The following is a 107,500-nucleotide window of genomic DNA, read 5'->3' as shown; positions in this document are numbered from 1 at the left end:
GATGGAGACGCACCAATCTTCTGCCCATGCGTTCAGCCTATCTGCCGCTTGCTGCATTCTGTAGGTGGCAGTACTTGCGTGCTCCTCCTTGCACCAGATCACAAGGTCGTCTGCGTAGAGAGCAGCTTTGATCCCCTTGGGCATCTCAGACACCAGATCGTCGATGAAGAGAAGGAAGAGTGTGGGGGAGAGGACTCCGCCCTGAGGGACGCCATGACGAAGGAGGAACTTCTTGCTTTTGGTCTGGTCGACGTTAACTCTTGCCCTGCGGTTATAGAGGTAAGAGCGAATCCACTGGTACATGTTGCTGGACACGCCTTTCCTCAGCAGTTTTACAAGGAGTCCATCTTTCCAGACCTTGTCAAAGGCCTTCTGAAGATCTATCCAGGTGACGAAGACCAGCTTCTGTTCCTGAAAGGCATCTTCAACTTCTTGCGCCAGGTAAGTGACCTGATCTTCAGTGCTGCGGAACTGTCGGAATCCAGCTTGTTCAGGGGCGAGAAGGTTCCTGGATTCCAGGTACCACCTGAGGCGCTCGTTCACAATTCTCTCCAGGGTCTTCACAACACAGCTGGTGAGGCTGATTGGGCGATAGCTGGTGGCCTTCTTTGGATCCTTCCCTTTTTTTAAGATGGGGATCATGATCGCTTCTCGCCAGAGTTGTGGTAGCGATCCTTCTTGCCAGCTGCTGTTGAAGACCTCGAGTAGCTTGTTCTCTGCTGCACTACCAAGGTGGGTTAGCATCTCGTTGGTGATGCCGTCTGGGCCAGGGGACTTCTTCGCCTTTGACTTTTTCAGAGCTGAGTGCAGCTCGTGGAGTGTGAGTGGTTGACTCATGGCGTCCACTGTCGACTGTCTGGCAGGTCTCTCTCTTTTCTCTCTTCTTGCTTCTCTCTGTTTCTCGGGGCTAACATGGAGGTTGCTCTCAGCTGCATAGCTTTCAGCAAATTGGTTGGCAGCATGCTTTCCAGTTAGCACCTTCCCGTTCTCTTCTAATGTGATCTTTCCTCTGCTGGTGTTCTCATCATTCAACTGCTTGGTGAGCCTCCAGAGCTTTCTGCCATCCTTCTCAAGGTTCAGAGAGCTTGTTTTCTCTTGCCAGCTTCTCCGTCTTGCCTGTAGCTTCTTTTTGAGAAATTTGGCTTTGGCTTCCTGGAGGCGGATGTTGTTGTTTTGTGACGGGTTGACTTCTGCTTCCCTTCTGGCGTCTGCCAGATCATCATCCAGTTCCTGCAATTCATTGCTCCAGTAGGGCTTATAGTCTCTCCTGGCACCCCTGGGAATGGACTCACGCGCTGCTCTGAGGATGCTCATGTTGAAGTCCTTCGCCACCATGTTGATGTCTCGACCCTCGACTCTGATGTCTTTGGTGAGTTCGCTGGTGCGGTGTCTAAAGAGGAACCAGTTCGCTCTTTTGTAGTTCCACCGTGGGAAGGAAGCTTCAGTGCTGGACTCCATGCCCAGGGTCAAAAAGACTGGCCGATGGTCACTTCCACCTAGCTGTTCTCCGACCTCTCTGCTGGTTAGCTGGTGCATGTCTTCCGTGCAGAAGGCTAGGTCAGGAGTTGATGTAGTGTGCCATCTTCTGGAGTAGAATGTAGGGCAGTCAAAGGGACTGTTCAAAAGGATGAGACCTTTGTCGTCCTGCCAGTTCTCCACCTCTTCTCCTCTCCGATCCAGGTGGTCATATCCCCAACTCTGTGAATGACTGTTGAAGTCACCCACCACGATGAAGTTGGAGGCCTTTGCGGGGATCGTGTCAAGGGCGAGGTGTCTATCATTGGGGCAGTAGAAGTTGACAAGATGGAATTCTGATGTCTTCGTCTGGATTCGAATCACCTGATATTCGGAGTCCTCCATGTGCGTTTCTATCAAACAGGCATTGATGTTGTTCCTGATGAGGGTCAGGATTCCTCCTTTGCTTCGGTCTGTTCTGTCGGACCTAAGGCATTGGTAGCCTCTCACTTTGAAGGACTTTTGGGGTGTCAGGTGCGTCTCCTGAATACAGCAGATGTTGATGTTCTTCTCATGCAGGATATGCTCCAACTCTGTCTTCTTGTTCAGGATACTTTCTGCGTTCCAGTGCATGACCTGAAAAGGTCGCTGCTGACTGGGTTTCTTCCTGGTTGTGGTGGTGCCAGTCACTTTCCTCCCGCGTCCCCTGGCGTGACAAGACGGACGGGAGGGACCTCCAGTAGTTGGGGCTGGGTCCCTTTGAGGCATGGGACCCGACGCTGCTCCACCCTGGGGGGTCCTCAATGGGCGAGCGCCATTTCCATCTGTGCTGGTTGATTGTGTCATCATTTGCGTAAGTGCGTGTACCCATGGTTTGTTAGAATGCGCCGTGCGGCCCGGGTCCTCCGTCTTCAGCATTCGGGGTTTTCTGTCGGGGTTACCTCACCCTTAGCTCATGGCCCGTACGTCCTACCCTGAGAGCACAGGGGGGAGGATTTTCCGGGATCCCACCCGGAGCCAGTTTGGTCCGCGGCCGCAAGCGGCTGATCTCTATATCTGAAGACCGCTCCCCTATCCGCCACCCGGGGACGCGCTGGGTTGGGGGTGGTCGCCCCACTGAAAATCCCACACTGGGTTAAGAAAGATCAGCCTGTCCCAGTCCTTTTATATTAAGCTGATCTTTAACGTTATGGGTAAAAATCTAACAGATTGAACCAAATTATCCTTTTTCAAGCCTGTGTATGTGTAAACTCTTTTTTGCTTCGACCCGGTTCGGTTTTCGGAGTTGATTCAAAATCATCCATTATGTATCTTATGTGACTGTTGTTTTCCTCGGTTAATTAACAATTGTTGATGTAAAATAGTTCTAGCTGTGAGAATAAACAGTTTTCAAGATGTTTTTGATTGCGGTTTCAACCAGGCGTTCAGTTAGCTATACATATCGATTGAGAAAATGGCATTTCCTGTTTTGTCGTCCGCATGTTATACAGATGTTGTTAAAAATAAAACTGTGTATACGAATTAGGCATTTTACTTGCTGTCTGATGGCAAAAATCTTTAGCTTTCGTTTAAGGTATAATTTGCTTATATCCGTATGCAGTCAAGCGGTACATGACGGTTTTTTGTAACCTACCCCCTGCGTCATGGCTGCATTTTTGCAGAATATGGGTCATGTTACAAAAACGCTTCTCATTCTTAGGTGGTTGGGTTTAGCCATTTGTCGTTTACCGAACTGTGGCTGCAAATAAAACAAACTTTCCAAAAAACATAATATCTAATGTGACCACCAAAAGTAACCTTTCCACTATAGCCAGCCAGGTGACTATTCGTCGAAGATTGCTTGGCTAACATTTCAATCAATTTGATCGAAAAATGAGGGTGTGACAGGGCGGCCTCAACTTTCACAAAAAAACGGATATGACGTCCTTAAAGTCATTTATCGAAAAATTAAACAAACGTCTGGGGATATCATTCCCAGGAACTCTTATGCAAAGATTCATGAAGATCGGTTCAGTAGTTTTCTCTGAATCGCTCAAAACTTGACTAAATGTATCAAAAAGAACTGAGAAAAAAACAAGTCGCGTAAGGCGAAAATACAATATTTAGTCAAGTAGCTGTCGAACTCACAGAATGAAACTGAACGCAATGCAACGCAGCAAGACCGTATACTCGTAGCATCGTCAGTCCACCGCGCACGGCAAAGGCAGTGAAATTGACAAGAAGAGCGGGGTAGTACTTGCGCTGAGAAGGATAGCACGCTTTTCTGTACCTCTCTTCGTTTTAACTTTCTGAGCGTGTTTTTAATCCAAACCTATCATATCTATATGTCTTTGGAATCAGAAACCGACAAGGAATAAGATGAAGGTGTTTTTAAATTGATTTGGACAATTTAATTTTGATAATAATTTTCATATTTTTAATTTTCAGAGCTTGTTTTTAATCCAAATATAACATATTTATATATTTTTGGAATCAGAAAATGATAAAGAATAAGATGTACGTAAATTTGGATCGTTTTATAAAAATTTTTTTTTTTTACAATTTTCAGATTTTTAATGACCAAACTCACTCATTAGTTTTTAAGCCACCAAGCTGAAATGCAATACCAAACCCCGGCCTTCGTCGAAGATTACTTGACCAAAATTTCAACCAATTTGGTTGAAAAATGAGAGCGTGACAGTGCCGCCTCAACTTTCACGAAAAGCCGGATATGACGTCATCAAAGACATTTATTGAAAAAATGAAAAAAACGTATGGGGATTTCATACCCAGGAACTCTCATGTCAAATTTCATAAAGATCGGTCCAGTAGTTTAGTCTGAATCGCTCTACACACACACACAGACAGACAGACACACACACACACACACACACACACACACATACACCACGACCCTCGTCTCGATTCCCCCCTCTACGTTAAAATATTTAGTCAAAACTGGACTAAATATAAAAACGGAACAAAAACCAAGATAACAATGAAAAGGTACTTACCAGAAACATGGACAATAAAAAACGTTTTTGATTGTCCGTGTTTCTGGTGAGTACATTGATTGTCAGTGTTTCTGGTGAGTACATTGATTGTCCGTGTTTCTGGTGAGTACATTGATTGTCCGTGTTTCTGGTGAGTACATTGATTGTCCGTGTTTCTGGTGAGTACATTGATTGTCCGTGTTTCTGGTGAGTACATTGATTGTCCGTGTTTCTGGTGAGTACATTGATTGTCCGTGTTTCTGGTGAGTACATTGATTGTCCGTGTTTCTGGTGAGTACATTGATTGTCCGTGTTTCTGGTGAGTACATTGATTGTCCGTGTTTCTGGTGAGTACATTGATTGTCCGTGTTTCTGGTGAGTACATTGATTGTCCGTGTTTCTGGTGAGTACATTGATTGTCCGTGTTTCTGGTGAGTACATTGATTGTCCGTGTTTCTGGTGAGTACATTGATTGTCCGTGTTTCTGGTGAGTACATTGATTGTCCGTGTTTCTGGTGAGTACATTGATTGTCCGTGTTTCTGGTGAGTACATTGATTGTCCGTGTTTCTGGTGAGTACATTGATTGTCCGTGTTTCTGGTGAGTACATTGATTGTCCGTGTTTCTGGTGAGTACATTGATTGTCCGTGTTTCTAGTGAGTACATTGATTGTCCGTGTTTCTGGTGAGTACATTGATTGTCAGTGTTTCTGGTGAGTACATTGATTGTCCGTGTTTCTGGTGAGTACATTGATTGTCCGTGTTTCTGGTGAGTACATTGATTGTCCGTGTTTCTGGTGAGTACATTGATTGTCCGTGTTTCTGGTGAGTACATTGATTGTCCGTGTTTCTGGTGAGTACATTGATTGTCCGTGTTTCTGGTGAGTACATTTTCAATGTTATCTAGTTCTTGTTCTTCTCAGATACTGACATTGTGAACTGGGGGAGACCTTGATTAATTTCTAAATTTCTGTTCATAATGTCTGTAAATTCTAAGATCCCCTCCCTTTTAAGATCTGATTTTCTTATTATAAGGATGGGGGTGGGGGGGGAGGGGGGGTTGTTTCATCGTATCAGTGTAACTGAGCTGGGACTACATTTCGCAAGGCCTGAAACTATAAATGGAACCAGCCCCTGACACTGATGGTAACTCACTCAACACTGAGCCCTGGCCTTATCCCCTGTTGTGCAACTGGATGCCGCTGCTGTGCACACTGCACCACAGAGATATAGACTATATCTGCACTGCACTCTGCCAATTGCACGTGATCCCCGTGTTTCTTATCGTGCAGGTCGAACACACTTCCAGACGGGCGCAGTGGCGTGGTGGTAAGACATCGGCCTCCTAATCGGGAGTTCTTGAGTTCGAATCCTGCCGTGAAGAGTGGAGATTTTTCCGATCTCCCAGGCCCAACTTATGTGCAGACCTGCTAGTGACTTAACCCCCTTCGTGTGTACACGCAAGCACAAGACCAAGTGCGCACGGAAAAGATCATGTAATCCATGTCAGAGTCTGGTGGGTTATAGAAACACGAAAATATCCAGCATGCCTCCCCCGAAATCGGCGTATGCTGCCTAAATGGCGGGGTAAAAACCGTCATACACGTAAACATCCACTCGTGCTAAAAACATGAGTGAACGTGGGAGTCTAAGCCCATGAACGAAGACGAAGAAGAACACACTTCCTGTTATGAGCACAGCCAACAAGTGTTATGGTCTCACTCACTCGCAGCCAACAAGTGTTATGGTCTCACTCACTCACAGCCAACAAGTGTTATGGTCTCACTCACTCACAGCCAACAAGTGTTATGGTCTCACTCACTCACAGCCGTAACGTGGACCGGTACACTTTGTAATTAGGACCTCCAAACTCAAGTCAATGGAGAAAAGTTCTAAAATGCAATACCAAAGTCCGGCCTTTGTCGAAGATTGCTTGGCCAAAATTTCAATCAATTTTATTGAAAAATGAGGGTGTGAGAGTGCCGCCTCAATTTTTACAAAATGCCGGATATGACGTCATCAAAGATATTTATCGAAAAAATGAGAGAAAAAAACATCTGGGGATATCATACCCAGGAACTCTCATGAAAAATTTCATGAAGATCGGTCCAGTAGTTTACTCTGAATCGCTCTACACACACACACACACACACACATACACACACACACACATACACCACGACTCTCGTCTCGATTCCCCCTCTATGTTAAAACATTTAGTCAAAACTTGACTAAATGTAAAAAATTAAAAAAAAGAACAATAAAACATACGAAGTAAGAACACCCAAAGTACTCCAGACAGACACGTCCGCCACATCCATACTAGACACACACACACACACACACACACACACACACACACACTCCGTTGTTGTAAATAAATGTTCCATTTAAGGTGTTACGAGTGTGTTCGGGTTGCGGTTCTTGCTCATGTTTATACTCACTGAGTTACTTCCCTTGGATCTGGATCTGGATCTGGATCTGGATAACCCGCCTGGGTTGGTGGTTTGCGGGTGCGAATGCGTATACGCACGGTTCAGTGTGCTTTCGCGAAAGGGTGTGTCATATGCACGGCTAGAACTAAGATACTTCTTGATTTCAGTAAATAGTTTCATTACATGTCAACTAGTTCGTTTTTAAATGATTTTTTAGAGATCGCCAAATGGTATTGTGTGAATAACATCATTCGATCGATTGTACGCACGGCGCCGTGCTTCTAGTAGCTCAGTCCATTCCTTCTTTCCGGTGTGGAAACAGACGTGTTTCTGGCGAAAGAATCGGCGTTTTCAACTCGCCATATCTTCATATTCATTCGGACTAGAACAACGAAATATAAATTTCTTGTAAAAAAAATCCCGAGCCTTGCGACTCTGGTAATCATTTTCTTACGCGAAGCGGCCTTTGGTAGGTACGACAGTTTTAGTCACCCATCTAAAACGCACGTGGCGTATTTGAAGTCTGTGAATGTTGTGATTACAAATCATTTCGGGGCACCCCTCAGTCTATACGTACAGACAAACAAATTGCATGGAACGAAAGTTGAGAGGCTGGACTGTAAATTGTTGTTTTGACTTCTACAAATCTCGCAGGTCTTTTATGCAAAACAGACTCAAAATTGCATTGTTCACGCAAGTGTAGATGACGAGACTATCGAAGGAATGGAATACACTTGCCTATACAGATATAATAGACAGACACTGTCTATTTATATCTATGACTTACCCTAGCCCATATGTTAGAATAAAGAACATACTTTGCTCTTTTGAATGATGTATGATTTGGCACTGTACACAGGATTTTAGACCTGCCCCCGAAGTGATTTTTCCATAAACCCGTCAAAAAGCTCACTCTGTTTTGGCCGTAAAAAGCGCCCAAATGAAGTCAATTTCTAACCTGTGTCGTGTGTTCGAAGGAGTACATCTCAGCGATGCCATTGCCTTGCAACCTCAAAGAAATATATTTTGATAACCCGCTAAATGAACGGTTTTTTAGTGTGAAATAAAAGCCGGAGATTTGCTTCGTTTCTTTGCTGCGACACAAAACCAAAACCAACTATAGATCTGCGGTGACATTATGAGTTCGTTTTCGACATTGCAGTGAAGTTGCGTGGATCTTCGACGATTCCCGTTCGGTTTAATGTGGATAGAGCTTTGATTGAATGTAACTGCTTTGAAAAGTTACAACATGAGTCCTTGGGATCGATGTTTTTCGGTAAACTTCTTCGTATCCTTGACTTTACTTTTGACTTGAACAGATCCAGATCGGCTGGGGCTGTTGATCGCCTGCACAGATCTATATGAAGTTGACTCGACACGGCGAACCGCCGAATCCGTGCCCTCTCGTCGGTCCTACCCCCAAATCCCTTACCAGCCTCAGACCCCACCTCACCATTCTAACCTCACTGGCGTACTATGTGTGATTATCCCTTCCTCATGAAAGAGAAAGTGGAGAAAGGGGGAAAATGAAGAAAAAGATGAGAAATATTCATAACAAATTCAGTTTTGGGTCTTTTTCAAATCTGTTTGATGCATTTTTTCTGTGACCATTGTGGCTATGCACTGACACACAAATAAGTGGAGAAAAGGGAGAAATGAAGATTTTTTTCTTACTGCACAACAGTCGGGGATTAGTGTTACATGTTTACATGTTTACAGTCAGGGATAGTCAGGGATTGTTGACATGTACATTGTCAAGAGGTCAAAACAAATTTTAAAAGCTGTTGGACACTGCACTAGTGTTGCTCTAATCAAGGCGAGTCTGGAACAATAGGTCCACCCCACCAAAAGTCAACATGGAATTAGTTATGATTTTTTTTGCCTTTTTGCTTGGGTACGGCCAAGTCAAAAAGGTGAGAGGGGTTACAAATAGTCATAACAAGTTCAGTTTGGGGTCTTTTTCAAATCTGTTTGCTGCATCTTTTCTGTGACCATTGTGGCTATGCACTGACAGTCAAAAAGGTGAAGAAGGGAAAAATGAAGATTTTGGGTGTTGTTGTTTTTTGGACAAATTTTAAAGAAGGGAAAAATGAAGATTTTGGGTGTTGTTTTTTTTGGACAAATTTTTTTAAGTCCAAAAAAGATGAGAAATATTCATAACAAATTCAGTTTTGGGTCTTTTTCAAATCTGTTTGATGCATCTTTTCTGTGACCATTGTGGCTATGCACTGACACACAAAAAAGTGGAGAAAGGGGAGAAATGAAGATTTGTTCTTACTGCACAACAGTCAGGGATTAGGGTTACATGTTTACATGTACATTGTCAAGAGGTCAAAACAAATTTTAAAAGCTGTTGAACACTGCACTAGTGTTGCTCTAATCAAGGCGAGTCTGGAACAATAGGTCCACCCCACCAAAAAGTCAACATGGAATTAGTTATGATTTTTTGGCTTGGGTACGGCCAAGTGAACAAGGTAGGAAAGGTTAGAAATAGTCATAACAAGTTCACTTTTGGGTCTTTTTCAAATCTGTTTGCTGCATCTTTTCTGTGACCATTGTGGCTATGCACTGACACTCAAAAAGGTGGAGAAAGGGGAAAAATGAAGATTTTTTTCTTACTACACAACAGTCAGGGATTGTTGACATGTACATTGTCAAGAGGTCAAAACAAATGTTAAAAGCTGTTGGACACTGCACTAGTGTTGCTCTAATCAAGGCGAGTCTGGAACAATAGGTCCACCCCACCAAAAATCAACATGGAATTAGTTATGATTTTTTTTGCCTTTTTGCTTGGGTACGGCCAAGTCAAAAAGGTGAGAGGGGTTACAAATAGTCATAACAAGTTCAGTTTGGGGTCTTTTTCAAATCTGTTTGCTGCATCTTGTCTGTGACCATTGTGGCTATGCACTCAAAGTCAAAAAAGTGCAGAAAGGTGACAAATGAAGATTTTTCCTTCTTTCAAGACAATGTGTGATTTGGCACATTTTGCCTCAGTCTTTATCAAGAGCCTGTCTAACCCACTTTGAAGCTGTTAGAGACTGCAGTAGTGTTCCTTACATCAAGGCGAGTGCACAATGGTGCATTTCGAACCCCCCCCCTAATGTTCACTTTAATATCAATAAATCAATAGATATTCAGTCACAGTTTAACTAACTCATTCACCCTCATCACTCACTCATCCATCCATCACAACAACATTGTTTGATGCACAAACTGCCTGCCTTCCGCACTGGGAAGCCGCTTCGCTTCGCAACAACAACAACACTGAAAACTCGCCGGGAAATACCCCCACCACACGTGTCACACGTGTGCTTGTTTCTTCCGACTAATATCAATTTTGGAGAAAAAAAAGGACAAAACTGGATGAAAAATTCTACGGCCCCAGCAATCTCATTACTCTGAAAGGGGAACCGGAAGTGGCTGGTCCTCAGGTTTCAAAGTTGACCGATATTCCCACTAAAGTGACCTAGATCCAAAGCCAGCCATCCATTAGAATGTAGGTCCTTGCTCCCACAGTCCAATGCCGCGAATTGTTGTTACAGCCCCTGATTTTTTTATGTACGGAATCCGGTAGTCTTTTTGTTGTTGTTAAATAATTATATTGCCAAACGTTATGACATTTTGAGATAATTGAACAAGTTTCAATACACATTGGCTGAGCACCTGTGTGCTCAAAGGAAATGTCGCTTGTTTTTATCAAAAACTAATTTTCAATGGTCATTCGTGCAAACCGTCACACAAACATGCGTGCCTCTGTGTCTCTGTGAGTATGCGTGTGGCTGCTTTCATAGTTAGGGTGCAGGCGTTTTAATCATTTACCCCACAACAAAAGCCCCCCCCCCCCCACACCACCAACCCCCCCCCCCCCACACACACACACACCCCGATACCTGTCAAATTCCCTCAGAATGCATGAACAATTCCGTTACCTCAGATCATCACCAGGAAAAATTCCTCCGCATCCAAAATATCAGGACTTTAGATATCAGATACCGACTTTATGTAATGCGCTTCAAAATCATATTCGCAAAGACAGAGAGAGAGAGAGAGAGAGAGAGAGAGAGAGAGAGAGAGAGAGAGAGAGAGAGCTGGACACGAAGAAGGGAAGCTACAATCGCCCCAGGCCATATATATTATATATACGTGTGTGTGTGTGTGGTGTGCGATTCATAGAAATTTACTGGACAGATCTTCATGAAACTTTGCACACAAATGTTCCGACCCCCAACCCTTCACCCTGATTCAAACTCATGTATCACAAGTCCAGCGCTCCCAAATTATTTCTTTTTATCATTTTTGAGTCACTTGAGAAAAAGTGACTCTATGTAATCGGTCAGTGTTAGTCTGTCCGGCCGGCCGTCCGGCCGGCCGGCCGTCCGTAGACACCACCTTAACGTTGGACTTTTCTCGGAAACTATCAAAGCGATCCGGCTCATATTTTGTTTAGTCGTGACCTCCAATGACCTCTACACTTTAACGATGGTTTCGTTGACCTTTGACCTTTTTCAAGGTCACAGGTCAGCGTCAAAGGAAAAATTAGACATTTTATATCTTTGACAAAGTTCATCGGATGTGATTGAAACTTTGTAGGATTATTCTTTACATCAAAGTATTTACATCTGTAGCCTTTTACGAACGTTATCAGAAAAACAAGGGAGATAACTAGCCTTTTCTGTTCGGCAACACACAACTTAACGTTGGGCTTTTCTCGGAAACTATAAAAGTGACCGGGCTCAAATTTTATGTGAACGTGACTCCCAGTGACCTCTACACTTTGACGTCTGCTTTGGTGACCTTTGACCTTTTTCAAGGTCACAGATATGTCTTGAAGGAAAAAAAATTGAAATATCATATCTCTGAAACTATTCATCGGATTTGATTCAAACTTTATAGGATTATTCTTTACATCAAATTATTTACATCTGTATTGTGTTGTGAATAGCAATTTCTTCCTGTCCATCTGATGCCTCATATAATATTCAGAACTGCGAAAGTGACTCGATCGAGCGTTTGCTCTTCTTGTTGTCAGTGAAGATGATAATGGGGCTGGGGTTGGTACGGGAATAATTGTGAAGCAGACACTAAGGCAACAACTTATTTTGTTTACAGGTATTGTATATGTATACAGTGAACTTAGCTGTGTTTAAGTTTAGTTATGTTTCTGTCGAGCGAATTTTTTTTAAATACGTTTTTACTACTAAAGGAGTGATAATTTTATGTGTACGCCCTCGAGAAACCTCGATCATTTTCTGAAAATGCACGTTGATAAGTACCGTTTTATGATAAAGTTATACTCTCCATTCATTTATATACACAAACTAATGTTTCATTTATCATTTGTAGAGCTAAATATGTCAGTCGGGATCATGTTAAGAATCGCAGTGTTTTTCGCAAAATCGTACTTGACAACCCCCAGTAAAAAAATTCTAAAACAAAAGTTAATACGTCAACCTCTTTTTTTCTTTGCACAGATGTGTCCATATTGCTTAGAGGAACCTGTGCACAAAATGTGTAATGTTTCTTTCACGCGATTTGAACACACAAGTAACCCCTTAAGAATCGCAGTGTTTTTCGCAAAATCGTACTTGACAACCCCCGGTAAAAAAATTCTAAAAAAAAAATTAATACGTCGACCCCCTTTTTTCTTTGCACAGATGTGTCCATATTGCTTAGAGGAACCTGTGCACAAAATGTGTAAAGTTTCTTTCACGCGAATTTTTTTTAAATACGTTTTTACTACTAAAGGAGTGATAATTTTATGTGTACGCCCTCGATAAACCTCGATCATTTTCTGAAAATGCACGTTGATAAGTACCGTTTTATGATAAAGTTATACTCTCCATTCATTTATATACACAAACTAATGTCTCATTTATTATTTGTAGAGCTAAATATGTCAGTTGGGATCATGTTAAAAATCGCAGTGTTTTTCGCAAAATCGTACTTGACAACCCCCAGTAAAAAAATTCTAAAAAAAAAGTTAATACGTCGACCCCCTTTTTTCTTTGCACAGATGTGTCCATATTGCTTAGAGGAACCTGTGCACAAAATGTGTAATGTTTCTTTCACGCGATTTGAACACACAAGTAACCCCTTAAATGGAACAGTTCAAGATATTTATAATCAGATAATGACAGAGTTCAATTTGTTTAGAAAACCTAATGTTATTCCACGTTTCTAGGCTAAAAAGGAGTGTGGGTATAACAGAATAAGCAATGCACACTTTCATTTTCATCCGGCCCTCGCCCATTGTAGGGTGACTCAATAACAAGAAGAAATAGAAGTTAAAGTTAACTACAGTGAAAATGACACAATTAACATGTCCAGCAATCAAAGACCAATTTGAGAGGCACGCACCAATAATCATTAGCATACCGACCCCCTGTCGAAAGGAAAGTTAGTCCAAACTGATAAGAAAACCATCACTGGGAATGCTCACTCTGCCACTCTGGCTGTGACGTAACGGTGACAGCGAGTGCACGTGAGTTCCGTGTCGCTCCAATGGTGGAGCTGTCACACAGAGAGACGTCTCGTCATTTCCCACCTCTCTAACTAGGTCCACTGGGATCAGTATTTTCTTCGTTCGAATCCGCGTTTACCAGTTGCATCTTACAGTTGAGAAGCAGTGTGGTTGTTGACATTTTCTATTCATTTTATTCCTTGGAAGGGTCATTTCTAATTTCTGGTACTTCTTTCGAACTTTTATCTGGCTGGTCAAAGAAAAAACACACATTCCTGTCGTCTTTCTTTTTACAAACCCGTATTATATGGGTTGTGTATCGGATTTGGTCTGTCCGTCAGTCTGTTTGTCTGTTTGTGCGTCCTCTGGTTAGACTGGTACTCTGGGTTCAATTGAGCTGACATTTGATGAGTAGCTTGGAATTTTGGTGCATACGGTGTGTGCTAAAAACTCTAGTTCTGCTTTATTCCGTTCCGCTTGTCACCACAGATTTTGCTTGTACAGTCAGTTTTCTCTGACCTTTCAATTCAAGAGTTTGCAAAAAGTTTCATGAAAACAGACAAACACTGTGGTAAGGCCAAACAAAAATATATGTTGGTTTAGGGTAACATGACCAAACAAAATAGGTCGGCTTTTTTGTTTAATTATTTTTTTATTTTTATTATTAGTCTTCGTATGGTTTGCAAAATGTGCCAGGTTTTTTTTTTAACGTTTTTTTTTCGAGAAATGAAAAAAACCCATATATTTTTGTTTGGCCTAAAGGACGACGTGTACAATGATATAGGATGTTTAGTTTTTGTTGTAGTCCCTGAGTGACAAGTAGGCTACCCCAATGGACACGACGTCATGATGTGTCCAGCGAGGAAGGTGTTTGTCTGATGGTCACTGATGGATATTGTGGACAGTTTCCGCGCTGTTATGAGACGAAACGTTTGTTGAGTGATGAAACGTTTATGTGAAGAAAGTTGGTTGTTGGCACGGTCTCCTTGCTGTAATGTGACGAAACATGTTTGTGTGACGAAAATGTGTTGAGTGATGAAAGTTTGTTGAGTGATGACATTTTATGCGATGAAAGTTTGTTGAGTGATGAAAGTGTATGTGAAGAAATTTATGTTAAACGTTTGTCACGTAAGTTGTAGGTAGTTTAGTCTGTTGGCACTTTAGGGACACAAGCAGCTTTAAGTATGAATTTCCTGTATCTCCATTTTGTGGGACTTGTGTCGCGTGTACTCCAGGTTGCCTAACTACCTTTATCTACTTATCACCCAGTCAGGTGCAACGAATGGAAAACTGCAGGACATTGTATCGCCCATGATGAGGGATGGTGAGCGCGCACTGGGTGTGCTGTCAACAATTAGCGCCGTCCCGCTAATTTCACTCGGCAGTCGGACAAGGTACGAAGCGCCTGCCAGTTGTCTTGCACATACGCGCCCTTCAATATGAGAACACAAGAGTATCGAGTTGTGATAATCAACCTAACAACGGTAAAATGCAGCCAGAACTAGATTCTTGTGATTTATCTCTCTAGCTATTCTAACTGACGTCATGAACAAGAAACAGCCAGGAGTCCAGGCGTTGTTTCATATGCTTTCGGGTTTACTATAAACATAGACCTACCATAGGTCCCTGCTATAAACATAGACCTATCATAGGTCCCTGCTATAAACATAGACCTATCATAGGTCCCTGCTATAAACATAGACCTATCATAGGTCCCTGCTATAAACATAGACCTATCATAGGTCCCTGCTATAAACATAGACCTATCATAGGTCCCTGCTATAAACATAGACCTATCATAGGTCCCTGCTATAAACATAGACCTATCATAGGTCCCTGCTATAAACATAGACCTATCATAGGTCCCTGCTATAAACATAGACCTATCATAGGTCCCTGCTATAAACATAGACCTATCATAGGTCCCTGCTATAAACATAGACCTATCATAGGTCCCTACTATAAACATAGACCTATCATAGGTCCCTGCTATAAACATAGACCTATCATAGGTCCCTGCTATAAACATAGACCTATCATAGGTCCCTGCTATAAACATAGACCTATCATAGGTCCCTGCTATAAACATAGACCTATCATAGGTCCCTGCTATAAACAACAGTGGAACCCCCCTTTAAAACCTTCGAAAATCTGAGAAAATCAGGTCCTAACTTAAAATGGGGTTAAATGTACCGAGGTTATGGACAGAAAATCAGGTCCTAACTTAAAATGGGGTTAAATGTACCGAGGTTATGGACAGAAAATCAGGTCCTAACTTAAAATGGGGTTAAATGTACCGAGGTTATGGACAGAAAATCAGGTCCTAACTTAAAATGGGGTTAAATGTACCGAGGTTATGGACAGAAAATCAGGTCCCAACTTATAATGGGGTTAAATGTACCGAGGTTATGGACAGAAAATCAGGTCCTAACTTAAAATGGGGTTAAATGTACCGAGGTTATGGACAGAAAATCAGGTCCTAACTTATAATGGGGTTAAATGTACCGAGGTTATGGACAGAAAATCAGGTCCTAACTTAAAATGGGGTTAAATGTACCGAGGTTATGGACAGAAAATCAGGTCCTAACTTAAAATGGGGTTAAATGTACCGAGGTTATGGACAGAAAATCAGGTCCTAACTTAAAATGGGGTTACATGTACCGAGGTTATGGACAGAAAATCAGGTCCTAACTTAAAATGGGGTTAAATGTACCGAGGTTATGGACAGAAAATCAGGTCCTAACTTAAAATGGGGTTAAATGTACCGAGGTTATGGACAAAAAATCAGGTCCTAACTTCAAATGGGGTTAAATGTACCGAGGTTATGGACAGAAAATCAGGTCCTAACTTATAATGGGGTTAAATGTACCGAGGTTATGGACAGAAAATCAGGTCCTAACTTAAAATGGGGTTAAATGTACCGAGGTTATGGACAGAAAATCAGGTCCTAACTTAAAATGGGGTTAAATGTACCGAGGTTATGGACAGAAAATCAGGTCCTAACTTATAATGGGGTTAAATGTACCGAGGTTATGGACAGAAAATCAGGTCCTAACTTAAAATGGGGTTAAATGTACCGAGGTTATGGACAGAAAATCAGGTCCTAACTTATAATGGGGTTAAATGTACCGAGGTTATGGACAGAAAATCAGGTCCTAACTTAAAATGGGGTTAAATGTACCGAGGTTATGGACAGAAAATCAGGTCCTAACTTAAAATGGGGTTAAATGTACCGAGGTTATGGACAGAAAGTCAGGTCCTAACTTATAATGGGGTTAAATGTACCGAGGTTATGGACAGAAAATCAGGTCCTAACTTAAAATGGGGTTAAATGTACCGAGGTTATGGACAGAATATCAGGTCCTAACTTAAAATGGGGTTAAATGTACCGAGGTTATGGACAGAAAATCAGGTCCTAACTTAAAATGGGGTTAAATGTACCGAGGTTATGGACAGAAAATCAGGTCCTAACTTATAATGGGGTTAAATGTACCGAGGTTATGGACAGAAAATCAGGTCCTAACTTATAATGGGGTTAAATGTACCGAGGTTATGGACAGAAAATCAGGTCCTAACTTAAAATGGGGTTAAATGTACCGAGGTTATGGACAGAAAATCAGGTCCTAACTTAAAATGGGGTTAAATGTACCGAGGTTATGGACAGAAAATCAGGTCCTAACTTATAATGGGGTTATATGTACCGAGGTTATGGACAGAAAATCAGGTCCTAACTTAAAATGGGGTTAAATGTACCGAGGTTATGGACAGAAAATCAGGTCCTAACTTATAATGGGGTTAAATGTACCGAGGTTATGGACAGAAAATCAGGTCCTAACTTAAAATGGGGTTAAATGTACCGAGGTTATGGACAGAAAATCAGGTCCTAACTTATAATGGGGTTAAATGTACCGAGGTTATGGACAGAAAATCAGGTCCTAACTTAAAATGGGGTTAAATGTACCGAGGTTATGGACAGAAAATCAGGTCCTAACTTAAAATGGGGTTAAATGTACCGAGGTTATGGACAGAAAATCAGGTCCTAACTTATAATGGGGTTAAATGTACCGAGGTTATGGACAGAAAATCAGGTCCTAACTTAAAATGGGGTTAAATGTACCGAGGTTATGGACAGAAAATCAGGTCCTAACTTATAATGGGGTTAAATGTACCGAGGTTATGGACAGAAAATCAGGTCCTAACTTAAAATGGGGTTAAATGTACCGAGGTTATGGACAGAAAATCAGGTCCTAACTTAAAATGGGGTTAAATGTACCGAGGTTATGGACAGAAAGTCAGGTCCTAACTTATAATGGGGTTAAATGTACCGAGGTTATGGACAGAAAATCAGGTCCTAACTTAAAATGGGGTTAAATGTACCGAGGTTATGGACAGAAAATCAGGTCCTAACTTAAAATGGGGTTAAATGTACCGAGGTTATGGACAGAAAATCAGGTCCTAACTTAAAATGGGGTTAAATGTACCGAGGTTATGGACAGAAAATCAGGTCCTAACTTATAATGGGGTTAAATGTACCGGGGTTATGGACAGAAAATCAGGTCCTAACTTAAAATGGGGTTAAATGTACCGAGGTTATGGACAGAAAATCAGGTCCTAACTTATAATGGGGTTAAATGTACCGAGGTTATGGACAGAAAATCAGGTCCTAACTTAAAATGGGGTTAAATGTACCGAGGTTATGGACAGAAAATCAGGTCCTAACTTATAATGGGGTTAAATGTACCGAGGTTATGGACAGAAAATCAGGTCCTAACTTAAAATGGGGTTAAATGTACCGAGGTTATGGACAGAAAATCAGGTTCTAACTTAAAATGGGGTTAAATGTACCGAGGTTATGGACAGAAAATCAGGTCCTAACTTAAAATGGGGTTAAATGTACCGAGGTTATATGGACAGAAAATCAGGTCCTAACTTAAAATGGGGTTAAATGGGAGTACCGAGGTTATGGACAGAAAATCTGAAAAGTCAAGGTCTCTAAAAGAAGAAAGGCTTAAATTGCGTGGGGTGTATGAAAAAAAAGGTGGGGGGGGGGGGGGGGGGGGGGGGGTCATTCGACATTGTACTGCAAACGAAGCTAAATATTCTTATTTCCAGAAGACATTTAGGCATAATTGGAAAATGACATTTGCTTTTTTAAAAGATGAAGAGTATTATACAGCAGGCTCAACATGAGACTCGTTGTTGTACCCGCAACAATGGACCAACTCCAGGAATATCTCTGTCGGCTTCGTATGGGTTGTCAAAGAGTGAATACCCTTGCCAAACACCTCTGACAAACATTGGAGGGGCCAATCACTAGCGAGGGGTGTGTCGGAAACATGTGGGAAACTTTCCACAGGTGCTCCTTGTCCACGTGTTTCTCACCCGACCGAGTTAATCCCGAACACCGTCTATAATATCTATTAGGGCTGATGTTTGGAACGTCAATAAAAGATGGGATGCATTAACTGATTCAGGTAAGAGAGAGAGAGAGATGTTTAGGGGAGGAGGGGGGGGGGGGAGCAGGGGTGGGGGTGAGTTGGATGAGGAGGGTAGGGAGAAGGGAAGGGGGGGGGGGGGGTAGATTAATGGCAAGTCCAGGTGTTGTGACCGGTGTGAGTGCAGTCCACGTGGTTCTGGCTGACCCCTGGTCACGATGGGACTGACCGCAGGGTGGCTTCAATCAGCTAATGGCAAGCGCAGACAATTAGGCTCGTGAACACACGTTGTGCCAAGTTGTCCATCACTGTATGGAATACGTGTGTGGAGATCTGGGAAAATGTATTATGGTCAGTGTTGTGAATGTCATCTCTGTAAGCTGGAACTTTGATCAAGCAAAACATCTCACGCACTCTGCGTTCTTTACAAAACGTGCTGCTCTTGGCTAAAGCAGATTGAGTTTCCCTTTCCTTTGTCAGTGTTTGTGTGTGTGTGTGTGTGTGTGTGTGTGTGAGAGAGAGAGAGAGAGAGAGAGAGAGAGAGAGAGAGAGAGAGAGAGAGAGAGAGAGAGAGAGAGAGAGAGAGAGAGAGAGAGAGAGGAAGAAGAAGAAGAGCTATGCGTCCGAAACCACGTTACACTGAGGCTGCCTAAACACACCACATGTGGCCTTAGCCTACATGACTATAACATTCGGTACTTGTTAAAATATATCAGTGGCCACAACAGCAAATTAACATTTATTTCCCTTGCTGGGCTCCTTTGGACGATACTTTTTTCATTTTTTTTCTCATGAAATTCCCTGCTTCGAAAAATCTCAGTCTCGCGTCTACCTCACAACTTTCCATGTTAAGTGGTACACCAGCTGATGGGGTGTCACTAACTCTCACGCAACAAAAAAAGTTTCTCGGGATTCACAACGCGAGCTAAGAACTTAGAACATGGCGTATTCTCTGTCTACCTAACCCGTAGGGGAAGGTGGCCTAATATGGACCGGTCTCACGAACTGAAAACTCTGCCTGAACAATCCTTCTCATACCGGTCAATGCGCATGCGCTAACATGGGGAGATTAATCAGGTCGTGAACAACCTAACCCTTACCCTAATCCTAACGGCCTATCCCAAACCCTAACCCATGGTTCGTTCGGTCAAAGGGTCGGATTTTTTAAGTCCAAGATTGGCGCATGCGCATTGACTGCAATGAGAAGGATTGTTCAGCAGAGGTTTCACCGGCTCCTAATCTAGACCATCTCCTCGTCTTCCGCAGTGGTTATAATTGTTGCAACATACGACCTTGATGATACGACCTTCGACACCTCGTTGCTGAGTCAGTCCAGCTTACTGAAGAAGCGGTTAGCTGATGCCATCTTATCCTGCAGCAAGAATGAAGTGCTGACATCACGCGGGTCAGCTGTACCTCAGGTACCGATAAGCTGTGACGTTTGATTGACGTGGTCGTTACGTCATCGTTCAGATGATGACGTGATGAGAGGTCATTATTTTCAGTCTTGGAGGAAACTGACGCCATGATTAGTGTGTGCGTGTGTGTATGTGTGTGCATGCGTGTGCGTGTGTGTGTGTGTGAGTGTGTGTGCGTGTCAGTCAGTCTGTGTGTGTGTGAATTTGAGTGTCTAGGACAAAGAAGAGAGGGGATGGGGAATTGTCTTCTCAGTGCACAGCAGAAACTACGAGCAAAACGTTTGGACACGGACGTCAGCCATATTCAATCTGCGAAGTGATTTTGCTAGCCTTCTGTAGATAAAGTGGACCAATTTTCCTTTCAATCATCTTAAGCCACAAAAACAGCAACAATACAACCTCACTTTAATTAACGGACAAGTCGAAAACCAACGGTCAATCAAGTACACCGAGACTGTAATTTGGGTCAGGGGTGTTAACTCGTCCTTGGTACGTCTCCTTCTGTAACCCTTACCTCCCCTGGGTAGATAATTAGCTTTGTGTCAAAAAGTGACAATACGCGTGTCGAGCGTTCAAGGGCGTGAGTTTGAAAGACTCGAGGATCTGTTCGTCACATGTCGAATTGAATGTAGGTCACCTAGGTTCTTGAGAGGGTAGGAGGAGGGGAGGGGGAGGGAGGAGGTTGCCTCCCCCCCCCCCCCCCCCCCCCTTTCTCTGCTTCTCAAGTTCTTCCAAGTTTCCCAGTACCGCTGTCACGAACTGAAAACTCTGCCTGAACAATCCCTCTCAATGCGGTCAATGCGCATGCGCTAACATGGGGAGATTAATCAGGTCGTGAACAACCTAACCCTTACCCTTACCCTAGCCCTAACCCATGGTTCGTTCGGTCAAAGGGTCGCATTTTTTAAGTCCAAGATTGGCGCATGCGCATTGACAGCATTGGGAGGGATTGTTCAGCAGTTTTCAGTTCGTGACACCGCCTAGCTCCTTCAGTCATTTGTTTTACTCCAGCAGACATCTTACATACATTCTCCATCAACATTTCACAAAGGGCCGTTCACACGGCAGATTTTCAACCAACTTTTACCCAACTTTTGTTTGTTTGAAATCGCTCCCGAGTTGATGAGCCAGGCCAAGTCGGCAAAAAGTCTGCCATGAGAACGGCCCCAATGATTTAGGTCAGATTTGGTACAGATTTAGCCGTGACTCAAAAACTCAGTTGAGCGCGGCTCGACTCGGCCGTGACTGACTTGACGCATATTTTGCGCAGACTTTCATTTTAGCTCTTCCCGCATTAGGAAGTAGCTCCGATAGCTCAACTGGCCTTCAAGTCTGCCGAAAATCGCCGCTAAAGTTGGTAAAAGCCTGGACATATTTGTTGTCAGCTGACATGCGCCGTTACTAACTAACTAGGGGATCCTTTACGTCCTCACAGGAAGTGTTCCTATTAGGGACATGAGTTGGTGATACGATTCGGACGGCACCTTTAACCAGCCAGCAAGACTAAACTTTATTTATGGACAAATCAAAAACGATCTTAAATCAGCTCTCAAATCGACAGATATGCTGGAAGGAGGGTACAGGAGGGCATTGCATGTCAGCCTGCCCCCCTCTCCTTCCGTCATCAGAGTATTTTTTGTGGACCAGTAATAAGGGCATAATTATTGTGCGTCGTCCACGGTAAGAGAGAGAGAGAGGGGAGGGGGGGAATGGGGAGAGACTGGGGGGTGAGGGGCATGTGGGCAGTGCAAGATTCGATTGTCCAGGTCAGGTGGGACGCAGGTCACATCATTTTGTGGTGGCCGAAACGGTATCATTTTCATTTCTTCATTACTTTATTGTCCCATCGCTGGGAAATTCGGGTCGCTTCCTCCCAGTGGAAAGCTAGCAGCAACGGAGTCGCGCTACCCAGGTGTCTGCGTGTTTAGGTGTATTCAGCCACCTGCACTTATGGCAGAATGACCAAGGTCTTTTACGTGCCATTGTGATGACACGGGGGTGGGACATGGCTTCCGTCTCTGGGTCTGCACATAAAGTTGACCCGTGTCCGTCCCGGCCCGAATTCGAACCTGCGACCTCTCGATCACAAGTCCAGTGCTCTACCATCTGAGCTACCATAAGTGGTGGTCAAATTGTTGACAACCGCTCATTTTACGCTCTAAAGGCAGATGTTTCTTTTCCTTTGAAACTGATGCAACGATTAAAAGATAGAAATACCTCACACACCCCTCCGCCCCCCCCCCCCCTCCATCTCCTGCCCAAATTTGGCTAACTACAGATCTTTGATGACATTACCCGGGCCCGAATTCCTGATCCATTTCGAGTTTTAATGAAAATCTTCCATGGAACTTGATCTTTCTGATGTTCTCATGTAATCGAGAGACAGGGTGTTTTTCAGTATTGTACCGTAACGATCGGAGCAGCAGATTGTGGTCTGGTTTCGAGTTGATTGTAGCGAAATAAAGGACTATTAGGCGTGTAAATTAAAATGGCCGCTGTCACCAAAGGAAGGAAATGAGACAAGAAAGAAGAGTAAAATGTGTCGATCATCTTTAAATGATTATTGTGTTGAAAATGCTCGGACATTAAATCGATTGTTCAATCGCATGGAACTTATTAGCAACAGCAGATACGGAATTTAGTGACTGTGATCCTGGCAAGCATTATTTGAATTCATCTGTTCCAACTGTGGTGCAAAAAACAAGCCACACGCACAGACACAGCGACACACACACACAAGCAAATAGACAACATACACTGCCATTTCAACGTATGTACTCATTTCTTCAGTAATGCATATTCTTTTTCATGTTACAAACATGTCTCAGCATCTCACAAACATTCTGTCAGCCACTTTCCAGTTAAAGAAAATCAACAACTCAATTTTTTTTTTAAATACATAGCTGGTGCAGGTGTAACTTTTAATACAATTGTACTCCACCCACAAACTTAATAAAAACAGAAAATGAAGAAACCTGTCTCATTGGATACATTCTTACCGGGTAATGTGTTAGTCTGTACTGAGTGATGTCAGTGTTCAACTCAGATGAACAGCAACATGTTGAAAAGCATACAACCATCAAATCAAATGAAAAATCAATGAAAATGATCAACAGAATTAAATTGTCAATGTCACGATCGGGTGACAGAGACCAAGAAAGCGTCACTCAGTGGAGTGCCTGTTCTGGGTCAATGTATGATAGAAAGCGCCTGTGCGTGATATTGGACACAGCAGAGTTTTTGCTGACAGTGCTCCCGAGCACGGATGTTTTGAAACGCACGAGCTTCACAGTGCAGGTTTCTGCTGTCATAGGGCTGACGGTTTTTTTCGCTGACAGCGCGCACGGGATTTTCAGGGATTGAGTTTCTCGTGTCTTTTTCCTGCTTGGGGAGGCAAAACTGTGTATAGCTGGACTGGTTTGGTGACAAGGTCAGTCACGTGTATTTGGCTAGGTGGTCTGTCAGAGACTCAAGGACGACACACTTGACACCCAGCGGCAGAAGGGGAAGGACCTAACACACAGTTACTAGAGTATGATGGTTTTTCACCGAGTATCATATTCGGCACTCTAGGGGAACTTCCACAAGTTATTCCTTTCCTCTGCCACGTATTTTGCTGAGGACAAGTCGTCACATTTCCTTCGTCGGCGATGGCTTTCGCATAAGGATTCGACAAGGGGTTCTGGACGTTTTGGGTCACTGTTGACGAACAGAGACTGTTCCAGGGAGGAGGCGGACTTTGCTTCCATTGAGAGTTACAATCATAGGCTTTTGAGGTAATAAATCATTATTTAACGCTGTTGATGAGTCTGTGTTGTGGAATGAAATACTCTCTGTTGTTCTTTCCAGGTTAGCGCATAATTTACTCTCTGTGACGCTAAAATACTAATCTGTATATGGTTTTTGCAGATAGGGAGAGAAGGACGGAAAATGGCTGTTTTGTTGTTGTAAAAAGTCAGTTTTGTGCAGGCCCACGTGCTCGATGAGATATTTAAAGATGACATGTTTTAAGGTGGTGGGTGAGGGGTAGCTGACATGTTTAGTGCACCGATGCTTTCTGTTTGCAGCCTTCCTTCGTTCGTTCGTTTCGTTCGTTCGTTACGTTCCCGTAACATCGGCACGGCTGACTCTGGCGGGAACTGTTGAGGCTACGCTAACCAGGAGACCGGCTAACCAGGAGACCGGCTAACCAGCGGACCGGCTAACCAGCGAACCGGCTAACCAGCGGACCGGCTAACCAGCGAACCGACTAACCAGCATACCGGCTAAGCAGCAGCAGCAGAGATAAAGCTAAGTGCACCATGTCGTACGCACCCCGTTGACCACCGTTGTCTTTTCGTATCTATGATTTCATTGGAGTAGTGACAACGTGGGGTGTGTGACACCTGCACGAACTAGAGCTTTTCGAACAGAACATTCTCATTTCGACTGTATTTACACGGGTTCAGCGTGTTACTATAATTTTCTACATAGTACTGGCATTTTGTCAGTGAACACTGGTTTTTTACGTGTTGAGAACGTAAAAGGAACATATTTTGAGTGAAGGCTCGAGGGAGGTGGAGAGTTTATACATAAACAGGCGTCTGAAACTTATACTTTTGTTGACTCTATTTAATTGTATGCCTGCGAGAGTGGATCGTGGTGTGGTTAGTTAATTAGTAGTAATTAACCGGTTCATAATCACCTTGAGTGATATATTGAAACGTGACACGTGGGGGCCAAGCCGGGATTTACTCAGTTAATTTCCAACTGATAAAGACCCACCAATTAAGGAGAACTAAGAGCAGATAATCTCGTCAGTGCTCGACTTATTTTCTGCTTGGTGCTACCCTTTTTTGTATAGTTTTGATCATATACCACACCTTAAGCGATTCACATCTTGCAGGAAATGTAAATTGTAATTTGTGAGTTATTGTATGCGCTAACTGTGATTATCTCCCTTTCCTTTGTTTGTGAATCTTTGTTGTTGTACGTTCAGAGTTTTCCGTTGCAGAGAGCTGAGCGGGGTTAGCGGATTTGTTATTCGTTTTACTCAGTTTTCTCTACATTGTTGTTTCGCATTCCGTAACAGGTTACATTTTCTACCGTCTTGTTTTACTTGGATTTTTCTCCATATTTTGACTTTGTTGGAATTTTGGGGGGGAAGGGTCCGAGGACTTCTGTCCTAACCAAGGCTGTGGGAAACACTCTGTTTCACCGCAAAAAGCAGCCGATAAAGTAGGCCACGGCTGTGGGAAACACTTTGTTTCACCGCAGAAAGCAGCCATAAAGTAGGCTACGCGATTTGTTCTACACCGTTTGGATTTTTCTTCTGCATTTTCCGGTTGCTGGATTTTTGTATCCACCGCTTTCGTCACCGCGTATTCTAGCTATAGCTGCGTTAGACTTACTTTTGTGATAAAGCTTTGCTAAAACTAACCATGGCTACAGGGGGATCTCCGACGAGGAGAATAACTTTCGAGACTCCTGGCAGCGAGCAACCGACTGAGCGAGACGCACGCGTTAGAGCCCGAAGCGTTCTAAAACGCTTAGAAGTAGAACGGAAGGAAGAATTTGAGCGACTGACAAGAAAAGAAGAACGTGACCGACAGGACAAGAAGGACGAACTTGACAGACAAGAAAGGGAACGACAGGCTGAACGACAGGCCGAACGTGACCGACAGGACAAGAAAGAGAAAGACGAACTTGACAGACAAGAAAGGGAACGACAGGCTGAACGAGACAGACAGGAAAGGAAAGACGAACGTGACAGACAAGAACGGAAAGAGAAAGACGAACGTGACCGACAGGATAAGAAAGACGAGCTTGAGAGACAGGAACGACAGGCCGAACGACAGGCCGAACTTGACAGACAGGAACGGAAAGAGAAAGAGCAGGCGGATCGCGATCTCCAGCTAGAACTAGCTAGGCTACAGGCCGAGAAGGGTACGCTTACTCAGGCTAGCGCGCCGACGTTTGTTGCCGACCGTACGAGACTGCCGACGTTCGACGATGACAAGGACGAGCTCGACGACTTTTTACGCCGGTTTGAGCGCATTGCATCTGACCAGAAGTGGGAAGAGGCCACGTGGGCTAGCCGCCTTAGCACCTGCTTAAAGGGACGCGCATTGCAGCTCTACAACGCTTTGGAGGACGACGAGGCGAGAGACTATCAGGCACTTAAGAAGGCGTTACTCCAGCGCTTTAACCTGACTGCTGAAGCCTACAGACGACGTCTGCGTAACAGCAAGAGACTGAGCGGCGAGCTGAGTCATCAGTTTGTGGCACGCCTTAACCTCTACCTGCGGCGCTGGGTGGAGATGGCCGAAAAGGACTGGACCGTCAACGACCTTGCCGACCTCATAGTCATGGAACAACTGATGTCCAGCCTGCGACCTGAGGTGGTGACCTTCGTGCAGGAACACCAGCCAAAGACTACTCAGGAGGCAGCCGACTGGATCAGAGTGCACGAGGACGCCCAGGCGATCTCCGGCAAATCTTCAGGCTCACGGCCAGGAAAAACGGGAAATTCGGGTTCTTCAGGACCCAAGGACGGGAAGGACGATCAGGGACACAAGGGATCGAGTTCCAGAACTGACATCCAGTGTTACTACTGCAACAAGCGGGGCCACGTGAAGAAGGACTGCCACAAGAGACAGGCTGACCAGAAGGGCGTTCACTTCGTTGGCAGTGAGGAGTTCAGGGACGTCACGAGCTCATGCACCATCCCACAACTCTGCGTTCCGTGCTCCAGGAAACATTTCCAGCCCCACTGCAACGTCTACGTTAACGGAGTGAAGGGCGAAGGTCTGCGGGACACAGGGGCAGACATGATAGTGGTTCGGGCGAGTCTAGTTCCAGCTATGGCCTACACAGGAGACAGCATCAGGGTGAGAATGGCCGAGGCATCTCACGCTTACGACTTGAACACGGCAGTGATCAAGGTCGTAACCCCGTTGTTCACGGGGACCATTGTGGCCGTCGTCATGGACGATCCTCCATGCGACCTGCTCATTGGAAACCGGGTTCAGTTTGTGGACGGCGTCACCAGGGAGGTTCCCGTTTATCGGTCTCCCGACGTCATTTCAGTGCTCACGCGGGCACAGGCGGAGCGAGAGGACAAACCTCTCAAACCCCTACCTGCTGCACGAGCTGCCCTGGGGAACGTGACCCCCGCGCTTCTCGCGAAGGCTCAGGATTCTGACCCGACCTTAGCTACTCCTCGGGAGCACGCGAAGTCGGGGAAGGTGAAGCTGAGCGGGAAGCATGGGAGGTCAAAGTTCCTCAGGGACAAGAAGTTGCTCTACCGTGAGTTCAGCAACCAAGAAGGTACATTCAAACAGGTTGTCGTGCCTCGCGAGTTTCGCGAGGGTGTCATGGCAACGGCACACGACTCGATTCTGGGAGGTCATCTTGGTACCAAGAAGACCACGGATCGTGTCTGGCGCCACTTTTACTGGCCAGGCATCTGCACGGATGTCCGACGTTTCTGTGCGTCCTGCGATAAGTGCCAGAAGGTGGTTGCCAAAGGAAGGGTGAGGAAGGTCCCCTTGGAGAAGATGCCGCTCATCGACGAACCCTTTCGTCGGGTGGCAGTGGACATCATCGGGCCCATCTTGCCTGCGTCTGAGGACGGAAACAGATACATTTTGACCATGGTGGACTACGCTACTCGATACCCAGAGGCGATCCCTCTGAAATCGATTGAAGCCACGCGAGTAGCTGAGGCTCTGGTTACTATGTGGTCCCGGCTGGGAATTCCATCAGAGGTACTCACCGACAGAGGCACGCAGTTCACGGGAGGAGTGATGGCGGAGGCAGCACGACTGCTATCACTGGAGCAGCACTTCACCACTCCTTACCATGCTCAGTGCAACGGACTGGTGGAAAGGTTCAATGGCACCTTGAAGACCATGCTGAGGAAACTAGCTCAGGAGAAACCACGCACGTGGGACAGGTACATCCCAGCATTGCTTTTTGCATACCGCGAGGTTCCTCAGGAGAGCTTGGGTTTTTCCCCATTTGAGTTGTTGTACGGCAGACAGGTACGCGGTCCCATGGCTATCCTGCGTCAAGCTTGGACGGACGAAGAAGCTGACGAGGAGGTGCAGACGACAGCGACCTACATCGTAGAACTCAGGAACAGGATTGAAGAGACCTGCAAATTGGCTCAAGAGAACCTGGGAAGAGCAGCACAGCGTTACGCGCGAGGATTCGACCGCAAGGCACGGCCGCGCAGCTTCAAGATTGGAGAACGGGTGTTGCTACTTCTACCTGTCAAACACAACAAGCTACAACTGCAGTGGCAAGGACCTTTTGAGGTGACAGCGAAAGTGGGCCAAAACGACTACAGGATCGTCATGAACGGGAAAGCACGCCTGTACCACGCCAACCTGCTGCGCGCCTACATAGAGAGGACAGCCTACGGGGAGAAGAACAAAGACCAGAAGAACAAAGACAAGAAGACAGAGAAGGTTGCAGTCATCAGGGGTGAAACGAGGGGTTGCTCGTTCTTGAGGACGACCTTTCTGTCTGGAAACAGACCATCAACCTCTGCAATATCTTCAGGTTGCAAGGTTGGCAAACGCCAGACTTATGCGCTGGGCGTTGATTCTCCAACCGTACCAATTCACGGTACGCGTCATTCCAGGCGCCAACAATGTTGGAGCTGACTTTCTCTCTCGGGCTGTAGAGGAGAACATGACTGTGAGCGAAACCGAGGTTTCGTCTTGAAGAGGGGAGGTGTGTCACGATCGGGTGACAGAGACCAAGAAAGCGTCACTCAGTGGAGTGCCTGTTCTGGGTCAATGTATGATAGAAAGCGCCTGTGCGTGATATTGGACACAGCAGAGTTTTTGCTGACAGTGCTCCCGAGCACGGATGTTTTGAAACGCACGAGCTTCACAGTGCAGGTTTCTGCTGTCATAGGGCTGACGGTTTTTTTCGCTGACAGCGCGCACGGGATTTTCAGGGATTGAGTTTCTCGTGTCTTTTTCCTGCTTGGGGAGGCAAAACTGTGTATAGCTGGACTGGTTTGGTGACAAGGTCAGTCACGTGTATTTGGCTAGGTGGTCTGTCAGAGACTCAAGGACGACACACTTGACACCCAGCGGCAGAAGGGGAAGGACCTAACACACAGTTACTAGAGTATGATGGTTTTTCACCGAGTATCATATTCGGCACTCTAGGGGAACTTCCACAAGTTATTCCTTTCCTCTGCCACGTATTTTGCTGAGGACAAGTCGTCACATTTCCTTCGTCGGCGATGGCTTTCGCATAAGGATTCGACAAGGGGTTCTGGACGTTTTGGGTCACTGTTGACGAACAGAGACTGTTCCAGGGAGGAGGCGGACTTTGCTTCCATTGAGAGTTACAATCATAGGCTTTTGAGGTAATAAATCATTATTTAACGCTGTTGATGAGTCTGTGTTGTGGAATGAAATACTCTCTGTTGTTCTTTCCAGGTTAGCGCATAATTTACTCTCTGTGACGCTAAAATACTAATCTGTATATGGTTTTTGCAGATAGGGAGAGAAGGACGGAAAATGGCTGTTTTGTTGTTGTAAAAAGTCAGTTTTGTGCAGGCCCACGTGCTCGATGAGATATTTAAAGATGACATGTTTTAAGGTGGTGGGTGAGGGGTAGCTGACATGTTTAGTGCACCGATGCTTTCTGTTTGCAGCCTTCCTTCGTTCGTTCGTTTCGTTCGTTCGTTACGTTCCCGTAACATCGGCACGGCTGACTCTGGCGGGAACTGTTGAGGCTACGCTAACCAGGAGACCGGCTAACCAGGAGACCGGCTAACCAGCGGACCGGCTAACCAGCGAACCGGCTAACCAGCGGACCGGCTAACCAGCGAACCGACTAACCAGCATACCGGCTAAGCAGCAGCAGCAGAGAGAAAGCTAAGTGCACCATGTCGTACGCACCCCGTTGACCACCGTTGTCTTTTCGTATCTATGATTTCATTGGAGTAGTGACAACGTGGGGTGTGTGACACCTGCACGAACTAGAGCTTTTCGAACAGAACATTCTCATTTCGACTGTATTTACACGGGTTCAGCGTGTTACTATAATTTTCTACATAGTACTGGCATTTTGTCAGTGAACACTGGTTTTTTACGTGTTGAGAACGTAAAAGGAACATATTTTGAGTGAAGGCTCGAGGGAGGTGGAGAGTTTATACATAAACAGGCGTCTGAAACTTATACTTTTGTTGACTCTATTTAATTGTATGCCTGCGAGAGTGGATCGTGGTGTGGTTAGTTAATTAGTAGTAATTAACCGGTTCATAATCACCTTGAGTGATATATTGAAACGTGACAGTCAACACAATCAGGCTAAGAACAAGCATGCAAGCTGCTGTATCCTGCCCTGGCAAAGCAATTCAAATCCCAGGCTAGTAACATTTCTAACTTAAAATCACCAGCATAATCACTCAAACACATGCACACATGCACAAACATATTCATATGTGCACAAACACACACAGACATACACAAACATACATGTACGCACACACACACAAACATACATGTACACACACACTTACACAGACAGACACACAAACATACATGTACACACACACTTACACAGACAGACACACAACCATGTATGCACATACACACACATGTACACACACACTTTCTGTCTCTCTCTCTCCCCACAACATTGTTTATAGGAAGGTGAAGCTGAATGTTGTGACCACATCAGACTGTTCCAAGGAGAGTGACAATCAGTGATGTCCCTTTCCCCCATGTCTCTGTCTCCTGCCACCAGCGTGTCAAGTGTGCACACACTCTACGCATCCCTCTCCTTCTTGGACTTCTTGCGCTCCGCTGAGAAACAAACAAACGTTCGTCTTTCAAGCGGACAGGCAAAGAAATCAAATAGAGATACCAAACAGAAAATGAACTCGTCTTCAAGAAGGTTTCTTCTGCTTAACTCTCACTTACTGTTGTGCACGTCTTATATATTATATATTGTGCACGTCTTATATATTATATATTGTGCACGTCTTATATATTATATATTGTGCACGTCTTATATATTATATATTGTGCACGTCTTATATATTATATATTGTGCACGTCTTATATATTATATATTGTGCACGTCTTATATATTATATATTGTGCACTTAGAGCACGTTCTTCCCTTTGTTTCTGGGGTCTTAAAATGTTTAATGATATATTTACAACATTGAAATATGCACAGCCTGGCGGTCCTTATAATACATTTTCTACTGAAGTCACAGTGACAAACTTTATTCTTGAAATTCTTTGTCACTTTTTCCGGAACATGCAGAAGAAGTCAACATTTTTACGTTGAGCCATTATTCACAATTATGACGTTTTTTTTCAAACTTTGCTTGGTTTTTGATGCAAGAGATTACACTTCAGAAGAGCATGTCAAAACGAGAAGACTTTTTTTTCATTTTCATTACTTTATTGTCCCATCGCTGGGAAATTCGGGTCGCTTCCTCCCAGTGGAAAGCTAGCAGCAACAGAGTCGCGCTACCCAGGTGTGTGCGTGTTTAGGTGTAATCAGCCACCTGCACTTATGGCAGAATGACCGAGGTCTTTTACGTGCCACAGTGGTGACACGGGGGTGGAACATGGATACCGTCTCTGAGTCTGCACATAAAGTCGATCCGTGTCCGTCCTGGCCCAGATTCGAACCCGTGACCCTAGGATCCCAAGTCCAGTGCTCTACCACTGAGCTACCCGGGACCCTAGGATCACAAGTCCAGTGCTCTACCCACTGAGCTACCCGGGACCCTAGGATCACAAGTCCGGCCAGTGCTCTACCCACTGAGCTACCCGGGACCCTAGGATCACAAGTGGAGTGCTCTTCCCACTGAGCTACCCGGGACCCTAGGATCACAAGTGGAGTGCTCTTCCCACTGAGCTACCCGGGACCCTAGGATCACAAGTGGAGTGCTCTACCACTGAGCTACCCGGGACCCTAGGATGACAAGTCCAGTGCTCTACCACTGAGCTACCCGGGACCCTAGGATGACAAGTCCAGTGCTCTACCACTGAGCTACCCGGGACCCTAGGATCACCAGTCCGGTGCTCTACCCACTGAGCTACCCGGGACCCAAGGATCACAAGTCCAGTGCTCTACCCACTGAGCTACCCGGGACCCTAGGATCACAAGTCCAGTGCTCTACCCACTGAGCTACCCGGGACCCTAGGATCACAAGTCCAATGCTCTACCCACTGAGCTACCAGGCCCCCTTTTGTGTGTTTTGTATAACTGATATCATATGTCTTTAAGCAGTGTCAATCACGCTATACCTGGCGGGTCGGGCGGTGCGGTGTCGTCCCTGGCCCGCATGCGCTGGATGAAGCCCTGCGCCTTGCTCTTGCGGAACTGCTCGAAGGGGTCCTTGAGGTCGATGCCGATGCCTTTGCGCATGTCCATCTTGTCGCGCACCTCTGCCGCCTCGATGGGGTCCACGATGCCTTGCTCCGACGCCCCCAGGCCTTTCCCCGACCACCCTGTGCACGACAGACACAAACTTCATCATCATCGGAGCTAGGTAGAAGAAAAGCCAGCTGACAACGCTATTTTTGTGAATGAATGTTGATCCGTTTCTGTGTTCGAAGAATTTGAATGTTGGTGGGTTTTTCAATGAGAGTCAAATAGAAAATGTGAGAAAAAAAAGATACACATGCACACAGACACAAATACATAGAGGCGAAGAGACACAGATAGACAAACACTCACATGCATGTGTGCACTAAAAAGCAGAAAGCAATGTATGTGGATGTAGAAACATGCGCGAGTTTATGGAAATGTGTGTGCTAGTGTATGAACTTATAATGCCTGCCTCCTTTTCTTTCTTTCTTTCTTTCTTTCTTTCTCTCTCTCTCTCTCTTTATTTCTTACTCTCTCTATATATTTCTTCTGTTTCTTTTTCGTGACCTTTAGGTAGAAACAAAGACATAAAATTAATAGCTGGCAAATATACTGACCCATCTTCATTAGGAGCTGATGACCCTTGTTGGTTTCTCCCAGGCGGTCTGTTGGCGGCAAAGATGGGCCCATACCCCCTGGGTCCATAGACCCCATAGACCCAAGGCCCATAGACCCCATAGCCCCCATAGAGCCCATGGAGCCAAGGCCCATAGACCCCATAGACCCAAGGCCCATACCTCCCATTGTCTGTCCTGTGTCACTGAAACATCAATCATGTTTAACAATCAAGACCTGAGTCCTCTCACCATCCCACATTATGCATGATGGCTACAATAATCAATGACAGTCAGCACCCACATTATGCATGATGGCTACAATAATCAATGACAGTCAGCACCCACATTATGCATGATGGCTACAATAATGAATGACAGCACCCACATTATGCATGATGGCTACAATAATCGATGACAGTCAGCACCCACATTATGCATGATGGCTACAATAATCAATGACAGTCAGCACCCACATTATGCATGATGGCTACAGTAATCAATGACAGTCAGCACCCACATTATGCCTGATGGCTACAGTAATGAATGACAGTCAGCACCCACATTATGCATGATGGCTACAATAATCAATGACAGTCAGCACCCACATTATGCATGATGGCTACAATAATCAATGACAGTCAGCACCCACATTATGCATGATGGCTACAATAATCAATGACAGTCAGCACCCACATTATGCATGATGGCTACAGTAATCAATGACAGTCAGCACCCACATTATGCATGATGGCTACAATAACAAGAAATTCCTCCGAGGTAGGAAAAACACCCCCGTCAAAGGGAAATAACCTTCTCAGTTGGTGGCAGTGAGAATGGTTATTTCCCTTTGACCATGAATATGTCCCTCTATAAGTCCTTGTATAATTTTAATCCACTAATAACTCCCTAACCGTGTGTTTGACTGGTCCCAATTTTTGTAAGGACCGTCTCAGGAATGTATAGAACCGGTTCACCAAGTTTGGTGACGATCGGTCCGTTCATTCTTGAGATCTATATGCGAACACAAACACACAAACAAACAAACAAACAAACAAACACATCGACCGAATCCTATACACACCCCTATACCGGGGGTGTAATGAATGACAGTCAGCACCCACAAGCTTGTCTGTGCTGAAAGGAAAGTGAGAGTAACTGTTCAAGAGCTGTGATTTCTTACAGGTAAAACTATTTTTGACAGTTAATACCTAACCAACTTTGGACACGCCAAAACTGATGATGTGCCAAAAAGACATCCAGAAACGAGTATGTCTTTGATAATAATGAGGATATTTATATGGCGCAAATCCTAAAACAGTTCTAAGCGCCTCTCAAAAACAACCATAAATAAACCATTCTGTACACAATTCTAAATCTTTGATCACCATAAGTTGCCTTAAAGGCATACTAACGCACTCCCGTGTTTACAAAGTGTAGTTTGCCCACAATCGATGTCAAACGCACCATAAGACCATATAATGACGATATGTCACCATGCGCGGACCATAATACATGCATTACAGCTTGTTCTAGCCTCTGAAAAAGTGAGGATGTCAACAAAGCCGCGGTGTTAGCTCCCTTGCATCAACGTTACATGCGTTGCCAAATCTATAAATAGGACGATCCAGATCAAAATAAAAATTCAAATATCTCAACATTGAAGGGGTCCTAGACCACAATATTTTGCAGGGAACTTAATTTAGTCTGTCTCCAGCTCTGGGTAAAGCAATTAGCGTGTATAGTCATCGAGTACATATGGCTTTAAGGGGAAAGATCTTGGCACACAAGCAGGTTTCAAAGGTAGCGTGCTACCCATAAAGCTATGGCGTGCTACCCATAAAGCTATGGCGTGCTACCCATAAAGCTATGGCGTGCTACCCATAAAGCTATGGCATGCTACCCATAAAGCTATGGCATGCTACCCATAAAGCTATGGCATGCTACCCATAAAGCTATGGCGTGCTACCCATAAAGCTATGGCGTGCTACCCATAAAGCTATGGCGTGCTACCCATAAAGCTATGGCGTGCTACCCATAAAGCTATGGCGTGCTACCCATAAAGCGATGGACCTGCCGGAAAGAGAATCAATTACATTGACATATTTGTCTCCATTTCTTCTTCTTCGTTCATGGGCTGAAACGCCCACAGATTTGACTTTTTACCCCGCCATTTAGGCAGCCATACGGCGCTATCGAGGGAAGCATGCTGGATATTTTCATGTTTCCATAACCCACTGAACTCTGACATGGATTACAGGTTCTTTTCCGTGCTCACTTGGTCTTGTGCCTGCATGTACACAAGAAGGGGGATAAGTCACTAGCAGGTCTGCACATAACTTGACCTGAGAGATCGGAAAAATCTCCACCCTTACCCCGCCAGGGATTCGAACCCACGACCTACTGCTTAGGAGGCCGGCGTTGTCTCCATTTCAAAACCAAACTGAACCGACTGCAGCGTCTACTGTTGTAGAGACCCAACACTCACAAGCCAGGCGGGGTGGGACTCCTATCCTTCGAGACTCTCCTCTGTGGTCTGCTCTCGGGCGAGCGCGAACGACTGCGGCGGTAGGATGCTGGTGGTGACCTTGACCTCGACTTTGACCTAGACGATGAGCGACTCTTTGACCTTGAGCGTGTCCTGCGTCGAGGAGGCGGTGAAGGCGTTTTGGATCGAGACTTTGATCTGGATCTATTGATCAAAAATGAAAAATAAAATTTAAAAAATCAAACTAATTACATCTGAGTTTTAGAAGAAACGAAAACTAGATTGCGAATCACAAATTCCAGTACCTAAAATGATTGCTTTTATATAGCTCTGGCTTGTGGAAAGAAATGGTGGTATGTAGATCAACATTAAACATGAAGTGCTTGTCACAAACGAGCGATTAAAACTGAGACTCCAACAAGGATGTTATACCTTCTAAACTTACAAAAGCACATTTTTCAATTTTTGTTCATTGTCTTGCCGCAAAGTAGATGATGTTCGGAAATAACTCAGTCTGCTTTTCACAACCCGCACACATCATTCAGAGCAGTTTACCAAATTCACCTTTTGCCCTGCTCTCTCTCTCATAAAACCAACAACAACAAAATGAAACAAAATTGAGAAAAAGCATGAAAAGAAACAAAGTTGTCACAAGGCAACATACCAATGAAGCGCAATTAAATTTAGGATCACTCACTTCACACACATTAAATCGACATGCCACATTTTATCAAGAAAACAACTCCTAACCTATTTCTCTGTCTGTCTTCCCCCTCAGAGTCAAATCGGCGGCGCCTCGGGGGCGTTGCAGACCGTGACCTTGACCTAGAACGTGACCTTGACCTGGAGCGTGACCTTGACCTGGAGCGTGACCTTGACCGGGAGTACCTCCTTCTCCCATCCTCCTTGTTCTTCTTGGCACGGTGCTTGGCCTTGAAGAACTCGTAGAGACCGAGCTTCTCCCAACCTTCACTGAGGGACACAATACAAACATTTCACAAATGGTACGGAATAATGCACAAAATCCTAAAACAAATAGACTGCCAACATTAATAATAATGAAAAATGCAAAATCAAGTTCAAAATCAAATCCACTGCAGTGTTGTTCCCAGGCCTCTGCCTTTGATCCTTAATGCAAACTTTTTTGACCTGACGTATTATTCTCACCCAAAAGAATGTCCCAAAATTTTGACACAACCAGGACATTTTCACTGATTTACATTTTGAATTCAGGTCCAGCTGATTAATAACAAAGGCCACGGTACTTAGTATCCAGACTGACCTGTCCCTGGGTCGTTCGCGTGAGGGCGGGGTGTAGAAGGCGTCGACAGCGGCCAGCAGACGCTCGCTGGGCGCCATGGGCGGGGGCAGGCGGATGTCCTTGGGGTCCAGAGACTTGTAGTCCACATCCTCCAACTGGTCACACATAGAAACACGCAGACATGTTATTTCATTTACTTTCTGTCCACGGATGGATGGACGGCCACTGCTCACAACTAAGACATCAAGTTTTCAGTTGAGTCAAAACCCAAGCACGCACACAAGCACACACACCAACTTAATCCACCCATCAACACACACACATACACGCGTGCACACATTTGCCAGTCTAAAGAAAGCCAGCCTGCAAACATGGTGTTTTTCCTAGAAGTTGGCAGAAAACAGATTTGACACTCAAACAAAAAACACGCCAAACCTTTAAAAGAGGAGCCACAAGGAAGGTTTCACAGTTTTGCATGTCTGAGATAACAGAAAACATTTGTTGTCTAATTTCAAGAAAAAATGCTTACTTATATATTATTGTTTATTCGTGTTAGTTTGTATGTTGGTAAAGAGAAAGAAAAACACAATATGAGTTAATTTAAAGTAAAATGACTGGACACAAGCTTCCCAAACTTTGCTATTGTTTAAATTGCCAACAACACGATTTCCCGATCACACCTAAACAAGAAAGACTGCAAACCTTGACGAGGGGAGCCATGAGGCCAGCAGGCAGGTCATAGTACGGCACGGAAGGCGTCAGATCCATGTCGGTGGGCAGCAGTGTGGGGGGCGCCAGGGAGGGAGGGGGGAGGGCTGGGCCCGTCGGGGGGAACCCTGGAGGCGGCTTGCTCAGGTCGGGCAACGAAAACTCTCCGGACGGCATGGGCGTGGGAGCTGAGGACAAGACTTTCCACGTGAGGGGCGGAGATAACTGAGCATGTTTAACATACACACACCTCATACACCACCCACACACACCAGACATACACCACACACATACACCACCCACACACACCAGACATACACCACACACACACCACATACACCACCCACCCACACCAGACATACACCACTCACACACACCACATACACCACACACACCACCCACACACACCAGACATACACCACACACACACCACATACACCACCCACACACACCAGACATAAACCACACACACACACCACATACACCACCCACACACACCAGACATACACCACTCACACACACCACATACACCACCCACCCACACCAGACATACACCACACACACACACCACATACACCACCCACACACACCAGACATACACCACTCACACACACCACATACACCACCCACACACACCAGACATAAACCACACACACACACCACATACACCACCCACCCACACCAGACATACACCACACACACACACCACATACACCACCCACACACACCAGACATAAACCACACACACACACCACATACACCACCCACCCACACCAGACATACACCACACACACACACCACATACACCACCCACACACACCAGACATACACCACACACACACACCACATACACCACCCACACACACCAGATATAAACCACACACACACACCACATACACCACCCACACACACCAGACATACACCACACACACACCACATACACCACACACACACCAGACATACACCACACACACACACCAGACATACACCACACACACACACCACATACACCACACACACACACCAGACATACACCACACACACACACCAGACATACACCATTCACACACCACATACACCACCCACACACACCAGACATAAACCACACACACCACATACACCACCCACACACCAGACATACACCACACACACATACACCACTCACACACACCACATACACCACCCACACACACCAGACATACACCACACCCACACACCACATACACCACCCACCCACACCAGACATACACCACTCACACACACCACATACACCACCCACACACACCAGACATACACCACTCACACACACCACATACACCACCCACACACACCAGACATACACCACTCACACACACCACATACACCACCCACACACACCAGACATACACCACTCACGCACACCACATACACCACCCACACACACCAGACATAAACCACTCACACACACCACATACACCACCCACTCACACCAGACATACACCACACACACACACACGTACACCACCCACACACACCAGACATACACCACTCACACACCACATACACCACCCACACACACCAGACATAAACCACACACACCACATACACCACCCACACACCAGACATACACCACACACACATACACCACACACACACACCACATACACCACCCACACACACCAGACATACACCACACCCACACACCACATACACCACCCACACACACCAGACATACACCACTCACACACACCACATACACCACCCACAGACACCAGACATACACCACACACACACCACACACCAGACATACACCACACACACACCACACACACCACACACACACACCAGACATACACCACACACACACATACACCACCCACACACACCAGACATACACCACAAACAATGGAGAACACACAGCAGTTTAACACACAGACACAGCACACACCGCACAGCACACAGACACAGCACACACCGCACAGCACAAACAATGGAATACTCCCCATTACTAGCCTTCATGCAGTCATCTACCTAGAGCAACAAAAGGGCTGCCCCATTTCACTGAACGTTACACAAATAATTCCATTTCCCATTTCTTTTTCTGGAACAGTCTTTGTGACTTTGCAGAGCACAATGCTGACTGACTCAAGCTGAGCCCCAAATAACTAAATTTTAGACAAATATTTCTGTTTAAAACTTTTAACATTTTTAAAAAAAATTTTCTTTTCTTCTTTGCTTTGTTCTTTCCCCCCCCCCCCCCCCCCACCCCCCCCCCCCCCACCCCCTTCTTCTCCTCTTTCTCTTGCTTGTTCCGACGCTTGTACCTTGTCCCAATATGCTTTCACGCCGCCCCGTCCCAGTACTCACTGCTCCATCCACACCTGAATTTCGATCCGCTTCTAAGTATTTTCATTTACTTCATCATCCCATTGCTGGGAAATTCGGGTCTCTTCCTCCAAGTGGAAAGTTCCAACCAACAAGGGCCGCACTACCAAGGTGTATGCGTGTTAATTTGTAATCAGACACCTGCACTTACGGCAGAATGACCGAGGTCTTTTAGTAGTGACTAGGGGGCGGGACATGGATACCGTCTCGGAATCTGCACATAAAGTTGACCCGTATTCATCACGGCCTGGATTTGAACCCCTAACCCTAGGATCCCAAGTCCAGTGCTCTACCAACTTAGCTACCCGGGACCCTAGGATCCCAAGTCCAGTGCTCTACCAACTTAGCTACCCGGCACCCGAGCATTCAGTTTAACATCTCCCTTCCCTACTACTCTCTTCCCTTTCTTCACACACACAACCACAAAAGACTCGAACCTCCAATGCCGTGGCCGTACTCAAACTGCTGTGGCGGCGGTTTGTTGGCCATTCCAGGGGGAGGTAATCCAGGGGGTGGCACAAGGGGGTCAAAGTTTGGTGGAGGCTGTCAAAGCAAACATAAAAAACCCATGAGAAAGCAGAAAAATGCTTTGATAGCTGTTTCACATTGTGAGATGATGTGCATTCCAAATAGACAAATATCATGAGAAAGCAGAAAAATGCTTTGATAGCTGTTTCACATTGTGAGATGTGCATTCCAAATAGAACAAGAAATTCCTCCGAGGTAGGAAAAACACCCCCGTCCTTACCATTCTCACTGCCACCAACTGAGAAGGTTATTTCCCTTTGACCATTAATATGTCCCTCTATAAGTCCTTGTAGAATGTTAATCCACCAATAACTCCCTAACCGTGTGTTTGACTGGTCCCAATTTTTGTAAGGACCGTCTCAGGAATGTATAGAACCTGTTCACCAAGTTTGGTGACGATCGGTCCGTTCATTCTTGAGATCTATATGCGAACACAAACAAACAAACAAACACATCGACCGAATCCTAAACACACCCCTATACCGGGGGTGTAAAAATATCATGAAAGCGAAAAATGCTTTGATAGCTGTTTCACATTGTGAGATGATGTGCATTCCAAATAGACAAATATCATGAAAGCGAAAAATGCTTTGATAGCTGTTTCACATTGTGAGATGATGTGCATTCCAAATAGACAAATATCATGAAAGCGAAAAATGCTTTGATAGCTGTTTCACATTGTGAGATGATGTGCATTCCAAATAGACAAATATCATGAAAGCGAAAAATGCTTTGATAGCTGTTTCACATTGTGAGATGATGTGCATTCCAAATAGACAAATATCATGAAAGCGAAAAATGCTTTGATAGCTGTTTCACATTGTCAAATAATGTGCATTCAACACATATTTGCAGTTCATTAATTAATCATGTTAGTTAATTGTCACACAATTATGGCTGTGATTTTGTTTTCATCGTTTCTTTTCCTCTGTCTCTCCTGTTGTTGGCACAATCCCATGAGTCAGAAACTTGAGCTGGTTGGACAACAGCTGAGGACAACTGTGAAAAACCGGGCACAGTCCCCACATCCACTAAACTGATGCAATAAAAACAGAACCGTGATGCAAGTTATTTACCTGTGTGAATGTTACAGGCATGGTGGCCACACTAGGCGGCACTGCGGCTGTTGGCATGGTGACCAGGCTTGTGGGGGAGATACTGGCGGGGGGGACGTCCATCACTGCAGTCTGGGTCAAGGCCGCGACAGACGCTGCCAAGCTCATCACCTGAACAGTTGACAACTCACCGTTATTGACTTGTCCTGGAACCTCCACATTTAACACTGCCCACCTTTCAAGACCTTTACTTTTCTCAACACTTCAACACATTATATATGCAATTTTCTAATGATTGTGACTATTAGTTTCCTGCATGCCCCAATCCATGACTTTCTCATGCACTGAACGATGTGTACTGAGCGATGTGTACTGAACGATGTGTACTGAGCGATGTGTACTGAACGATGTGTACTGAGCGATGTGTACTGTGCGATGTGTACTGAACAATGTGTACTGAGCGATGTGTACCGAACGATGTGTACTGAGCGATGTGTACTGAGCGATGTGTACTGAACGATGTGTACTGAGCGATGTGTACTGAACGATGTGTACTGAGCGATGTGTACTGAACGATGTGTACTGAGCGATGTGTACTGAGAACGCTTCATTCATACCCAAGGTGAAGAGAGAGGACAACGTGTAACTTACTTGTGAGGCTGCTGTGACATCAGCTGACACTGTGGTGACTGCTTGCATCGCCTTGGCGCTCACTGCAACCAAGCAAAACATCTGTTAATACATCTGTGACCAGAAAGGTGTGAATCTAATCGTAAATTCTTTATAAGTCCAGCAGTCAAAACTGCATGTTACAGACTCCTCACCCCCCACCCCCCCCCACACACACACCCACTCAAATTAAATATTTAAATAAATGAATAAATAAAACATAACATAACAAGTTATAAGAAAAAATTCAGATGTACATTTATAGATCTCTTCAGGGATGGCCAAATTGTCCGCCCAATGGCCAGGGGTGAGGTGATTTACACACCATGTGTCCCCTTAAGACTCCCCCTTGCTTTTTTTGATTTGTGTATGTTGATAGCCTGTGTGAAATAAGCTCCATGTTAAGACTCCTTCCTTTTAAAGACGTGATTTTCTCACATTTTGGGGTCCTTAAATGGGGACTGGACTGTAAAAGCAGGAGAAAATGACTCATCAGGTGACTGCTAGGCTGTGTTTGTATCGGTATTGTATATATCATTAAGACCCAGTGGCGGGCGCAATGGCTTGGTGGTAAGGCGCCGGCCTCCAGGAAAAGATCCTGTAATCCATGTCAGAGTTCGGTGGGTTATAGAAACACGAAAATACCCCGCATGCTTCCCCAGAAAGAGGTGTATGGCTGCCTAAATGGAGGGGTAAAAATGGTCATACACGTAAAAACCCACTCGTGAATAAAACACAAGTGTACGTGAGAGTTTAGCCCATGAAGGAGGAAGAAGTATATAATTATCATTAAGACCCAGTGTGGACGTACGCTGCTGTTCCTGGGCAAGGAGCAGGGCCAGCTGTTGCTGGGCGGTGGTCAGCTGCAGGTTGAGGTGGGCGCAGAACTCCTGGTGCTGCGTCTGCAGCGCTGCGTACTGCGTCTGGATCGTGCCGCTCAGCTGCGTCACGATATCCGCATTGTCCGTGATCAGGCTCGCCTGGTAACACACATATAAAGTATGCGCTATTTGTATTCTTGACCAAAATATGACATTTGACACAGATCACCGACAACCCACTTTGTGAACATCATGGGTCAACGGATTTAGACACAACCATCATCGAACGCTAAAATAGACACAGACAGAGACGGTCATTGTTCTAAGATACAACACGAGTTTGTGAGTGTCTTGTTTTGTCGAAAATGAAATGTTTTAAATAACTACCTTCCTTGTGTTTTTGATTTTGAGACCCACATATTTCTCTACAGAATCTCCTGAAAATTAACATGTCAGTAATGAGGTTCTGTTGCAAAAACATGATTTTCCTGAAGATCCTGGCAATACAACCTTCATACAAAAATAAACCTTGTAAACTTCATCTTATATTGCTAACTGTACATTGACAACAGACTAAACACTGGTGCTATTGTACGTATCTTAACGATTTTATTGCTTTACCTGGTAGGCTGAAATGGCTTGGGCTGGGTCGTGAAGTTTCTGCAACACAGTAAGAACAGACCATTATCACACTACACAGTAAGAACAGACCATTATCACACCACACAGTAAAAACAGACCATTATCACACCACACAGTAAGAACAGACCATTATCACACCACACAGTAACAACAGACCATTATCACACCACACAGTAACAACAGACCATTATCACACCAACATTATGCACAATTCAAAACTGCCCCACATTTCAAAGACACAGACATTTCAACAGCTCAGAATATAATTTATTTATTTATTTATCTTTAGCTATGACTAATAGTATCATACAAATGTTATCGAAGAGCAACTTGCACATTTTCTACAAAGATGCATACATGATTCACTCATTCACATCTCTTATACACAAACATACGCATGCTTTCAAGCATACAAGCAGGCAGCCGTGAACACACCAACATATCCGTGAAATAATTCCAATCTTACCTCCAATGTGTCTTTGTTAAGATAGCCATGGTTTTCCCACAGCTTCAAAAGCTGAAAAAGATAAAGGGTGCATCAAGTTGAGTCAAAATTCAAACCTAGAGTAACGTCTAACTGTACATTATCACGATTTTGCTACTGAACCTGACATAAAACAAAACCTAGATTTGAGTGATTGTGCAGTATCTATATCTATATACAGCTTGTGTGTGTCTGTTTGTCTGTCTGTCTGTCTTCGCGATGCACGGCCAAAGTTCTCGATGGATCTGCTTCAAATTTGGTGGGCTTATTCAGGTAGACCCCGGACACAATCTGGTCGATGAAAATGTTCAACACGTGCTCTCAGCGCGCAACCGATTTTGGTTTTTCTGTACAGCCATTCCCAGTAACTCTTCCTTATCTTCTCCAGTGTTTTGCGCGTTTATCTCCCTTCCTTCGTGTGGCATCAATCGCGTACAATGCGCCGGCAAAGCCGGCATACACCCGGCAAAGCCGGATACCCGACAAAGCCGGTTATTCGGCTCTACTTCTTCCCGGCAAAGCCGGGTACCCGGCGAAGCGGGTATTCATCTAGTATATATATATATATGCAAAAGCACTTAAAAATGTATGGTTTTGGTAACTGTTAACAATATGATTTTCCTCATGTTGTTCGGTTACATCTTCAGAGAGAATTTCACAAAAATATTGAAATAATATGATCTGCAAGATGCATTTTAACAAGAAAGCCATTCTTTACAAGACTCTACCCAAACGTCCTTTACAGGAACACATTGAGCAGCAACACATAATCTTGACCTGACTTTGGTGTATTAGTGTTAGATTTATTGCCCTTGGTGTATTAGTGTTAGATTTATTGCCCTTGGTGTATTAGTGTTAGATTTATTGCCCTTGGTGTATTAGTGTTAGATTTATTGCCCTTGGTGTATTAGTGTTAGATTTATTGCCCTTGGTGTATTAGTGTTAGATTTATTGCCCTTGGTGTATTAGTGTTAGATTTATTGCCCTTGGTGTATTAGTGTTAGATTTATTGCCCTTGGTGTATTAGTGTTAGATTTATTGCCCTTGGTGTATTAGTGTTAGATTTATTGCCCTTGGTGTATTAGTGTTAGATTTATTGCCCTTGGTGTATTAGTGTTAGATTTATTGCCCTTGGTGTATTAGTGTTAGATTTATTGCCCTTGGTGTAGTAGTGTTAGATTTATTGCCCTTGCATAATGTCATGCACATTGAAACTGTAGCCGCCATGTTTTAACCATGTTGAAAGCAATTGACCAGCGTTCACTGCGCCTTGTGTAAATTGTGTGTGTGAATTGTTTGTGTGTGCGTTTGTGTATGTGTGTGCGTGCACGCATGCGTGTGTGTGTGTGCGTGCGTGTGTCCAGTGTGACCACTACACTGACCTTGTCTAGTTTCTCTGTCTGCGCCCCGTCCTCGGCCCCCATGCGGGCCGTGCAGAAGATGGGCACCACCACCTTCTCCAGACTCTCCTTCAGACCCTCCACATTGCGCCTGACACTGCACGCATACAACCACTGATACAATCACAATAGACATTTTTTTGAAATAACTCTGTCACTGCACGCATACAACCACTGATACAATCACAATAGACATTTTTTGGAAATAACTCTGACACTGCACGCATACAACCACTGATACAATCACAATAGACATTTTTTGGAAATAACTCTGTCACTGCACGCATACAACCACTGATACAATCACAATAGACATTTTTTGGAATAACTCTGACACTGCACGCATACAACCACTGATACAATCACAATAGACATTTTTTGGAAATAACTCTGACACTGCACGCATACAACCACTGATACAATCACAATAGACATTTCTTTGAAATAACTCTGTCACTGCTACATGTCCGTTTGGCAGAGTTTTGCTGCTTGAACCTCGGACAAATATTTCCACTTCCGCTTCCGGCCAATATGTGCTCGAAGTGAAACAAGCAAGGAGAGAGGAGAGAAACAGGTCAAAACATTATGCGTTGCTCTTTGGGAAAGTGCAATTCTGATAGTCGATACCTTATACGTAATGTCAGCGGGGGATGGGGGGTTTAGCATCTGCAAGTATCCCCCAAAAATGTCTTACTAGCTATAGATACACACATAGAAATACTTACCAGTGGTGAATGATGTCATACATGAGATAGATGAGATGAAGTCTCAGAGAGAATGACGCCTCTTTGCTGGTCAGTCTACACACACACACAAAATCACACACATCAACATTAACACACCTCTCAATACAAACAGTACTATTTCAATGGTTGCACCAAACTGTTTCATGTTGAACAGAAACATTTTATAACAGACAAATCATAACAACAACAAAGTATGATACCTGTACAAAAATAATAAAACATTGGGATGCAATAATCTCGATCAGTAAGATTTTCCCCTTTCTGAATTATTTCATGTGCAAATAACATAAAGAGAAAAAGTCTTCAAAATCCTGAAAACTCAACTGAAAATCAACTTCCTGAAAACGCAACTGTAATTATAATTAGCAATGTTTATGCATGTTAACAAATTCCAGACTATTTCATTCCTGCATTCAAATACATGTACCATTCCGCCCCCCCCCCCCCCCCCCCTCAAATCCTTAAACGCTTTGCACATTTTTCTCCAATTCCTCTAACCCCAGCCCAGGCAAAAAACAAAACAAAAAAAAGCGAAACAGCACAAAACATATTGTATTCACAACATGCAAAAGCCAAGTTTGAACAAGTCTTCAAGTACTGGACTAGTAAAAACCCTGGTCAGCTTAGGTCCTTGTACAAAAAGCGTGTATACTACACTTTACAACCCAACACCACAAAATCAAACCATAACCACAGACGCTCATTCTACAATAAGAATCACACTGTAACAAGAACAGCAAATGCTCATACGACTCACCTTTCATCATAAGTAATATGAATTGAAAACAAAATATTAGTCTCTCTAACTCAATAAAATATTGGTCAAGAAAACACAGATTTCTTACTTATTGACCCACACTTGACCCCAATGCCACCTGTACTCTTCCATTTAAATATTCAATCTTAAGCTCAATCTGACGAATATCCTATGGATTCATAGATTTTGTCTATGCATAGGTAACCAGACGGCCTAATACTGCTCATTACTAAGACCCCTGATTGCTCAAGTGAAGCCGTAATAAGTAAGCGTGCAATCATATAACCAGAAGGACCCACAACCCGACCAGTGCTCATGGCACAGAATACAAAGAGGATGACAGTTTGCAAGGTTGATCACCAGAAGGATGGAAAATCGTGGCCAGGGAAACAAGGCAGCATGGTGACATTTTGCACATTTCCGAAGAAACGTCTCAACCAAATAACTGGCAAATATAATTAATGTAAACTGCACAAACATGAACGTACTAGATGAATACCCGCTTCGCCGGGTAGCCGGCTTCGCCGGGAAGAAGTAGAGCCGAATACCCGGCTTTGCCGGGTGAGTGGCGCACCGTACGCCAGCTTCGCCGGGTACCCGGCTTTGCCGGGTGAGTGGCGCACCGTACGCGATTGACGCCACACGAAGGAAAACTTCTAAAAATAGTAACGGGAATATGGATTGAGTGTTGTGGACAGTGACCTTCTAAAAATAGTAATGGGAATATGGATTGACGCCACACGAAGGAAGGGAGATAAACGCAAAACACTGGAGAAGATAAGGAAGAGTTACTGGGAATGGATCTGGGAAGATGAACAGAAAAACCAAAATCGGTTCAGCGCTGCGCGCTGTGAGCTCGTGTTGAAAATTCTCATCGACCAGGTTGTGTCCGGGGTATACCTGAATATGCCCACCAAATTTGAAGCAGATCCGAGAACTTTGGCCGTGCATCGCGAACACACACACACACACACACACACACACAGACAGACAGACAGACAGACAGACAGACAGACACAAGTCGTATATATATATATCCCATGACCTCCCTTCTTTGTCTCTGTTACTTCAGTATGGGTATATATGTTGTATTTTTATAGCTCAATAAATACATCATGGACTCCAAAAAATATATGATAGTGCAGATTCCGATTTGGGCAAAGGACTACTTTCCTCCCGACCTTTGACCTCGCTCGCGCCGAACAATGTGACACATTTGTATGAAGTTCTAAAATCGTATTGCACGGCTCAGAAAACCATATCAGTTGCACGCAAAAATGAATCTCAGAACTGATCTGATGTATGAGATGCAATAAGCAAAAGTTTCTTTCATTATGAAAGCAATGCAGGTCGAAAAAAACGAACATTCAACTTACAAGATAACCAGATGCTAGCGAACCAAAACAAAAACACGAGTACCCTCCCCTTGCATCGTTAGCAGACGACTTTTGAGAATCTGTCGGTAGTGTGTTTTGCCGGTGTGCGCCTTCAGCTATCAAACATCGGCTGTTTCACGTGTTTTGCGAGCAAGTCTACTATTTTGCCTGGCTCTGCAGTAAGTCCACATATTTTTCCGTAATCCAGTCATATTCCTTCAAAATGCAATCAATCGGCGGTGACAGACGTGTCGGTCGCGTTTTCCTCTCACCCATACCAGTTTAAGTTCATCCATGCAAACACACTCGCAAAACAGTTTATCACGTAGATACATTTCAAATAGGGAGCAAATGGTTAAATCTAAACCTACATATTTGTTCCCTAAGATTTGCTTCTCTGTCAATAAGCCTAATTACACACGTTCGAGAAAAACAACGTGGAATCAATTCTGAATCGAGTAAGCCAAATGGGTCCCAAACCCGTTTCGCCCGTTCTGCCGACCTGAAACGCAAAACAAAAGAATTGTGCGCTTCAACTAAACTAATTTCTATTCGACTTCATTACTTTCTTGCAACTTATGAACCTTTACTTAAAGCTTTTAAATGGTCTGAAAGTAGTGTTACCGCGTACTTATCGATGCACTCATTCGTTTTATTTTTTCAGCGACGGTCACTTAGTTTAAGGTTGCAAAAGGGCTAAGTCTCGCTGGCAACAGTTTTACCCTGCACAGATCGCAACAGTGCCGCTAGTAGTCTACACTTTGTGTTTGATGGTAGAATGGGATATACAGATTACAACACTCGTGGTTTTTTATATGGCTTGTATTTCAGTCAAGACCCAGCGGGAATATCAATCGAGAGACACTCGCCAGAGGCTCGTGTCTCCCGATGATATTCATCCGCTGGGTCTTGACTGAAATACAAGCCATATAAAAAACCACTCGTGTTGTAACCTATACATAGAAGCTCATGTCACATTGATAACACACACAACTTTCATACCGCCATAATAGCTTGTTCATCTCACACACACATAATGCAGATGCAGACACACACATGCATGCTCGAACGCCCGCACACACTACACACACACACATGCGACCTCTCTGGAACCTTGAAATTTGATGAGGATCAGTCAAACTTGGGACATGTCTGCAAGTAATCAAACCCTGGAAGTTTTGATGAGGGCGCACCAAACTTTCACCAGGGCTGAAGATGATCAAAGCCTACCAGAGTGAGGAATTTGGAGGCTCTAGCTTAAAAACAACATCTGGGCCAAGAAAAGCCTTAAGTTAAGTTTTTTGCCTACAGACAACCAGCCGGCCGGCCTAACACCGCTCATTACTAAAACTCCCCTGCTTACTCGGGTCAGTCAATGATGCTGATGTCAATAATGGTGTTTACTGTTTTGACAGGAAGGCAGCCACCCTGTGCAGCATTTTGGAAGGACATGACATGATCAAAAGTGTACAGTCCTGGAAAAGTAGGGGCGACCACCCCCAACCAGGCGCGTCCACAGGTGGCGGATAGTGGGGTGGCCTTCAGATATGGAGGTTAGCTGCGAGATAAACCAGGCTTGCCAGGACGAATAAGCAGTCGCGGACCAAATGGCGGTGCTTCCAGCAGGATGGGGCAGGGTAACAGGTGGCACTGTTACTCTCAAGAAATACCCCAGGTGGACCAAATGGCGGTGCTTCCAGCAGGATGGGGCAGGGTAACAGGTGGCACTGTTACTCTCAAGAAATACCCCAGGCGGACCAAATGGCGGTGCTTCCAGCAGGATGGGGCAGGGTAACAGGTGGTACTGTTACACTCAAGAAATACCCCACGTGTCCAATTACGGGAGCACCATGCGACCAAGAGCTGCATTATAAGCTCTAGCCCTGGGGAAGGTCACCTCAGATAAACAAACCAGCCAGCTATGGCCAAATAGCCGGGTAGACTGGACTCGACAGCCCTGTAAAGCCACCAGTCTAGGAGAAGGACCACTCCGATATAAAAACACGCCGAAGTCGGATGAGCTGGGCCATGTATGGCGCATAACGCATCAACGCTCAAATGACAAAAGTGTACAGAGTGACATCTGCTATCAACGATGCAAGGCAAAAAGGAAAAAGAAAAGCAAAGCATCAGCAGTGAAACCTCTAGTTTGTATTCCTCCATATCAACACTTCACGTCTGTGTTGAGATGTTGAAACCCTACACTCAACCCCCTACGACCCCCTCCCCCAACCCCCACCCCCCCCCCCCCCCCACCCCCAGTTTTAAAGATACTCTCACTTTTGTGTGACATTACGTGTCCTCAGACATGCGGGAGGTCCAAACAGAGCCAGCACTGATTTTGTCAAAAACCAAAGAGACAAAAAAGCATAAGGAAAGAAAGAGAAATGTTCAATTTTGCTTTACACTTTACTGCACTTACTTTTTGACTTTATGTCCAAGTACCCTTGAATAAAATATGCAGGCACAATTTAATGCTTCGCTACTTATCAACAAAGTTTTCTGATTTGCAATTTATTACGTTTTGTTCATAACTCATCAAAGCAAAAGACAACTAGCCTACAGAATTGGGAAGAATCTAGTTCCACGTGCTGAGGGAATGTTACACACACACAAACGCATACACACACACACACACACGCACAGTCATACACATCAGGGGCGGATCAGTTCATTTTATGGAGGGGGTTTCCAAAAGTATATTGTGAAGATATGGGTGTGATGGCGCGAAGCGCTGAGCCGACGGCGCAAAGCGCCTATCTTGCTAGGGGGGTCCGGGGGCATGCCCCCCCCGGAGAATTTTGAAAAAAAAGATGCAAAATGGTGCAATCTGGTGCATTCTGAGGATGATCATTACCAGTTTCAGGCAGCAGATTTTGTCACTGATTAATACCCCCAAAAAACACACAAACCCCCCCCCCCCCCCTCGTCCGCCCCTGCACACACACGGACACACACACATAAACAAACATACACGCGCACATTCAGCTGCTAGATTTTGATTTAAATGTGTCAGCGATTTTCTATTAGTATTAGTTAACTATTTTAACATAGGAAAAGTTATGTATACATAATTGCGGTAAAAAGTCAACCAACCAAGTTTTCAAACAAAGGTGCAACACATCAAATCACAAGAGCTAACACAAATCATGCTGAGCAGAATCCACTGATTAAATACTTGCATACAGGACTGCATCATCATGCATTAATGATGAACATGTGTTTGTATACTAATGTTTTTTTAGTGACTGAAGACACATATCAGAAGGTCACAGTATTATCTTTAAAAAGTCAACACAACATAAAATACCAAGAAGGAATTGATTTGCAAATCCAACATTTGCCAGACATTCAAAGCTTGCCATGAAGTGAATTAATAATAATAATAATAATAATACATAATATTTTTAGAATTCAAGAAATAATGTTGAAGTGTCCCAGACAAGAGAGAGAGGGTAAAGAAGGCAACAGAAATCCCGGGGTCTAGTTCGCACTAGAAAGAAAGGCAAAACACACTCTGAACTACACTGCTACTGAAGTAATGGTCCGATTCTTTTTTGCAGATCTGCCTAAAGGAGAGAAACCAGCTACTGTACATCCATTACCAAGAGCTATCAGAGCGTAAGTTGAGAGCTGACGAGGGGATGAAAAGCTAGGAAGCCAATAGTTGAGAGCTGAAGAGGGGATGAAAAGCTAGCAAGCCAATGGTTGAGAGCTGAAGAGGGGATGAAAAGCTAGCAAGCCAATAGTTGAAAGCTGAAGAGGGGATGAAAAGCTAGTAAGCCAATACAGTGAAACCCGGCTATATTGAAGTAGGCTATATTGAAATCCCGGCTATATTGAAGAATTTTTCAGGTCCCGGCTGAAGCTCTACTTTTTCTTTGTTAAAAAATGTTGGCTATATTGAAGTCGGCTATATTGAAATCCCGGCTATATTGAAACAAAAATTTAGCCCACGGGACGTTTTTACCTGGTTATAAGATTTGTTTAACTTTTTATTTTTAAGAACAATGACTGCGCGGGCGCCGAATGATATGACACGCCTCTGTCAGCGCAATCAGTTGAGGAAGGGGAGAGGCCAGATCAGCATCAACTTTCGAGTCAGGAGGTCTCTGATAACAATTACAGTCTAACAATGCCGCGGGCCTCTGACAGCTAGATCTACGCCATGTAGTCTTGTGGTGCGTAGATCTCCCCGACTTAATTTCTCTTGTTCATGCGAGTAGTTTCCCTTTGTACACTAGCAAAAATGGCTGCAAAACAAAAAAGGGTGAGTCTGACAATTAAAAGAAAAATCGAGCTTATTCAGAAGCTGGAAACTGGCTGCAAAAAAAGAAAAGAAGTAGCTGAGGAATATGGAATTTCGGCAGGTTGTGTGACCAAGATTATGACAGAAAAAGAAACATTGAAAAGTCTTTACTACAGCGGAGAAATAGATCCAAAAATCCAGAGACCACATAGAGTAGCTCGACAGGAAGAAATAGAGTATGCACTTCTTCAGTAGTTCAAAGGAGCCAGGAGTAATGCCATTCCTATAAGTGGGCCAGTACTGAAGACGAAAGCTGAAGAGTTTGCAAGAAAACTCGGCTTAAATGACTTTGAGTGCACGAACGGTTGGCTTAGCCGATTCAACAAGCGACACAACATCAACTGTCGAAAAATGTGCGGCGAACGTGAAAGCGTAGATGAAGTGTCCACAGATGCATGAGTTAGCGAAGTGCTGACCCCAACTCTTCAAAAGTATAAGGAGAAGGACATCTTCAACATGGATGAATGCGCTCTATTCTTCCGTATGCTGCCTGATAGAACCTTTGAGTTCAAATCTAAGAAGTGCCATGGAGGAAAGCAGTCTAAGGAAAGAGTAACTGTGAGTCTTTGCTGTAACATGGACGGGTCAGAAAAACAGTCGCTTTTGGTCATCGGGAAGTTTGCCAAACCCCGGTGCTTCAAAGGCATTGAGTTGCCACTTCGCTATACATCGAACAAGAAAGCCTGGATGACATCCGACCTATTCGAGAAGTGGTTGCGCGATTTTGACCGGTCCATGGACAGTGCAAACCGAAAGGTCTTACTTGTGATCGACAACTGCACTGCTCATGTCAAAATTCAGGGCCTCCTCGCAACAGAAGTGCTTTTCCTCCCACCAATTGCCACATCCAAACTCCAACCTTTGGACTGTGGTGTGATCAAGAATTTGAAATTCTTCTACAGGTGAGGACGTGTGTGTGTGTGTGTGTGTGTGTGTGTGTGTGTGTGTGTGTGTGTGTGTGTGTGCTCTCTCTCTTTTCCTCTCTCACATACACACACATACACACTCTCTCTCACACACACACACACATACACACACACATACACACACGCTCACAATCACTCACACACTAGCACACAATTAAGGTTTGAAATTGGTATTTTTTCAGGTCCCGGCTGCTCTCCAGGCTCATTCTTCACGTTGATTCAGGCCTGCCCTTGGATGAGTTCAGCGTCACCCTCCTCGATGCCGTCAGGAACCTGAAGCGCGCATGGGACAATGTCAAACCATCCACAGTCAGAAACTGTTTCCGGAAAGCAGGATTTAATCGAAGTGACCTGGATGAAGGAGAAGCCTGCACTGAGATGCCATGCGACGTGAGAGCTGACATTGAGGCTGCTGACATGGAGCCGCTCCTGTCACGACTCTACAAGGAGCTGGGTGTGTCCATGGAAGAGTTTTGTGATGTTGACAATGATGTTGCTACATGCGCGGTTCCTTCAACAGAAGACATCTTGTCCTCACTTAGCTCTACCAGAGGTGACACCGATGAGACCATCAACGACAACAACGACAACAACGACTCTGATGGGGATGACTGTGGGGAGCAACCTCCGTCTATCTCAAAGTTGGAGGCTTTGTCTGCTCTTTCAACTATTGAGCTGTATCTGTTGCAAACGGGAGCAAATGAAGAGATCAGAAGAGGATTTCAGAAATTCAGCGGTCAATTGGAACATTTGCTTCTAACATCTTCCACAATACAAAGCAGAATCACAGATTTCTTTTCGTCACCATCAAAGCCTGAACAGGCAGGTCATTCATTCACTTGGAGCCATTCCACTTCTCCCCCGTCAACCAGCAAGGACACGCCTCGTCCGTCAACCAGCAAGGACACGCCTCGTCCGTCAACCTGCAAGGACACGCCTCGTCCGTCAACCAGCAAGGACACGCCTCGTCCGTCAACCACCAAGGACACGCCTCGTCCGTCAACCAGCAAGGACACGCCTCGTCCATCAACCAGCAAGGACACGCCTCGTCCGTCAACCAGCAAGGACACGCCTCGTCCGTCAACCACCAAGGACACGCCTCGTCCGTCAACCAGCAAGGACACGCCTCGTCCGTCAACCAGCAAGGACACACCTCGTCCATCAACCAATAAGGACACGCCTCGTCCATCAACCAGTAAGGGTTCCACCAGGCATACAACAGATGACTCTTTCGCGTTTTTTGACAATCTTGCAACACTGATCAAAGATGCATCATCCTACGAGGAGCTTGAGAACATTGTTGCTGCAGAAACGCATTCCTTGTTCGCACAAACGCCCATCACATACAAACCATACCTGCCAGAAAAACCAAAAGTGGACTATGTGTCCCTCGAGCTGTATCCTCATGATGCTCCGCAGCGTTTTCCAGTGCGGGTGTGTGCTGACGGAAATTGTCTGCCGCGGTGCGGGTCTCTCCTAGCATATGGAGATGAAGATCATCACACTGAGATGCGGGTCCGTATCATTTTTGAGATGGTTCAGAATTCAGACCTGTATCTTTCTCATGATTTCCTTGCATCGGGGACGGATCTTCAGAATTTGGTGAAGACTTACATGTCATACTCAGGCCAGGTATTTTCCATCAACGTGACGGAAGAAGACATGAAAAACCTTTTTCAGAATGAGGTGATGAACTGCCGATGCCCAGGATCCTACATGAGTATGTGGGGAATCCATGGTTTGAGTAGTGTACTGGGTGTGCCTGTCCAGTCTGTGTACCCACAGTATGGAGGTTTCAATGTAAGAAAGGACCTCCATAGAGTTGTGCAGCCTCGCATCTGTCGACAAAGTGAGATCAACACTTCCCAGGAAAGCTTGCCGACTATTATGTGGACGTCTTGTCTGGGGAAAGACAAACCTGTGTCAACCTGGGTTCTCAACCACTTTGTGGTTTGTGTACCATACTCTTGAACCGCGTGTCTGTCAGTGCTGATCCCAAACTGACTTTCGGAAAGGGTTATCAACATAGCTTAATTGCATGATGGCCTTCTTGTGTGTGTGTGTGTGTGTGTGTGTGTGTGTGTGTGTGTGTGTGTTATTTTTTCCGTATTCGACATTGAACTTTTGAACAGCATTTATGTCATTTTTTCTTGAAATGTTTAATGTGTCTCTTAATTCGGCTCAAATGGTTATTGCGCGCTTCGCTATTATAGCTTATTCTGAACCATTTTGCACTTACCCCCCTCTCTCTCTCTCCCCCCCTCTCTCTCTCTCTCTCTCTCTCTCTCTCTCTCTCTCTCTCTCTCTCTCTCTCTCTCTCTATATATATATATATATATATATCTCTCTCTCTCTCTCTCTGTCTCACTCTCTCTCTCATCCTTTCTTAAACATTGTCCCTTATGTATGAAAGTTTTTTTCTTTCTTTCTTTTTTTAGTTGTCTATTTACATGTTTTTGTGCTAAGCTTATAAAACATATGCCGAGAGTGTAAACCTTTGTGGCAAACATTGTTCTTCTGATAGCATCGCACCACTTTGCCAACCTTCAGTCAATGACAGACTGGATTATTTCATGTCTTCTTTTTCCTTAAACTTTTAATCAAATGCTTCATTTGGCGTTGGTCTGATACTGTGAATGGCTCTGTGTGTTTGTGTGTGTAAGGGGTGCGTGTGTGTGTGAAAGTGTGTCCGTGTGTGTGTGTGTGTGTGTGTGCAGAAAAAAGCAAGGAGGCTCGAAGAACAACAGCCAACAGGTGAAAGATTAATGGGAATATATCTCACATCAAATGCAATGTGTGGACACGGAAATAAGAACGTATAGTGAAAAAAAGTTCGGTTATATTGAATTTCTGAAGGAACAAGGAGGGAAATTCAATATAACCGAGAATTGCCTATATTGAAGTTCCGGCTATATTGAAGGTCTTCCCGGGTCCCGTGCCACTTCAATATAGCCGGGTTTCACTGTAGTTGAGAGCTGAAGAGGGGATGAAAAGCTAGGAAGCCAATAGTTGAGAGCTGAAGAGGGGATGAAAAGCTAGCAAGCCAGTGGTTGAGAGCTGAAGAGGGGATAAAAAGCTAGGAAGCCAATAGTTGAGAGCTGAAGAGGGGATGAAAAGCTAGCAAGCCAATAGTTGAAAGCTGAAGAGGGGATGAAAAGCTAGGAAGCCAATAGTTGAGAGCTGAAGAGGGGATGAAAAGCTAGGAAGCCAATAGTTGAGAGCTGAAGAGGGGATGAAAAGCTAGGAAGCCAATAGTTGAGAGCTGAAGAGGGGATGAAAAGCTAGCAAGCCAATAGTTGAGAGCTGACGAGGGGATGAAAAGCTAGGAAGCCAATAGTTGAGAGCTGAAGAGGGGATGAAAAGCTAGCAAGCCAATGGTTGAGAGCTGACGAGGGGATGAAAAGCTAGGAAGCCAATAGTTGAGAGCTGAAGAGGGGATGAAAAGCTAGCAAGCCAATGGTTGAGAGCTGTCCTCTGAGCCTGAAGTTGACTTCACAAAGTCATTCTATAAATAACTCAGTGCCACAGCTTTGTGCAGCGACTTTGTTCAATTAATATCAGGCTTCATGCTATCTCTACACAAATATTACTTTTCAAAAGTCAACTCGTCTTGCAAATGTAAGGTCAAGACCTAAGCACTGAAGTCTTAGTTTCAGGACTGTCGTTTGACCTTGGCAGCCAGCTAAATGCCAACACTTCTTTCAAATCACCAAAAACTATGCGATTATTTTAACACATCTGCAGCAAAGCGCAAGGAAGGTGACATCAAGGACTGTCCTAAACTATGCCATTATTTTAGCACATCTGCAGCAAAGCGCAAGGAAGGTGACATCAAGGACTGTCCTAAACTATGCCATTATTTTAGCACATCTGCAGCAAAGCGCAAGAAAGGTGACATCAAGGACTGTCCTAAACTTTTGCAAATTTCTGAAACTTTGTGGTCATTTTTGCAAATGAGCACTTCAAACGGTGTCTTTACCTGTCCAGAAAATAGTTTGAAATCAAATAGCAGTGTTCCTCTGATGTGGCGCGTGCCATGATCCAGGTTTTTCCGTTCTGAAAACAATGAAACAAACAAGCCATAACGAACCGTGCCGATTATGAAAATACAACATTAACACCACAGCAAACTGAGGGAAAGCTTATTCCATTGCAAAAACATTTCGTCATTAACATTTACCATGCATTTAAACATTTTTTTAGGTTGACTTAAGAGTTTAGCACCACATAACACTTTCTCCAACCCATCCAATTAAACTGAAAGAAACAGCACATCAGTGACAATTCAGCTGTGGACAATACCCGAGAAATTCACATGTTCAAGTTTCACCGTGTAAGGTAACAGATGCTCAGAAAAAGGGCTGAACACACATTTCAGGCCCTATATTTCTCTTGGTTAAACGAACACACATTTCAGGCCCTATATTTCTCTAGGTTAAACGAACACACATTTCAGGCCCTATATTTCTCTAGGTTAAACGAACACACATTTCAGGCCCTATGATTCTCTAGGTTAAACGAACACACGAGTGAAAACAAAATGCACCAACCATGATGGCGTCTTTGGTGCAGGAGTCAATGATGGGCTGGACTTTCTCGTCAAACTGGGCCAGGTCCACCTCACACCGCTCGGCCTGCGCCTTCAGCTTCTCCTGTCGCAGCGACAGAATGGCCTCCTCCATCTGGACCTGTCATCAACACAGACACAGTCAGTATTTTTCGTATTTGGTATCTTATTTTCATTGGGGAATTCCCTAAAGCAATTTAGACTGCTAGTGCTATCCCTGGAAATCATGTCTAGCCACACAGTCGAGCTACTCATTTTCAGTTTTATTTTCCTGCATCCGTGTGTTCGTGTTTTCATAGGCCTGAGACTTTTCTTGTGACCTTGGGATCTTTATCGTGCGCGCACACCAAGGAGAGACTCAGGGAAATAAATCCCTTGCCGAACGTGGGGGTCGAATCCATGCTGATAAAGACAACGTTTCAAAGCCAGTGCTGCTACCGACTGAGCCATCTCCCGTCCCCTGATAGTTTGTGTGCGTGAAAATACATTTATTCATGCAAGGAATGTTACTTCTCCTTTTTTATCCCAGGTTGTTCACCAGGCACGGGAATTAAAAAAAGTCAAAAAGGCTGAAAATATTTAAGTACAGCGAAGTCGACGGCGCGAAGCACCTAGCCTTACTAGGGGGGTCCGGGGGCATGCCCGCCCGGAATTTTTTCTCTCCAAAGAACCCAAATGGTGCAATTTGGTGTCATCTGAGCTCCAAGATTGCCATTAAATTCAGTGTGTAGAACCATTTTTGCCTCCCTCATTTATTTTTTTTCGGCGGACACTTTTGCTTTTTCGGCGGAACAACAACAAAAATCGGCGGAAATTTGCCTTTCGGCGGACAATTCCCATGCCTGGTTCACTCTCCAAGTTAGGGCGGGGATGTAGCTCAGTCGGTAGCGCGCTGGATCTGTATCCAGTTGGCCGCTGTCAGCGTGAGTTCGTCCCCACGTTCGGCGAGAGATTTATTTCTCAGAGTCAACTTTGTGTGCAAACTCTCCTCGGTGTCCAAACACCCCCGTGTGTACACGCAAGCACAAGACCAAGTGCGCACAAAAAAGATCCTGTAATCCATGTCAGAGTTTGGTGGGTTATAGAAACACGAAAATACCCAGCATGCTTCCTCCGAAAGCGGCGTATGGCTGCCTAAATGGCGGGGTAAAAACGGTCATACACGTAAAAGCCGTGGGAGTTTCAGCCCATGAACGAACAAACAAACTCTCCAAGTTACATTGTGGCTGAGTTTTGCTTGCCACAGTGTTTGTTAGCCTGCCACGTGGGCAGTATGATGCAGTCTTCACGGGTAAGGAATGGTGTCAAATTGCTGCCCCTCATTTCCCTTCCCATGTCACCTTCCCAAACCTTACCTGTTGCTGTCTCATCATGCTCTGGTACTGGGCGGCCAGGTTGTTCTCACTCTGCGTCACCTGGTCGGCAATCTGCGACTGCATGCTGGCCATCTGCTGCTGCAGGAGTGCTATCTGCTGCTGCAGCGCTGCGGTCGCCTGCTCCTGTTCCTGCTGCACCAGCGCCTGTTGCTGCAGCACTAACTGTTGTTGCTGCTGCTCCATCATCATTTGTTTCTTTAAGACTGTGCACAAAAGCAGCAAAATATATTTGCATTTCTGATTAAACATGATGGCAACAATGTACAGTAAACCCGCCCCCTTTTAGACCTCAAAATACGAGAACATTTGGTCTTAAAAGGAGGTAGTCTTAACATAGGGCTAAATCAACACAGGTTATCAACAGAAAATGTGAAAATCAAGGTTTTCAAAAAGGGGGAAGTCTTAAATTAGGGGTCTTACAATGGGTTCCACACACTGCACTCAATTGTTTTTGATAATGCTAAACCTGAGAGCTTTCCAAATGTCTTTAAAAATTGGTAGCTTACCTCATCATGTCTACATGTTTGTGCCACTTGAAGTCCAATATTCTAGCTACAAATAACAAGAAGTTCTCACTGTTGCTTTATTAATTTAAAAAAAAAACAACATACCAAACGAAAATGGAGACAAATTACGTTTCAAGGGGAGGCAACTTGATACCAAAGCAGGAACAAGACGATTCTCAGCCCTTGGATTACTTCCCTTAGAATGCACTTGGGTTTGCCTGGACAAAGCGTGGAGCCGCACACAAGAATCAGATTGAGAGAGAGAGGGACAGAGAAACAGAGAGAGATGGAGAGAGAAACAGAGAGAGAGAGAAAGAGATTAATGTCATCATATTCATGACTAGCATCATCATCATCATCATCATCAAAATGTTCATCAAACTCACTGGCTTGCTCTGTGGTGACCTTGTACTGGTAGTAGTTGAAATTCTCGCCGCCAAACAGGAAGCTGAACTTGGGGTTGTCTCGCTGCTTCTGCTTGGTCATCTGCTCGAACTCCGGGCCGTTGCGAGCCACGAAGTTGGCTAGCTTGTCAATGATGTTCATCATGTCTGGATCTGAAAACACACAAGTTACATTTATTGTAGTGGTAGTAATTAGGGGGAAAAGCAATGCCAAATATTTAGTGAATTCATAAGGTTGTGGACTGTGAGTTGTGTACCTGTGACGTGTCTTTGGAAATTGGAGCAGGAAACATACCTGAATCGGTCCCGCATAGCCTAAAAAAAGGATGAAAAGATTAAAATCAACCAACTACTACCGGTAACCTCAAAGCACCAAACAAACGAATGAAATAGGCCCAATGGCATGCCCTTTTCAACTTCAAGTATAGGAGTTACTTCAAAACACAAGCTTGGGACTGAGAGGGGACAGAACAAGTCAAGGACCAGCCTTCATTTCCATATCAAGCTTGGGACTGAGAGGGGAGAGAACAAGTCAAGGACCAGCCTTCATTTCCATATCAAGCTTGGGGTTGAGAGGGGAGAGAACAAGTCAAGGGCCAGCCTTCATTTCTATATCAAGCTTGGGGTTGAGAGGGGACAGAACAAGTCAAGGACCAGCCTTCATTTCCATATCAAGCTTGGGACTGAGAGGGGAGAGAACAAGTCAAGGACCAGCCTTCATTTCCATATCAAGCTTGGGACTGAGAGGGGAGAGAACAAGTCAAGGACCAGCCTTCATTTCCATATCAAGCTTGGGACTGAGAGGGGAGAGAACAAGTCAAGGGCCAGCCTTCATTTCCATTTCTAGCTTGGGACTGAGAGGGGACAGAACAAGTCAAGGACCAGCCTTCATTTCCATATCAAGCTTGGGGTTGAGAGGGGAGAGAACAAGTCAAGGGCCAGCCTTCATTTCCATTTCTAGCTTGGGACTGAGAGGGGAGAGAACAAGTCAAGGACCAGCCTTCATTTCCATATCAAGCTTGGGACTGAGAGGGGAGAGAACAAGTCAAGGACCAGCCTTCATTTCCATATCAAGCTTGGGACTGAGAGGGGACAGAACAAGTCAAGGACCAGCCTTCATTTCCATATCAAGCTTGGGACTGAGAGGGGAGAGAACAAGTCAAGGGCCAGCCTTCATTTCCATTTCTAGCTTGGGACTGAGAGGGGACAGAACAAGTCAAGGACCAGCCTTCATTTCCATATCAAGCTTGGGACTGAGAGGGGACAGAACAAGTCAAGGACCAGCCTTCATTTCCATATCAAGCTTGGGACTGAGAGGGGAGAGAACAAGTCAAGGACCAGCCTTCATTTCCATATCAAGCTTGGGACTGAGAGGGGAGAGAACAAGTCAAGGACCAGCCTTCATTTCCATATCAAGCTTGGGACTGAGAGGGGAGAGAACAAGTCAAGGACCAGCCTTCATTTCTATATCAAGCTTGGGATTGAGAGGGGACAGATCAAGTCAAGGACCAGCCTTCATTTCCATATCAAGCTTGGGATTGAGAGGGGACAGATCAAGTCAAGGACCAGCCTTCATTTCCATATCAAGCTTGGGATTGAGAGGGGACAGATCAAGTCAAGGACCAGCCTTCATTTCCATATCAAGCTTGGGACTGAGAGGGGAGAGAACAAGTCAAGGACCAGCCTTCATTTCCATATCAAGCTTGGGACTGAGAGGGGAGAGAACAAGTCAAGGACCAGCCTTCATTTCCATATCAAGCTTGGGACTGAGAGGGGACAGAACAAGTCAAGGACCAGCCTTCATTTCCATATCAAGCTTCTTCTTCTGCAATTATTCTCTGCAACTCGCACATACACTTGTTTTGCATGAGTGGACTTTTACCTGTATGGCCATTACCTCCCCGCCATTCAGGAAGCCATACTGTTTTTGGGGGATGCATACTTGGTATTTTAATGTTTCTATAATCCACCGAACTATGACATGACTTACAGGTTCTTTTCCGTGCGTTCTTGGTCTTTTACTTGTGTACACACACAAAGGAGATAAGGCACTAGCAGGTCTGCATATAAGTTGACGTAGGAGATTGGAAAAATCTCCACTCTTAACCCACCAAGTGCGGTCAGGATTCCAACACTCGACCTTCTACACGGGAAGCCGACGTCTTATCCATTGGGCCACTGCACATGCATTGCTATTACAATTAAGCCAGTATACTGACAGTTATCAGTCTTTGTGCATAAAGTTTGCTTGAACTTAATTCCAATAGCCAGCTTGATGGCTCTACTTTTTCGGCAAAGACCTTCAACCAGTGCTCTTTCTCTAATAGCACTTAACTTGACTCTACCATGCACTCAACAGTTTACCTAACACTCAACACTTCCCCCCTGACTAACACCACCTTCCTTTGACTTTGAAACGCTTCCAGGCACGTCCATCATTACTGTCACATTAATTACCCATCCAGCCCATGAAGGTCAAAATGAAAGCAAAGTGTAGTTTGTTTAACAAGAAGGTAAACAAATATTTGACATGAAAAAGAACTCATAGTTAAGCAGTGTTTTTCAAGGTCCCTTGCCCAGTTGGGGGAATTGTTTTTCACAGTGAAGACATTGACAGACGAGGTTGCGTGCATTCCTTGCAATATGACAGGAAGCGAATGTTGTGTGCATGCATCTGTGATTTATGTTGCAGCAGGTACTTTTTCTCTTTTTAAAAGTTTTGTTTCCGTGTTTTGTTGTCTTGTAACTGTTTCTTTTTCTCCATTTGTTTCATTGCTCTATTATCCCGTTGAAACAAGAGTTCTGCTACAGCCAGGTGTGTGTGTTTAGGTGTAATCAGCCAACCGCAATTCAGGCAGAATAACAGATCTTCAGCTTTCAAGTATCATTTTTGCAAGGTCTGTATGGCTCGGAGTTTCTCTTCAACTCTTTTTCAACTGCAACACATGTGTGGGGGGTGAATTGATGAACAATGTGTGGGGGGTGAATTGATGAACAATGTGTGGGGGGTGAATTGATGAACAATGTGTGGGGGCTGAATTGATGAACAATGTGTGGGGGGTGAATTGATGAACAATGTGTGGGGGGTGAATTGATGAACAATGTGTGGGGGCTGAATTGATGAACAATGTGTGGGGGCTGAATTGATGAACAATACACTGATATTTCCTGTCATGAAAGCGCTGGAATTGAAAATCAATAGCAAACTCTTGCACAAGGCTACACATTTTTATTCTACATTTTCAGAAAACCTTTAGATGCAAACTATGGACACTTTGACTCATCAATGCAAAAAGAAGCTTTGAAGCTATTTTGCCAATAACATTTGGATCTATTTTATGAAAATGGACCATGTCAGCCTAAATCTTATTCTATCAACAACAACAAAATCAAGGACGATCCACAGTCAGTAGTATTGTTAGATTTTGTAGTAAGCCCCATCCTATTTACAAAGAATTAATTCATGGGTTTTGGTATTTGCGAGTGCTTACAATTCAAGCACTAGTGATAGAGTTTGGTCGCACTTTCATTCTCAACTTGGAACATCTCTGTTTTCTATTTTCTTCTTTTCTTTTTTTCTTTTGTTTAGGAACAGCCACAGTAATATGTTTTCTGTGTGTTCACCCCACTTTTTGTCCCCATCTTTCCCAACCTAACTTCTCACATCTAAACCAATCTCCATATCCTTTAACAATCCCATACATATAAAATTAGAGCACACTCACAGATAAAAAAAAAAAAAAAAGTCGCGTAAGGCGAAAATATAACATTTAGTCAAGCACGTAGCATCGTCTGTCCACCGCTCGTGGCAAAGGCAGTGAAATTAACAATCCAGAAAAGTGCGGTAGCGGTTGCGCTGAGGAGGATAGCACGCTTTTCTATATCTCTATTCTTTTTAACTTTCTGAAGGTGTTTTTAATCCAAACATATCATATCTATATGTTTTTGGAATCAGGAACGGACAAGGAATAAGATGAAATTGTTTTTAAATTGATTTCGGAAATTTAATTTTAACCACTTGACTGCCTTAGGACGGGTATACCCATCATGCGCTTGTGCAGCCGCAGCGCCTTAGGACGGGTAAACCCGTCTTCTCCGTTCCGGGATTTTCCAGAAATGCTACGTCACTGCTGACACACAAATAGCAGCCAATGGCTTGGTAGGATACCTCATTCTCATGAATAAACATAAATGGTGACGCGGTTTTGCGTCTGAAGGCTATTTTCGGCCTTGGCGACAGGGTAGGGGAGAGAAATCTCGACTCGTCAAAATGGCTAACGGTGACAGTCGACCGGGCCCTTAAGTAGGGAAAAACAAAGCCGGACTGACGCTACAGGCGGTGCAAATGATTATGGATACTGACAGGGGAAGGGGGAGATCTTCTTTCAGACGATTCGTTGGAAACAGGTAGATGATAGTGATTATAATCCTTTCTTGGAGCAAGCAAAACAGCCACCTGTGTTTGATCCACAGGCACCGGAAGATGCGCCGGACTGATTTTTCAAAAGTTCATATTTAAACATCATTATAAGCCAAACTAATTATTATTTCCATGATTAGACACTAAAAACAGATTCTTGGTTCAATTTCCCTTAAAAATAACATAAATTTTACTTATACCTACCTACTGCCAGTTTGGAGCTAGTTTTTTGTGTGAATTATTACTATTAGTACACCCCGAACTCCAATATTCCCTGGCAGTCAGGAATGCACATACGCAAGTTTTGATTGGCAGCGAAAGGGTTAATCATAATTTTTATATGTTTAATTTTCAGAGCTTGTTTTTAATCCGAATATAACATATTTATATGTTTTTGGTAATGGAATCAGAAAATGATAAAGAATACAATAAACGTAATTTTGGATCGTTTTATTAAAAAAATAATTTTAATTACAATTTTCAGATTTTTAATGACCAAAGTCATAAATTAATTTTTAAGCCTCCAAGCTGAAATGCAATACCAAAGTCCGGCCTTCGTCGAAGATTGCTTGGCCAAAATTTCAATCAATTTTATTGAAAAATGAGGGTGTGACAGTGCCGTCTCAACTTTTACAAAATGCCGGATATGACGTCATCAAAGACATTTATACAAAAAATGAAAAACAAGTCTGGGGATATCATACCCAGGAACTCTCATGAAAAATTTCATGAAGATCGGTCCAGTAGTTTACTCTGAATCGCTCTACACACACACACACACACACACATACACCACGACCCTCGTCTTGATTCCCCCTCTATGTTAAAACATTTAGTCAAAACTTGACTAAATGTAATAACGACTTTCTTTCCAAACAATATGTTGGATCTTGATCATCACAAAACTTCTTCGTAATCTAACCCTCAGAAGAGAACTCCCTTCACATTGTACGCCAAGTTTTTGCTTAGTGCTTGGGTTCTTGGTGTTATGTCTCAGTTAAATGTATGCTTTGTATGCTTGTTGATTTGTGCTAGTTTATTCTATAATGAATTTGTAAAGCGCCTGGAGCCAATTGATGGGACTTGCGCTATAGAAAAGTTATTTATTATTATTATTATTATTATTAATCAATTTTGTTAATCAATATTCTCACAAAACTGATTTTGTAACATAAAGCCTCAGAAGAGTACCCTATTCCAAGAAAGCAAGTTTTGTAAATATTTATTCTAACAAAACTTATTTTGTTACATAAACCCTCAGAAGAGTACCCCATTCTAAGAAACCAAGTTTAGTTAATCTTTCTCACAAAACTGATTTTGTAACATAAACCCTCAGAATTCCAAGAAAGCAAGTTGTGCACAAAACTTGTTTTGTAACACAAAGCCCAGAGAAGCCAGAGCTGACAAGCAGGCGTCTAGCGAAAGACTGAGTCCCCTGAGAAATGCGAAGTTCCTTATATAGGGCTACATTTTTGGACGGCCCTGAAGTAGACTGATGGGATGTAGTGCTGTCAACTTTGTGATTCACTGACCGTGGCTACCAGCATCTGGACTGACAACGGATCACTTCGTCTGTCATCCCTTCGTCTGTCAACCCCAACGACTTTGCAACCTGACAAGCCCTGAGCTACCACCATCTTGTGACCTGACAAATTCAGGCCATCATGTGTACGACCTTGCTTGGATGTCATGCGGGGTTGAAAGAGGCCGGGAAGACGTTTTGGGATTTCCCCTGGTTCTGTGTGTGTGTGTGTGTGTGTGTGTGTGTGTGTGTGTGTGTGTGTGTGTGTGTGTGTGTGTGTGTGTGTGTGTGCAAGCATGTGTGTGAGATGAATGTGTGTGAGATGAATGTGTGTGTGTGTGTGTGTGTGTGCGCATGTGTGAGAGATGTAATCATGTATGTGTGTGTGTGTGTGCGTGTGTGTATGTTAGAGATGTGCATGCGTGCGTGTGTGTGCATGACAGAGGTAAATAATGAGAGCCACACTGAAAGCCAGGAAACAGATGATAAATGGCCTTCACAGGGGCACACACTTAAGGGGCCGGATGATTACATAATCCGCATACACTTCAGATGATTACATAATCCGAATATCCTTTTCTTTTTACCAATTAACCCTTCTTTCTTGCTGAGAACAAACGTACCAGAAGACAAATGGACTACAATAAAGACAGGACTGTCAAAAAATAAAGACATTTAAAGGCACAGTAAGCCTCCCGTAAACCATCACAGAGCTCCCCGAGCGTCTACATACAGTACAAGCATACTTCCATTTGAACGCTCCCCGAACGGGAACATCCTGGCTGCTTTCTGTCGAGCGTGAGAAATTTTCAAAGAATTTATTTTCGTGGACTTGGTCCTAAACAACAATGGCGCCTCGTTTTGGTGCTGGACGGCTGATATGATACCGAAAATCACGCCCGGACAGTAAGCCTCCCGTAAACCATCACAGATAATGTCATGCTTTTACACACAGTACAAACACCCTTCCATTTGAACGCTCACCAAACGGGAACATCCTAGGTGCCCTACGTAAAGAGCGAGCAATTTTTAAAGAATTAATTTTGCAGATTGTCTCGAACACTTTTTGGACCCATCCTGAACTCAGGTCAAACATGAGTTACTTCCCTTCGGGTCTCATTCTATCGATGTAAACTGGCGATAGCCGTGAATCGATGATTATCAAAATGTTTTTGGACCGTGGTGCGTTTTTGCGCTAGACCTAACTTTTAAAATCTAAATAATAAATTGACAGCTTGTTACACAAACATTCTTTAAATTTTAATCATAAAAGAATTTTTTTTTCATCAAGACAAGATCAGTACAATTCGAAGTTGTGAAAGTTTGAAAAAAGAAAAGCCCGGAAGCAGGGTCACGCAAGGGTCGTAGCAGACGACGGTTTATCAGTGCATATCGCCGTTCCTCTCAACAGTTAAAAGCTATCGCTAGAGTTCTTGTGAACCACAGCCGTTTGTTTCGTGCATAAAAACGTGCTATTGTAAATAAGCTCACATCGAGTCGCATTCAAATGACTAACTGACGACTACATTGTGAAAAAGGGAAACTGGATCACACGGGTTCACGATGGCTCAGGGGTAAGATAAACCACGCAAAAATAAATTCTTTGAAAATTGCTCGCTCTTTACGTAGGCCACCTAGGATGTTCCCGTTTGGTGAGCGTTCAAATGGAAGGGTGTTTGTACTGTGTGTAAAAGCCTGACCGTATCTGTGATGGTTTACGGGAGGCTTACTGTGCCTTTAAGCAGACCTAAAAAGTGGAAATCTCATAAACTCTGCAAACTTACCAGGACATAAAAGGGCTAATTTCTTTCCCACTGTTTCATGGACTATGACAAATACTCCATTTGTCTTGCACCTTGTTGTAGACTGGCCCTACAAGTTACAACAGGTGTGCAATTTGCAAAGCAGCAAGCGCAAATGACATGCACTGTCCTGGGCTACCCAGTGAGGTCTTTTACCATTGCATGCTGAGGAAAAACAATGCAAATCTGCTCCATTTGTTCAGTTACTACAGCGTTTATCCTGATGTTACTCCCAGCAATAACAACTCAAAATATTCTACCTGCAAGTAAGCTCAAATTAGACTTGTAGTGTATCACCAGTTAATGCCCCTAATATGTTAAGAGGCCTGTGCAGATGTAAAGAATCCGTAGTTACTTTAATAGCCATATTCCTGACTGCAACCCAAAACACAAGAACAGGCTAATGAAATTCAATGAAAACAAAACCGTTGTATTCTTAAGAATTTCTAAGACGTACCTAAATATGCATACCAGAATTTGCAGTAGACATATCAACTGAAAATATACTAAACAACTTTTTCCCAACTTCTTTTCATTAATATTACATTTTTATGCAAAATCAGTTTTCAAAATGTTGCATTTTGTACCCCAGGTCACCGGGACGGCTGAAACAGGACCACTGTTTTATGCTTGCAAGCAAACTAACTTCTGATACATGTACATGCACTTGGTGGATGCCAGTCTGCAGTAGCTCAGCAAAAAGACAGAAAAATGACCCTCAAACGTGACTGGAGGACAGATTCCAAACACATGACAAAGGCAACAAGACGCAGCATCGACTGTGCAGAGCAGAGCAGGGAACATTTCTTATAATGGGAAACCCTCTAGCTCAAGCTTGACACGTCATGGGGAAAAATTGCATGAATTATGCCCAGATGTAAATCTTCAACAATTAAAGCACCTTTTCATTGTGGCTGTGGCAAAAGACTTGATGTTTTGAGGACAATGGCTTGGAAGTTGGATGGCTGGCTCAGAGTGTGATTAATGGGACGAGCAAGGGGCAACCTGCCAGTGGGTCCAGGTTCACAGTGAACATCCTTTATTCTGCAAAGCTTTTACACAGAAAAGGCTCAAAAGTGTTTCACCAAAAAATAAAATCTGCAAGTCTTGCAAATACCTTAGAACTGATGCGCAATATCCACTTCTGAGGAGCTGTCAACTGTTTCCAGTTTATGTACATGGGAAGTGATTCATGCAAGAAAAAAAATCCTTTTTATGTCTGGATTTAAAAAACAATAGATCTTTTTCCTTTCGAAATATGAACATGACACTGACAGCATCGTATATCAGTCTGAGCCTCCACTAACCCTTCTTGCTCATTAATATTCCATCAGGAAACAAATGTGGAAGTTGAATTTGGAAGTGATAATAACAGGCCAAGACCCGAGCATCAACTTCATGTTCCCCCTAGTAAACCTGAGTGCACATTTCTGCCAACATCAGAATTGGATCAATGTAAAAGTGAAAGTAAAATTATAGAGGAGCTATCGTAGAAGCTACTATTACTAAGCCAGCAGGTTCTGCATCTCCCACCATCTATTTTCTGTAAACTTTCAAACCCCTTAAAAAAATATCACAACTGATTTCTAAATCTGGAAAACTCTCTCTCTCTCTCTCTCTGAAAAGTCTCTCCACACACACACGCACAATGATATCCTTGAGCATGTACCTTCCACTCACATAATGTACTTGCTTTGTTTCTTGTCTAAGAAAGGTTTTGTTAAAATGTACAAGTCTGTGCATGTTCACAACCTAGCTATACCTTCTTCTTCTCCTGCGTTCATGGGCTGAAACTCCCACATACACTCGTGTTTTTGCACGAGTGGAATTTTTACATGTATGACCGTTTTTACCCCGCCATTAAGGCAGCCATACGCCGCTTTGGGAGGAAGCATGCTGGGTATTTTCGTGTTTCTGTAACCCACCGAACTCTGACATGGATTACAGGATCTTTTCCGTGTACACACGAAGGGGGATAAGCCACAAGCAGGTCTTCACATAAGTTGACCTGGGAGATCGGAAAAATCTCCACACTTAACCCACCAGGCGGCCGCGGCCGGGATTCGAACCCTCAACCTTCGGATTAAGAGGCTGACGTCTTACCACCCCGCCACAGCGCCCGTTTTCTAGCTATACCATTGTAAAGTACTTGCCTCAAAGCAGATCTTATTAAGGTTTGCTTTAAGGGGAAATGGGGGATGACATCAGATCAGACATTGTTTACATTAAGTACAAAACAACAACACTAAAATCTGCCTATAAATAATTGACAAAGTCTGATTCACACATCAATGTTCAACTAGGGCAACAGCAACAACTGTGTTACTATGGGACATTTTATCCACCCTGCAAGTTACTATCAAACACTGTTTCCCCTGTGAACCCAACCCACAACAAAGTACCCTGCACACACAATCAACCCCCTCCACCCCATCCCACCCTGCAAGTTACTATCAAACACTGTTTCCCCTGTGAACCCAACCCACAACAAAGTACCATACACCCCCCCCCCCCCCCCCCCCCCCCCCATTCCACCCTGACCTTGAAAATACACAGCCAGCCAATGACATTACGTCACAGCACACACCCAAACAAATTACAACCAATCAATAAGTCTGACACAAAGGCAGCCAGTGGAAATCCCATCTATAATCAGGGACCAATGACAATGCTTGTGATGTTGCCATGCTAACAGCCGGGTCCTCAGCGCTAAAAATAGCTCACACTCACCAGCTGGTGGGAGAGCAATCAATATTTTTAGCTGGGGGTAAATTCTTGGGTGGCGGCTGTTGGTGGGATGACGATAGCTTCTGGAAACTTGTGGATACTGTACTGAGTCACTCATAAGACTGATGCAAGTTAGTTTGTGTATGAGCAGACAAAGATTGACTGAAAACAATTGAAGCTTGGTTATCATGACTATGTGCTGCCACTTCATTATATTTTAACAGTAATACAATGTACCTCACTTTTTCACACTTTGTAAACATGTGTTTCTGCAAAAGGGTACACAAATGGACAACCGGTTCACACAAAAAAAGAGCAACTTATTTCATGAACCATGCTAACATCCTGTTTTGTAACCTTCACAAGGAAGAGAAGTGACAATCTTTTTATATTTAGTCAAGTTTTGACTAAATATTTTAACATCGAGGGGGAATCGAAACGAGGGTCGTGGTGTATGTGCGTGTGTGCGTGTGTGTGTGTGTGTGTGTGTAGAGCGATTCAGACTAAACTACTGGACCGATCTTTATGAAATTTGACATGAGAGTTCCTGGGTATGAAATCCCCGAACGTTTTTGGCTCACGAAGTGTAGCCTATGCGATGCTAACTTTTGTCTGTCTGTGCGTGCGTGCGTGCGTGCGTGCGTATGTATGTATGTATGTATGTATGTATGTCTGTGGTAGAAACTTTAACATTTGAAGACGTCATATTACATTGACGTCACATTATGACGTACGAGGGTTAGACGTCACGCGATGGAATTACTGAAAGTCTCGGTGATTGTTATTTTGAGCGGGCCGAGACTATTTGGCAGTCGTGTCCATGTAAGTAGGCTACATGCAGACAGACAGATCTAGATCTAGTGTCTCGCTTTCTTGCACAGTTTCACCTATGCTCTTTCTGTGTGCGTGTGTGTGTGTGTGTGTGTGTGTGTGTGTGTGTGTGTGTGTGTGTGTGTGTACTGTGTGTGTGTGTGTGACGGAGTGATTGAGTTTGTGTTACTGTTTGTCTATTTCTTACGTGAGCCTTGAAGGCTTCGCCTCTTGTTTTCATTTGTTTGATAAATGTCTTTGATGACGTCATATCCGCCTTTTCGTGAAAGTTGAGGCGGCACTGTCACGCTCTCATTTTTCAACCAAATTGGTTGAAATTTTGGTCAAGTAATCTTCGACGAAGCCCGGACTTCGGTATTGCATTTCAGCTTGGTGGCTTAAAAATTAATTAATGACTTTGGTCATTAAAAATCTGAAAATTGTAAAAAAAAAATAAAAATTTATAAAACGATCCAAATTTACGTTTATCTTATTCTCCATCATTTGCTGATTCCAAAAACATATAAATATGTTATATTCGGATTAAAAACAAGCTCTGAAAATTAAATATATAAAAATTATTATCAAAATATTTTTTTCGAAATCAATTTAAAAACACTTTCATCTTATTCCTTGTCGGTTCCTGATTCCAAAAACATATAGATATGATATATTTGGATTAAAAACACGCTCAGAAAGTTAAAACAAAGAGAGGTACAGAAAAGCGTGCTATCCTTCTTAGCGCAACTACTACCCCGCTCTTCTTGTCAATTTCACTGCCTTTGCCATGAGCGGTGGACTGACGATGCTACGAGTATACGGTCTTGCTGAAAAATGGCAGCTACTTGACTAAATATTGTATTTTCGCCTTACGCGACTTGTTTGTCCTGAAATGGCTATGAGAAACTGGCCAGGGGGAAAGAGGGGTGTGCTACTTCACTGCCAATTCTGTTGCCTAAATCACAGACCTCACAGACAACAAGAGTAAGACAGAGATCGACATGCCTGGATAATGACAATCAAAAGTAAAGAAGCAGAACACAGCTCCTGTCAATTCCTACAACAGGGGTGTGTCACTATAACTGACAACTCCACTGTACAAAGCACAAACATCACAGAATAGTCTAACTTACATAACAGGGGAGATGTCTAATTTTACATAACCTCTGTCTCAAGAAGACAAAGTATGGAAGTAGCTAGAACATGTGGAGAAACACAGGGCCTGTTACTGTCAGTGTCCCAGCTCACACCCACCGCTATATGAATATGTATAAACTAGATGAATACCCACATTGTGGACAGTGACCTTCTAAAAATAGTAACGGGAATATGGATTGAGCGTTGTGGACAGTGACCTTCTAAAAATAGTAACGGGAATATGGATTGAATTGACGCCACACGAAGGAAGGGAGATAAACGCAAAACACTGGAGAAGATTAGGAAGAGTTACTGGGAATGGATCTGGGAAGATGAACAGAAAAACCAAAATCAGTTCAGCGCTGCGCGTTGAGAGCACGTGTTGAAAATTCTCATCGACCAGGTTGTGTCCGGGGTCTACCTGAATATGCCCACCAAATTTGAAGCAGATCCATCGAGAACTTTGGCCGTGCATCGCGAACACACACACACACACAGACAGACACAAGTCGTATACATATATATATATATATAGATCATAGACCTTGAAGACAATGGAAGTCAGCCTTAATTTGCATAAAGGACATCATGGGGTCAAAAAGACAGCGTCGACGTCCTACTACAAGGAAGAGTTGCCCTTGTTGTCAACCCTGTTGTATAAATCACACACTTTGCAGCAGAAAACAGCGGCAAGTTATAATCTGCAGGTACAGCAGTTTTCACTTTCAGTGCGAACACCCTCCTTGGATATTCCAACAGCAAAGTACAGAGTTACGCCCCCTTGTACTGTATAGTCTCCCCTCCCTAGTTGCAAGATGTCGCACCTGACAGGTAAACGCTAAGTTGTCGTGAAGAAGACAGGTGAGACTGATGGGCACCATCGACTGGCATTATGATTGTTGTTCTAGTAATTATGAAATTACACTTTTTACTACTGTCAGAAACCCGTAGTCGACCACTGTGAGGTTATTCCTCGTAAAAATTTAAATCTCTTGCTATGACAAAAAGACAGTTAAGATTTTGAAAATGACATTACAGTTTTTAACATGCGGAACACTTAAACAAAAGCAGTCCAACCTTGATAGTTGCTGTGGTGCGAAGCTGAAATCTTTTAGTGAAAAGGTCTTAGAAATTTTCTACAGCTATAAGTACAAAATACAAAATACAGTCACTGCACTTCTCAGACAGGAAGGAAGGTTTAAATAATTCCAACACACACACATTCTGCAAAAATGCATCAGAACACTAAACCGTTTATTTCTGGGATTTATACTCTCTCCTTGTCTAGACCGAATGTTCTAGAGCTGATACATGTTATGTACCACAACTCAAGTCTGTCGGCCTAGAACTTTTGAGGGCGAGGACAAGTGCTGGTGTCAAGTGTCAATGTTGCACACAAGATCTTCTTCACACACACACATCTAAAGTTGGTCATGTTCCATAAAATGATGCACCAAAACTAGTGCAAAAAGTAAGTGCGATCGGTCAGCAGGAGTTCAAATAACAAAGAACATTGCACTGTACCTAGAACACTAAACCGACGCTAATATAAAGTGTAAAAGCTAAAACCATAATCACACACTTCGTCAATACAAGTTCTCATCACTCCACAGCTCAGTAATTTAAGATGAGCGCTCAGCCTTGTCGGGACAAAAGCTTTCCTAAAATAACAAAATGGGGGTAAGTACCATGCAGACAATCTCATCACCTGCATAGAGTTACAAAACACAGTGCATTACACAGCACTTGAAGCACACACAAAACACAGTGCATTACACAGCACTTGAAGCACACACAAAACACAGTGCATTACACAGCACTTGAAGCACACACAAAACACAGTGCATTACACAGCACTTGAAGCACACACAAAACACAGTGCATTACACAGCACTTGAAGCACACACAAAACACAGTGCATTACACAGCACTTGAAGCACACACTACCGGGGTCAAACTGCAAACCACAAACATTCTGTCATCGAGAAACTTCATCATTCAGCAGTACATCAACACCATCTCCCACTCAGTCCTTATCAAACAAGCAAGATCACACACAAAATATTTCATTGTTATTTTTTTTAAAGTGCTGATATGAACAATATTATGGTCAGCTTTGAGGGGACAAAAGGACTCAGTCAGTGAATGAAATCAGATATGTCGCACTCTCCCCATTGATTAGTGTAAGAATCAAAAGCATTAGTATCGGGGTCACTTCAACCCAGCTTAAAAAAATGGCGAGGGGGGGGGGGGGGCGCAGTAGAGTAGGGTCAGGGTTGCAGGTGTTTAGAGGAGTTGGGGATGGGGCAAGAATACAGAGGTTTACAATTTGGAGGCAAAGGGCAAAATGTAAACGTTGAAAGGTTTAACTGGTTTACTGCATGTAGCATGAACATTGATTTGATTGGGAATTGTGGAGTACAGTCACAGCTGAAGCTTTCTTTCTATACACACCACTACCCTGAGCAGGTCTCTCAACCTTGATCTCTGAGCAGGTCTCTCAACCTTGATCTCCGAGCAGGTCTCTCAACCTTGATCTCTGAGTAGGTCTCTCAACCTTGATCTCTGAGCAGGTCTCTCAACCTTGATCTCTGAGCAGGTCTCTCAACCTTGATCTCTGAGTAGGTCTCTCAACCTTGATCTCTGAGTAGGTCTCTCAACCTTGATCTCTGAGCAGGTCTCTCAACCTTCATCTCAATTCAAACCTCATTACCTTGTCAATGTCAATCATACATGATGTGAGTGCTACACAATTCACAAACACTATCTGTATCTCTTTTCTTAACAGTTCCCCTCCTCAACCGCCGCCCCCCCCCCCCCCCCCTCCATCCACATCATTCGACTTTTCCTGTTTTACTTTCCCTTCAACAACAATCATTCACAGAGTCAATGAATGCAAACGTAGATATCCTCACTGACTCATAGTCATGGGAGTATGACGACATGTGGCTCACTGCCCTCAGGCTGATCAATATTACTTTCTCCCGAGGAACACTCGCTTTTATTTTAAACCAATCAGTGAATCCACATTATGAACGCTGAAGAAGAAGAATACTGAACAGCTGGTTTGAAAAGCAAGGGATTTTCCAGACGTATGCAATGATGTTCGAAGTAAGTTAACAAACAAAACAAAACAAAAAAATAGGGAAACAAGAGAAATTTGAGTGAATAGTTGACAGTGTTCTATAACTGATGTCAACCTGCACTGAATTACATTGTATTCTGTTTGGTACTATTTTGTACACAGAGAAGAAGGAAATTCTTAAAGGTCCTTGTCTACATTTTTATACCGAAATCGCCATTTGACCATTAAAATGCAGAGTCTACAAATATCAACAATACACCCCCTTTTGATCACGAAAGACGAAGCCAGTGTAGCCGTTTGAAAATTCATTGTAGTATTCCAGCGTAGTACTCATAGTAGGATATCCTTATTTGGAAAATGCCAAGCGCAAAACTCCTCTCAAATCCTGTGCATTTCGTGCGTTTAAAAAAAAGCGTGGACAGCGCTCCAGTGTCAAACCTACTGCTGCACTTGTTTGGGCGTGGCTATAAGCATAGTGACATGAATTTGATTGGTCAGTATTTTTAGGCAAAGCACATGTTCTCAGCAAACAGAAAACAAAATATTGGAAGCGTGAGTCACGCTACCCAAAAATAAAATCTTTTTTATATATTTTGTTTTCTATAACTTTTTTCCCCATGGTTCATTCATCAATTTACATAATTTTGTATCGAAATCTAACCATAAGATTATTGAAAACAAGTCGCGTAAGGCGAAATTACTACATTTAGTCAAGCTGTGAAACTCACAGAATGAAACTGAACGCACTGCATTTTTTCACAATGACCGTAGTCCGCCGCTTGTGCATAACGGAGTGAAACTGACGAGCCTGTTCAGCGCGGTTGTGGTTTCGCTGTGCTGCATAGCACGCTTTTCTGTACCTCTCTTCGTTTTAACTTTCTGAGCGTGTTTTTAATCTAAACATATCATATCTATATGTTTTTTGAATCAAGAACCGACAAGGAATAAGATGAAATTGTTTTTAAATCGATTTCGGAAATTTAATTTTGATCATAATTTTTATATTTTTAATTTTTAGAGCTTGTTTTTAATCCAAATATAACATATTTATATGTTTTTGGAATCCAGAAATGATGTAGAATAAGATGAACGTACATTTGGATCGTTTTATATAAAAAAATTTGTTTTACAATTTTCAGATTTTTAATGACCAAAGTCATAAATTAATTTTTAAGCCACCAAGCTGAAATGCAATACCGAAGTCCGGCCTTTGTCGAAGATTGCTTTACAAAAATTTCAATCAATTTGATTGAAAAATGAGGGTGTGACAGTGCCGCCTCAACTTTTACAAAAAGCCGGATATGACGTCATAAAAGACATTTATCGAAGAAAAGAAAAAAACGTCTGGGGATATCATTCCCAGGAACTCTCATGTCAAATTTCATAAAGATCGGTTCAGTAGTTTGGTCTGAATCGCTCTACACACACACACACTCACACACAGACAAGACAGACAGACAGATAGACACACACACATACACCACGACCCTCGTCTCGATTCCCCCTCTAATAATAATAATAATAATAAAGTGTATTTATATTGCGCCTATCCCTTACAAAAAACAAAAATATTTGGCTCTAAGCGCATTACAACATGTGTAGGGACTTGGTACAATCAAGTCTGACAAATACAATTGCACAATATACAGTCGGTCTCTTAGGTAAAACTGGGAAAAGCAGCTTCGACATTTGAACACTGCTACTAGAAGATCCTCTAACAATGCATACTGCTTTACAATATGCATTTATGTATAAATATAGTTAAAGAGCATCGAGTTAATAGGAATTACAAAAGGTTCTTATAATAAAACTATCTGGCGAACGACGAAGAAAAAGAAGAATAAAACTATCAATGTCGATGTGTAACAAGTCATTCAACGTAAATGGCCAAAGAACAACAACAAAGCAATGATGATAAAACAGTTATACTCAATGGCTAATAACGAGGCAGAACTAAATAGTATCGACACAAGATTAAAACAAAACATATTCCTGGAGACACATTTATACATGTATCAAATAATCAATATACAAAATACAGCCCTCGCACACTCGCACACACACGCCAAGGCACGTGTAGTCGCACTCATACACCGCGACAGCTATCGCGCGCACGTACAAGGGAAAAACAGACCCGCATGCCGATTTCAAACACGGAAATAAACAAAGCAACAGGCACATGAAACAGCACGCAACCTGCCCCCAGCCGGCCCACAGCGCGCTACGATGGCAAGTGACCCCTCTCCTCAATGTGGCAGATACTGAACAGGCTAGGGGTTGAAGTATTGCCGGAAGAGGTGTGTTTTTAGAGAGGACTTGAAGGAAAGGAGAGAGGTAGAAAGGCGGACAGACATGGGCAGAGAGTTCCAAATAGAGGGAGCTGTGTAGATAAAGGCGCGCTTGCCGAAAGCGTTCAGTTTGATGCGTGGGACAACAAGGTGCCCTGTGTCAGCAGATCTGAGGTTGCGTGTGGGGACGTGTGGCTTTAAGAGCGAAGACAGGTAAGAAGGGGCAGAGTCTTGAAGGCTACGGTAACACAGGGTAGCTATTTTATATGTTAAAACATTTAGTCAAAACTTGACTAAATGTAAAAAGCAAACATGTAGACGACCACCTTTAATGTATAATTTAAGCAATAATATAGTATTTTCTCTGGTCAGGGTGAACACAGAACTGACTTTTTTTGTTTGTTTCAAAAGTAGCACATTTTGCCTCTGTGAGTTATTTTGAGCTGAAACATGGGAACTTGGAGTGAAGAGCGTTGTGCAGTGTATGAATATATAGCTGCCTGAATATTTTTTAAGCCAGAAAAACATGGGATGCTCTTTACTCTCACATGGTTCAGACCTGTGTTCTGTTGGCATTAACTCTTGTCTGGTACCAGTTTTTTTTAAACTGTGAGCGCTTCTGTTGTCCCACAGAAAATGTATCAAAATTAAACACACACACACACACACACACACACACAAACAAGTTGCATTTCTGTGTGTGGTTTTTATGGGTGGTTTTGTTTTGGTATTGGAATTGTAATTTCAAAAATTTGTAAAGCGCGTGGACTTGCGCTATAGAAAAGTGATTTATTATTATTGAACAAACATATGTCCACGGTTTGACCAAAACATGGGATGCCGACAGAGAACTCGTTTCTGAAACAGGGTTAGCTGTGGCTCACTCTTGGGGGCAAACAGATCTATATAGTCTCTTTGAACAGTATTTCACATGTGCTGAATGATATTGATACACTCAAAAAGCATGATACTTGATAACTCCCTTGCACAATTGAAAAATATGTAGTAAATATGTTGGTGTCAATACACTTACCAAAATAAAACTTTTAACAAAAAACACTTAAAAGAAAAAAAAAATGTACAAATTCACCGACAAAACTAGTCCCTGGTACCCCTTCTGCCCTGTGAACCCAAAGATGTAACTAAAAGAACAACTATTTATGATCAATCACCTGAAATGCTCCTTTTTTTTAAACAGAACAACATATAAAAGATAGGCCTTCTAAAGTTCTAGTTCTACTTTGTGAAACACAAATTGCATCCTCAAGGTGGAGTCAAAATTAAGCGCTAAGATGAAACCTGCTTCTTTCAAGGCAAATGACATTGTACTGTCAGTGTCTAGTATCAGTGCCATTGGTAGTTGGGTTTTTTAAACAAATATGTTGTTATGCAATGCCATTTAAAGTTGTGGCTGGGGTTTGTCAGCTAGTGAAAGTTTGCTGAGTTTTTTTGGTTTTTTTCTCTAAAAAAATAATAATTTAAAAAAGCCCGTGTGATGAAAGTGCTGTAGCTGGTGCAACTTGTGGTGTCGCTATCATTCAATGATTCCCATGCAAAGTTACTAATAATAATATAGTAATAATACTATTCCGACAAAGAGATGAATTCTGATTACAAACAACAGATCTGCATAAGCCCGTTACAAAAAAAAGGGTATACACATTGTGTGTCTCTGCCCCCCTGAGAGTGATCATACGCTGCCTTGTGGATCCCCGATGTCTCAGGGGAAAGTTGTGCCCACACCTTCCGGTCTTCTCCTGCACGGTTATCACTGCTCGGTTCGTAAAGCAACTTCTGCTCATTCCTTCAAATGGTTTTACTTAGCCACAAAACCAACATTTAGTCGCACAAAACTCTAGTTGGTGTACTCTCTTTAAGACTGCAAGTTAACCTGTGTGTGCGTGCGCGTGTGTGAGAGAGAGAGAGAAGATATGATGAGTCGTGTTGTCAAGATCGCCTCATGAGAAACGCCGGTATTCAACGTGTAAATAACGTTCGCGTTACGAATTAACGCATGCACACTCAAGCAATACAAACATTTGAAGAAAAATCAAAGCGTGATTACCATCAGGAGGTTTTGGGAGCTCCATGCTAGTTGTTTGTTCGCCGTTTCACTTGATCAGATTGCTACCAGCCTGATTTTAGCACTTGGTTTCCGGTTCGGAACAACAGCTCCGCAACATAACCTAGATTCACCCTTCTTCCACAACAACAAAAATAGAAAAAGGTTTAAAAGAAATAGGGTAAAGACAATGAGCAAGAATGCAGACCGAGAAGTTAAAGTGGAATTAAAATATGTGGGATTGTGTGGCTTTGTTTGAGAAACTGCTTTTCATTGTTCACAGCGCGTAGTTGTTGACCTTAAACCAGGTCACACAGACACAAAAACAGAGAACTAAACTGCCAGTTCTACGCGTTGTGCTTAGCGCAACTTAATTGTGCAAAGTTTATCTTCTAAAAATAATGACACATGCACAACTATATTGAATGACACGGTGTATGATAGCTGATGAAAGTAGGTTGCATGGGGTGATCGGGAATATTCATTGCGTAAACAATGAACTGTGCCACCTCGACGAAAACACGGAGATAGAAATCTGTGCTCCGATTGGTCGAGAGAGCGCGTGACTCAGTCCACGTAGTCGATTTGCTGGCGGACGCTAACAAAACTCCCGTCGAGCCTCCGCTTGGTGTCAGACAGTTTGTTGCGATCAGAATGGGCAGGTGATACCGCGTTGGGAACTTTTACTTTAGGCGAAGCCCGGCTATGGCTGTGGTTGTCATCGACAAAAAAGAGAAAGTAGTGAAACAAATTTTCCCCAGGGAAGGATTTTGACAACTTCAATTTCTCTGGAAGCGTGTTTTCAGGTGATTTCTTTTGGATTCCCAACAGAGGAAAGTCACTCTTGGAAATTTCTACACGAGTCTAATAGCATCCACATTTCTACGCAATAATGAGGAATGTAAGTATTATGTGCACTTGTGTTACGTCGATAGTTTGATAGTTAAGCGTCTTACGCATCATAAAAAGGATGTCATTAGTTTATGTGCATACTGGTTCTGTTGTTGTTGTGTGCCAAAAGACATGACCAAACAATAACAAAAGCGTCCGTCCGATTTCTCGAGACGCATTCTGATTGGAAAATGCTGGCTGACTTCACTTTCTATTTTTAGCTCTGGCTAACCGTTGCTTGAACGCGTCGTCTGCTACCGAAATAACAATGGTGTAAGTTGCATCAACTACTGTAAATCGAAGGCTAACCAGGTTTCACTTTATGTGAGCACTAAATTTAACTTTCAGGAGGGACAAACAAAGCAGTGTTTTCACTTTCGTGGTCTCGCTTGCTGCAGCAGTGCAGGTGTCGAGAGTTTTCAGGTATGAGAATACTTGCGGCTGTCTGCGGTGGAATTCGTTGCTCGTTTGAATGGATGTTTCTGTCTTCTATTTTATGTTGTTTAATGCTAAGTGCATTTGATTCTGTTTTCAGCTCGAGGAAATGGTTTTATCCCAGAAGTCGGCAGCCCGACCAGCCAGACCAAACAGCTTGGATTTGGACAACGTTCTGTGCCCGGACATGGAGTCTGTCTTTCCGGACATGGACATGTCCAACAACAATGTGGACAACAACAATCTGCACCCTTCTTCTGCCGCACGAAATTCGCGGAAGAAGAGGAGGCGGGCTGACATGCCTATCAAAAAATTCTTAGGTGAGGAACTGCTTGGTACTTTTTGTCATTGTGGTATTAGTAATGTGGTTTTTTTTCTATTAAGACCTAGGGATGGAACTTTTAGGACTGCTATAATTATCTCAAATGTTTTGACTTCTAAATTGACATTTTGCTGCTGGAGTAGATTCTCTTGTCAAAATATAATTTTGTCCCTGACATTAGTCAAAATTTCAATGTTCATACTTTTGAGTTTGATGCAGAACTGGGATAAAACCTCGAGCTAAAAACAGAACTAAATGTTTTTGTTTGTAAATATATATTGTTTGCTTTACATAGATTTGAATGAGAGTATGTGGTGAATTTTGTTAACAACTTCTTTGCTCATTGCAGATTTATACGAAACAACGGGGGAGTTTTTGGGGAACGGATCCTATGCTTCAGTTCAAGCCTATAGAAACATATCAAGTGGGAAGGAATATGCGGTAAAGGTGAGTACACTGGTGTTTTATCTTCAAAATTGTTGTGCAAGTGCATTTTGGTTTACTTTACTGTTGGTCGCTTTGGTGAAACTGAAACATAAGGCCTATATTTGTTAACATGAAAATGTTTTCAATGTGTGTGTGGTGGATTTAAAAAAAACACACTTGTGTACACATTTTAAATTGACTGTGTCTTTCCTGAAGTGTTTTTTCTTGTGTCGTTCGTTGCTGCTTTGCTCTGTTCAACAATTGCTAATCATAGAGTGTTTCTGTCTGTGTTTTGCAGATGATAGAAAAGTGCAATAGTCTGTCCCGGAGCAAGGTGTTCAAGGAAATCGAGATCTTCCATATCTGCAAGGGCAACGAGCATATTCTGAACCTAGTGGAATACTTTGAAGAGGAGGATCGCTTTTACCTTGTCTTCGACAAGATGGAGGGAGGAACACTTCTGGAAAACATCGAGCGTCGCGGCCATTTGTCAGAGAGAGAAGCCAGTCTCGTCATCCGCGACATTGCGAAAGCTCTGGATTTCTTGCACAGCAAAGGTGTGTGTTGTGTTATGTTCTTTTGCCTCTGTGTGTTTGTGTGTGTGTGTGTAAGTGTCAGGTTGGAATTCAATTTTTTTTTTTTTTTACAGAACTCTTATCTTTTCTTTGACAAATGTTGAAGCTTTTAAACAATAAAATGGGGAAAAAAGGCAGTACTGTTTCTCTGTTCCTTAATGAGCTTCAGAAAATCTGTTGGCAGTATGTTGCACATATTTCTGTTGGTGTGGTTTCCGGTAGCTTCATGTTCGTTTTGTTGTTGTGCAGGAATCGCACACAGGGACCTGAAGCCCGAGAACATTTTGTGTGAGCGACGGGATGAGGTTGTGCCGCTGAAGATCTGCGACTTTGACCTTGCCAGTGGCATCAACTGCGACGGTGACGGAACCAAGACGCCAGAGCTTCTCACCCCTGTGGGTTCAGCGGAGTACATGGCACCTGAAGTGGTGGACGCCTGGGTCGGGGAATCCTTCTCCTACGACAAGCGTTGTGACCTCTGGAGCCTTGGCATCATTCTGTGAGTAGCCATTGTGTCTTCTTTCTTTACTTTAAATTAAGTGTGCGGTGTGGATGAGTTGGGAGTTGCCTGCAAGTTAAACAAGATCTGTTTGTCTTGTGTTGTATCTTTCTTCATTTGGGTGTAGGGAACGCCTGTTTGGGGAGTATTTTTGTGCAGTTTTGTCTTGTTTTTGTGCACAACAATGTTGTTGTTCTAAAGTGTGTGTTATGTGTCACTAGAAAGCTTTCTTCTAGTTGTGTGTAGGAAACTTTTCAGTTTTTTTTTTTTTTTGTGTGTGTGGCAAGAATGTCCAAGTCTCCTCATGTGTAGAAACAACCTTGGTGTCATATTTTGACGGTATGTTTCACCTGTCCACAGGTACATTATGCTGTGTGGCTACCCGCCGTTCTACGGCCAGTGCGGGGAGGACTGCGGCTGGAACCGGGGGGAGGCGTGCCAGGACTGCCAGGAGATGCTCTTCAACAGCATCCAGGACGGCCAGTACTGCTTCCCCACGGGCGAGTGGACCCCTATCTCCTCCGCCGCCAAGGACCTGATCCAGCACCTCCTGGTGCGCGAGCCTCGCAAGCGCTATTCTGCTGCCGACGTCTTGAAGCACACCTGGGTCAACATCCCGCCCGCTGCTACTCCCCTGGCTACTCCACACATTCTCACCAGGTAAGGACGGCTGCTGGTTTATATTTGTGAGTGCAGGGTGCGGTTGATTTAGCTGGATGTGCGAGAAGAAAGTTCCTCTCAGAAATGTGAGGGCAGTTCTTTGGTGTGTGTTTTGCAGAGGCTGTCTGTGTGTGTGTGAGTTGTGTTAAGATTGTGTCTGTTTGTTGATGCCCATTTTTGCCCCAATATTCGTCACTGACCTCTACTTGTGTTTGTGTCTTGCAGGAACAACAGCACCAAAGACCTGGAGTCCTTTGCAGAGACGGCCATCTCCATCAACCGCATGATGCAGCAGCACCTGCACCTCTCACTCTCTCAGGCCCGCCCCTTCTTCCACTCCCTCAGCAGCAGTGCTGCCAACCGTTGCCGTGCCGACAGTACCACCAGCACCAACGCCCCCGACAGCGCCAGTAGCAGCAGTAGCAGCAACACCAGCAGCGACGAGCACGAGGAATTCTTGCCCAACGACTTTCTGGAGGAATTCAGCTCCGGCCTCCGGCTCTCACCTCCGGGCACCTCCAAGCTGGCCAAGCGCCGAGCCACGCTGCACGAGTGCGGCTTGACCTCCAGCAGCAGCGGGTCGGGGGACAGCATGTCTGTCAGCTCCGGCGGCAGCTGGAGAATGTGACTGGCGGGTGGGACTTGTGGTTGAACAGGGATTGCGTTTAGCTCCGGGTACCGATTCCAATGCAGCATGTGCCTGACTGTCCAGGAGTCTCGAAAACACGTAAAGGAGATACGTGGAACGGACCAAGGCCCAACTGTTCAGGAGAAAGGTCTGACGACATGTTGCAGATTATAATTCACAAGGATGCAAGGTTTTGACGAAGGCCGAGCACTGTCTCATTGCTGAGGTCTAACGATTTTGATTGCTCGCTGCTCTTTCTCTGCTACCGAAGCTTTGCCAAATGCAAGAGAATAGCAATAGTATGGTGGAGTTTTGCCAGCTATTGTATAGCATGCAGTCATATAAATAAGTTCCAAGGTTGATTTGTTTGCCAAGCACATATTGTTGCTGTTGTTTGGAGATAGAATACAAATTGAAGTCTCTCAAATTAATGACTAAATCGTTGAGGAGGGCAAAATGAATTCATCAAAAAAATGATTTTTTTTGTCCATAACTTGAAAAAGAATAAATTGAAGCTTTGAGTGGGGGAGGGGCGGTGGGTTCTGTTGTTAATGGGGTTGGGCTTCGATTAACATGAAGTCTGAAAAATGTTGCCTAAAAATCCTTTTGTTGGGGATAGGATGGCTGAGTTTAAGAAATGACATTATAGGTCAGTAGTACCTAATATTCGGCGGAAAATATTGTACAGGTGTACAGCTGCAGTATCGCTCGAGTTCTCGTGATTTTCAGTTTGTGGTTTCAGTCAGCTAACCCAAATGATTATTTTTACTTTTTGTACTTTTTCACCAGATTGCCAAATGGTTTGTTTAAGTGACAATGTTTCATCAAGAGTGTGTACCTTTCTGCGAAGAAAGTGAAAACTGTGTTGGTATAATTGATCTTTTTGTTTAACTGCTTCGTCTGACTACACTCGGTGGGCAATAGATGCTAAAATACAAATGTGTGCCTCGGTATGGAAACAAAAGAGGATCGTTCGAAGAGAAAATCCACAAATGTCGTATTGCTTCCACATATTGAAAGATGGTACCATTCCTTCCAGTTGGCTCAGTTCATTAGCTGAAGCTGTCGTATTGTTTTCACTGGTCACCTCCGACTCTCGTTAGATACCTTCCGTTTTGCAATGCCCGAAAAAAAAGCCCTGGCTTGTGACACGGGCATGCAACTCTTGGAGTGATTGGACAAAGTCGGGGAGCTGGTATTACAGTTATCTTCATTTGTTCATTCATTGGAGTTCAGTTGGCTGCTTTGTTTGCTCGTCGTCTATTCATAATCATTCATGGTCCATCCAAACCATTTTTTGGTTCATGACAATATAAAGTGCCAGTGTGTTGTGAGTATTTTTCTCATGATTGTGTGTTTGTGTGCGTGCATCTGGTGTATTTTCTGATGAGATAATCATTCCAACTAATGCATATGAAGGATAAATGGCCCATAATAATTCCCTCACTCCTTTTGCACCGTTGACTTCGAGAGATTATTTTGCAGAGAAAAGTTGACGGGTATTTTAGGACTTGATATTCAAGTAAAAGTGTACTCTCACCTTAGAAGGGGGGGAGGGGTCTATGTTATATTATTTTCTAGTAGGTTGGGTAGGGGGCTATGAAAATGAAATCGTTTCAGAGTCATAGATAATTCTCCCTGCTGGTTGCTTAGGTCTGAAGTCCATTTATTCTTTTTCCTTGAGGGAAAGTATTTGATGCATTATATTCCTCTAGACTCAAGTGTAACGTTTTACTGAGTTTCCTGCCCCGATCAAGTGCAATGTTAATTGTTATGTTGTTTGTTCCTCTTCCCATACCCATTCGTTATTTGGTAAAAGAAGAATTAGACCTACGAACTGTTGTACTACTACATTATTTTTGGAGTGCAGAGTGTAACCAAGTTTATCTGATCCGCATTGAGTGAACATGAATTTTTTTTGTGTGTATTTGGAATCAAGCTCACTTCATTCCACTGGTCAAGAGTGTCAGGGTGTATGAAAGATTGAAACAAGACTTTTGCACAAAGAATGTGAAATGTGTGACAATGTGCTGTTAAATTCTGTGGAAATGTGCTGGTGAACTGTATCACACAGTATGTAAATGTACCCGTAAAATGCGTGCAAGTGAATAGGTGCATGAAGAAAAACTCTGTCAAATGGCAAGCTAGTTAGACTGGTAATGCATGAGTGTATTTAGTTAGTACTAAGTAGCGATGATTGTGTGCGTGCCTGTGTTTTGATATTGCTGAAATGGAAAACTGTTCCCTATACTGACTGATACATGTATTAAACAAAACTGATGTTAACCTCTGGCCTGCATGTTTCACGCATGCATGGTGCTGTGGTCTTTCCAGGCTCGCAAGAGTCTACAGAGCATATTAGCTGTTCACATTTGTCTGTGATATATTTCGAGGAGAGAACTTAGAATTGGCTTCTTTTCAAAATTGTCAGGAATGGAAACGGATTGGAAATTGAAGACATATTGATATTTCTGCCTAAGTTCAACCTCGGCAGAAGAAACCAAAAGTTCCAACAGAATGTTTATTTTATGTCATAATTTTATTCACACCTTGCAGGTGATGTAAGTCTTTGCAGGTGATTTAAGTCTTCACTCGTTGAAACCAATGAAAGGAGGAATTCCAAGTGTCGCAAGATCTTTTCTCCTTTTTCATTTTCGTTTTTTTCGGATCCGTCTACACATTTTTGTAGCTTTTTTGGGCAAAGGATTTGAACTGGAAGATTTCTATGTTCTCTGCAAACTGAGGAAACCACACGGTTGGTTGTGTTACGTATGTGCCTTGTGCTGTAAGCAAGAATCTCACTTTTTTTTCTCTACGTCCCGTTGTGTATGTGTTTAGGAGCAAACGACTACCGCAAAAATGATCCACAATGTCATGATTGTTGAACATTTTTGACAGCAGTGGATAATCCACTGCAGTAGAGTAGTCCGATTCCTAACACATCCGCGGTTAACATTTCAAGTTCAGACCCTCTAGGCTTTGTATGCAGGCATTCAGGTTACTTTTGTCATCAATTCTTATAGTTGATCTGTCTGCCATTATCCGTTCAAGACTCCAGTGCTATGGTTTTTGTTGGTGACTAAAACAAAGAGAAATAGCATTGATTGTTGGAGAAAAAAATAAAATCTAAAAAAAAAAATAAACATTGTTTTATACGATGTGGTCTGTTGATCACTGGAAATAAAATCACTCACAATTTTTTTTCTTTCTTCTCTCGGTTGTTTTCAGAGATGCAGGTATTTTTGGAGTGTGTTTGAAGTTGATGAATGTCTGTCGCCTCAAGAAATGATTTGAACGGTCCCAGATTTTGGGGCACTTACGGTGCTGTTGCAATATCAATACATGAATAATGTTGACGTCTTGAAAACACCAGGTCTGCGTTTCTGCGTTTTACTGTCAGCAGAAAACGGTACCGTGGTGACAAAATCCTGTATGTCATGTATTCCTCAGGGTCTTTGATATTTTCGACACAGATGGAGACAGACCAATCAGAAAGACGTGGATGGGTTCTGTGCTGAATATTCATGGAGAGCAAGTGATTTTTTTTTATGTTGGCAAAACTAAGGAGAAGATTTTTACAGAAATAAATTTTTTATTTTCACTTCTGACTTTTGTGTGATGTTTGGGGTGGATTTGATGGTATGTGTGCTGGAGTTGTCTGATCGAGTTGGGTGTGTGTGGGATGTTTGGGGTGGATTTGATGGTATGTGTGCTGGAGTTGTCTGATCGAGTTGGGTGTGTGTGGGATGTTTTCTTGTGGCAGTGTTCTTTGTTTGTTTGTTGTTCCTGTCCTCTGTGTATGCATGTGTGTGAGTGTTTCTGTCATTTGATTCAGTTTGATGGCAAAGTGCATTGGGAATCAACCTCTGCTGTGTCTTCCTGCAACCACAACATATATTTCAATTACATCAATTTTTTTTATTTTTACAAAAACGGCATACTTGAAGTGAAGCAGAAACAACACACTGCAGTCTTCTTGTCAAACAACAAATACATATTTCAATTGCATCAATTTTTTTTAAATTTTTACAAAAAAAGCAAAAACAATCCAACACTGTGGAGTCTTCTTGTCAAACAACAAAACAAATACAAAATCTATTCAATGACACTTTGCCAACTCTGCAGTCAACTTCGGCAAAAAAAGAAAAAAGCGGGTTTTCACTGTTTCCAGACACACACAAGTGAGCCTATTATCCATCCTGACTTCGGATATACAGGCAATAGCCGTTGAGCGATGTGATCAGAATGGAGCCTACCCTGCAGTGATTCCCAACATAATCCGTGATTCAAGGTTGCATTAGTTTTCTCACGTGTTTCCCGAAGTGGAGTCCGCAGATTGAAGCTGACACTCCGAGTAGCTGAAAGAGCGTGGCCTACATTGGAAGTGGAGAACGTTGAATTTTAAATTTGATTTGAGCGCTGACGACATTTTATTTTTAAAAGACCTAAATTTTTAAAGTTTTAATTGCGGTTTCTTTTTTTGTTAATAGGGCCACGTCTCTGTTACTCCGAGCTTTGCATTGGTTTTAGTTATTAAATGTCTCTACTCTAGAGGTGGGGGATGGTACAGTACACGTTTCAAAGAATCTGGAAACTCTCTCTCTCTCTCTCGCTCTATATGTCGGTTTCAACCGTCCCTTCCTGAACAGTCATCGATTCAGCCGTCCCATGACTTAGCATACGACCTGACACATCGTCAGTGAAACCTCCACGTGCCAACTCAACAAGAGAGCAAAACATGGGAGGGTCACTGTACGTGTATCATGTGATGATTCGTTGGCCGAGTTCCATGTGGCACGCTGCCCCTGCCTCGCTCACTCGCTTTGCTGCCACGCGCTATTTCACTGAGGCTGTTACCTCCCAAACGACCTTGCCACGCGGGAAACCCCCATCACTCCCCCCCTCCCTCCAATACGCTGCCCCCTTCATCACCCCGTTCTTGTCTTCTCCGTTTTTACATTTAGTCAAGTTTTGACTAAATATTTTAACATCGAGGGGGAATCGAAACGAGGGTCGTGGTGTATGTGTGTGTGTATGTGTGTGTGTGTGTGCGTGCGTGTAGAGCGATTCAGACCAAACTACTGGACCGATCTTTATGAAATTTGACATGAGAGTTCCTGGGATTGATATCCCCATACGTTTTTTTCATTTTTTTGATAAATGTCTTTGATGACGTCATATCCGGCTTTTCGTGAAAGTTGAGGCGGCACTGTCACGCCCTCATTTTTCAACCAAATTGGTTGAAATTTTGGTCAAGTAATCTTCGACGAAGCCCGGGGTTCGGTATTGCATTTCAGCTTGGTGGCTTAAAAATTAATTAATGACTTTGGTCATTAAAAATCTGAAAATTGTAAAAAAAAATAAAAATTTATAAAACGATCCAAATTTACGTTTATCTTATTCTCCATCATTTGCTGATTCCAAAAAACATATAAATATGTTATATTCGGATTAAAAACAAGCTCTGAAAATTAAATATATAAAAATTATGATCAAAATTAAATTGTCCAAATCAATTTAAAAACACTTTCATCTTATTCCTTGTCGGTTCCTGATTCCAAAAACATATAGATATGATATGTTTGGATTAAAAACACGCTCAGAAAGTTAAAACAAAGAGAGGTACAGAAAAGCGTGCTATCCTTCTTAGCGCAACTACTACCCCGCTCTTCTTGTCAATTTCACTGTCTTTGCCATGAGCGGTGGACTGACGATGCTACGAGTATACGGTCTTGCTGAAAAATGGCAGCTACTTGACTAAATATTGTATTTTCGCCTTACGCGACTTGTTACATTTAGTCAAGTTTTGACTAAATGTTTTAACATAGAGGGGGAATCGAAACGAGGGTCGTGGTGTATGTGTGTGTGTGCGTGCGTGTAGAGCGATTCAGACCAAACTACTGGACCGATCTTTATGAAATTGTACATGAGAGTTCCTGGGATTGATATCCCCGAATATATTTTTCTTTTTTTCGATAACTACCTTTGATGACGTCATATCCGGCTTTTTGTAAAAGTTGAGGCGGCACTGTCACACCCTCATTTTTCAACCAATTTGGTTGAAATTTTGTTGGTCAAGTAATTTTCGACGAAGCCCGGACTTCGGTATTGCATTTCAGCTTGGTGGCTTAAAAATTAATTAATGACTTTGGTCATTAAAAATCTGAAAATTGTAAAAAAAAAATGTTTTCATAAAACGATTCAAATTTACGTTTATCTTATTCTCCATCATTTGCTCATTCCAAAAAAACATATAAATATGTTATATTTGGATTGAAAACAAGCTCTGAAAATTAAATATATAAAAATTATGATCAAAATTAAATTTTCGAAATCAATTTAAAAACACTTTCATCTTATTCCTTGTCGGTTCCTGATTCCAAAAACATATAGATATGATATGTTTGGATTAAAAACACGCTCAGAAAGTTAAAACGAAGAGAGATACAGAAAAGCGTGCTATCCTTCTCAGCGCAACTACTACCCCGCTCTTCTTGTCAATTTCACTTTGCTGCGTTGCATTGCGTTCAGTTTCATTCTATGAGTTCGACAGCTACTTGACTAAATGTTGTATTTTCGCCTTACGCGACTTGTTTTCTTTTTTTCATGTCCGCGGATCCGCCCGACTTTTTTTTATCGCGTTGAACGAGATTTTGTTACTCAAGTCTGAGAAAGCTCACGCTATTCTTGCTCAATACTTTCTTTAAGTAAAATCACTCCTAATGGCAAAGCAGAAAAGCGCGATTGACAGAGCTGAACAAAGTCCGGGTTTCACTCCGTTCGTCGTTTCAGCCACAAAGCTCCGCATTTTCCGCCACTGTAGCTTGGAAGTGGAAGAGGTGCCTACCTGTTTTAAATGCCTCGCTCTGTCACCTGCCAAACCACAATTTCCCGCCCTGAGCCTCTGCACAGGTATGTTTCAACTGGCGCTGGTCCAAGTATTTTGCTGTCTCCGCATTCCGACGACTGCAGCCCCAATAATAATGATAATAATAATGATAATAATAATAATAGTGCAGTTGAAACGCAGCAAACAGAAAAGTGCAAAGCGCACCTGATAGACAGCAGTGAGTGTAGACTACTGGCGGTGCAGAAGTTGACAGCCGACTCCGGACTCGGACTTAGTCAGCACTCAGTTTGCTGGGGTGAGGGGGGGGGGGGGGATGTTGATGCGTTTCAGTGACTTTTAGAACTGACCTTGGAAAGACAGGACATGAATTTATCAAGATGCACGGGGTTACAGGAGAGAGAAACAAGTCGCGTGAGGCGAAAATACAACATTAATTTTAGTCAAGCTCAGTCGAACTCACAGAATGAAACTGAACGCAAAGCATTTTTTCCGCAAGACCGTACACTCGTAGCATCGTTTGTCCACCGCTCGTGGCAAAGGCAGTGACATTAACTTTACAGAAAAGCGCGGTAGCGGTTGCGCTGAGGAGGATGGCCCGCTTTTCTATATCTCTATTCTTTTTAACTCTCTGAACGTGTTTTTAATCCAAACATATCATATCTATATGTTTTTGGAATGAGGAACGGGAAAGGAATAAGATGAAATTGTTTTTAAATCGATTTCGGAAATTTAATGTTAATCATAATTTTTATATTTTTAATTTTCAGAGCTTGTTTTTAATCCGAATATAACATAATTATATGTTTTTGGAATCAGAAAATGATGAAGAATACGATACACGTAATTTTGGATCGTTTTATAAAAAAATAATTGTAATTACAATTTTCAGATTTTTAATGACCAAAGTCGTTAATCAAATTGTAAGCCTCCAAGCTGAAATGTAATACCAAAGTCCGGCCTTCATCGAAGATTGCTTTGCCAAAATTTCAATCAATTTTATTGAAAAATGAGGGTGTGACAGTGCCGCCTCAACTTTTACAAAATGCCGGATATGACGTCATCAAAGGTATTTATCGAAAAAATGAAAAATTTGTCTGGGGATATCATACCCAGGAACTCTCATGAAAAATTTCATAAAGATCGGTCCAGTAGTTTACTCTGAATCGCTCTACACACACACACAGACACACACACACACACACACACACACACACACACACACACACACATACACCACGACCCTCGTCTCGATTCCCCCTCTCAACTCAACTCAACTCAACTCAAATTTTATTGGCTTCAATTTTCATAGAAGAATTTGTCTTGCGCTTGGGAGAAAGTAAGAGTATAACATATAACAAGTCGCGTAAGGCGAAAATACAATATTTAGTCAAGTAGCTGCCATTTTTCAGCAAGACCGTATACTCGTAGCATCGTCAGTCCACCGCTCATGGCAAAGGCAGTGAAATTGACAAGAAGAGCGGGGTAGTAGTTGCGCTAAGAAGGATAGCACGCTTTTCTGTACCTCTCTTTGTTTTAACTTTCTGAGCGTGTTTTTAATCCAAACATATCATATCTATATGTTTTTGGAATCAGGAACCGACAAGGAATAAGATGAAAGTGTTTTTAAATTGATTTCGAAAAAAAAATTTTGATAATAATTTTTATATATTTAATTTTCAGAGCTTGTTTTTAATCCGAATATAACATATTTATATGTTTTTGGAATCAGCAAATGATGGAGAATAAGATAAACGTAAATTTGGATCGTTTTATAAATTTTTATTTTTTTTTACAATTTTCAGATTTTTAATGACCAAAGTCATTAATTAATTTTTAAGCCACCAAGCTGAAATGCAATACCGAACCCCGGGCTTCGTCGAAGATTACTTGACCAAAATTTCAACCAATTTGGTTGAAAAATGAGGGCGTGACAGTGCCGCCTCAACTTTCACGAAAAGCCGGATATGACGTCATCAAAGACATTTATCAAAAAAATGAAAAAAACGTATGGGGATTTCATACCCAGGAACTCTCATGTCAAATTTCATAAAGATCGGTCCAGTAGTTTAGTCTGAATCGCTCTACACACACACACACACACACACACACACACACACATACACCACGACCCTCGTCTCGATTCCCCCCTCTACGTTAAAATATTTAGTCAAAACTTGACTAAATATAAAAACAGCATTCATATCACATTTCATGTATCACACACAGTAATCACTAGTATAAGCCTACAATTATCACATTTGTACCTGTATCATACATGCAAATAAATAGTATCACATTTCCACGTATCACACACAATATATACATTACATAACATACAGCAAGCTTCCATCTCCCGCGCCCCCCCCCCCCCCTCCCTCCCCCTCTATTTTAAAACATTTAGTCAAAACTTGCCTTTTAAATATTTTAATACACCATTATACGCCGCTTCATAACTTCTCTTTATCATTTTCATATTGCAAATGGCGTCGGTTTAATGTAATGGCTGTTGAAGGGTCGATGAACAGATACGCCAACGGGTATTAAACTCATGAAACTGGCGCCAGCTCAGCACTTAGTCCTCGTCATTAGGCGTCCACCTTCATTTGGGAGACTGTCAGTATAGCCCCATATGCCAATGAGTGTGTTCAACAGTGATACATGTATGATTGAAACTATTTCAAGAAATTGCTAGGTTAAGATATGCACCCATCTTCATTCGGGAGATTGTATAGCCCTATACGCCAATGAGTGTGTTCAACAGTGATATGATTGAAACGATTGTAAGACATTGCGAGGTTGAGATATGCAGCCACCTTCACTAGAGAGACACTGCAGCCCTGTACATGCTAACATGCGCGTTCATCAGTGATGTCATTGAAACAAAATGTAGAAAGTATGCAAAGCTCAGCCGTTTTTGTGAACGTTAGAGAGTGATGCTTTGATCACGAGAACAGTTGTACCATACCAGTTGATTTGGCGTCTGATTTTTGGCCTTTAAGAAACAATTCAAATGAATCCTCTTCTTGCTTTTTCAGTATTTCAATCGCTTGAACTATCCCCTCCTCATTGTCATTATCTTCTTCGACCTTTCCCCCGTTATTTTCCCTTGATTTCGATACACACAACCTCCCAACCTCCAAAAACAAAAGTGCATCGCTCAGCCAAAACTGCACAAACACAGCACCCACCTCTTGACTGCGAGGCATAATTATAAGGTCAAGTTTCGGCCAGCCCGGAACACCCAAAGGTTGAGTGGAGACTTCCAGACGTTGTTGGCGCGAAGAGGATCAGCGGCCAATCAATCATCATGCCAGGCGACAGACCCCAGGGGGCGCGCAGATCGATCGTTACGTGACAGGGGCATCATGGCAGACCAAACCGCAGTAGTATATAAACATATATATCTCACTTAAGTTTTTCCTTTAGCATATCATCACATGTATGTCCCTAAGAAGTAATTTACTTGTGAGGGCGTAAAAGCTCGCCCCCCCCCCCCCCCCCCCCCCCCCACAAAGAAAAAAATGGTATATAATAAATCGAACTTTTGTTTTCTCCCATAGGAGAAAAAAAAGATGCAGCGCAGATTTCTTCCATAGGAGAAAAAAAAAAAAGATGCAGCGCAGATTTGTCAGACGCTGCAGTGATCGTCAATACAGGAGTTGGAATTTGAAAACTGATGTACTCCACGAGACGTGAGATTGATTGGTGTTGTAAAGTGTACACGGGTTCAATGCGAGTTTATAAGCCAATCGATTATTCAGCTGTGACTTTTCCGTCTTCGTTCGAGTTTTTTCCCCCAAGTATGTTCGTATTTCAGCAACATCAGTGACACGCTGACGGCAAATTATTAGTGTTGTAACAAATTCCAGCAGGTGACACGTTCTTCTTGCGGTGTGGGGGTGACGTAGCTCAGCTGATGCAGCCCTGGCTTTAATACCTGTTCGTCGCGATCGCCGTGGACTCGAACCCGGGTTCAACTTTGTGCAGAAACTCTTCGGTGTCCAAACACCCCCGTGACCGCCTTGATGATCCCAAGCCAAGTCGCAGGCTTGGATAACACCCATACATGAAGGCATCATCATCTCTCCTTACACAATGAAACCCCTGTTTTAAGATACCCCCCCCCCCCAATTTAAGACTCCATTCCTTTTAAGACCCGGTTTTTCTCAAACTTTCTGTTCATAGCCTGTGTAAATGAACCCCCATTTTAAGACTCCCTCCTTATCAACACCTGGTTTACTTTCTTCAGATTTTTGGAGGTCTTAAAAGGGGGTTCCCCTGTATTAATAAACGTGTCCCAACATTGGTCATACACAGACGTTTAATATCAAAGGTCAGTTACTCACTCTTTGTGCTGACGACACGCATCGTAAGGTGTTCTCACACAAGCTCGTTTTGAAAGTGCCTAATGTTGTTCCCCTTCTCTCGCTTTCTTTGGCAGCTTGGACGCCAAGTGAGGGTCTTGGAGAATGGAGAGCGCGTGGGTCGACCATCGTGGAGTCTCCCACCTCTTGGAGCATGGAGAGCGCGTGGGTCGACCATCGTGGAGTCTCCCACCTCTTGGAGCATGGAGAGCGCGTGGGTCGACCATACCATCGTGGAGTCTCCCACCTCTTGGAGCATGGAGAGCGCGTGGGTCGACCATCGTGGAGTCTCCCACCTCTTGGAGCATGGAGAGCGCGTGGGTCGACCATCGTGGAGTCTCCCACCTCTTGGAGCATGGAGAGCGCGTGGGTCGACCAACGTGGAGTCTCCCACCTCTTGGGGCATGGAGAGCGCGTGGGTCGACCATCGTGGAGTCTCCCACCTCTTGGAGCATGGAGAGCGCGTGGGTCGACCATCGTGGAGTCTCCCACCTCTTGGAGAATGGAGAGCACGTGGGTCGACCATCGTGGAGTCTCCCACCTCTTGGAGAATGGAGAGCGCGTGGGTCGACCATCGTGGAGTCTCCCACCTCTTGGAGCATGGAGAGCGCGTGGGTCGACCAACGTGGAGTCTCCCACCTCTTGGAGCATGGAGAGCGCGTGGGTCGACCATCGTGGAGTCTCCCACCTCTTGGAGCATGGAGAGCGCGTGGGTCGACCAACGTGGAGTCTCCCACCTCTTGGAGCATGGAGAGCGCGTGGGTCGACCATCGTGGAGTCTCCCACCTCTTGGAGCATGGAGAGCGCGTGGGTCGACCAACGTGGAGTCTCCCACCTCTTGGAGCATGGAGAGCGCGTGGGTCGACCATCGTGGAGTCTCCCACCTCTTAGGAGCATGGAGAGCGCGTGGGTCGACCATCGTGGAGTCTCCCACCTCTTGGAGCATGGAGAGCGCGTGGGTCGACCAACGTGGAGTCTCCCACCTCTTGGAGAATGGAGAGCGCGTGGGTCGACCAACGTGGAGTCTCCCACCTCTTGGAGCATGGAGAGCGCGTGGGTCGACCAACGTGGAGTCTCCCACCTCTTGGAGCATGGAGAGCGCGTGGGTCGACCATCGTGGAGTCTCCCACCTCTCGGAGCATGGAGAGCGCGTGGGTCGACCATCGTGGAGTCTCCCACCTCTTGGAGCATGGAGAGCGCGTGGGTCGACCATCGTGGAGTCTCCCACCTCTTGGAGCATGGAGAGCGCGTGGGTCGACCATCGTGGAGTCTCCCACCTCTTGGAGCATGGAGAGCGCGTGGGTCGACCATCGTGGAGTCTCCCACCTCTTGGAGCATGGAGAGCGCGTGGGTCGACCATCGTGGAGTCTCCCACCTCTTGGAGCATGGAGAGCGCGTGGGTCGACCAACGTGGAGTCTCCCACCTCTTGGAGCATGGAGAGCGCGTGGGTCGACCATCGTGGAGTCTCCCACCTCTTGGAGCATGGGGAGCGCGTGGGTCGACCATCGTGGAGTCTCCCACCTCTTGGAGCATGGAGAGCGCGTGGGTCGACCATCGTGGAGTCTCCCACCTCTTGGAGAATGGAGAGCGCGTGGGTCGACCATCGTGGAGTCTCCCACCTCTTGGAGAATGGAGAGCGCGTGGGTCGACCATCGTGGAGTCTCCCACCTCTTGGAGCATGGAGAGCGCGTGGGTCGACCAACGTGGAGTCTCCCACCTCTTGGAGCATGGAGAGCGCGTGGGTCGACCATCGTGGAGTCTCCCACCTCTTGGAGCATGGAGAGCGCGTGGGTCGACCAACGTGGAGTCTCCCACCTCTTGGAGCATGGAGAGCGCGTGGGTCGACCATCGTGGAGTCTCCCACCTCTTGGAGCATGGAGAGCGCGTGGGTCGACCAACGTGGAGTCTCCCACCTCTTGGAGCATGGAGAGCGCGTGGGTCGACCATCGTGGAGTCTCCCACCTCTTGGAGAATGGAGAGCGCGTGGGTCGACCATCGTGGAGTCTCCCACCTCTTGGAGCATGGAGAGCGCGTGGGTCGACCAACGTGGAGTCTCCCACCTCTTGGAGCATGGAGAGCGCGTGGGTCGACCATCGTGGAGTCTCCCACCTCTTGGAGCATGGAGAGCGCGTGTGTCGACCATCGTGGAGTCTCCCACCTCTTGGAGCATGGAGAGCGCGTGGGTCGACCAACGTGGAGTCTACCACCTCTAGGAGCATGGAGAGCGCGTGGGTCGACCATCGTGAAGTCTCCCACCTCTAGGAGCATGGAGAGCGCGTGGGTCGACCATCGTGGAGTCTCCCACCTCTTGGAGCATGGAGAGCGCGTGGGTCGACCAACGTGGAGTCTCCCACCTCTTGGAGCATGGAGAGCGCGTGGGTCGACCATCGTGGAGTCTCCCACCTCTTGGAGCATGGAGAGCGCGTGGGTCGACCAACGTGGAGTCTCCCACCTCTTGGAGCATGGAGAGCGCGTGTGTCGACCATCGTGGAGTCTCCCACCTCTTGGAGCATGGAGAGCGCGTGGGTCGACCATCGTGGAGTCTCCCACCTCTTGGAGAATGGAGAGCGCGTGGGTCGACCATCGTGGAGTCTCCCACCTCTTGGAGAATGGAGAGCGCGTGGGTCGACCATCGTGGAGTCTCCCACCTCTTGGAGCATGGAGAGCGCGTGGGTCAACCATCGTGGAGTCTCCCACCTCTTGGAGAATGGAGAGCGCGTGGGTCGACCATCGTGGAGTCTCCCACCTCTTGGAGCATGGAGAGCGCGTGGGTCGACCAACGTGGAGTCTCCCACCTCTTGGAGCATGGAGAGCGCGTGGGTCGACCATCGTGGAGTCTCCCACCTCTTGGAGCATGGAGAGCGCGTGGGTCGACCATCGTGGAGTCTCCCACCTCTTGGAGCATGGAGAGCGCGTGGGTCGACCAACGTGGAGTCTACCACCTCTAGGAGCATGGAGAGCGCGTGGGTCGACCATCGTGAAGTCTCCCACCTCTAGGAGCATGGAGAGCGCGTGGGTCGACCATCGTGGAGTCTCCCACCTCTTGGAGCATGGGGAGCGGGTGGGTCGACCATCGTGGAGTCTCCCACCTCTTGGAGCATGGAGAGCGCGTGGGTCGACCATCGTGGAGTCTCCCACCTCTTGGAGCATGGAGAGCGCGTGGGTCGACCAACGTGGAGTCTCCCACCTCTAGGAGCATGGAGAGCGCGTGGGTCGACCATCGTGGAGTCTCCCACCTCTTGGAGCATGGAGAGCGCGTGGGTCGACCAACGTGGAGTCTCCCACCTCTTGGAGCATGGAGAGCGCGTGGGTCGACCATCGTGGAGTCTCCCACCTCTTGGAGCATGGAGAGCGCGTGGGTCGACCATCGTGGAGTCTCCCACCTCTTGGAGCATGGAGAGCGCGTGGGTCGACCATCGTGGAGTCTCCCACCTCTTGGAGAATGGAGAGCGCGTGGGTCGACCAACGTGGAGTCTCCCACCTCTTGGAGAATGGAGAGCGCGTGGGTCGACCAACGTGGAGTCTCCCACCTCTTGGAGAATGGAGAGCGCGTGGGTCGACCATCGTGGAGTCTCCCACCTCTTGGAGCATGGAGAGCGCGTGGGTTGACCAACGTGGAGTCTCCCACCTCTTGGAGCATGGAGAGCGCGTGGGTCGACCATCGTGGAGTCTCCCACCTCTTGGAGCATGGAGAGCGCGTGGGTCGACCATCGTGGAGTCTCCCACCTCTTGGAGCATGGAGAGCGCGTGGGTCGACCATCGTGGAGTCTCCCACCTCTTGGAGCATGGAGAGCGCGTGGGTCGACCATCGTGGAGTCTCCCCCCTCTTGGAGCATGGAGAGCGCGTGGGTCGACCATCGTGAAGTCTCCCACCTCTAGGAGCATGGAGAGCGCGTGGGTCGACCATCGTGGAGTCTCCCACCTCTTGGAGCATGGGGAGCGGGTGGGTCGACCATCGTGGAGTCTCCCACCTCTTGGAGCATGGAGAGCGCGTGGGTCGACCATCGTGGAGTCTCCCACCTCTTGGAGCATGGAGAGCGCGTGGGTCGACCAACGTGGAGTCTCCCACCTCTTGGAGAATGGAGAGCGCGTGGGTCGACCATCGTGGAGTCTCCCACCTCTTGGAGCATGGAGAGCGCGTGGGTCGACCAACGTGGAGTCTCCCACCTCTTGGAGCATGGAGAGCGCGTGGGTCGACCATCGTGGAGTCTCCCACCTCTTGGAGCATGGAGAGCGCGTGGGTCGACCATCGTGGAGTCTCCCACCTCTTGGAGCATGGAGAGCGCGTGGGTCGACCATCGTGGAGTCTCCCACCTCTTGGAGAATGGAGAGCGCGTGGGTCGACCAACGTGGAGTCTCCCACCTCTAGGAGCATGGAGAGCGCGTGGGTCGACCAACGTGGAGTCTCCCACCTCTAGGAGCATGGAGAGCGCGTGGGTCGACCAACGTGGAGTCTCCCACCTCTTGGAGCATGGAGAGCGCGTGGGTCGACCATCGTGGAGTCTCCCACCTCTTGGAGCATGGGGAGCGCGTGGGTCGACCATCGTGGAGTCTCCCACCTCTTGGAGAATGGAGAGCGCGTGGGTCGACCATCGTGGAGTCTCCCACCTCTTGGAGCATGGAGAGCGCGTGGGTCGACCATCGTGGAGTCTCCCACCTCTTGGAGCATGGAGAGCGCGTGGGTCGACCAACGTGGAGTCTCCCACCTCTTGGAGCATGGAGAGCGCGTGGGTCGACCATCGTGGAGTCCCCCTCCTCTTGGAGCATGGAGAGCGCGTGGGTCGACCAACGTGGAGTCTCCCACCTCTTGGAGCATGGAGAGCGCGTGGGTCGACCATCGTGGAGTCTCCCACCTCTTGGAGAATGGAGAGCGCGTGGGTCGACCATCGTGGAGTCTCCCACCTCTTGGAGCATGGAGAGCGCGTGGGTCGACCATCGTGGAGTCTCCCACCTCTTGGAGCATGGAGAGCGCGTGGGTCGACCATCGTGGAGTCTCCCACCTCTTGGAGAATGGAGAGCGCGTGGGTCGACCATCGTGGAGTCTCCCACCTCTTGGAGCATGGAGAGCGCGTGGGTCGACCAACGTGGAGTCTCCCACCTCTTGGAGCATGGAGAGTGCGTGGGTCGACCATCGTGGAGTCTCCCACCTCTTGGAGCATGGAGAGCGCGTGGGTCGACCATCGTGGAGTCTCCCACCTCTTGGAGCATGGAGAGCGCGTGGGTCGACCAACGTGGAGTCTACCACCTCTAGGAGCATGGAGAGCGCGTGGGTCGACCATCGTGAAGTCTCCCACCTCTAGGAGCATGGAGAGCGCGTGGGTCGACCATCGTGGAGTCTCCCACCTCTTGGAGCATGGGGAGCGGGTGGGTCGACCATCGTGGAGTCTCCCACCTCTTGGAGCATGGAGAGCGCGTGGGTCGACCATCGTGGAGTCTCCCACCTCTTGGAGCATGGAGAGCGCGTGGGTCGACCAACGTGGAGTCTCCCACCTCTAGGAGCATGGAGAGCGCGTGGGTCGACCATCGTGGAGTCTCCCACCTCTTGGAGCATGGAGAGCGCGTGGGTCGACCAACGTGGAGTCTCCCACCTCTTGGAGCATGGAGAGCGCGTGGGTCGACCATCGTGGAGTCTCCCACCTCTTGGAGCATGGAGAGCGCGTGGGTCGACCATCGTGGAGTCTCCCACCTCTTGGAGCATGGAGAGCGCGTGGGTCGACCATCGTGGAGTCTCCCACCTCTTGGAGAATGGAGAGCGCGTGGGTCGACCAACGTGGAGTCTCCCACCTCTTGGAGAATGGAGAGCGCGTGGGTCGACCAACGTGGAGTCTCCCACCTCTTGGAGAATGGAGAGCGCGTGGGTCGACCATCGTGGAGTCTCCCACCTCTTGGAGCATGGAGAGCGCGTGGGTTGACCAACGTGGAGTCTCCCACCTCTTGGAGCATGGAGAGCGCGTGGGTCGACCATCGTGGAGTCTCCCACCTCTTGGAGCATGGAGAGCGCGTGGGTCGACCATCGTGGAGTCTCCCACCTCTTGGAGCATGGAGAGCGCGTGGGTCGACCATCGTGGAGTCTCCCACCTCTTGGAGCATGGAGAGCGCGTGGGTCGACCATCGTGGAGTCTCCCCCCTCTTGGAGCATGGAGAGCGCGTGGGTCGACCATCGTGAAGTCTCCCACCTCTAGGAGCATGGAGAGCGCGTGGGTCGACCATCGTGGAGTCTCCCACCTCTTGGAGCATGGGGAGCGGGTGGGTCGACCATCGTGGAGTCTCCCACCTCTTGGAGCATGGAGAGCGCGTGGGTCGACCATCGTGGAGTCTCCCACCTCTTGGAGCATGGAGAGCGCGTGGGTCGACCAACGTGGAGTCTCCCACCTCTTGGAGAATGGAGAGCGCGTGGGTCGACCATCGTGGAGTCTCCCACCTCTTGGAGCATGGAGAGCGCGTGGGTCGACCAACGTGGAGTCTCCCACCTCTTGGAGCATGGAGAGCGCGTGGGTCGACCATCGTGGAGTCTCCCACCTCTTGGAGCATGGAGAGCGCGTGGGTCGACCATCGTGGAGTCTCCCACCTCTTGGAGCATGGAGAGCGCGTGGGTCGACCATCGTGGAGTCTCCCACCTCTTGGAGAATGGAGAGCGCGTGGGTCGACCAACGTGGAGTCTCCCACCTCTAGGAGCATGGAGAGCGCGTGGGTCGACCAACGTGGAGTCTCCCACCTCTAGGAGCATGGAGAGCGCGTGGGTCGACCAACGTGGAGTCTCCCACCTCTTGGAGCATGGAGAGCGCGTGGGTCGACCATCGTGGAGTCTCCCACCTCTTGGAGCATGGGGAGCGCGTGGGTCGACCATCGTGGAGTCTCCCACCTCTTGGAGAATGGAGAGCGCGTGGGTCGACCATCGTGGAGTCTCCCACCTCTTGGAGCATGGAGAGCGCGTGGGTCGACCATCGTGGAGTCTCCCACCTCTTGGAGCATGGAGAGCGCGTGGGTCGACCAACGTGGAGTCTCCCACCTCTTGGAGCATGGAGAGCGCGTGGGTCGACCATCGTGGAGTCCCCCTCCTCTTGGAGCATGGAGAGCGCGTGGGTCGACCAACGTGGAGTCTCCCACCTCTTGGAGCATGGAGAGCGCGTGGGTCGACCATCGTGGAGTCTCCCACCTCTTGGAGAATGGAGAGCGCGTGGGTCGACCATCGTGGAGTCTCCCACCTCTTGGAGCATGGAGAGCGCGTGGGTCGACCATCGTGGAGTCTCCCACCTCTTGGAGCATGGAGAGCGCGTGGGTCGACCATCGTGGAGTCTCCCACCTCTTGGAGAATGGAGAGCGCGTGGGTCGACCATCGTGGAGTCTCCCACCTCTTGGAGCATGGAGAGCGCGTGGGTCGACCAACGTGGAGTCTCCCACCTCTTGGAGCATGGAGAGCGCGTGGGTCGACCATCGTGGAGTCTCCCACCTCTTGGAGCATGGAGAGCGCGTGGGTCGACCATCGTGGAGTCTCCCACCTCTTGGAGCATGGAGAGCGCGTGGGTCGACCAACGTGGAGTCTACCACCTCTAGGAGCATGGAGAGCGCGTGGGTCGACCATCGTGAAGTCTCCCACCTCTAGGAGCATGGAGAGCGCGTGGGTCGACCATCGTGGAGTCTCCCACCTCTTGGAGCATGGGGAGCGGGTGGGTCGACCAACGTGGAGTCTCCCACCTCTTGGAGCATGGAGAGCGCGTGGGTCGACCATCGTGGAGTCTCCCACCTCTTGGAGCATGGAGAGCGCGTGGGTCGACCAACGTGGAGTCTCCCACCTCTTGGAGAATGGAGAGCGCGTGGGTCGACCATCGTGGAGTCTCCCACCTCTTGGAGCATGGAGAGCGCGTGGGTCGACCAACGTGGAGTCTCCCACCTCTTGGAGCATGGAGAGCGCGTGGGTCGACCATCGTGGAGTCTCCCACCTCTTGGAGCATGGAGAGCGCGTGGGTCGACCATCGTGGAGTCTCCCACCTCTTGGAGCATGGAGAGCGCGTGGGTCGACCATCGTGGAGTCTCCCACCTCTTGGAGCATGGAGAGCGCGTGGGTCGACCAACGTGGAGTCTCCCACCTCTTGGAGCATGGGGAGCGCGTGGGTCGACCATCGTGGAGTCTCCCACCTCTTGGAGCATGGAGAGCGCGTGGGTCGACCATCGTGGAGTCTCCCACCTCTTGGAGCATGGGGAGCGCGTGGGTCGACCATCGTGGAGTCTCCCACCTCTTGGAGCATGGAGAGCGCGTGGGTCGACCAACGTGGAGTCTCCCACCTCTAGGAGCATGGAGAGCGCGTGGGTCGACCAACGTGGAGTCTACCACCTCTTGGAGCATGGAGAGCGCGTGGGTCGACCATCGTGGAGTCTCCCACCTCTTGGAGAATGGAGAGCGCGTGGGTCGACCATCGTGGAGTCTCCCACCTCTTGGAGCATGGAGAGCGCGTGGGTCGACCAACGGGGAGTCTCCCACCTCTTGGAGAATGGAGAGCGCGTGGGTCGACCATCGTGGAGTCTCCCACCTCTTGGAGCATGGAGAGCGCGTGGGTCGACCATCGTGGAGTCTCCCTCCTCTTGGAGAATGGAGAGCGCGTGGGTCGACCATCGTGGAGTCTCCCACCTCTTGGAGCATGGAGAGCGCGTGGGTCGACCAACGTGGAGTCTCCCACCTCTTGGAGCATGGAGAGCGCGTGGGTCGACCATCGTGGAGTCTCCCACCTCTTGGAGCATGGAGAGCGCGTGGGTCGACCATCGTGGAGTCTCCCACCTCTTGGAGCATGGAGAGCGCGTGGGTCGACCATCGTGGAGTCTCCCACCTCTTGGAATGACATATTATGTCCGTGGTGCCTGTGATGAAAGGACACCCTTGAGACCAGCCAATAGTGGCCCTACGTGGTAGGTAGCCTGTCATGACAGGTACATATTGGTAACGATAATATTGAAAAACAAAAGAATCATGTACTCACCAAGACAAGAACAGCACAAGTACAAACATGCTTTTTGAAATTTTCCTGGATAGAGATTTTAGGTCTTTCAATCTGTCCCTGCTAAAACTAAGACACAAAAATGTTGACAACTAAAAGCAAACAATAGCAAACAATAGCACACAATAGCAAACAATAGCACACAATAGCAAACAATAGCAAACAATAGCAAACAATAGCACACAATAGCACACAATAGCAAACAGACACGTTATATTTGTTAGCTGCTAGGTTTGCCTTTTTGAAGTTCAAAATTGACCTCGAGGAAACAATGTGCTGCGTTCGCATCTTTTTGGAAGCTTGAATATATAACATAGATAGATTTATATCTGTGAATATATTCAGCTGTAAAGACTAAGCTGCAGAGTGTAAGCGGATGATCTCGCGCATGTATTTGTGCTTTCACGCTCTTTAATGACTGACGATCGTGATGCGCCGGCGGTAATGCGGGTCATTAAAAGATGTATCACTTCATGCATTCAGCCATTTGTCTAGTCAGCATGTGCACGCACACAGGAACGGTGTTCAAAACGGGTTACAGAAACGGTGTTCAAAACGGGTTACAGAAACGGTGTTCAAAACGGGTTACAGAAACGGTGTTCAAAACGGGTTACAGAAACGGTGTTCAAAACGGGTTACAGAAACGGTGTTCAAAACGGGTTACAGAAACGTTGTTCAAAACGGGTTACAGAAACGGTGTTCAAAACGGGTTACAGAAACGGTGTTCAAAACGGGTTACAGAAACGGTGTTCAAAACGGGTTACAGAAACGGTGTTCAAAACGGGTTACAGAAACGGTGTTCAAAACGGGTTACCGAAACGTTGTTCAAAACGGGTTACAGAAACGGTGTTCAAAACGGGTTACAGAAACGGTGTTCAAAACGGGTTACAGAAACGGTGTTCAAAACGGGTTACAGAAACGGTGTTCAAAACGGGTTACAGAAACGGTGTTCAAAACGGGTTACAGAAACGGTGTTCAAAACGGGTTACAGAAACGGTGTTCAAAACGGGTTACAGAAACGGTGTTCAAAACGGGTTACAGAAACGGTGTTCAAAACGGGTTACAGAAACGGTATTCAAAACGGGTTACATAAACGGTGTTCAAAACGGGTTACAGAAACGGTGTTCAAAACGGGTTGCAGAAACGGTGTTCAAAACTGGTTACAGAAACGGTGTACAAAACGGGTTACAGAAACGGTGTTCAAAACGGGTTACAGAAACGGTGTTCAAAACGGGTTACAGAAACGGTGTTCAAAACGGGTTACAGAAACGGTGTTCAAAAGTGGAACACTTCAAGTTAGAGTCCATATAATTTATGCCTGAGAGCCACGACAAAGCTAGCCAGTGGTGAGCTTGCACTCAAACAGCAGTTGATTTTGAGCATGTGTCCCTGTGGAACCCCCCGTTTAAGACCTCCAACAATCGGAGAAAATCAGGTCTTAAAAAGGAGGGAGTCTTAAAATGGAGGTAATTTTACAGATGTTATGAACAGAAAGTCTGAGAAAACAAGGTCTTAAAAGGGAGGGAGTCTTAAATTGGGGGGGGGGGGTCTTAAATAAGGGGTTCCACTGTAGCATGATTGTGGCGGTACTCACGATCGCCAGAAAGACTGAACCTTTAAAACGCAGACCGTCACGAAATACTCAATGTGTGTCTGAAAGCCTGCCCGGGCAATCATGTTCTTGGCGTAATATTGTAAGACTAGACTGTGACACGTAGAGCTTTACTTATGAAAAGAGGTCTTGCAGATTACTCCCAAGCCTTTCGACACGCGCTCGCAAGTACACGTGCAGTTGAGAAGCAGGCGCACACGATCTCCGTCTGTCTGTCTGTCTGTCTGTGTCTGTCTGTGTCTCTCTGTGTCTCTCTGCCTCAGTCTGTCTCTCTCAATCAAATATCTAGTTTTCTCTCGTAATCAAATATTTATCTGTATATTACGTCTAAATCGCGTAACATTTCTCTCTCTCTCTCTCTCTCTCTCTCTCTCTCTCTCTCTCTCTCTCTCTCTCTCTGTCAGTCTGTCTGTCCGTCTGTCTCTCTCTGTCCGTCTGTCTCCTCTCTCTGTCCGTCTGTCTCCTCTCTCTGTCCGTCTGTCTCCTCTCTCTGTCCGTCTGTGTGTGTGTGTCTCTCTCTCTCTCTCCGAGTCTCTCTCTCTCTCTCTCTCTCTCTCTCTCTCTCTCAATAAAATATTTATTTTTGTATAATGCCTAAATCGTGATTTAAACACATGTAACCTCCCTTCCCCCCTTCTCTCTCTCTCCCTCTGTCCCTTCATATCAAGTCAGACACGCACGCGCGCATCCACACGACGGTAACCGCTGATCGCAAGGTAATCACTGTGCTAAAACGATTCCAAGCTGCAAAGTGTGCATATCACAAGATGTCCCCATTTTGTGAAAGGTTGTCGAGATTTTATATATGGGTAAAATAGCTGGAAGCATTTTGGAAATCGTGATCATCATTGCTATGACTTGTAAATGCTATTGTC

At 44.9% G+C, this 107,500-nt stretch overlaps 2 protein-coding genes across 3 annotated transcripts; one reads left to right on the top strand and one right to left on the bottom strand.

Moving 5' to 3' along the window:
- Window positions 1-30,482: 30,482 nt before the first annotated feature.
- Window positions 30,483-80,506, bottom strand: LOC138967626 (calcium homeostasis endoplasmic reticulum protein-like). Of its 2 annotated transcripts, XM_070340230.1 has the most exons (21): window positions 80,376-80,506; window positions 60,502-60,672; window positions 59,589-59,812; window positions 58,217-58,354; window positions 57,646-57,722; window positions 50,854-50,877; window positions 46,278-46,352; window positions 45,535-45,649; window positions 44,135-44,185; window positions 43,648-43,686; window positions 43,017-43,185; window positions 42,188-42,249; window positions 41,558-41,707; window positions 40,391-40,496; window positions 37,584-37,777; window positions 36,903-37,036; window positions 36,371-36,592; window positions 35,621-35,824; window positions 33,136-33,338; window positions 32,455-32,658; window positions 30,483-30,990 (listed from the first exon to the last, which is right to left on the bottom strand). In XM_070340230.1, exons 1-21 carry the CDS (start codon window positions 80,398-80,400, stop codon window positions 30,953-30,955), a joined length of 2,625 nt encoding a protein of 874 aa, XP_070196331.1. In that variant the 5' UTR covers window positions 80,401-80,506; the 3' UTR covers window positions 30,483-30,952. The 2 variants fall into 2 exon arrangements, with proteins under 2 accessions (XP_070196331.1, XP_070196332.1); XM_070340231.1 differs by lacking the exon at window positions 50,854-50,877.
- A 482-nt stretch (window positions 80,507-80,988) lies between these two features.
- On the top strand, window positions 80,989-88,409 carry LOC138967625 (MAP kinase-interacting serine/threonine-protein kinase 1-like). The gene is made up of 7 exons (XM_070340229.1): window positions 80,989-81,273; window positions 81,799-82,018; window positions 82,370-82,467; window positions 82,745-83,003; window positions 83,271-83,520; window positions 83,881-84,180; window positions 84,406-88,409. Exons 1-7 carry the CDS (start codon window positions 81,265-81,267, stop codon window positions 84,806-84,808), a joined length of 1,539 nt encoding a protein of 512 aa, XP_070196330.1. The 5' UTR covers window positions 80,989-81,264; the 3' UTR covers window positions 84,809-88,409.
- The last annotated feature ends 19,091 nt before the right edge of the window (window positions 88,410-107,500 follow it).

The sequence above is a fragment of the Littorina saxatilis genome, linkage group LG5 (genome assembly GCF_037325665.1).
Source record: "Littorina saxatilis isolate snail1 linkage group LG5, US_GU_Lsax_2.0, whole genome shotgun sequence".
NCBI lineage: Eukaryota > Metazoa > Mollusca > Gastropoda > Littorinimorpha > Littorinidae > Littorina > Littorina saxatilis.
The sequence above is the reverse complement of the archived record's forward strand: the minus strand, read 5'-3'. Positions and strand labels throughout refer to the sequence as shown.

Coding starts and splice junctions, on each gene's coding strand:
- LOC138967626 (XM_070340230.1), bottom strand. CDS start 80,400: ATGGAGCTCCCAAAACCTCCTGATG. Junction 59,813..60,501: donor GGTCACCACAGAGCAAGCCA/GTGAGTTTGATG, acceptor TTTTGTGCACAG/TCTTAAAGAAACAAATGATG. Junction 37,778..40,390: donor GTACGGCCACGGCATTGGAG/GTTCGAGTCTTT, acceptor TCTTGTCCTCAG/CTCCCACGCCCATGCCGTCC.
- LOC138967625 (XM_070340229.1), top strand. Junction 82,468..82,744: donor GGAAGGAATATGCGGTAAAG/GTGAGTACACTG, acceptor TGTGTTTTGCAG/ATGATAGAAAAGTGCAATAG. Junction 84,181..84,405: donor ACTCCACACATTCTCACCAG/GTAAGGACGGCT, acceptor TGTGTCTTGCAG/GAACAACAGCACCAAAGACC.